This window comes from Salarias fasciatus, chromosome 5 (assembly GCF_902148845.1).
Source record: "Salarias fasciatus chromosome 5, fSalaFa1.1, whole genome shotgun sequence".
In the NCBI taxonomy this organism is placed as follows: Eukaryota; Metazoa; Chordata; class Actinopteri; order Blenniiformes; family Blenniidae; genus Salarias; species Salarias fasciatus.
This window is the reverse complement of record NC_043749.1, coordinates 26,952,804-27,096,982: the sequence shown is the minus strand read 5'-3', so window position 1 is coordinate 27,096,982 and position 144,179 is coordinate 26,952,804. Positions and strand designations below refer to the sequence as shown.

Here is a 144,179-nt window from a genome sequence, read left to right as displayed (position 1 = left end):
ACACAGGGATTCTCCAACAAGACTTGAATTTTCCTGGTGGCTCCCGCTTGTTTACAGGACCGAATACTTTGAGTTGAGCTGATGTGATTCAGTCCAGGGAGGGAAAGAAAACAGAAAAGATTGAATTCAGGGATGTTTTAGTGAATGTGTTTGGGTATTTCCAAGTTTATGTAATGTATCTAATTAATTAATCTGACTGAAAACCTAAATATTTGCTCCTCCTTTATGTTACCATATATATATTTTCATATTAATTTCATGTCTGCTGTCAAGCCGACTTGTGCACAGACTGACTCCTCGTTTACACCTCAGCAATTTTAAGTGAAAACGGAAAACTTTCAGAATGTGTTGGACATCTGTTTACACGACGATGCTCATCGATGAAAATTCAACTTTTTCAGAACAGCTACAGAAGTGAAACTTGTGTAAAATGCTCCGACTCCGTCTCCATGGAAACAGAGGAACCACAACTTGCACATGCACACCACCGTTTCTGTTTTCAAAATTTTGCAGTGGAAGCACAAAACGTTTCTGCAGCAAATATGCAAAAACAATCCCATTTCACTCGAAATATCATGGAAACAAGGGCTAAATTTCCAGAAGAGTCCAGTCAGTTTCATGAAGGAGGACTGCAGTCCAACACGGCTACCTTATGTGACTGATCTGTTACTAATCGGTTTTGTTCCACACTCTCTGACTGACGGCAAACATCAGTGGACATAATCATGCTGAGCTGGAAAGAAAACAAGTGGAAAACATTTATTTAAAGGTGCTGTAGGCAGGATTTGGCATCTCCGCCATCTTGCTTGGGTTTACCTAAGCAAGATGGCGATTAGACCCATCTAAGATGGCGATTTGAAACCCAGCACAGCCAATCATGTCCGGTTTTCTCTGACATCATGCCTTTATGCAAGTTAAGCCCCTCCCACAAGAACGTGCGACGAACGCCCCTCGACCAATCATGGTTGGAGCGTCAGGGGCTCTTCTGATTGGTCAAAGATACCTGGAGCTGTCAAGATTCCTTTTCAGCTCAGAACAGAGACAGATGGAAACGCTGCGCCCTCGCGGTAGTGCAGTTATGCTACACTCCTAAAGGATTATCAATGGATACTCTAACATTTAATCCAAAGAAAACACAGAAAAATTAGCATTCACTAGCAAAATTCTGCCTACAGCACCTTTAAGTAAATATGTTAACAACATGGGTCAATATTTTTTTTTTCCGTTCAGGATGGGCGGGGTTCCTGGTAGCAGTGGGAGGGGAGCTGAAGTGCTGCACCTTAGGTAGAACATGGAAGTGTCTCCACCTGCTTAGACATTTGGATCGATCGATTAAGGAGCTTTGAAAACGGAGAAAGAAACATTTTCCACATCCAAAACCCTTCACCAGTCTCCTGCTTTATCTTTATTAAAAGCCTGGAACTCTCTATCAGACGGAGGAATTGACGTTGTTCTGCTGGAGGATCGTGGAGCGTCTTTAACTTCATGGTATGACTCTTCTACGTTCATCTCTGCTGAGCTTTTGCGGTTTTCCTTCTGTTTTCATGAGTCCTGATCTGCTGAGATGTGAAGTTGAGAGTGTAGAATTAACAGTCAGACGGTTTTATTCAGCTGTACTTTTATCGGGTGTTGCAAAGAGCTTCAGTAAGCCTGACGCTTCCTACACTTAGTGGATTATCTGGAAACAATATGGTTAGGAAAGAATTGGTCAGCCATTTTTATTTGACACAGTTTGTTTTGTATTTGAGAATACAGATGACTGAGAAATCCATGTTTCTCCTGATCAATACTGATAAAACACACTAAAAAAAAGACTGAGCTGTAGTTATTCAAGAAGTTAACATTAAAGCTTTCACTTTTCGAACTTAAAAAGACAAACATTCTTGATGAATGGACTTCTTTATCCAGGATACTCTCACTACTTCAGTCTCAAAGTGTTTTACGCTGTCAGCTACATCCATCCATCCTCACACACACACACACACACACACACACACACACACACACACACACTCACACACACACACACACACACACACACACACATTCACCGGAGGATACTTCACCATATGGACCGGGGCAAGATGCTGGAAAGAAACATGAACAGATGCAGTAAATAAGAAAATACTTCAAAAATGTATCACTTTTTTAAAGAAAATATTACCCTGGTAAATATCAGTGCTACATCTGTTTTTATCACTGCTTTACTTTGCTGGAAGTATTTTTTCCCTTCCTGGTTCGGTTATTGATTGTGATAATTATAGAAAAAAAGTGCATCGATTCAAATATCCACCATTAATAATAAACTAAATGATTAATGTAGTGTTGATGTTGCAAGGATGAACATATATATCTTTAAATGTCAGGCTGTGCTGATGTCGAAGTCATTTTACAAATATTGGTTCATGCAGATGAAGCTGCTGATGCCTGTTTTATCAGAACTGCAGTTAGTGTGAATGGTGCGTGAGTGTATGAGCCCATTAACAGATGAAAGTGGTAACAGCATATCTCTGAATACGAGTAAACCGGCAACGTGTTGGCAGGGATCGCTGCCCCCCTGCTGTGAGGGAGTCGCTGCCCAGCTGCAGCCAAAAGACAACCCTCCTCTTTAAGTACAGTTATTTCATAAAATGTATTAAATATGTGACGTTCAGAGTAGTGAATACCAAAAACAAACAGTTGAATAGCCACTTATATTTTGTTTAAGTACCAATTTTCTGTTGGTTACGCTCTCAGATGTGTGCAGTTTCTCTTATTAAGCATGTCTCCCACTGCATTTGGGACTGCTCATATAATTTTGGACGAATAGTAGGTTTAAAGGTACAGTATGTAAGATTGTCAAGTTTAAGTAAACCTTGAATAATTACAGTTAGACAGCTTTGTGCTGTGTTGCTGTTTCACCAGCTGTTCTAAATTGTCTACATTGATGTAGTACATGGTCTCACCACCAGATGGTGTATTGAGTCACTCAGAGAAGCAGCAGGGGGAACGTATAGCGCAACAATTTCTCAATCTTTTGGCTGCTGGTCGGTGCTGTAGTCTAATGTGATGAGTATTTATTCTCCTACTGGAGGCAGTCTGGAGGCAAACCGCTGCCAACTGTCCAAAAACAGGAGCCAGAGCTCTGAATACCAGGCGCCGGCTGACGTACAAGCCATTACTTAAATATTACACAGTGTCCCTGTAAAGCAGTGTGAGAGGTCTGCCATTATTCTAAATTAATTTAACGTTTTCAATCATTATTTTGGTGTTTTAATAATGAAAATTCTGACAGCTAAATCTTCCAGCTGTGGTCTTCATCATTTGGATCCTCTCAATTTATTTGCTTCAAAAGGTGACAAAGCCAAATACTAAGCTTCAAGGGCACATTTTATCACTTTCTGCACTGTGTTTCTGTAATTTAACTGAATATACGTGATTGTGGTGGATTCTAAAAATGGTTTTGAGCTGAGACTGAATTGAAAACATGGAGGGTAAAAAAACCAATAGAAAGGAATGATGCTGGTACTTTTTCTTGTGTTTCTGAAAGAAACATTCAAAGGAAACTTCATAAAAAGGCAAAACACCGTACATGCTCTGTGTAGCGGCAGGAATTCCTTTGAGAAACGTTGATGTCCGTCAGCTTGTTGTCTTTCCAGGATTGTGAGAAGTGTGTGCCATGTCTGCTCTCTGTTTGGGAGGTCATGCTAGCTGCGCCTATATATACACAACACAAACTCTCCCTCCCTCCCCCTCTCATTCTCCATCTCTCCCTCCCTCCCTCCCTCCCTCCCTCCCTCCCTCACTCTCTCCCTCCCTTCATTTGTTCTAGGGACAGAGCCTTCGTGTGAAGCCTCTTGTTCTTGTACTTAGCTGTGCAGCTTTCTAGGCGTTCAGAATGAGTCGGCTCAGAGAAATTAGCCTGTCCCCGCCACGCGGAAAAGCCCGGTCCGGCCTGCCGTCAGCTCCCGCCACCAGCTCTCTAGGTTATATTTAGTGTTGGGACAGGCCGCCCTGCCTTGACAACTCTCATCAGCACCAAAAGGGATACCTGGGGAAGCCGTACCTCGCACCGCCAGCAGCACACTGTCCTCGATCTGCAGGTTCACTGTAAGTAAACGGCGTTTCTGTAGAATTTCAGCGACGGGCCTGGCCTCTGTGGAGGGAGCACTGAGGGATTAGCTGGAAGCAGTTACACTTCACTTGACATGTGGTGAAGTACCGTGGTTCTTGTAATCTTTTAGTGTGCTGCCACTTGAAATATCCTTTAACTGTAAACTGGACTGCGCGGCTTACTGTATCAGGCTGCCTTTGAAATGAGCTCTGTAATCAGCGCTGCACTAGTGTGTGCCGTGGAAGGAAACGTGCTTCAGCAGTCCATCAGTTTTTTTTTTTTTCCTCCTTCTTCTTTATTTGTTGTTTATGAGCAGTGAGAAGCTGCTGGCTTGAAAGTGACTTTGTGAAAGCGTAATAGAGCTGCGCTTGAATTATGTGGTCAGGTTTGACCTCAGTGCCTTTTGTTTCAAGCACAATGACACATTCCCAACATGCTTAATTAAGTCTGTGCAGGGAAGAAATCCCATCTTATTCATAGTCTTATTCCTGATTAGTTTTTTTCCGTGTTTGCCAGGTCATTATGCAGTGAGTGTCTGTACATATTTGCCAACTTGTTTTACAATATAAGTAAACACAAGTGGTGTTTATCATGCAATGAGTTCTACAAGGGAAATTCTACATGCAGTGTTTGTGTTCAGGAAAAACATTTCTCTTACTCATCGGTTGCAGAGGGAAGGGAGGAAGGGTTTGGGATTTGGAGCAAAACTTGTGTTTGCATATTGAAGAGGAAGCAGACATCAAGACATGGAAAGTTTAAAAGAGTTTCTCATCCCTGGAAATGGAAATTCAGAGAGAGAGAGAGAGAGAGAGAGAGAGCGAGAGAGAGGCAGGATGGTGGGAACATCTGGAGAAACAAGACCAGTGCCAAACCCTGCGACAACATGAAGGGACTGGAAAGTCTCTGGAGGGAATCTTGAATACACTCTCTCACAGCCAGACACACATGTGCCTGCATGTCTGACTCCACCATGCTGCTAGCGATTATGATAAAGCCGATCAGATGCATCAGTTGAGTTTTCTTGAGAGTGTTTACGGTGTTCCGTGTTGCACACCGGAGGTGCAGAGGTTCAGTGTGGCTCTAGACAGACTGCTGTGAGGTGGTCGGTGATCTGGGGCCTGATTCCCACTCGGTACTTGTCACGGCTCACCTGCTGCACCGCAGCCTTTAAAGGATCTGACCAGACGTCATGTGGCCGTAGATTCTATCCAGAGACTTTTTTTTATTTGTTTCCAGCACTGGTTTTATTGAAGGTTTCTCCATGCTGATGTGGGGCTGCGCTGTCATTGCAAGAAGATTTGCGTTCCTGCGAGGAGTTTGCATGTTCTACCTGTGCTGCATCAATCTCAACATGAAGCCAATTTTAATGATACGTTCTGGTGCAAAATACAGTAAAACGTCAAAACAACCCCTCTCTTTCAGCTGCGGAATAATGTTTTTCTGAAGTTCACCTTGATAGCATAGCTTTGAGGCTAGATGCTCGTGCAGCGCAGGTGGCAGCACCTGTGATATCTCAGCTCTGGTTTCAGTGTCGTACCGCATCCATGACTCTTCATAAATTTCTTAAAAATCTGTTTTCTTAGACATTTTTACAATTTGCTTACTTGGTTTGCTGTGCTACCTGCATAATGAGTGAGTAAGCGGCTCAGCGCGGGGGGGGGGGGGGGGGGGGGGGGTTTGACGTCGGAGTGGAAGAGGACGCTGCTACCTTCTTGTGGACGGACGCAGCAGTTTTCATGACACCAGTGACCTGCAGTGGAGCGAGCTTCAGAAGGCCATCGCTACATCCCTCACTGCTCCCTTCTGGATCGCCCCTCTCTTTTTCTTCCTCCCCGTTTCTCTGTTGTCACACTCCCTCACTTCCACCTCCTCTTCTTCTTTTCTGTCCTCATGTGTGACTGAAACATTTTTCTCTTCAACGCGCCGCTGGCAGAGTGGATGATGGCATTTGTGTCTGTTGTGCTAAAAAAGTAATTTGTGGATTTCTTGTTGCTGCTGGTTCACTTTGAGGTGATTCATTCGAGGCTTTATAACTTCATAGTTGACCTTATAAACTGCAGCAGTCCCATTAATGTCATTTTTCCTTTTGATTGCATCTGTGCCTAAACATATACGTCATTACAACTTATGGTCTGACACTCGCTGATGAAATTTAGGTGAAATGTACATTTCTTCTTACTGTTTTCACTTCCTGGAACCCATCCTGCACAGCGTGTTCACTCCCGTTCAAACAGTACGTGTAAATGTTAGTGTGTTTGTGTTTGTTCAGCCCCGAGGAGGAGGCAGACCGGTTGGAGTTAAGTAGACGTTGAACTGGTTTAATGATAAGAATTTAGGAAAAGCAGCCTTTTCTGAATGAAAGAGTAACTGTGTGCCGTGTGTTGCCGGTTAAATGCATCAAAGTGCAGACAAATCTGGCCCCCTGTGTCGCTGCACAGCGTATAGGAAACGATGGAAAAACACAGCTCGCCGTTTTCTTACACAAGTTTGAAGGAGCGAACGGAAAAATCCCGTTTGGTCAGTGGAAATAACCCCTGAGAGGAAATAACTTGACCATGCTAATGCCGGGTCCAGAGACGAGAGTACCACGACCATTAAAGAGCCAGGAGAGAGATACAATCAATGAACCCACGCACTCAGTGCACCAAAGCACAGCGCGGGGCCGTGCAGGCGGAGCGAGGAGCTACCTGAAGACCGCCGCCGCCGCCGCCCCGGGTCGGCACGGCGGGGACTCGGGCTGCAGGACGGGGTTAATCCTGGACGGGAGATCACTGCACGGGCCACCCAGCCAAGTCTTCTGAAAATAGCCGGCTGCTGTAGTCTGGTCGTGGGGCTACTCGGCGCAGTGATTGGTTTTAATTAGCCTGCTTCTAGATAATGATTGCACCTACAGGGAGAAAGAGGCGACGTGTGGAAAGGGTAGATGGATGGCAGAAGGATTCGGTGGAGAAAAAGAGAGGAGGAGCAGGCTGGGAGGAGGAAGGTCTTTAGAAAAGTGAGCAAAAGAGAACAAATTGTAATAATTTAACATATGTCATCCATCTGTTTTTCTGCACCTCTTGTGGGTGAATGCAGGTTAAACCCATACAGGCCATCAGTCCGTCAACAGGCAGAAACAGAAAGACACACATTCACATACACAATATATTAGGATATTGGCTATTAGGCTATTAGGAGTCACATTAACCCCAAATACATGTTTTACCCAGAGGAAGCCCACACACACACACACACACACACACACACACACACACACACACACACACACACACACACACACACACACTGTGAGAACATGGAAACTCCACCAACCGCTACACACAGATGACAGAAAGCACAGCATTGCTTCCTCATGTCATTTAATAACTTAAAAATCTCAGTTTCATAACTGGAACCACTGATGTTGATCTAACTCTGTCAACCAGTATTTAGATTGATTTTTGTTCTTTTGTTGATTGTTTTCTTGATCATGTGCTTACATACTTCATACTTCCCACAGTACAAAAGCTCAGGTGTTTGGGTTTACTGACACAAGGATGGAATACCATTAAAGCTTGTGTCCGGGGTTTCCGTTCGTTTCCAATGTATGTATCATTTTTTTAACAGAGCTTCAATGTGTCAGTCTGGTTCGATACTACAATATAATATTAGCATAAAGCAATATAAAAATGTATTTATGAGCCCCGCCTTCGTCTCATAGACCCCCATGTTATCCGGAAAAGCGCCGGTCAGCTTCAGCTAATAGATTTCGAGCTTCCGTCTTGTCGTGCCGTCAATCAACATGTGCGCGCAGCCAGAGAGCACGGCCGCTCGCCCAGGCAGAGGTGAGTTAGCTCCGCAGCAGCCGCCCTGCTTACCTCGGATATATCCACTGTCTGCTGAACATCCACCGTAAACAGATAAACATGGAGGATGCTGTAGGACTCGGAGGCTCTCATTTTCACCCGACAGATAATAGCGTGCACAATTAAAGGGGCGTGGCTTGGTCGCTCATGAAAGCAGAGGGAGGGCGGAACCTGAGACGTTGGATTAAAAAAACTCTCTCTTTCAAAACTCCAGACACGAGGTTTAAGGTCTGAATTACATCTTCTCATTTTGCATTGATTAATTATCAAAGCTCTGCCTTTGTGCTTAATTTACAACAGATCCTAACTTTGATGTTCTGGGTTTTTCTCTTTTTCAAACATCATTTGTTCTTCAGTACATGCAGAGTGAGGTCCAGGAACTGCTTGCCTCTTGCTTTCGACTGTACCCACTTAATGAAAACAACACATTAAAACCAAAACATAATTTAGCTTGGAGCATGTGGTTTTTTTTCTGAAGGTAGGCGTCCGACTCCTTCTCTAATTAATACCAACTCAGCGTGACTCTTGGTGTGATTGTCACAGAAATATAAACAATCTTGCGTCGTGCTGCAGGTTTTTGCATTGAAAGCAGATAAACAGTTGACAGAAGGACGGAGGGATTCATTCATTCTGGGGGAAAATTTGCATCTTCCAAAACAATTACAGCAGAAAGGAATCTGGTGAGTTCTATTGACAAATTTGTTTTGGTGTTAGAAAACTAACAATTATAATTAATCCGTGAAGAACGCTTCAGCATTGTAGTGTATAAACAGAGTCAGCAGGAGGCCAGTGACTAGGGCTGTATGTGATTAGTTGGATGAATGATTAAGGTTCCACCACCTCCATAGTTAAAATGTGTTAAAATTGGTTTAATAATTGTAGAAGGCTGCTAACCTGTCATTCCACTGTCTGCCTCTAGTTGGTGCTACAGAGCCATTAGACAGCAGCCCCTTTCTGACAATGCAGATCAGACAACAAAGGAATCATGGGATATATTGATCTTAAATACACGTTGCTCAATATTAACTGTTTTTTACTGCTTTCCCTGTTCAGAAGCTTCGACCAGTCTACGTCAAATTTTTCATTTAGTCGATCGACAAAGAAGAAATGTCCCAGGTTATTGTCTAAGATTGATTTGATCTCTGTATTTCCTCACAGCACCAGTGTTCAGCTGACAGAGACACGTATAGGGAGAGTGATCAAAACCCCTGGATGAAAGGTATCCCACCTACTTCCTGCTTTTAGATGAGTGTTTATCTGTACAGATCTATCCAGGATACTTCAGTGCATGCAAATTTCCTCTAAAAAACTGCAGTGTGTCCAGTAGAATGAGTGCATGAACGAGTTAAACTCACAACACCAAAAAAAAAAAAAACCTCCTCTGATATTCATGTGGGAATAAACTTCCCGTAAACAAGAGGGAAGCACTCAATTATTTTCCATTGTACGCTGTGAAAACCTTGCCAGCCTCCCAGAAAGCCTCAGTATGCTGCTCAGATTAAACCAGCAGACTGTTTTTGGAGCAGCAAGAGTTTGTAAATAGAGATGACACATAATTAACATCATCCAGTTGTAAATAAAAAAAAACATGGACTAGAGGTCCCTGGTTCTGTCTCACAACTGACAGGAATTCATGTTACTGTGCTTTCAGTCGCAAACTCTAAATTGATTAACTTAATGAAGGTGAAAACTGTTTCTCTGTGTTGCTGTGTCAGGATAAAGAGGCTGTCTCTGCGAGCCAACAGTGGTGCAGTTAATTCCTTCAGTGCACATGTAAAAAACAAGGAAAACAAGAGAAGCTCTTTCAGAGAACCTGCAGGTCCGCTGTCACAGAAGACCCCTGCAATTAATCTAAGACCCACCGTCCAATAGAGCCTGAGTGGGACTGAACTGGCCCATGCCCATGGAGACACTCCTCCTTCACCTAAAACAACTTTTAAGTGGCGGTAAAACGGGTCAGAAGTGTTTCTGGGTATTAAGGGTGTAAATAATAAACTGACTAAATAAAATTCAAAGACGCGCAAAATAATTGCACAAAATAAAAACCATGAAAGGGCGCCGGGCACCACTGAGAATAATGATTTTTGACCCTCCTCGCCTACCGTAGCAAAACACTCCTTTCAGTATGGAGGAAGACAAAGTTGAATTAGCCGCTAGGCTATTGCTCCTTCGTCAAATAAATCGGTTGTGTGGACCTATTTTGGCTTCCCATGTGAACGACGAGAGGACGGTGAGAAGATTGCGAATACTGTCATTAATCCAGGGGCGGGCTTGGTTGCGGGGCGTCTTGTTTTGAATGGGGCCACATCATCCAGAACAATACGGCAATATTCATTAAAAGAATGTACCAAGGTGTCAGCATCACAATTCACATCCGGATCAAAACAAAATGCAGCAGTAAATTTTTCTGCAGAGAGGTGGTTAAGGATGCGCGAGCGTATGGTAGGTCGGCAGGGTAAGGACTCCAGATTAAAAGACAGATCAAATAAAATACAGTTATGATCAGTAATAAAAAGATCCTCAATAAATAAAGAATCAATATTCAAACCCAAAGTAAAAACAAGATCCAGAGTGTGCCCTGCATTATGTGTAGGGCCTAATACATGCTGTGTAAGGTTAAAAGACTCTGTGATGTTAATAAAACTAGTGGCAAAATTATTTGAAACATCATCGACATGTATGTTAAAATCACCGACAATGAGAACTCTGAATAGTTTAAGAATGGAAGATAAAAAGTCAGAAAACTCAGACAGAAAAAGTGCATTTGAGCCTGGAGGACGGTAGATTAAAACGCAGTAAAATGGATTTTTTCGACCAATTTTAGTCATTTGAAGCTCAAAGGAAGAGAATGATGCAGTGCTCACCGCGCGACAAACGAAGCGGCTCCTAAACACTGCAGCAAGTCCTCCACCGCGACCGGAGAGTCTGGGCCAGCTGAGGAAAGTGTAGCCATTTGGGCAAAGCTCGATGAGGGGGGCAAGATCCATATTCCTCTGCCAGGTCTCCGTCAGGAAAAGAAAGTCCAGATTTTTCGCCAGAACAAAGTCATTTAGCACAAAGGATTTGTTTGCTATGGAGCGCGCATTAAGTAGCGCCATTTGAAGATGTGAAAACTCAGCGAGGGAATCCCGAGTCAGAGGGCGCAGATGACGTGGACTCACTCTGCAGCGGCGGGGTAATCCAAACACCGGAGGAGCTGGGTTCAGCTCCCAGGACGTGTCAGGAACCACAGGTCGGAGAACGGAGAATCTGACAGACGCAGCCAGCGGTGACGGGAGATTATTCCACGGAGTGACAGGGGGCATCAGGCCATGGCTCGCTAGAAGTGAACGCTGGTGTTTTCCAGCGACACCTCGCCTCCAGAGCCATCGCAGCCTCACCTGAACACCGGCCCTTCTCCCTCTCCTTCTTCCGTACTTGCGGAAGCATTGCTGCTGCAGACCGCGGCTAGGAGCGCCGTCAGCTGATATGAATGGATCAGGTGCCGCGGTTTGCGGATAGCAAGCCCAGGGAGTGGAAACGCCATAATCCACCATGGAAGCCCTGATGAACAAAAGAGTCTGGCGATCATACACCCGAGCAGCAAATCCGTTGTCGACAAACAGCAGGACGAGCAGGACAATACAAAGAACAGGTAGGAGCTGGAGCTCACGGAAAAGCCGGGCAGCGGCAGAGCCAAACACAGGCGCCATCATACCCGGAAGCCGGAGCTCATGACAAGAGAATGACAGTATTCGCTCGCTGAAGAGGAACTGTCGAAGGGTTGAGCGTCTATGGAAATCCACTCAACTGCATGTTCACTATCTTTCTCTAAAAGAACTTTTAATGTCTTTTAATAATGCTGTGAAGGAAGCCAGAGCTGCGTATTTCTCCAGACTTGTGTCAAATAACCGGCGTAATCCCAAAGTGTTATTTGAGACTATTGGTAATATTGTTACCCCAGCTTTACCCTCGGTACCAATATTCTCTGATGAGGATTGTGACAATTTTCTTTCTTTTTTCTTGGGCAAGATTAACGATATTAGATCAAATATTGTCCCCTCTCCGGCCCCCTCTGGCTGTTGTTTCTCTCGGCGGTCCATCCTGGAGAGTTTCTTCCCTATAACCCTGCATCAACTCTCTGACGTGGTTAATCATATGAAAACTTCTTCTTGCTCTCTCGATGTCCTTCCAACATCTTTGTTTAAAGATGTTCTTGGGTCAGTTGGTCCTGCAGTGCTCTCTATAATCAACATCTCTCTGTTATCTGGTTGTGTTCCTGCTAGTTTCAAACATGCTGTTATTCAGCCTCTGCTTAAGAAATCAAATCTGGACTCTTCGCTGCCTCAAAACTACAGGCCTATCTCCAAGCTGCCTTTTTTGTCAAAAATCTTGGAGAAAGTGGTCGCGATCCAGCTCACAGCTGCTCTAGATGATCACGGTATCTTTGATAAGTTTCAGTCAGGTTTTCGAAGGCTGCACTCTACAGAAACTGCCCTTCTTAGAGTTTCAAATGACCTCCTGATGCGCAGTGACGCCGGAGACTGTTCGGTGGTGGTGCTGTTGGACCTCAGCTCAGCATTTGACACAGTGGACCACGGCATATTGATAGAGAGACTCGGTCAGTGGGTGGGGGTGACGGGGACAGCCCTGCAGTGGTTCTCCTCCTACCTCTCTGACAGGAGCTGTGCTGTTTCAGTTGGTAACTTCGCCTCCTCATCTGAACCTGTCTGCTGTGGTGTGCCCCAAGGCTCAGTCCTTGGTCCAATTCTATTTGCCTTGTATTTGCTTCCTCTTGGGCAAATAATTAATCAGTTTAAAGGTGTCTCTTATCATTGTTATGCTGATGATATCCAGCTTTATTTTTCCTTCTCACCCCGCAACATTGCCTCCCTGTCAGCTCTAAGTGACTGTGTGACAGCGATAAAAAACTGGATGGCTAGTAACTTTCTGCAGCTAAACTCTGATAAAACTGAATTTCTTATCTCTGCTCCTCCCAGTCTTGTGCCTCGGATCAAAGATGGTTTATGTCTCCATACCTCCATGATTAAACCCTCCGTTAAAATTCTAGGTGTCACTGTAGACCACGCTCTGACTCTGGATCAACATGTGAAAGTTCTGATCCGTTCTTGCTTTTTCCAGTTGAGGAACATAGCCAAACTGAGGCCCATTGTGTCTCAAGCTGAGATGGAGATCCTTATCCATGCGTTTGTATCATCACGCCTGGATTACTGCAACTCGCTGTTTACCTGTGTCAGCAAAACATCTTTGGATCGCCTGCAAGTGGTCCAAAACGCTGCTGCCAGACTGCTGACCAGGACTCCCAGGAGGTCCCACATAACTCCAATCTTATCTGCTCTTCACTGGCTCCCCATTAAGTCTCGAATACAATATAAAATCCTTGTGGTTACATACAGAGCTCTGCACGGCCAGGCACCGCTCTACATCACAGATCTGTTACAGCCTTATGTTACCAGCAGGTCCCTGAGGTCCTCCGACCAGGGCCTGCTGGTAGTCCCTCGCTCAAGACTAAAAACTAAAGGTGACCGCGCGTTTGAGGTAGTGGCTCCCACTTTCTGGAACTCCCTCCCAGTTAATCTAAGATCAGCGGACACTGTCGACTCCTTTAAAAAGCAGCTCAAGACGCATCTCTACAGTCTGGCTTTTCTGTGATTCTGTTGTTTCTTTTCCCGTTTTGTGTTGTTTTTGTTCTGTTTTTTATCCTTTGTTGTTTATAATGTGTAAAGCACTTTGTGACTCAGTGATCTTGAAAGGTGCTATACAAATAAAGTTTATTATTTATTATTTATTATAAGATTGCGGATAAAACAAGAACTGTGTGCAAAATATGCCGCTACAGTTCGCCGTATAGTGAGGGGAGTACAACTACCATGATAAACACTACAAGGATAAACACTACAGTTTTTGCTTTTTCAAAAAGCAATTTGTTTCGAACTGAAGACAGGCAGCAAGAATGTAGTTATGCTGTAGTTATCCTATTTGTTATAGCAATAAAGCACTTTTCAATTAAGATTTTACGTTTGTATTTGAACAGTTTTTGTATTTTTTTCAAAGAGAATTTATTTTGTATTGATGCAGCATTATTTTTTGTATGTCTGCATAAAAAATAAAATAAAGAAAATGAGATTTTTGCTTAACTTCCTACTGTTGGGGATTTTCTATTCTTTATTTCGTATCGTGAGTCTTGTTTCGTATTTAGTATAGTTTCGTGAGTTGACAATTTCTTTGCACCCCTACTGGGTACCTGTGCTGTGTTGGCTTTAGCAGCCTGTTAAGGCCCCGTTGACACGACACTGTTTTCAAGAGAAGACACAAAGTTTTTATCACCATTTTTTCTGTCCGTTTGCACGACAACGCTTTTACACTGAAAAGTCAGCTTCTGAAAAAAAAAAAAAAAAAAGGCTCCCAAGATGGAACTTTTGGAGAACTCCTGGTCCTGGTCCTGGTCCTGGTCCTGGTTCCAGTCCATATTCTCCTGGTCTTGGTAGTTTCAGAGTTGACAGTCACCATAACAGCAATCCAACTTTGTCTTCCAACCTCATTTTCAAAATGTTGCTTTGTAAACTTTGCATTTTCTCTTGGACCTGTGGTGTAAATGGGGCCTCGGTTTGTCTTTAAGTAGAAGTCGACGAAGTAGGTAACTCACATTCACCCTATCTGCAGCAGACTCTCTGTACTAAGTAAAATATTGTTTTCATGAAACCTTTCACAGACTAGATTACTAAGTGCTCTACAAAAAGATAACAGGTGAAGGATGAGAAGAACCTTCAGCACATGATTTTGCCGGTTGTTCTTTTCGAGCGTCGGCTTGCCACGGCTTCACAGTGGAGAGCAATCAGCTTTAAAAGGAAAGCAAAAGATTTGATTTCAAAGGATCCAGTCAATCACACATACCTGCAACGCATTCTTCAGAAAATTACCCCCTTTTTGCGGTGCACCTGTGGTCACAGCGTCACCAGAAATCAGTCACCACGCATTGTGCTCTTGGCTTGTGTGGGTTTCGCTGAGCGCGATGTGGCATTAATGCTGAAGAGGAGTGTGTGTTGGGGTTTATGTGTGGCTGTGAGGAAGCGTCATGTATCACCCTGCTGTGCTGCAGAGGTAATTTTGGACGCGTGCCCAGGTTTCTTCTTGCACCATTGTTGAAAATGAGCAGTGGACGGACACAGTTGTTGTTGTTTTTTTGTTATTTTTTGATGAAGCAAGAGATTCAGATGCTTCACTTGTTTGTTTGTTTTTTTTGTCACACTGAGTGTTTAGGACCGTGCTCAGCAATGACAATTATCAGTCAATCAAACCTATATGTGCTGCACCTTTCTCAGTACAATTGAAAGTGCTTTACAGATGATTGACAAGGACATCAACCCTTTGGATATATGATACGTTTCGGTGCTCTGCTTGTGCATCGTCCCTCTCTCTTCCAGTCATGCAATTATGAGGCAATTCTACAGTCACATAACAGGTTTTTGGCTGAGGCACAAGATCCACAAACTTGTGAGTGAAAGTGGAAGGCTTCTTTAACGACGGCAGCAGCCGAGGGGTAACTACAGTAAATCTTCACGAGCTAAATGAGGAAACTGACAAAGTCAATAAAGTGGAAATCAGAATATGAAGCGACAGTTCAAGAATAAAGTAAGCAATAAATGCAATGCAGTCGTTTTTCAAAGTACTTTTACAGAGGAAAAAAAAACAACAATTCCACAAGAGCAAGCAGAAGAGATGCTGGAAAGGAAGAACAGGAAGAAACCAGCAGAACCAGACTCAGAGGAGGAGAACAAAAAGCAAACAGATATAAATCCATAAGTCGAGTCTTGTGTGCATATGTGTCTCCATCTTCCTTCATGGAGAACATGATGAGGTGGCCATGTCTAACCTGCAGCCGGGTGGGTCGTCACGGTCTCAGCCGCCCTCCCCACCCGCTGCAGGTCCTTCCTGTTCCCTCTGTGGACGAACACACAGTGCTGCAGCGGGTCAGCAGGCTCTCTGGACTGGAGCTGACAGATGGGAATGAACCGGCAGGTCCAGTCTCCGCCCCATGGGAGGTGTTTGTAGTCCCACTGAGGTCCGCTGAGATGTGGAGACATTTAAAGCTCTCCTCCATATTTCCCTGTCATGTACTGGATCTTCTGAAGTCCACTTTGACTTGCTCCTTGTGGTGTTAAAGTCCAGGTGACTGAATGAATATATTTCCACCTTTATCATAAATGTGTTTATGCTTCATCGAAGTGGAGATTTTTAGCAGCTCTGACAGTTTTTATTTATGTGTTTTGTTTTTTACAGTGACGCTCTTCATATTGAAGTTTGTGTCGTAAATTTTCTTTTATGTGAAATTTACTGCATCGCAGCAACTGGAGCTTAAGAAATCTTTGCATGTGAGAACAAAAAAAAAAACAGCCTCTTTCTCATCCCCACCTCAAACCATTCATCTCGCATCCATTCCTTATTACCTCCTCGTTCACCTGTCCCTCTGTTTATTGATTCCCTGACCTATGTGATCTCTCATTTATCAGTTCATCCATCCTGAAATCCATTTTTCCTTTTATGTTTTTCTATTAAACCTCATATCTCACATGGTTATGTATACATCGGCCTGTAACGTCACATTGCCTTCCTTCTTACGTTTAACCCTTTAACTCCAGTCTCGCTGTGCCAATTTATCAAATATCTGTCGTCGCTCGTGCATTCAGCCCCGCTTTTCTAACCTCATCTCGATACATTTTGCTTTCTGTCCTGGCCAGTTTATCCCTCTTTCTCTCTCTCTTTTGATCCTTTTTACTTATGTATCACCTGGTGCATGCTGGGAATCTGTGCGATATGGATTTGAAGATCAAAAATAAGACATGCACATGCGAATGAGACAGGCCCCACCGGACATGATGCGTTCCTGAATACATTGGTGATTTACCCCGCGGGTCAGGACTGTATCGAAGGATTTACTGTATGTCTTCACATGTTTGTTTGGGATATTTGCTCAGGTTACTATTAAAAAAAGGTTGTGTCTGGTTGGCCTGTCATATTTTCTGTAGTCTGCCTGCCCATATTAAATTTTGATGATAGATTCAATCCATTTCAGCCGAGACGAGCACCGTCAGAGATTATTCTCAGCTTCTCTTTGTTGATGTTTATCAATGTTCTCCCTTAAAATTCTTCAAAGATGATCCATATCCAACATTTCTTTATATTTCACGGCGTGTGTGAAGTTTTGGCAGTGCTTTTGAGTGCATAAACACTTTACAGAACTCCTCTGTAGGTTTCTTAGAACTTAAAACTATATTTTGATTTACTTTAGGTGGTTTCTGCGAGTATCGTCTCACATATTTTTCCTTGTCGGCGCACTTGGACATTTCATGATGTACAGTATGTGTAGTCGTCCAGGCCATGTCGACATCTAACTTCCTGGAAGTATTTGGTAGAAATTTGTTCACGGTTTTCTGTTTTTCTTCCCGAGTTTCTCCCGAAGCAGCTGTTTCCAGTGGAGCTGCAGGTTTAAGACAGCTGATTGCAAGTGTACTTTATGGCAAATACTTTCTTTCAGCCCATAGATTTTCGCTCAATGCTCAAAGCTTTCCGGAAGAACACGTTAAGTTCTCCGGATTGGTTTAATCTTTGTTTGTTCAGAGACTGTGCTCGAGGATGTTTAGCTAGCAAAAGTACTTATTGACATTTTGGATCTTTGTGTACCACTGAGCTGAATATCAGTTGAGCTGAGTGAAACATGAAGAACACAATCAGCCAGTTTGCTGGAGGACAAAACAGCTGACAGGCATCAATACCTTTTACAAATAAAGCGGCTGACTTTAGATATGTTGCAGAACTACCAGAGTTTTTAGTTGAAGCCTCCTGGCCAAAGGGCCTGTCTGCGCTGAGTTCTCCTCTAGTTTTTCTTGTCTAATTTCCATCTGTGTCTCATCTCACCTTCTCAGTTCACGTGTTCAAAAACTCACTTGATGAAGTTTTGACTAACTGGATATTCTAAGGTGGTGCTCAGGTGTGAATGCGTGCGTTGGCGGGTATTTGTATTTATGTTATGTTTGTGATGGAGTAGTAACTATTGTCATTGTCATTATTAGCGAGACAGAGTGATTATGTATGTATATGATATATATTTTGGATAATATGAAACATTCCAGTCCAATTTTGATCCTTTGCTCCTCGTTCACTGTGAACTCGACTGACCACCCTCAGTTAGCTATGGACCCGAAGCTGTGTTAAAGCCAGATGGACAGATTGATAATCTCAAACATTTGATTCATTAGATTGCTGCATTTTTCATTATGTTGTGAAAAAAATCTGATTAGTTGGTGTTTAAAGTAGCACTGTGTGTCTAACAGGTGCTTTATATTCACTGTGCCGTATCCAATCTTCCTCTTAAGGGAAATTATTTTGTTTCTTTGAATGTGTTTTTGTTTCATCGCAGTTGTTCTTGTGTAATGTGGGACCGTTGTATTTGTCCCATGGCAACTCCAAGTAAACACCGGCCGTTTTGATTCGACATGTTTCCCATTTAAGATTTTCCTCAGAAGTGAGATAGCAGTCCTCTTCCTTTCACCTCAGCTCTCTCTGGGTAAGAGTGCCATTTAATGTACGAAGAAAATCCTGCAGCCAAAGGCGTCTTCAGATAATAGTCATTCATGTTTTATGTGAAAGGTCCTCGCCACAAAGACTTTACTTAGTCATACAAAAAGAGAGATGAATGAAAGAGCCGGTTTGCTCTGGGCCAGACTTACATCCCTCATAGCAGCATACGTGCTAAATCCTGCACATCTTCTGCACTGTACTTCCCTCAAAGAGCTAAAAATACGCTTTTGACTTGATGAATGCTGGTCTGCATTCTTTTATTAATGGCATTGCAAAGGAGCTGCTTGTTGAAGTATGAAATGATGGTTGAGTCTCACGAGGTCGCGAAGAACGAGTCACGCAATGGGACACCGGTGGAATTTAAATATTTAATCCTTTGACAGCCTTTCTTCATCATACTATATCCTAAACAGTAAAGGAAGCTCTTTGAAGCCAACCAGTGGAGCATTTGCACCTAAATAAATCCCGTTATTCCATCATTCTAGCTGTTAAAAACAAGAGGAACTGTTTATGTTTATATCAAGAATAATAAAAAAAAGGCTTAGGGACAAGGTCATGCAGAATTCATGAAGACTGGTTAAATTTAAAACAATTGTTGAAACTGCAGCGTCTCAACTTCTTGGAGGGAGTGAGTAGTCTCCCAATCAGAAGGTTGCAGGTTTGACTTCCTGTTGCACTCAGTGTATTTATTGAGTGGCTTCCTCTACTGGCGTGTGAATGTGATGAACCATGTGAAGCACTTTGAGGCTGCTCAACCAGTGGAAAGCTCTTCATAAGAGGAACTCATTTACCACCTGTTTTTGATTGGCGTTTACTTTTAATCGTATGCTTGATCATATTTCTGAGCTCTGGTTGGTCCTCTCACCTCACAGCTCTGGATTCAGACACAACTGCGCCTTTCTCTATGGAGAAAGAAACATGCACGGGAGGTTAATTGGTCTAATTAATTATTGGATAAACAAATTAACAAATACATAAACAAAATCCCATATACTGTTTTTAAATTAATACCACACAACAGTTCACGTGACAAAAATCACATTGAAACAAGTAATTCAAGAATGATTTGTTTATGAGTCTGAGAATGTGCAAAAAAAAGGGAAATATTTCGATATTTGGTTTTACATCTCTAATCATTGGTTGTTATTGATTCTTTTTTCATTTGTTTTGTTTTTTGGGAGAGCTGTGCCATAACCTGGAGCAGATTGTTTTTAGATGTTTTTTCTGCCACTTTTACACACATGAATACAATGATTACGCAGAAGGCTGTGGTCACTGGTGGCCGTCGCTCTCTGATCTCTTCCTCCTGCTGCTGTTGTGTCGAATCTGCTTTTCAAGCAATGCTGAGTGGCATCGAAACGCAACAAAGACGCTGCAGAAACGCCAAAAGTGCAACCTGATTCCTCTCTTTCTGGCAAATTCAGCAATGCTGCTCTCTGTTTCGCAAATGATCCAACGTCAGAGTGTCGGATTTTAAGAGTGTAAGGAATGGAGCAGGAAGTTGGTTTGTTTGGATGATAATTGGTTGCATTGCTGGGGAAGCAGTGTGGTTTCATCTGTGTCATCCTCACACACTTTCAGAACCCCTAGGTTACATTCTCTAACACTCACTCTTACTCAAAAAAATAAAAATCCCCCATCCATTTGGGACACCTTCAGTTCACGTCTCATGTGGGTTGTCGCTTTATTCCAGTTCCAACACTTAGCAGGGGATTTCATAAGACACTTTTACGTACAGACGAACACTCTGAATATACTGAGGGTGTATTCAAGGCTGTGTGTTGACTTTTTCATCAAAGAGGTGAGTCAGCGTGACACAGAGCCTCTTTCTGGGGATTATTCATGTAGTGAGAAACCACACTCGTCATATATGTGTTTTGTCTTTCAGTTAGTTGGCGTCTGACAATTTCTTTCAAGGTATCACACCATGCAGCATCGCTGATGCCTTTTATTTCCCCTCTGAAGTGTTTATTTCCTCGATCCGTGTTTTAATGAATTAGCAGCATTGCTCATTCTCTGTTTTGTCTTCGGAGAGCGACCACATGTAGGGTAATGTGATTTTTTTTTTTTTTGCAGGTTCAGCAGTCGTTAAACTGCAACATCAAAGATGCATTCAGGGCTCTCTGTCAGCCTGGATCTGTGCTACAGTCATGCTGACAGCATTGCAGGTCCATGGCATGGGGCTTTGGAAGGATGCCATTTGTCACAGTGCATAGAATTCCTATAAACCAAACCACAGTCTTACACCCTGTGTGCACATGCACTGTGTACATGATAAATAATAGACGCCATTCGGCAGATAAATGTGTGTATGATGAGTCGAGGGGCTTTGTAATCAGTGCTAGCATGGCCAGAATGAGAGTAAGTCTTTTAATTCTGCAGTGTGTGACAATCAGTGCTGCTGTGGTTGGTGGTGTAGCGCTGCCTTTGAAATCCAGTCCTGTTAGTGTCGTTATGGATTCATCAGCAACATCAGCACCAGTTTATTCAAGCAGCATCTTGCTGCATCATCAGCCTCATCAAGGTTCAAATCATCTTCCTCATCCCTTCCCCTCCTTCCCTGAACCCCGTCTCCTCCTCCTCCCCCCCCCTTCTTCTTCCTCTTTCACTTTTTCACTTCCCTCTTCCTCCAATCAGCCCTCGTCTTCTCTCGTCCTCCACTGCCTCCTCACTCTCCTTCTTCTTCTCCTCTTTTTCCTTCTTTCCTCAGTTTGCTGCAGTGCATCAGTAGCAGGCACATTAACATCTCATCTCCATTACCCAGCAATGCCCTGCCCTCTCCCTCCTCCTGGATCCACCTTCCTTTTCCCTCTTTCCATCCATCTGCACCATTCCTGTCTTTCTTTAATTGGGACGATTTTTCAGATTTTTATGGATTGGTTGTTTGCTTTTGCGTCGTATCCCTCATTTCACCCACCTGCTGTTTCCCCTCGGTGTGTTTTTACTGTATTTTTCTTCACTACTCTGAATGTGATCATCATAATTAAAGGGCTCCTCTCCTCTCCTCTCCTCTCACGGGCTGTGCTGTAGTGTTTCAGGGTAGAGGATGCCCTTGGTGTGACCGTGAAAGAGAGCGAGAGAGAGAGAGAGAGAGAGAGAGATGGGCTAAAGCTCTGCAGCAGCAAGCCAAGCCAGTGAGCGAGCGAGCGAGCGAGTTATGCTGGCTGTGTGTTCGCGTGAGTGTTTATATTCAGATAATGAGCGACGGGGGAGTGAAAAGAAGCACAGATTTTGCGCGTTTGTCTGCGCATGTGTCCTCACGAGCACCGCTGCGTGTTGCTGGCGTGCTGAAGCTCTACCAGGAAAGCCTGGTTAACATGCAGACCGGGCTGTCAGTCCTCTGAAGCTCGCCGTTCCTCGCACCACGCAGCCTCGTCGCTCTTCATCACACGGTTCCTGGTCACCTAATCTGACTCTCTCCTCCTCCCCTGAATGCAGTTTAGAGCTAATCTTGCTGCATTGGCACCATTTTTTTTTTCTTTTTTTTTTCACATTCACTGACACTTTGTTGTGTTGCTCACAAGCCGGGCTTCAGTTGACATCCACTGGAATGGATTTAAAGCCGGACTGGCTCGCAGAGTAATGGACAGAAGGATATTGAGAGGGTTCTATTTTTTCACCTGGCGCATTCCGGTGTAATGAAAATGCAGATTGTATGGTATCGGAGACAGTCATTTACAGCTGTAGTTTAGCCAGGAGTGAGTGTTCACATCTCATCCCCAGGACTTCCTTTGGTAAAGAAGCGACTAATGACAGAGTGATAAATTTTATTACTTAAAAGGATTGCGGCTCTTGTCTGATTGCTTCCTCGAAGGCGTCATTCAAGATTAGCTCCTCTCTCCTCCCTGATGGACCTGTTTTTTTCTCTTTCATGCTGCCTCTCTGCTTGTCTTACACCTCATTCAGAAGCAGGTCCGGTTAAACTAAAGTCTGTTTAATAGGCCAGACTAACCAACCAATGCTTATCAAACTTTAAGTTAATGTATATAGTACTCGTGCTTCAGTGTCTGTACAGGTTAACCTTTTGACAAACCACCGATATTGGTGTGAAGTTATATTGAGAAGGAGCTTACAAAACAAAACAAAACAAAACACAATAAGAATGTTTGCTTCATAACATGATCAAGAACAGGAAGTACGCTTTGAGCTCTGAGCTAATTTTGTGTGTGTGTGTGTTTGCATCCTTGCCTTGTTTACATTGTGAGGCCAGAATCTGATTGGACAGTGGACATTTGGGGGTCTGCGGGTGAACTGTGGGCCTTGCTGCTCTTTAAAGGCCAAGGTCAGGTTTTTAGAACGAAGGCTACAACTGGGTCAAATTTAGGCTTAAAGTTAAGCAATCAGGAAGTTTGGGGTCAGGAGATTTTAAATGTATTATGTCTTCGAGTGGGCCCCACAAGTAATGTGCGTGTGTGTGTGTGTGTGTGTGTGTGTGTGTGTGTGTGTGTGTGTGTGTGTGTGTGTGTGTGTGTGTGTGTGTGAGGCTGTACTTTGAGTGGCCTGTGTGAGCTAGCATTATTCTCAGTGCCAGGCAGATCAGTTGCATAGCAACAAGAACTTTTTGAGGGCAGGAAATCTTTCACCAGTGGAATGTGTCAAAGCACAAGAACAGTAAAAATGGAAAGAGAGAGAGAGAGAGAGAGAGAGTGAGTGAGTGAGTGAGAGAGACATCGTGTACAGACCCCAAATTTTCCACATACAACTTTGGAAAATTATATAACATGAAACACAGTGATTGTAATTTCAAAGTCTGAGAATAACTACAACACGTCTTATGAAGTCTAGAATTAATTCACCGAGAAGACGTTCAGATACTCAAGTCAGCTATAAATTACGGTTATAGTGAGCCCTACAGAGAAAGCAGTCAATAGCTTTTGATGCTGCAGTAATAAATTCTCCGTCAGGCACCTTTATTTGACTAAAGGTAAGAAAAATGTATGGCTAACAATACACTCGCAACCATCTCATCTCCAAAAATACCTTTTTCTTTGCAGCGCAATTAACCGAGATAGTTTAAAAAGAAATTAAATGGGAATTTTTTTAAAAAGCAGCACCTTGCAGAAACATTTAATACCTTGTGTTCATTCAGCATTTTGTTTATGCAGATTCATACTACTACTGGGGAAGATAGATGAAGTTTTCATGTTGATATATTCAAATGTAAAGAGAAAATTTAAATAAGGTTTTGGACAAAGCAAAGAATGTTCAGTGCATATAGTGTGTAGTTTTAAAATGTCGATCAGAATGCAGAAAACAAATGGAAAACCTGTAGAAAAACACTTTCCTGGTTTCTTCAATATTTTTAAACGTTTCATTGAATTATCAGGAGGTAGTGCATTGACTTTCTTATGATTGCTGCGTTTTCAGTGTGTTGGAAAACAAGAATCTGTGCTGGATGTTGTGTGTCAGACCTTGTACTGGGAAAGGTGTGTGATCAGACACTAACAGGCTGCATTAAAGAGGCGTCCCACACTGTAACGCTGCCGAAGTGGCTGCGGTAAGAATAAGAAGTGGTATTAATGACCGTGTAGAGTGCTTACCCAGCACGATGCCGTGTGTGTGTGTGTGTGTGTGTGTGTGTGTGTGTGTGTGTGTGTGTGTGTGTGTGTGTGTCTGAAATGGTACCAGAGGTCAGAGCAGTTAAACAGCCTCTTGCTTCTTGCCTGAGATTATCCCCCTCAGCCCCCCGCCCTCCACCCCCCCTTACTGTATGTATTTGTCTTATTCTCACCTCTTCCTATGTTCATTAGTGAAACTGACCAACTGTAACTACTGAAGACGTTACAGCAGCGTTACAGGTCTTCTCACACACTCTCCTCCCTGCTTGTTTTACAAGTGATTCTTTGTGTTGAGACGAGCTGATAATTAAGCTGTGGTTTCTTTGCACGTCATTTCATCCGGACTGTTTTCACAAACACATTTTAGGAGCCATCTCTCAATTAACCCGTTTGCTACTTGAACAACTTCATTTGCTTTGATTTCACGGCTGCAGCATTGTGAACTTGTCCCTGATTGGACATTTCAGAGGAGCAGAGCTCTGCTTCCTGCTTGTTTTGAATATTCCTGATATCACAAACGGTCTGTGAGTTATGCCTGTGAGGAGTACGCGTGTCAAGTCCTGTCAGCAGTGACACGATGGCGGTAAAAGGATTAACAAGGAGCAAGATGATTCACTGTCAGGATGAACAAACAGCTGACTGATTGTTTCCTGATCAATCAAGTTGCCAGACCGTGTTTTGCATTTCACTGGAGTTCAGTTTTATCAGGTGAATGCTTTCCCATACTGTTGTTTTCTTGAGTCTACCATCCTCATAATATTTATTCATCGTGTGCCGGGGGTTGGAAAAAGAAAAATCCATTTTGGGAACATCCTGCTTCTAAAGCCCATCTAAGCAGCATTGTTGCTTTTTCATTTCAGTTTGCGCTGTTGGAATGAAACCACACACATGCATGCAGAGAATTGTACTCTGTAAACAAGAAGAACTGTGAGTCCACAGACATGACCGACTTGACTGTCAACTCGAAAACTAGTCTAGGAGAACCTGGACTAGGAGTCACAACACTCTGGAGGCAAATACCATTATTGTCCTTCTACTGAGCATGTGCAGAACAACACCTTCTCTGGGAGAACCATCGCCTCCTCCACGTCCGTCTCCATCCTGGATGTTAAAATGGAACCTCAACTCTACTTTGAGCCCTGCATCAAACACCTCTGTAAGACATTCATTTTCCACCTCAGGAACATCTAAACTCACCCTGGCAGATGCAGAGAAGTTCGTCCACTTCCTCTGCTGCCCTTGTTGTGTTCCCAGTGGCTCTGAACACCGTTGATGTTTCACCGCATACCAAAAACTTCTTCTTTTTACCTGAAAACGTATAAAATAGGCCAACGTAGTTAAAGGTTTCCTCTGATAACAACCTACAAACATGGACGTCCCTTGAAAAAACTGCTGAAACAGGTAGAGCGTGTCAACGTGCCACCATGACTAAAGAAAAATAACCAACTGAAACATGCAAACCATGTATTGTTTCAAAGTCACTCTCCTGAAGTTCGTGTTAACACGTCACCTCCGATTATCACAGCTATTTAGATTTTTATGACCATGTAAGTGTTCTCACTGTGAGGAGGTCTCGTTTATACGGCTGGGTGCGTCACAGGAATTGATCTGTCATGATCTGTCAGGCTGCCGAATAATTCTGAGATGAATAATTGAGATGAATTCTGAGAATAATTCCGAGATGCCCTAAACATGCAGTCAGACTTGTAGAGAACTCTCATTAACAACGTGAAGAACGAGGAGTCAAGCAGCAGATGGTTTGGCCCCCACAGAGAGCTGAGCTCCACAACATGGAGTCAGTCTGGGATTATATGTGAAGACGGATACAAATGTGGCAGCTGCACAGGATTCCTTCAACATGATGGGATCGGAGCAATACACCTGTCTTTAAAAAAAATGAAGAAAAGAAAATGACTCGGTGCGCATTCCAGAAAATGTTCCTCTCTGGTTATGATTCATTTCGTTCAGCATCATCCTATAAATTTGTATGTTTTGATTTTGGTCTTTAAAAAAAAAAAAAGTGTTGACTAATTGGTGAAGAATCATGTTGAACTCCAGAGTTTCTAGACGCAAACCTTTTTTCAGTAATGTGTTGGAAAACAAATAGTCTGTTTATTCCCGTTGTTCATGTTTATATCACATTGTTCCCTGCATGCATGTGGGTGTTTTTCCAATTCAAAAACATTACCATGTAAATGCAAAGCCTTTATGAAGCTAATGCGCAAAAGCAATGGTTTTTCTGTGGAAGCTTTGTGTAAACGGGGCCTAAAACTCAAATTGTATTATTTTTTAAATATAGCATGGGGTTTTGGAGAGCCCCCGCAATAGTCAGGTTTTTAAGTATGTAAGATTTAAAACTACAAGGATTATTGATCATTTGATAAGGTGACAGTGGGCCGTACATAGTGGACAACGTCAAGTGAAGAAGGTTTGAGTGTTGAAGGAATGAATTAGTCTGTCATGGCAGTATGTATATTTTCTGGTTATGAGAATCAGCAACACAAAACAAGACGTTAACTGTCCTTTCTGCTAATAGAAAATACACACCGTCCTAAAGGAGACATAGGGACTGCTGGATCAATGATCGAGCGAACCAAGTTAACCATGAAAAGGATGGGGAAATACAGAGAGATAATTTCTCCAAGGGGATCAGTGAAGTATCTAAATTTAATTCAGTTCTATAGATTGAATTCGGTGTCGACAACCTTGACTGTAGAGGCTACAAGCAGGCATAGGATGTGCCGGATTTTTCTTCTGAATGCCGCCAGGTAATCTGTCTCTCTCACTCAGCTCAGAGTCAGAGTGGATGTGTAAAGGACAGCATTGCCTCTCTGTCGGCCCTCTGCTCTGCTCTGCCTGTCTGTCGCTGCTTTGGAGACAGCAGGAAGTTTTTCATTATCACGACTTGACTCTGATTTCAAAAAAAAAAAAAAAAAAGGAGAGAGACCCTTTGAAAAGTTCCTCTCACTGCAAACCAACTAATTTCAGCTGGGATTGGAAGTGTGAAAGTGCATCCCAGTTTGTTTATGGACAGTGAGCACAGCGAGTTCTTCCTATAATTGTGTTGGAAAACAACAGCGAGGCTTTTCCAGGGTGTCGTGCTCCGTCTGCACTGGCCATACGCTCTCAAACCACCTCGCTGTCAACTGTGTGTAGCGTCATTCCTCATGCTCACAGCTTTGGAGTGCATTTCTCTCTGGCTCTGTCACTTCTGCGCCGCAGCTTTACTCTCCACTGGACGCATGTCAGAAGCAGAGCGGCCTCCATCAGTCAAAAAACAAAGTCATTTATTGAAGTGTCTCAGGTTCTCATGAAGGAAAACATCTGTTATTATATTCTTTGCTTTGACTCTCTGCTACTGTCTGTCCTGAGGAAACCTTTTCTAAACATATTACTAGTCCTGAGATATGACATAAATATTAATTTCAATTTAGTTGTGACAGAAAAAGGTGGAATTTATTCAGTTGTGCTTCGTTTTTACTCTCCAGCAGACAGCAGTTCTCAGCCTCTGAGTAAGTACTTTCAGTTCCAGGCATCCGGATCATCCTGATGCTCCAGGCCCATCAGACAACAAACCCCCGTGTGGAAAGCGCCTGAGAACAGTAGCAGCTTAATGGGTGTGATGCATCAAACAGAAAAGCATGATGTTTGGCTCAGTGGATGGAAAGTGTCACTTCAATCTGTGAGATGGAAGCACGGATACGAGCACGACTGTGTGCAAGATTTGGAGCAAAGCGTTTATGAATCACTGAAGCAGTTTGAGGCCCTGTTTGCACCATGTTTTCCAGAGGAAATGCAAAACTTTCATTGCAATTTGGGTGTCAGTTTACACCACAGCGGTGCTCCGGACCACTGAAGTGCCGCTTTTTGAAAACAGCTTCTGTGACGGAACTTTTGGAACTCGACTCTGTCTCCATGGAAATGGTTTTAAAATGCAGCTTCCTGAAAGGGTTCCGTTTACGTGTCCATATTCTCCTGGAACAGCACTTGGTCGTCTGTCCATAAGAAAGTGTGTCGCCTCATCCTTGCTGTTTGTTGTTAATGTTCAAGCTAATTCTAAGTTTATTCTTCCTGATATTTAAACAGCCCAAACAACCCAACCTTAAACTTAATCTTTGTTGACATGAGACGTTGAGAAAAGAAAAGAAAAACACAACAAATCAGCATAACTTTGTCGTCCGAACAGCTTTAATTTATTTATTAATTTATTCATCTAGCAAAATCAGTTTGGGTGAGACCGTGTTGCTTCTTTATCATGTGAGATAAATAAAAATACCAGTCAAATACTCTTAATTAACTGCAAAGCCAATAGTTTTCAAAACCCACCAGTAATTTATATTTAGAGAAAATGGCCTTACCGTGAGTGTGACAGCCAAGATCGGCAGTTGAAGGACAGGATAGTATTTAGTTAAAGATGAAAAAACAGGATCCATTATTTACTTTGAGGTGAATTTTCTTCGAGCCATGTTCGCCTTTCCTGTGACGACAGAATTCACCCGGACTCGTATTCGCTTAATGGATCCTCTCTGCATCCAGCAACTGACAGCCCTTTGGAACAATATTGTCTGATAATCACTAAGTGTTTGTAGTCCACTTATTCCTCCTCCCTCCGCTGACTCACAGAATCAGTCATTTGTGGCATTAATAGAAGAGAAGTGTTTTGCGTGAAGCGAAAGGCCAGTGCATTTAGCCCGCTGCCTTCACACGAAGGAACGGCTGTTCTTTACTTAGCAAATGGGTCAAAATGTCTTTCTCTGACATTTTAATACAAAATCAAATTATGTAATTACCTTTGGAGAATGATGTGCAAAAAAAAAAAAAAAAAAGCACTGCAGCTGACATGCATCAAACCCCGATACACAAGTGCAAAGACAAGATTTGTATTCTTTGGAGAATGAATTACATTCAGTCACATGGAGCTGGACGAATTCACGTGGACGTTCCTGGGTTTTTTTTTTCATGAACTGTCAGGACTGGTCCGGCCTATAGACATGCCGACTGATTAATCTTCTTGCACAGTTTAATCCTCACACCTCACCTCAACCAGGCTTTAATTTCCTCTGGAAATGGGGAAGTTAGAGGTGAATATATAGCTATTTAGGTGGAGGGAGTGTATGTCTCCACACCAAGAGGATATAGATGGGAGAGAGAGAGAGACAGACCGACAGACAGAGAGAGGGGAGGAAAAAAGAAGTCTGGGCAGATTAATGGCTTTGGACAACCAGCTTCTCTCATCGGTACCTCGCTGAATGCTTTTCAGGCTGAACAGGTTTCAGGAGCAGGCAGCTTTTGTTGGATTATCTACAAAATGTTGTGTGTGTGTGTGTGTGTGTGTGTGTGTGTGTGTGTGTGTGTGTGTGTGTTTTAATTAGCTCTGCCTACAGGGGTCTGCCAATCAACAGTGAGGATAGTTTGATGATGGGTTTTACCTTCAAGATCTGTTTGACAGAAATGAGAGTTTTTCTTGAATCCAGTCTGGTTTTTTAGCCGTGTGACCTGAGGCATGATTTCCTGGACTTGTGTTTCAACCCGGTGCTTTAAAAAGGGGGGAAGCGTCCTGGGACCAGCTGTACTCTGTGAAATAAAAATTTAATAGAATCAGTTGGATTGATTAAGCAAAAAGGAATGGAGGTAAAATAAAATGTATGAAAAGCTTTGCAGTGATGACTCTGGGAAAACATGACCGACTTTATTTTTTCAGAGTAATCTCCATGCGAGCAACCACCTGACCAGAGGCGTGACGAGCCGTTTCTTCCAGACATACGGTCAAAACATGTCATCACATGTCTCTGAGTCGCTGCTCAGCCGGGATCGGTCCATGTCCTGAGCTGCTGTGCCAATCACAAGGTCAATCAGGAGGGAGGAGGAGAAGTTGAGATTGCTGGTTTATGAAACACGGCAGGGGTCAACGGGGAAAAGAGGAGCAGGCAGCATCGGCAACAGCTCCCGACTCACAGACAGATTGGTAAAAGTTAGTTACGCCTGACGAGCTCGGTCCGTTACTGAAATCGTCCTAACTTGATTTACAGCTGCTCAGTAAATTGGACCAGTGTGTGGATGGGAGCATTGGTTGTCAGCCTGCTTTAGGACCTCTGATCAGCCACAGTCAAGATGCTGTGTTTGTCTAGTGGAGGGAGGAGTCCTCCTCTGCTTAGTTCGATGCTTAGATTTTTTTCTGCGGTCACTCCTGCTTTTGCTGCTCTGGTCCAAACGCTGCAGCGTCTGGTTTGACTATCGAGACTGACTGAATGGCGTGTTTGGGTCTGATCACAGGAAGCAGTTTCTACGTTTCATTCAATTATTTTTTTCCTTCTTCTTGTTCTTTTTGTTTGTCTCTTTGATATATTCTGCTGATATCTATGAAGCATTTTGCTAGCATGTCTTATGCAGCACTACTCCTATACATTTTTGATTGTGGGCTGTTCATGAAGTTACTGAGGAAACGCTAATAAGGGTTTGTGCTGCTCATCAGGGTACGGGAACATTTTAGGTAGCTGTCGCTCTGCTATGTCTGCTTTCACACCACACTGGTTCTGTGATAGAGTGCGAGTGGATCCATACTGAGAAAACCTCTTCAGATCTGGCTTTGCAGGGCCCATACAGTCTGACTCTCATGTTTATAACTATCCGCTCGCATTGGACTCCAAAACTCAACTGGGTCACACTAACAACGTCAGTTGTGAAGGCACTTTAATAGATAGACTCAAAACTGAGCCTTAAACCAAGCGTCTGTTCATTTTCAGGGATGGAGCCACTTTCCACATTGACTAAACAATGCTGACTTCATTCTGCCGTGCATTTACTGAATTGATTTCATTTGTCTCTTTGTTGCTGTGCTTTGGAAACCTGTGTTTAAAGAACAAAGACTCTGAATTTGTCTCCAATTGTTCAGTGGTCTGATGGACTGACTGGTGAGTCAGAGCCTAACCCAGCGCCTCTGTGCAGCAGACAGAGCTGATAACTGCCTCTGTTTTACAGTAAATGACAACTCCCACCGTTCGCACAGTGAAGCCGTTCAGCTTCTGCATGGACTGAAGTTTGTTGTTGCAAAGTGGAGAAACAAAGGGGTGTAAAAATATCTTTCTTCTTGAAGCTGTCACTGAGATTGCGAGGTGTAACAAATTTGCACAATCACTGTATACGTCCCTCTCATTCCTTTAAAAGCTTTGTTGATTATTGAATTCTGGAGTAGTCTTAACAGGCTGATTGTCTTCAGAGTTTGGTGCAAAGTAGAATCTTCCTTATCTCCTTATTCTAGTAGATAATGTATGATATCGCCTCTATGAAACAGAACTACAACTTTTAATTGCAATTAAGGCAGCATTTTATTTTTAACCAGCTAAAGTCTCAGCGTATAAAGTAACAGATTATGAAATGTGTCCAACAGCAGCAGCAAATCCATAACTGTGCAGATCAAGTACGATTTGCAGCAAAGATCCAGTCTTCTGTTTGTTGCTCAGACTGCAGCCGAACTTCAGTTGAACCTCACCAGATTATGTTTGGAAGAGCACCAAGATCTGCTATTCACACACGCTCGGTTTACTTGATTGGTGCACAGTAGGGTTCACATGGTGCTGTTCATACAATACAGCAATCAAATAAGTGATTAATTGTAAATAGATAAAAGGTGTACATATAACTGTCATTGTAAAAGTTCACATGGGGGATTGAGATTTAAAATGTATCTGAATAAACTGCACAAGGTGAAATCAAATACCAGGAGTTTGCTAAAGGCGAGCAGGTCCAAAGACTTACCTGTGCTCTGTGTAGAAAGTCAGTGATTTCTGCAGGGATGAGGAATGGTTAAAGCTGTGTTTGATGTGGAAGTCACACCAGTGGAGCCGTCGTCTTCCACCCTCACAATTACACGCCGTCACACGACCTTCTGAAACCGCCGCGTTTACACTTGTCGGCAGGCGTTAAAAATGGGCCATTTGGTCATTCACAAATATTCCTGCATCACAACTAACCTCAGTCATTCAGCCTGTTCAGATTTATCACCCTAAGAAGACAAGATCTGACTCACGTTTAAGGAATCAGAGAAGAATCATTGTGCCACGGCAACATTCACTTCTTTGAAGGGTCCAGAGAAACAGTTTAAACAACGACCATGCAAGCATTTACCACATTCAGGCCTCATGACAACATTTTCAAGATTGTCTGTTTACATGAAAACGGTGTTTGGAGCCACTGAAAATGTAACTTTTTGAAAATGCTCTGACTCCTATGTGTGGACGGCAGAAACGCTGCTACTGCACGTGCTCAGTAGATGCATGAGAACAATGTTCTCCTGTGTCATGACTCCCAGTCCACATTCTCCTGGACTGGGTAGTTTTAGAGTTTGACTGTCACCGAAACAACAATCCAACTTTGTCTTCTGTCTATGCAGTTGTCTGTGTTCTCACCCAGTAATTAATCAATACTTAGTACTAATGCTTATACTAGTTATTACTAAATAAACCACATTGTTTTCAGTGTTTTGGCCGTTTCTGTGTAAACTGACGTTTTCAAAACGTTGCCATGTGAAGGCAAAACCTTTCGGAAACGAAAATCCAAAAACAATGTGTTTTCACTCAGAATGTTGTTGTGTAAACAGAGTTTAAACTACAGTGTTAAAACCTTTGGCATCCAACCATCCAACCATCCATCCATCCATCCATCCATCCATCCATCCATATCTATCCATCCATCCATTGCAAATAATTGACTATAAACATTAAAAAAAACCATGCATACAATTTTAATGAAGCGATGTGAAGATTAATTTGAAAACAAAAGTTATTGTGCATTTTGTAAAATGCAAAACTTTCCAAATATCCTCTTGGGGTTAATTAATTTCATCTCAATAGATTTTTCGGGAGGACCATGGGGATCTTGTAATGCTGCTTTTCATCTTGAGCAAGGCATATTTACATTTTGAAGAGCGCTATCTCTCCTCTGATTTGGGACTAGACGGTCTGGAATAGCATAATATCCATAGATGTTGTCCTGAAGTGACAGCAGCAGTGGAGCGCTGCTCCATGCAGACAGACTGTATTTGAGGATCCTGCCTCAGTTTAAAAAAAGGTACAGTGAGAGTCGAAGCTTTATCTACGACCTGCACTGTCTTGTCGTTGCATAATGTCCCGTTCTCCTCTGGCTACCCTTGCCTCCGGGTTTGATATGCGGGACGCTTCGCCAAAGAGAATTTAACTGAGCCCCCCCCCCCAAACTGTGGGACGACGTCTTCCTGTCTGCTGGCTCCGAGTGCGGATGTGGATGCAGGTGTCTTGAGTTTCTGCGCGTTCTATCAAGGCGTGTGTGCGTGTGTGTGTTTCCATTAGTCTTATGGCTTATGGTTGTCCTTGGGGAGTTGGATGAAGCTCTCCATCACTCTTGGAACAAGGACTGCGAGCCGAGGAAAGGGAGAGGGAGGTATAAGAGGAAAATGGGATGGGATGATGAGGCCCTCACAGCGCTGCCCGTCGTGCCGGTTAGGATTGAGTGAGTCACAGTGTGATTGCTCTGGCATTAGGTACCCGAGGTACCCAGGCTTTTTGATTTGCTCTTTCTGTAACAATAAAAAGACACAGGAGTCTCTGGAGGCGATCATGTTTACCAATAGGAATGAAATGTATGGTGAAAATGAGCATGTTTTATGCAAAATCTGCTCAACAGTCGCGCAAAGAAGTAAAATCGATCAAACTAATTTAGTGAAAGTAACAGAAATATCTAAAGATTTATCTTCTAATAACAGCATTTGATCTATGTGATATTGTGATCACACAGATCAAGTACTTAGAACATATTTCTGGATCAGGTAATCAGTGTGTTAATTGAAGAGATAATTGGGCAGATTCACCTGGAATGAAGATTATAATTGGTTTTAGTCCTGATCTGGAAGTCAGCTGGAGATATTGATGCAGTGCTGCAGCATCCAGTGAAAGCCCCAAGTAGTAAATGAAATAGACTTCCGTGGACAATAAATATGCATGGACTATTGAGCCTTTTATTCCATTAATTTTTTTCCTCAGTGCAGTGTATAGTTCATTGAAAGTCACGGCGGAGAATTGCTGACTGTGAAACACAAATCAGATTAATACCAATGCTCAGGTTGGTGGGAGGGGTGGGGGGAAACAGGAAATATGATTAGATCGGTGATTTACACTGTCAAAGTGCGATAAATCACATGTGAAATGTGTAGTTTACATTCTGGTTCTGAGATCGTGGGAATTCTCAGTGATGACGCACGGTTGATTGGATTTTTTTTCATCAAAGTTTTCAGGTTATTTTCTCAGCTGTTTTACGGCTGCAGAACATGAACATGGTCTAAGTCTTGTTTCAAACTGAATTACTACACCTAAAGTGTTGTCGTCTTGCAGACTCTAAACATTATGTAACACAATACTGCGCTGAGCTCTCACTCTTCATAACTGTCCGAGACCGTTTGAGCGAGCAAACATCGGCGAGCGAGTAAGATGAGAGGAGGGCGTGTGAGACGGTGACCTCTCACAGAGGAAGGTTAGAGACCTTTGGGAGTCATCTCATTAGCTGCATGCTCGTGTCTGCGCGCATGCACACGCACACACACACACACACACACACACACACACACACACACACACACACACACACACACACACACACACACAGACTGACCGACTGTGGTGATATTTTACTACAGCACTCTGGAGATGGTCTGAGGCTTCGGCAATTAATAAGGCTAATGGCTATTGGCTTGTGGCTGGTGATGAGGATATAGGATCTGATGGGCTCAAGGTAAATATGGCCCTTCATAGGTTAACAGATCTGCTTCTGGGAGGAAATGGGTTTTTTATTGAGGGGATGGAGAGGCCATTTGTAGAGAGTGTATTGTACTCTCCTGGAGTGACTGTCATTTAATTGAAATGTACGACCAGAAGTCCTCTTAAGCTAAATTCACGACGTCCATGTAAAAATGCTGACTTTCATGTCAAAGAAGGCACATCCCATTTCTACAAAGAGGTCTCAAACATCTTCCTTTTTTTCGTCTGTCTTGTCTTTTTTCCTTCGATATCAAATAGCTCAGTTTTCACACCGAGTCAGGCCGATGTTTGAGACATAAACAAATGTGTTGATGGCTTTAGGGTTATGCAGGTGAAGTAATATGATGAGAGTTTATTGGCTGTGCAGGACTGATACCTCCAGTTGGTGACGCGACTCTGCTCCTGCTCCCAGGTTCCCTGGTTTTGGTGCACTGCAGCCCTGAAATCTCTGAGACGAGCTGCATTGATATTCAGGACCTGTTTCTGATCCCCATCGCTGCTCTCCCTCTCCCTCTCCCTCTCCCTCTCTCTCTCTCTCCCTCTCTCTCTCTCTCTCTCTCTCTCTCTCTCTCTCTCTCTCTCTCTCTCTCTCTCTCTCTCACCTTACCACAGGCTTCCTGACTATACTGAATCACTGTGTAGGAACTAATATGATCAGATTCAATTCAAGTTATCAGTTACCACAGTGATTGTGGCATTCTGTTCTATTCTATTCTATTCTATTCTATCCTATTCTATTCTATTCTATTCCACTTCGTTTGATTGTCACTGGTGGATTTTTATTTACCTCCCCTGTCATCGCAGACACATCCACTCCCACCAGGCACACACACACACACACACACACACACACACACACACACACACACACACACACACACACAGTCTTGTATTTCTATCCTTGTGGGGACCGTCCATTGACTCCCATTCATGTCTAGCCCCTAACCCTGACCCTTACCCTAACCCTAACCCACACCACAACAAAGCCTAACCCTAAAGAAATGTTTTTGCACTTTTACTTTTTTCAGTAACAACAACATGGTCAAGAAAACACTGTTTCTCCTACTTAGGACCAGAAAAAGGTCCCCAAAAGGCACGTCGTTCCACGTTTTGCTATCCTTGTGGGGACATTTGGCCCCGACAAAGATAGAAATACAAGAACACACACACACACACACACACACACACACACACACACACACACACCTGCATACAATCTGTTCAAATGCAGCTGTTGATTTATTGTCAACTCACTAGCAGAATATCATGTGTGTAATGGTTTTTGAAGTTGAGCGTTGCACCTTTTCTATTCTTGCCTTTATTTGTGTTGTTTTTGTTTTTGCACACCTGATTCTGACTTTCGCCTGAACCTGCTGGCTTCACCTGATGAACCCTGACTGAGCTGAGCGAAGAACCCGCTGTTAATGAGCTGCTCGAGTCCCAGTTCTCCTCTGAAAATGATTCTATTCTATTCTGTTGTATTCTATTCTATTCTATTCCATTGCATTCCCACGTGCCTTGCTGAACCTGCTGTAGCAGCTGTGCTCTCCTGGTCATGCTGTTATGCGTCAAGCTGTTGCTTTGATGAATAATCTCCTTTTTATCCAGCTTGATTGATTTGGGTTTTTGTCTAATCCTATTAAATCATGAATGTGCTCACCTCAACACAACATATGCAGAATGTATACATGTTTAACTTGTTTGTTTTTGTCTAAAAATGCTCCATCAGCACCAGGAAAGTTGACAGTTGTTATTAGTCAGTTGAAATGTGAGTTTGCCTAAAGGCGGTCTTTCGGTGATGGGATCAGTGCAGGACGCTCTGTATGGATCGATATCATCCACAGCGTGATATTTGCAGTTCTTCAGGCCGCATAAGAAAGCGTACCCGATAGGTTGACATTAACTATGACAGTGTGCCCCCCCCCCCCCCCACCTGCCTTCCTCCTGTTGTGCTGAAAGCTGCCTCAGAACTTGTCAAATAAGCGAGAATGCACTCTTTCTTGAGTGGAACAATTGTGCAACCACCCAGTCAAACAGCAGACACCTCTACAATACAGTAATTCTGCCGGTACATGAAGTGTATTGTCGCTGCTGTCCCAGCCCGGGCACGGATGTGCCGAGCTCAGCTCTGTTTAACGTGCATTCACCCAAGTGGGAATTAGCTGCAGTGATGCTGCTGTCCAACGTCTGATCTGTACAAAATACACCTGTGACAAAACGGGAGAGAGAGAGAGAAGGAGGGAGGGAGGGAGTGTGCAACAGAAACAGCAAGAAATGAAGAGGAGAAACAAACTGAGGGAGACAAACAGGAGAGTGAGAGGGCAGCAGGTTGACACGCTCGCGCTCCTCTCTCCTCCTCCTCCTCCTCTTCTTCCTCCTCCTCTCTCGCTGCAAGCTGTGACAGGATGAGATGTGAGATAGTGACGTGACGGCAACATGACACAAAGCTGTTATCCTCTCCTGTCGTGGCTGGCTTGCTGGATGGCCAGATGACTTGCCGGGGCAGAACAGGTGTGTGTGTGGCTGTGGGTGTGTGTGTGTGTGTGGGGAGGATCAGGCAGGCGGACCCACCGTGTCCTGCGGCCGTTGTGTCCACGGTGGCGAGCTGCGTGCGAGTGAACGGGAGTCCCAGTCTGCAGCAGACAGAAATGAGCCCGTCAACTCCTGTCCTTGAAACTTCCTCCTCATTCCCCCTCCCCGCCCCTTCCTGCACTCACGCTCTCGTTTCTTTACCTCGACACCTTTTTATTCCTGCCCTCACTGCCTCGCCTCTGTGCTCACTTGCCTTCTCTTTGAAGCCGTCTGCCCTCGCTCCTTTCCCCTCTCTTGCTCCAGTGCTCCTTTTCCTCGCTCTTCTCCATCACTTATCCATTCCCTCCCTCCCTCGTCGCCCCTTCGTCTTTCTGTCTTCTCCACTCGTTTCTGAAATTAGTTTGACGGTATGTCCACGGTGGACCCTCCTGCTCTGCTGTCGGGGGCAAAATGTCAACGACAGCGAGTTAAAGGAAGCAACAAGGGGTGAGGTAGATGGAGAGAAACGGATTCACTGTGTTTCTTCTCTCTTTCTGCGATGGTGTTTTCAATACTGCTGATGTCTCTTCCCTCACTCCTCCTCAGTCACCTGTCAGTTCGTTCTCTCATCATGAAGCTTCTATCAGGAAAAAATGTCCAGTAAAGATCAGCCTTCCTGCTATGCAGCACCGCTCTGACACACACACACACACACACACACACACACACACACACACCACACACACACACACACCACACACACACACACACACACACACAGATACACATGCCCACCCCTGCTGCCTGCCGACATGGTACAGGCTGTGCATTGAGACAGCCCCAGCTGAGGCAGTAGCAGTGAGAGTGCAGCCCAGCCAGTCTCCACACACACGCACACCTACACTCACTCACACACACATACACATACACACACACATACACACACACACACATATACCGCGCACCGCCGTGGTGGCTAGTCCTCTGCTGCATGTGCCGGTGCAGCAGCAGCTTGAGGTGGGAGGATTGTCGCGTCACGGTGATGGTGGTGGTCGTAACCTTTCTGCCACGTAAGTATGTGATGCTTGTCTGGAATGGAAATGAAGGAAGCGCTCGTCTGGCGGTCCGGTCGGTCGCCTGTCATAATTCACCTGAGTGTGTGGAGCGGCGAGCCGCACACACCGTTCCATGTGTGCCGATCACGGTTAATGCTGGAGGCTTGCGTTGGAGGGGGCGATCCGTCGGAGCGGAGAAACCAGGAGTCATGCTGGGTTTTCTGTACGATCCGGGGTGAACGACGCTCTCATAGATGTCCTTAAGCAGCTGCATGGGTCCGTGCTCGTGGGCGAACTTTGCGGAGTAGTGGAGTCCTGTGGTCCTGACATGTCGGAAGATGAAGCCGTTGTGCTGCACACCTCTCCTCTCAGGCCATCTGTTGGCAGCGTGAAGTCTGCGGTCTCTCCTCTCTGTCACACTTACTGACTGCTTCTGGCACAGCAGCAGGTCTCGCTGCCGTCGCTCATCATGTGTGTTTGCTGTCTTCACCGCATTAGCAAACTGACTCTCTGGCACGGTGACTGAATTAATAGGGAACATTATCACCTCTCCTCCTCGATCTGCTGCTGCCTGTCAGATTTCCTCGTCTGCTCGGCCGGTCTGCGGCTGATTACGGCCGCCGGTCGATGAATTGGTAGTTTCACTGAGCTTGTTAGTTGAATGTTTTCCTGCTTGTCTGATCAACGGATTGATCGCAGCGGTGACTGGCTGACAAGGTCACTAACCCAGGATATGATTGACTAAGTAGTTGGTGACTTTCGGCTGCAGCCAGTTAATCGTTGTGCGCAACCGTGAGGATAAATAAATAAAATAAGTAGATAATCCATTCAGAGGATTGACAGAGAGGTTTGGCAGTCCAACACCCGGTCAACCATTTTCTTTGCCACCAAGTTGTTGAAGGCATTCAGCATCTCGTTCAGACAGGCTGTGAAGGGAAACTGACTCTGTTGGGGCTGCGATGGCTGCATGACCTCAAACATCAGCTCCACTGCACCAAGACAGCCAGACAGATCCAGTCCTCCTCCAGCGTCTTTTCTTCCTCCTGCTTTTGTCTCTGTGGAGTTGAGGAGATTAGAAAATGTCCATGCACATGGGAGTATTCAAGGGCGTCTCTGAAAAAATTAAAATTATGAGGGGAGCAGAGGCAGGCTGCAATGCTCCCCACCATTCACTCAAGGCAGAGTTAGGGAAAATGTAACAATTATTTGTCAAGCCCAGAGAAAACCGGCTGAGTGTCGGACATTCCTTTGTTTGCTTCATAAAAAAAAAATCGAATTTTATAATTTCTTGTTCTTTATAACAATGCGCGATGTTTCTGATCAAGACAAGCACCAAGCGAGCGGCTCCATGCCTTGCTCGGCTCCTTTGTACATCACGTAAAGGAGAGTGGCGCTCTGCGTTCATTTTTGCTGTGTCATCACCACCTCTGTGTAGCATAGCGACAAACGCCGTGGCTTCAGAGTCATTACAGCACTAAAGAATTCAGGATCTCCAACTGAGCACCAAAAATACTTTTGCTGTTGGTAATAAATGACAGATGATGTTTGGAGACACAATTATGGTTTATTTCGATTTTTGGAGGCTTTTTTTATGGGAGTAGTCATGTCAAGTAAATGTAATCTTTACTCCCAATAAAATGTAGTGATTGTCTCGCTTTCTGTGGACGTGAGTGATCATACAGGCTCTAAATGCTTCTAAAATACAGTTCAGCTTTGGGTCTTATTAATCAAACAAATTTGGGCATAACACATGTTTTATTAATGGTATTTTTAAAGAATTAACCTTTTTGCTTCTGTTTTCTTCTATGTTCTTAATCATTTTTGTCAAAATACCCTAACCACAGATGCATTTTGCATTTATTCATTATATGCCATGCATGCAGGTAATGGGGTATTTTCACAGCTTCACTACTTCCTGAAAATAGCTGTGCACATTCATTTCCTGTCTTGCATTATTGGCCAAACTGATTAATCCAGGTGTGTCTTGTTTAGACTGCTGCAACAAGACACACCTGGATTAATCATTTTGGCCAATAATGCAAGACAGGAAATGAATGTGCACAGCTAGTAATTGGCATTAAACGATTCAAGTTAAACTCAAGAGCTTTAATCCAAAATTGACAATTTTCCACTGATGAAATAAGTTGGTTGGTGGCACACACTCATGAAACACTCCTGAAATCACAAGTGCTCGTTGGTTTGGATGAAAAGTTGTTTGCCAGAACTTGAAGAAAGCCTCTTGACATTGACGCGCACTAGCTTAGCATCTAATGACTCAATATCTTCAAGCTGAAAAGCTTCAGAGAACCACTTGCTCTTCATCTGAGGCCCTGACAGTCCTTGTATTTTTCAGCACATGCACGTGTTTGTGACGCAGCGAGAATTAGTGACTAATCGCTTTTGTCTGTCTCCATTCGTGACCTGTAAGTCATTCTGCTTTGGGTGGGTTGCCTGGTGACTGGTTGAAGCCTTTTTAATCAAAGTGTCCCAGTTCGTAAGAGCTTGTTTTTATTCGCTGGTGTGAAGGTTTCATCTGGTTTTTATTGGCTTTGCTTTTTGGAGCTGCACTGATCTGAATCAAAAAGACACGCATTAATTAATCTATAGTTAGCTGTTGCTCATTAAAATCAAGGTTTTGTGTTTTAGAGACTGAGGTTGCTCGCTATGACTCCACAATATTGCTTTTGTAATTTGCAGTACAAATTAAAATGATATTGAAAGTCAAGGATGGCATCTCAGCATTCAAGTCATCCAAAGACAGCTGTATTCATTAAACAGCCATATTTAGCACATAGTCCTGCATATATTTGTGACTGCACGTATTCAACACTAAAAACAAGGAACTTCAGCAGATATGTCCAGTGCATCATTAAGAATACTCTGCCCGGTTTGGTTGTCATATTGATTTGGCTAAATTTGTATTTGGAAAATTTCAAACAGTTTTCAGCAGATTTTTTTTCTTTCAGAAAGTCAAATACAAACAGAAGCATTTATAAGGTGCCTTGGTGGACTGTTTATTCTGATAGTTTGCATTTTCCAGTGTGTGTCTTAACTCTTTTGCCCTACTTGGCTTCCCAGAGGCTATTGTTTCAACGTTGCATGTTGATTCGTGGTGTTGTATCCAGCAGGAAAACTCACATGCTGAAGGTAAACATTCGAGACTTGGTTACTAGGCAACACGCTTGCGCTCTTTTGGCAAGCGCTGAATCCTTTCGTTGAAAATGTTTGTGGCTGTTCCACATCTTAGTGTATATTACATGATTTGGACAATCACAAAATGTGGAAAATTTTGTTGAAATGGTTTGTAGTGTCAACACGCTGTAACCAAAGCCGTGCCGTTCTGCATCCATCAGTCAACACTGTTTTTGTGTCAAACATAACGTGCAAGAGACTCCAATCCAGCCCAGGGACTTGGACTCCAGGGCCAGGAACTCTCAAAATTGCAATAAATGACAAAGAAAGCATCAGGGTGAGTTTGTAAAAACATGCATGCAGAAGGCTGCAAAATGAAACAGCTTTAGGAGAAGATTTTTGGATATTTCACTGAATTTGACACCAGAAAGTGTCTTTAAAATAGGCCTTATTTTGAAACTGTTGTAATTTTTGGTATTAATATTGTAAAAATAGACTTTTATCGCAAGAAAGAAAAACATTAAAGTTAAAATTTGAAGGTTATTATGGCACTATTTTACCATGGACAGCCATGGTCTAGATCATGAGAATTCTATTTGTTTGGGAGCAGATCCTTTGCCAGATTCATATCATTCAGTGTTATGTTGCATTGTCAAAATTATGACAGAAAATACACTGAAATATTGATAATCTGACGAAAGTGATGACATTTGTTAGCGCTACATATTGCACCTGATGGAATAACTTGGAAAATCCAAATTTAGGCGTGATTCCTTTTGGTTCTGGGCTCAGTGGGATTAAACACCTGAAGACTGTTGATGTGCACGGCTCTGCTACCAACACTCACTGTCAGTCTCTGTGCAATATTAACAACCTTAACATCATTGAATGTGTCTGTCCATAGCTGTAGTTAATGCTGTAGCAATGTGTTCTGTTGTCCACAAGATATTTTCTGAATGAAGATATAATCTGCAACATTCTTTTCCAACTTGAACTTCCCTTTATCTGTGTTTGGTGGAATCACAGTTTTCCTCGCAGCGCGTTAACAACTTGAACTTTTCTGCACCAGGAATTTCTCTGCATACTCAATTTCCCCCCCCATTTGAGGTCAAACGGTGGCTCTAAACTTGGCGTCAGGTGTGCGTAGTCACCTTGGTTCAGCACGATGTGACTGTAAGTTGCATTAAATGGTGCAGAAGATGGATGGATGGATCTAAAATTACATATCTGCCGATTTATCTTCAGGTTATGTGTCAAGAGACGAGAAACAGAGGACAAACATTGCCTTCTCTCTTATTTCAATGTTTTCCCTCCTCTATCTTTTAGCCGTCCTGCAGCACACCCAGCCTGTATGTGTTGGATTTAATTAGACCAACAACTCCCTCATGATTTCTTCAGGCTCATCCGGGGCAAGTAGACGGCCGCGGCGGCGAGTTTCCTGTCCTGTCTTCCAGTGACCTTGCAGTTGGAAGTTAATGTGTGTCCGCTTGTGTTAAATTGCACATATTAAGAGTTCGGTATGTGATCTTGTCATAAAAAAGTTGCAGATATGTTGGTTAACTAAAAATCTTAGCATTCTGAGTCTTTTCCAATAAAATAAATAAGAATTCTTATTCTAACCGTGCGCATAAAATGTAATGCTGACACTTAATCTAGATAAAGAAAGTGTGTGTCGCGAGTGAATGGGCTATTGCAGTTGGAGTTTGAAAGATCTGAAAAGTAACAGAGTGCGACTGGTGCTAATTCAGGGGATAAATGGATTCTCGGTGACTAAAATGGCTACCAGTGGAGCCTTGTGAGGCTGCTCTTTTGCTCTATTCGCAGATGGATGGGCGCTACCGATGCAAACTGATGCTACTGCTCCTCTACTTCATATCTGCCCCGCCGTCTTGTAGACAGGTGACTTAGAAGCTCATTTTATTTCAAGTCTCTATCGTTGGGGTTTGTATCTGTCGTCCAATTTCACTTTGAGACCTGGAACCTCAGAGTCTCTCCTCCCGAACTGATCGCTCCTCTCCAAAAACAACAATCCTAAGTTCATCTTTCAGAGGTTTAGTGGCATCACCAGACATACTGTTTACAAAAACGAATTCCTCCCCTAAGATCGGATCCTAATAGACTCCAAATGCACCCCCCTTGTAGGAGGACTCCAGGATTATATAAGGGGTAAAGAAGCAGGCGGGCGCGCAGGAGGCAGAAGAGAAGCTCACAGGAGCGCCGGTTTATCTAAATCCAAGTAGGGAACAAGACTGAAACAAAAGCTTATGCTGAGTAGATGTACTCAGACATGAAGACTCCGGCAGAAGAAATAGATCAGTCGGCATTCAGGCCATCTGATATCACACACGGTTTTGTAAGATTGGAAGGAGTTTTGTCATTTTAAGAGTAATTCTCAGCACAGTTTGCTTCACATGGTATTCAAATCAGTTGAAACGCCCAGTGGCCCAGTTCGCTCACACAGCTTTTTCTCGTGTTCCCTCTGTAATTTGGAGCCAACTGTACCGAACTGCATTTGTAGCTTTAAGTTGAGCATCTAAGGTTTCTCTCTGCAGATTTTTGCCTTTGACGTTGGATGTCGACATTTAAGCTGATTCAGAGCTCGTATTCTCTCATTTTGGTTTCATTTCATGATATTCTGTTTTACTATCATCAGTTTTATTCCATTTCTTGAAATGTAGCTGTTGAATCTTTTTTTCTATTTTAACCACACATTGTTTTTCTGAACCTGCCCTCTATAATAACCTACATCGGGCTTTTGTTTCCATGAAAAACATCGTCTAAAGGTAGAAACACATGAGCAATTTGAGGTCAGCTTTCTGGCTCACAGGGAAACAAATAAAAGAAAACAGAGGTTGAATGCAATTAGTTTTTAACAACTGCCTTTTGTTACGTATTAATTAGTACACATATAGCATAGCTGCAGCAACAAATTAATCTCAGACTCTCGACATCGGGGCAATTTCCCAAAGTGGCTGGAGACTACAAGGTGGTGCGGTTCTGTGGGCCGATGCCAGCGCTCTCACGTATGACTGTGCACATTTCCTTTTGCAGTGACATTTACAGAGGTCACAGCGTCACTGAAGTTCTCCTTTCTCCTCCCATCAATACACACCGTAGGCAACCTTCTCTGAAATGTTATTTTTCAAGCTGCACAATGCGCCATATGTAGCGGCGGAACTAAATAAATCTCTGACATTTGATATAAACCACCTTTTTCCTGTAAGTCATTATGTACGTCCTCGGCCGAACTTCAGCCGTGATTAAGGATTAAAACATTCCGAATCCTTCCATCCACAAGCTCATATGAGTTGTCAAAGGCCTTAGGTACACCATTATTCAGCGCCCCCGCCTTCTGAACCAGCAGTTAAAAGTTGAAACGTGTGGCCTCTGCCGAATGACACACAAGCTTTAAGCATTTAACCTTAAAAAAAATGATAATGACTCAGTTTGCATCGCGGGAGCAAGCGTGAGACCCGGCGCCTTTCCTGTTTTGTTCGCCGCGCTACATGCGGATTGCGCCGTGTGTCATATTGTGTGTGGATTAGTAAAATCCCCATAAGCACACGTGTCATCCACTTGTTTGATGCACACTTTTCCTGCGGCGGGGAGAGAAATGAACACAGAGTCACTTCAGGTTAAACTTGGTTCATACGGTGGTGAAAGCTGCGTGTTCGAACAAACACATTTTCCTTTCATTTGAGATATTCCATCATATTAAAACAAAATACAAACTATTTAGAATATTTTCATATTTGTTCCTGTAATTTAATACAGTGCTGTCAAGCACATTGTAGTTCATTTTCCACTAACAACCCAGTTTCAACTTGAGTGGGTCAAACTGGTGAAACAGTGCTATAATAACCTTTAAATTTAAACTTCAAGGGTTTTTGTCTATATTTCACAAACCAAATCAGTTACAACAGAAAATCACTACATTCTCAGCATAAAGCCAATATTATTATTATTATTATTGTTATTTTTTCAATTTTTTACCAGTGGTTTGGCGGGCCATAGGAGGCTCTTGCAGGATGGTTTTTGACTTATATTTGACCCCTTATGGTTTATTAGGTTATATTTACATTCTGTATGTCCTATTAATCTAATTTATTTGACCACCTTTGAGTGACTGGAAGCCAACCTGCTGGTTTCTGGTTATAAATGGCGGTGTGGTGGTTTGCTGTGTTGAAGCATCCCTGATTAGTGTCTTTCTCATGGCACTGTCTGCACTCTGGGTACCCTGACCTCCTCTCATAAACCAAAAATCTTAGTTTGTGGCTGTGCGTTGCCGTGATGTTTGATGGTCTGTGTAGATGTATGGATGGTGCTAAAGGAAACGTCTCATCTGCATGCCTGAATACTACAGATATTGTTTGTCTGCATACATAATAAATGAGAAGAGCATTAAAACCATTTCAGCTTAGATTTCATCACAATCTATCACCTGCTTTATTATCTTTAAAGCTCTCCATTTCTCAAACGAAACATATTGAGGGCACAAGAGATGCTAATACCACTTTTCAATAAGCCTCCAACATTTCTTTTGAAAATCAACATCATAATCAACCCTCTTATATATTAGTCAAAGAGGATTTAGCAGTTCCTACTTGAAAGGTGCTGCATATTGCACATACTTGCACAGCATGGTCATTTGTGCAGTACTGTTAATGTTTTCCTTTTTGTCTCTTGTAATTCAGTTGATTCACACTGTACTTCTGTAAATACTATGTTATTCTAAAGTTTGATTTAATGATGATTGGAATCTTTTCTGGAAAGCCACCCCTCCCTCCTGGGCTACTTTGTCTTTTAAACCTGCCATGCTCCAAACATACATCATCTTCAGGTCTTGCCGAAAGACGGATCTATTCTCCAAGCAGTCTGCAGGACGTTTATCAGGAGGGGTAAATTTATCAAATGAAACCATAATGAGTTGTGGAGAGAAAATATTGACTCTGCAGCTTGTACCATCCGATGCTTTAATTTCCCTGGAGAAGCACGTGGTCTTCGTGGAAAGATGGACACTATTGAGCCTGTAGTTACCTGCTATCATCTTCACCTTTTCATCCTATTCTAACCACCAGTGCTGCTCATTCTAAAAAGCATTTGACTAAACTGGAGGTTATTAAAGCATCAATCATAGGTAGGAGGAGAAAAGTTTGCACGTCGCTTCTCTCCTGATCTATAATAGCTCTCATAAGTTTGTGCACAAAATGATTGACAGCACAGAGAGAGTCGGGCCGGGGGGTTCAGTTTGATTGGAAAATTAAGCACCAGATGGAAAAACTGCTGTGAAAAACAAAACAAAACAAAAAAAACTGGAGGCAACTCACATCTCCAACACTATGAAACCAACATCCATAAATCTTTTGCACCACTTTATCCAATTTAGGTTTGTGAGTGTTGGAGCCGATTTCAGCTGATTACGGGGAAGCAGAGTCGACTGCGGACCGATAAACGGTTCATCACACGACAAACGCAGAGAAACAGACTCTCACATTCACGTGATCATTTGGAATGTGTCATTCATTCACCTTAAAAACATGTTTTTGGACTGTTGGATGAGACAGGAATGCCTTAAAACATTCATTCACATGCAAACTTCCTGCTGGGACTCAAACTTGGGACCTTCCGAAGTGCCAATCGAGAGACTACAGTACTTTGCAGCCCCTGAAACTAACGTTACAAACATTTATTATCTGATTATTATGTTCGGACAACATGCGCTTGTTTGTTTCTCAACAATAATGATATATACAATGTAATAAAATCAAGTATTTTTTTATTGCATTCCAATAAGCCCAGAAAGAAAATGTCAGCATTGATTTCATCACGGTTGTTAATGTGCGTTCACATTGCAGCTCCAGGCAGATTTCCACTGTACATCTCTGCCTCTGCTTTACATTATCAGTGACGTAGTTTCATTCCAATATCACACAGAAACAAACAGAAAAAAAAAAAAAAAATTGAGTTACAGCAGAAGTGAGGTTGAAAATAATGAGTCGGTGCACCGGATGAAGCAAACAGAAAAAAGAGTGAAAGGGACATCTAGACCACAGAAATGTAAAAAGCAGAAAAAGCCAGGTTGAAGTCAGGAGACAAGTGATGGAGAGCCGAGCTGTTCACTTCATTTCATCCACGGAGATGCTGCCTCTCCTCTTCAAGACGGTCTTTGTGGAGGTTTCTCTATTTCGGCCGCTGGCTCGGAGCACTCTGTGCATCGTCGGCTGTCCTTTAACCCCGTCGTCTCACAGCCGCAGCATACATCTCACCACCAGCTCTCGCATCGTGGCTCCTTAATCCGAGTCCGCAGTGGCACACGGCAGCCCCTGCAGCCATCCAACTTTCCTGGCTGACTACTTGGCTTCAGAAGCCCCCTCCATATCTATAAGCCCGTCGCGGCTGAGCACATCCGAGAGCAGGCAGGCTATATGTGTTTGTGTCTCCGCTCTGTTTCTCTGACTCATTTGTCTCAGTTTTTCTTCTCCATTTTATCTCTTTCTCTGCCTGATATGAGTCGAAGCAGCAGCCTTTCTGCTCCTGCATCGGGTACCGAAATAATCTTTTCCTCCGTCAGACTCTGTCTGCTGTGCTTAGTTAGCGTGACAGCTGGTTTCAACCCAATTAGAGTGCACTGATGGTAGCTGAAAGGAGACTCTCCGTGTGGTTGTTATATAACACTTCACCTCAGAGACAATGTCAGTTAATGTGTCTTTCTGGCTTTCAGCTGGTGTGTGTGTGTGTTGTGTGTGATATATTTCAGTGCAGTATTGCGACGCAGCTGCTATCTAATGCACCATGTACCCGGGGATTCCCTCAGCGTTGCGTTATTGCGTCTGCTGCTTACTTGATATTCGTTATACCATTATTGCACATATTTGTTGAATTTGTTTCTCAGCAGAACGCAGCAGGGCAGTGCAGGTCATAGCTGGTTATTTTTTGGAGGTCACAGAGGGGTTTTTTGGTCTCAATATAGTAAGAGCTGAGTCAGGCACAAATAAGGATTTTATTGACTGAAAACTTGCACGATCAGTGTCCCTCTCTGAATTTATGTAAACACGTTTCGCTGTGTCACACAAGGACTACGAGCTGTTTAAAACGTGAGTCGGACGTTGATTCAGTGCTTTGTGAGGCTGTTTGTGGCGGAGTCAGGCCACACTGACACATTGTTGCAGGAAGAAGAGCATCAGTGCTTTTGAACATGGTAATGTCTCCACACAGGCTTCAGTTCACTTGCTACCTGTCATCTGACATTACATGCCATTTTGAAGAGCCTGCAGGTGTGCAGTGAACTCAGCTGCACTATATTGTGCCACAGGCAGGGGGCGCTGCATGCCAGTGCTGCTGCTGCTGCTGCTGCTGCTGGTGATGATGATGATGATGATGATGCAGTGGGCACAGCTCAGACCTCCTCAGCTCTGCCTCGCTGTGCTCAAGGACGTTTGGAGACAGCGGCTCGGAGACGGTGCGCGGCGCCGCCGTGCAGGGCAGCAAACTACCCGCCGCTTGTCAGATCGGGAACCTCACATCTGAAAAGAGCAGGCAGCAATTATCAGAGCGCTGTTTCTACATTATCTTAATAATCACAGAACACAACACAATGACCCAGCAGGCAAACCACCAGGTACGCCGCGGTGCACAGAGAATCCAGCAGTAAAGCTGAATCCAACTCTAAATGAGGATGCATGACACATCCTTAATGTGCAGTTTCTGCCAAAAATAGATGATGAAAATGAAAGAACTCCAATCAAATCAGGATGTGCAGTTGCATCACTGACTAACTCACACACAAAGTTAAAGCTGCAAGGAGATTCCCTGAAACAAAAAACCTTAAAACCTTCAGAACATCTGATACTCTGATCTGTTATTAATCAGTCAACAATACATCAGTCAAGTTTAAACAGTAACTCAGGAATTATTGACAAGGCAGACAGTGTGATTGCATATTTTATTTAGGAAAATTCAGTTCTCCAGCAACAAAACCATAGCAGAATAACATTTACAGCATAACTCAGTCTTATTATCTCTGTTGAATCTGTACAATGTAGCTGTAGCACAGAGAAAATATGAAATAATACACATTAGAATAAGAATAAGAATAAGAATAAGAATAGCATACTAGTTTGTATTTTCTGTTTTTGGTTAAATAACTATCAATCCTTTTGATCTTTTTTGATTATTGTCTATTTTCTGTCACAGTTGCAACTCTGGGATTTTCCCATTGTGGGATAAATAAATTCTATCTTATCTTATCTTATCTTATCTTATTGTCTGCAAGGAAAAAAAGTCTGGTTCATTTCTGAGTTTAAAACATGTTGACCCCCGGCATAATACCTGCTTAGAACACTTTAAACAACACGTTGGTAGTGCTTCATTGACTTTATGTTCGTGGGATTCTTTGGATTCAAGCGACAGTGGATTCCTGTGTTGTGGTTTTTTTTTTTAAGCTTGTCAGATGATAAACACCATGTAGTGCAGCGGTCAGATGGTGTCAGCATCTGGCTTCGGAGTTCCACATATTAACATGGACCCCATACGGTGCCCAAGTTCACCAAGTCCCCTGAAGTGTGTCTTCTTACACTTTAGGTAAAAAAAAAAAAAAAGTTAATTATTGCAACACCCCCCCTCCCTCCCCCACCAAAAAGCGGAAAAAAGTGTACTTTCTCTTTGAGTGTTTGATCAGATGTTGCTCATTACTCACTGTCAAGTCGAGGGAAGCAGGCCAGCAATTATGCAGATGAACTGGCACATGAGCAGGGAGATAGACAGGAGAATGGCACAAAGGAGGAGCAGATAGACGAGTAAGCAAGAGGACAACAAACAGATTGATTGGACGGCATGTAGGCAAGGACAGAGAAATGATTGGCAGTGAAATTGATTTAAACATTGGTGGTAAATCAATAAAGACTAACATCTTTAGCATTTAAGACGGGGTTAGGCAATTCATTTTCCAGAGACGCCACATGAGAAACTGGGACAGCTTAGCAGGACAAATGACTTCAGTTTTGCTCAATGTGAATATTTATCTCTATTGAAAATGATTTTTCTTATTGTTACTGGTATCCATTCTTGAACACACATGTTCATTAAATAAACAATTAAAAAGTAAAGACTATATTCCACAATAATCTTGCCCACTATTTTGCTGAGAAGCAATTGTTTACTCCCTTACATAAAGTAACAAAATAAAGTGCACACTTTCAAAATAAAGATCTGATCCTGCGTCCATCTTTCATCCCTATAGGTCTGATTTAAAACGTTTAAAAAGAGTCCGCACTGACCTGTGAGGGAGACCCGTCGGCGTTTTATCTGTGAATGTTTATGGAAAGCAACCATCAGCTTCACACACAGCTGTCCTCCTTTTCTAAAGAGTGGAGGAATCAATTGCGTGCACATATATGCATGGTGGCGTAATTGTCCGTATGTTTACACTCCATGAAAGTAGAGCATGGTTGGCTTTGAAGTCACTCAGGCATTTGCATCAGAATCACCTCTGTCTCACCTCCTGCCCGGCTCCGGCGCCGCTCTGCTCTCTGCATCACGTGATTCTGTGTCCCCCCCTTTTTTCATGCTTTTTCTTTTATATTTGTTTTTCTCCACGTCTCAGCGTTGGTTGCACCGAGCTGTACCTTTTTCCTCGTCTTATTGCCCTCCCTCTCACATCCCTGCTGTTTCCACTGTCGCACATGTTGCTGTAATTTAAAGACGGGCAGCTTGGAGCCAAGCATGCAGCGCCACCATCGCTCACTGGCGTGAAGCCTGGAGTATACGCACTGTCATGGGACAAATTAGCCATCGAGTTCTGCATTAAGAATTATACTTCCACACAAAAGAAAATCTTTCTTTTGTAAAGTGTCCCTGAAAAGAAATACGAAGGTTGCATCTTTAATCCTGTGTGAGCACTTAATGAAATACGAGGGGATTGAAGGTTTCAAGTGCTTAATACGTAAAGTCACTCATATTTACAATTTATACCTTAAAAATATGCTCATGGCATACATTTATCTAATAGAAGGCTATACAGTGCTTTCACTACATTTATTCACTGCCGAGAAATGATTTCACATGATCTCATGACGTATTTGCAGAGAATTTATTCTTCTTATCGATGTTTTTGGTGTCTGTTTGAAAGTTGTCATCTGGTCTTTTGCACCATCTTTATTGTTCACGTTGTTTAAAAGCATCTACAGTGTCCTGTTTTTTTTTTTTTTGTATTTCCAATCGAGTGCACTCACTGTGCATGCTTCAGTATTAATCCAGCCATTTAGTCATATCTTTCTTTGTCTGTCTTCAGCTTGTTTTGTAAGGTGTAAGGAACAGAAAAACAAATTAATATTTACTTGATTAAAGCTATAATTTCCTCACAAAATGTATTTTATTCAACAGTAGACAGATTTATTATGTAGCTTTCCAACATCTAATGGTGTCTTCTTTGTTTTGCTGTTGAATCAATCGAATTTACTGAAGGGACCAAGTCTTTTATTAAGGTCCCAGCCAAAACACTCCATCTTCTGATATTTATAACATGGTTTTAAAAGGTAATGTCTTCGCTCTGTGTTTGTGGTATTCATGTATTTCTCTGCTTGCTTTGTCTGCTAACGACAAATTTAATTGAAATCTTTGAACACAGCAGTCTGTTCTCCACTAAAAGGTACATGACTTTGTCTTTGCCAAATAAATACTAACATCCACATTCAGGAAACAAACATTATTTGTGGCTTAATATCTTACGAACCGTCATTTTCATGGATAAGGGTGAATTTCTCTGCTGGCCAACATGAGAAAGTCTTGTTTTTAGTCAAAATGTCTCATCCCACTTGATTTAAGACAAATTTAAGAAAGGGAGACTCATTTTTAGATTGAAAAATCTGATTTCAAGAATAATCAAGTGAAATTTATCTGCTGCAGGGACGGATAATATCACTAGTTTTAAATGTAGTTTTCTTAAATTTTGTGTTGATATGTTATATCTGGGCTTCTTGCTTGCTTTTTGCAATGAGGGTACAAACTGCGAACTTTGAATTAAATAAATAAAGTTGACAGAAGGGCCCTGGGAGCAGCCAGTGCCCAGGTTCTGACATGAATCCAAAGTCCTCAAGAAGCTCCTGCATTCCAGGGTTTGACAGTGAAAGCGGGGAAGGTCGGTGTGTCCTTCTCGCTTGCTGGTGGTCCATCTGGTGCAAAAGACAGAGTTACCTGTGTGATGAGTTTCCCTCAGCTGCCAGAGTGAAAATCCACACACGCACACACACACACACACACATGGCAGAGGATGAGCAGGGGTCAGAGAGGTTGAAGGAAGAATGCCGACTTCATGCAGCAGCTTTATCAACACCCTGAGAGGGGCATCCAGCACAAATACAGAAATGAAAAAGCAGCAGTTTAAAATTGCCGGAGTGTTTCTATCCACACGCCGCTGCCAGTGCTGTCTAACTCAGTCTCCTCAGACAGCGCTGGTGCTCATTAACAGAAAAGACTGGATCCTGTGGAGTTACACGCTGTCTGCAGCCTACAGTTGTGTATTCACATGTTGGCAGGCGCTCTCGCCATCCCGCTGCGACAAGGTCGTCGCCCTGCTCTCCGGCACACAGTTGTGTCTGGTACTAGTCCCATCTGTATCGCCACACTTGATATTTGAGAGAGTGCACGGAGTGTGAGTGTGCACACAACCCCAGAGTCTGCTGATGAGTAAACGCTCTGTTAATTCACATTAACACGTTCACATTAAAAGCTATGAAGACAAACTTTACGTCTGTGTTTAATAGCTTTGCATCTATGGCATATCTTGTTATGCATATTTACAGTATAGTTTACTTTAGTTACAATATATTTTGCATAAATTCTGCCTGTCGGTCTGTAATAATGTTTATTTTTTGCTTTAGCTTTTCAAAAGGGGGTAATTTAACTGGCTGTTCATGTATGAGGTCAGTAGTGTTAAACTGTACTACCTTATAATAAGAGGAGTTTCTAATATTCTGCAGATGCAGTCCAAACTAAAACGGAAAAACACACCCATACATTTTGAATTAGAAGCTCTCTAATGATGTTAAGCAAAATTTAACAGGATTACCTGCTTGTGCAAGCAGAATCTAGTCTGTTATGTGGAATCACCACATATGGTTCGACTGTACCTAATGAATCGGCCAGTGAAGGCAGACGTTCTGCCTCGGTTTGTACATGAAGCATGGGGTTGTGTGATGATCTGACTATTCAGTGATTCGCTCCGCAATCAGCGTTTCAGCTTTGGCTGACTTTGCTCTTTAGTTTGAGTTTATTATCTAAATATGCCAAGTGTCTGCAGGTGCTGCTGCATCATGGCTTCTTGAAGGTCTCATAGAGGAATTAACCGCCGTGTTAATATCGTGCGGTCCGGATGATGGAGAGGCAGTAAAGTCACTGCAGCGTTCAGCTGAATACAAAACCACGGCGCTTTGATTCCAGGTCTCCCCCTGAGCACGTGGGCGGTGATAAAGGGCAGCTGTGAAGCAAAGGTTTGCTTTGGATAATAGCGTCAGTGATGAACCTTATTTAGATTCATCCAGTGGTGAGGTGATCAATGTGCGACACGCCGGGTCGCTGATGTCCCTGATTAAAACTGAGGGCACGCATGTGTAAATCACCGGGCACAGATCAATAGTGGTTTGTTCACTTTGTTATGATACCACACACTTGTGGAGAAGTGGGTGGATTGTGAGAAAACAGAGACTTAAAGAATAATGCTGGCAGTGTTTCTTCTGCTGCTCACAAATCCCATGCTGAAAGGATTTGGTTGGCAGATATTTCTGTTGTTGCTCATCTTACCTGTGTCATAATCACAAACTAAATGCAGCACAATCACGATGGTTTTCTGAACATTCATTCATTCATTCATTTTCAGAACCACTTATCCTGTCAGGGTCACAGGGTGCTGGAGCCAATCCCAGATACTTATGGGTTTTCTGAACAGTGATTGTATATATTTTTTCGGTCCTCATTACTCCGAAGAGTGCCGATTGTGTGTTAAAGTGCAGGGGTGTCAAATATAAGGCCTGTGGGCCAAAACCAGCCTGCAAAAGGCTCCAGTCCAGTCCAGATATTTAAAAACAGTCTCTTTAAGAGTAGCGGACACAACACTGAGACCTTGAGATCATTGTGAGGAAACTAGCATTCGCCTCAAAGCCCAGCTGTCAGGATGAGTTAGTTAAAACATGCATGGAACAGTTTCTTGGGCTTTTTACAAGCGAATGCATCATTAAAACTGGCTTCATGTTGAGAATGTTGTTGTTTCTGTAGTAATTGTTTGCCTTTGTCAAAATACAGACACTTTCATTATGTGTACTCTGCCCCACAACAGCAACAAAAAAAAAAAAACAGTATGTATGTTATCATATCTTTTTTTGCCAGTCTACTTACATGAATAACATTTTAATCTTGAGTGTTCATATTAAATGTGGCCCAAGTGGTAAATATTGAGGTCAACTGTTTTAATCACAGTATTTATCCTAAAGCTCGTGATCTGCACACTGTTGTAGTGGATGGCTGGCATTCCTGGCGTTCCCTGGTTTGAGTCCATGTTGGGTTTGAGGAGTTTTTATGTTGAGTTAGTCTCCCTGTGCATGTATGGGCTTTTTTTCTACAGTCCAAAAACATGCAAATCCGCTTGACTGCTGACTAAATTATCCAGTGTGACTGTTCTCCCCCGGGTCTCTTTGATGGACTGTTGATCTGTTGAGGATGGAACCTGCATTCACCCATAGTCTGCTCCATCAGACCCACATGTCCCAAAACGGACTAGCTTAGCATAGAACGGGGATGGATGGATTGTTGTGAGTGCTCAATTTGCATGAGATGAGACCATCCACACACAACAGGGTGAAGCTGATGTGAAATTACTCATTTCTATTAAACAAGAGGTTCCTTAAACTGAAGAATATATAAAGCTTAAGTGTTTGAATGTGATAGATAGATAGGTAGATTTTATGTTGTAGTTTGTCCTGGCTTTTAGCCTTAATACTGAGGTTTTCTGTCCAACTATCAACATGCGTGAGCTGCTAACTGCTGTCAAACATCATATGACCTTGATTCAGCAAATGGCAGTCTCTCTCCGTAGCCAGCGCTGCAGCCAAGCATACCTGTGAAAGCTGAGGTGACGGGAATTCGTTTCAAAGCAAAGCTTTTCAGGACAACAGGCGTGGAGGAACGCATAAGTGAGACGGAGAGATTGCATAGGAGATGTCACTTACTGTAGGACGGGAAGGAAGGAGTGGTGAGAGAGCGGCGGCGGCTCCGCAGCTCGGCCCATCCTCCCCGTGACAGCGCAGCGTTACGTTCTGCCTCTCCGCTCTGTCGTCAGAGCAGCCCCAGCCTCCCACCCGCACACACCTCCTCTCCGCTCTGCACCAGAAAGGACCGCTTTCTGCTCTGTCTCTTTCCTATCTCTCTCTCTCTCTCTCTCTCTCTCTCTCTCTTTCTGTCAGTCTGGGTGTCCTCAGAATGAGGTTAGCAGCAGCAGTAGAAGATAGAGACAGCAGAGGCAGAGTTACTGCAGCAGCCCGGAGAGGCTGTCCTTCAGCCGTGCACCGTCTGCAGCTGCATTCAGCCCTGTCCTGAGGAGGCATCGCTCATCCCTGTGCTCTCCTTCTGTGTCTCTCCCTGCTCCTCCCTCACCTTCTGTCCTCTCTGAATTCATCTCTTGAATTCGCCTTGCTCTCTCTCTCTCTCTCTCTCTCTCTCTCTCTCTCTCTCTCTCTCTCTCTCCTCCTCTCTCTCTCTCTGTAGCAGTGATGGGGAAGACCACCATGTAGAGACAGAGAGGCAGCGGAGGCAACAGCAGACTAGCAGCAATGGGAAGCCACACATGGAGCGGGTCTGGACTGCAGCCGTGGTGAGCCTGAGACCGACAGGACTTGCAACCACCGTCATTGCCCTCCTCAGGAGCTGACCACCGGGGCTGTCCAACGCTTACCTGGATGCTCCCCACTTGTGTTCTGTCATCCCCTCCTCTCCTCCTTCTCTGCTGCTCTCTATGCTCTTCTTCTGTTTCTCCTCTTTGATGGTTTTCGGTCGGCTGAAGTCTGTCTCTCCTGAAGCAGAGAAGCAGCTCATCAGTTTATCTCCTTGGATTTTTTCTCCTTCTTGATCTGTCTACTCACCTGCAAGAGGTTTTCTTTTTTTCCCCCTCCTCTCCTTTTGGTCGCCGTTGCCTGCTCGATACCTATTTTGGATTTTTTTTTCTTTTTCTTTTTGGATGAGACTGAGCTCTGTTTTGCAAGCTTTTTTGTTCGATCTATAAGCAATAAGAAACACTAATCTAACTGACTTGAGAAGCTGACATCATGGGGGACATGACGAACAGCGATTTTTATGCCAAGAACCAAAGAAACGAGGGCAACCATGCGGCGGGCTTCGGCTGCTCGCTCATGGAGCTGCGCTCGCTCATGGAGCTGCGCGGCTCGGAGGCGGTGGTCAAGCTCCAGGAGGACTACGGGGGAGTGGAGGGACTGTGCAAACGACTGAAAACCTCACCCACAGAAGGTAAGCCCCCGTGCTCGTCTATGCATGCATGCGTGTGTGGGTGTGTGAGTGCAGATCTGTGTCCTGCTGTGCGCTGTATGAAAGATCCTCTCTTCAGGAATGCATCTTTTTTTTCCCCCCGTTTTTTTTATGTATATACCGGTTCTTTGACTGTAAAACGAGTGAGAGCGGTGCAGACGTGCGGGAAGCCTGTAAAGCACCTGGAGAAATGCGTAAGCACAGCATCAGAACCGCACGCAGGGGAGGGAGTCCCGTTTGAGGGGCACTAATGAAAATTCTCCTCAGCCAGCTAGTGCTAGACCTGTTTAGTATGAGCAGCAATCTCTCTGGACAGTTTAGCCCGCCTCTCTCTCGCTCTCCTTCCACACCCTCCCCCGCAGAAGCATCCCACCCTGCCCTGTCATCCTTCACTTCAGCCAATCAGCTGGAGCCTTGTTAAGGAGCAGGTCGCAGTACAGGTTTTGGGCCACGTGGGAAGAGCGCTGGCATCTGCAGATGTGGACAGGATCAAAACACACATCCACACTGTTTTCATTGGAATTATTCTTAATTCGATAATTTGGATAAATATATTTGCTTTATTCATAAGAATTCTGATTATCTGCTTATCTTTTCAACCACAGTAGGCATAGCATTGCATGATATTTTACAATATTCTTCCTTCAATTCCTACTTAGAATTCCTTTCGTGTACATATTAAATGCATACCTTCATTAGCTTCGCCGTGGTATTCCCTTAAGGCCATTCAAAGAACTACACATGCACCTATTACTCAAACGCATGATGTATTTCCTGTCTGTGCATTGCATTAGGGAACGATTTCTGCAGCTACATCCCCAACAAGCAAATTGGATCTCCCTTCTAGCTACTACACCTGTGTATTGAATATTTATCACAGCGCTGAAATCTTCTTCCTCGGCTGACGCCGGGACCGTTGGTTCATGCAGCGCGACCTCCGTGACATCAGAGGAACCCAGTAACCTTATAGGCTGATCGTCAGAGGAGATACTGTTTCCAGGTCAGGTTATGGCGATGCCACTGGCAAAACAAGTACACTGTACCCTCAACACAGTTCCTGAGCAAAAATGATTGGAGAAAAAAAGAATAGAATGGAAAAAGCGTGCAATTGTGGACGCTGACCCAGGAATGGCTTCTCCCGCCGTGCATACGCACCACGGATGTAGTTACCCGTGTGTTGCCTTGTAGGTGAGTGTGGGGTGAAGAGCTAGCGTTTCCCTGAGGCAGCCAGCAGGTGAACGCCGTGAGTCATCCGGGGGCCAGATGGGTTCTCAGCCGACAACTTCATTTCCAAGAAGGAACAGCAGTAAGCAGCTTGGCGTCTGACCCGCTCTTCTGGCGATGGGAGACGAGACCGTTGTTGGATGCTGACAGTACAGCTCTTTACTGAAGAGACGGTGGAGAGCTGCAGCACATCAGAGAGTCCTCCTGCGCAGGGAGCAAGGAATTGTAAAACAGCGCTCAGAGCGGAGCCGTTCCTGGAGGGTCCAGAGGTTGGAGAGGTGCTCGGGGCTTTGCTCGTCTTTGATGCTATGAGAACGAGAGACTGGGATGACGGTCAGACCCTGCTCAAGGAAATAGACAGCAGAAACACAATTATGTTTTCCCAAAATGCTTTTGAGTTGCTCAGTAAAAAACTTTCATCCTTCTGCCTGTGCAAACACTCATCCAACCAGCCTCGGATTGTGAGACACCTAAAGAAACCCAACTGGCGTCCAGGGAGAGCAAACAGATTCCCATCCTCCAACTTTAAAGCAGAGCCTTTCTTTCTGTGGCCTAACAGGACTAACCACTCCCCCACTGTGTCACCTCTGCATCAGAAAAACACCAAACACGGGAATGAAGCAGAACTCAAAGTAGAAGTAAAATGATTATAACAGACATAATATTATACCGTAATTTAATTTTCCTGTCTCATGCATTTCCTGATTAGAAACATTGGATTTTAGCAGCGGACTAATCACAAACCCACAATCACAGCCTACAGACGTACCATAAAACTACTGTTTCAGTAATCACACTTGTAAATTATGAAGAAAAAAACCCTCCACAAATCGTGTAATCAAAATCATGTTTTCTGATGCAGGAAATCCAATTTTACTGAACATTTTACTCATATTATTTGCATAGCATCTCTTAAGTATCCCTGATTATCTAAAACATTTGCAGAATAAAAACATTTCATCATTATCGAATCTGTATCAACCCTCAACACGCATATATTCTAGGGCAGAGGTGTTAAAAATGAGGCTCATGGGCCAAAACTGGCCCACCAATGGCTGCGATCCGACCCGCCAAACCACAGCAAAGAAAAACTTTAAAGTTTAAATTTAAAAGTTAATAGATACTGGTCCGTCCCAGTCAAGATGAAACTGGGCTGCATGAGGCTGGATGTGTTACACACTCCTGTTCTAATTAAAAAAAAAAAAAAAAAGGTGTAAATAAATGAAAAGAACATTTGTATTTTATTCCTCCGTTCTTGGCTCTTCAGACTGATATTATATGGGATCATTGAGTAAAATTATAGTTCTGCTGCATAATGTAACAATAAGAAAAAGAGTTAAAGAAATGAAAAAAGCTTCTCTGAGGAGCAGTAAAGAATATATATTAAATTTAAATTAAATGTTCTGCTGACTGCAATATTCCAAGTACTGCAATCTGAAATGTGAATTATTTTTCCATTTAAGTACCATTTATTAAATTTTGCCTCTTTTTTTGTGCAGTGTTTTGTTGATCTTTCAGTGTTTTCGTATCTGAAAAGATTTTATTACTAGTTTCACGGCTTCTCCTCTCATCATCTCATGGTTGTAATTATTAATTTATATAAATGAATCATTTTTCCCTCGGTGGGACGGTGACTAAATGAGACCTGAGTAACGGTATCTTGTGCCATTTGCATCAGCGATCCCTGCGGTTTCTGTGTTTATGCCGTGCGGCCCCCCGGAGCCGTGCAGTTCCTCCACAGAACATATGTTACCTCAGAAATATGATCATGGTAATTATCCTTTAAGGTATTCTGCAGAGCTTGCTGTCATCATGTGTAGCTTGTGTAATATGTATGGGTCCCAGGGGCCTGTGTTTGATGGCGGGAGGCCCCGGGCACGGTTGACCTATTAGCCTTGTATACGGTTGCCTATACCAATTCGTTTTGCATGATACTAACAGTTCATGAAACGCTATCGTGCGGCGAAAAGGCACACCAGCTCTGTGAGCACTGCCACACAACCAGTGAAGAAGTGTCACTCCACACAGCAGCATGCACTGCAGTGCACTTCTTGCTGCATTGCACGTGAAGAATTATAATAAGAGGAGCGAGTTCAAGAAGACGTGAAAGAGAGATATAGACTGCGAGCATTGCACACACATAGGTAATATTTTGTGGATTATTCTGAATAAAATGCGACACATTGGGGTTCTCAGTTTCTTGTCTCTCTTAATGGCAGCAGTCGGCGCAGCGGCCAGATCGGCGTTGACAATACGCCTTGATTCTGTCAGGAGACGGCAGAAAGCTGCAGCACATCAGTGCGACCTCCACAGCAGCCGGCAGGAGTATGTGAAATGGCCCTCGGCCTTTCCTCCAGGCCTGGGAGGACGAGGAGACGCTTCTGCTGCGGGTAGAAATGGTGCAGATCTTCACAGGAGAGTCGAGGGAGATGCAAGTGTTTGAGGCTGGGTTAAGAAGGAGAAGATTCAGAAGCACACAGAGATGTTAGGTACAACAGTGAAGGTAGACGTGTTTTTGTAAAAACCCACTTGTCTGCACGTTCTCCCCAACATTCATATAACATCCGTTAATAGATGGAGTTACTATGCAGTGATAACAACAACAAAATTAGTCAAAGCACCCAACAGCAGCCCCAAAATATTATTATTATTATTAGTATTCTCATTATTATTGCAATATTTTTGTTTCTCTTGTGTAATGTTTTTTTTTTTTTTAAATGTTTTGACCTAAGAATTCTTCCAGTGAGAGTGAATTGTGTCGATCTAAGCTCTGCTAGAAACTGGATTTATTTCTTTTGTTTTGTTCTAAAACATGTTAATCACTAAAGAAGCAACAAGATTTTAAAAAAAGGAAAGAAACAAACAGAACACGTCCCCTTTCTTTATCTCCTCTCACTAAACATGAATATCTCACAAGCATACACTCTTAATGGCAGAGTTAAATACTGAGGAAATGCAATAAAAATCTGCACTCACAGCGAGACGCCGTACCGATGTACTGCGGTCGACTAACTTGAAAGGCGTCAGAAAGGACGCAGAGAAAAAAAATCAACATCTAACAGTCAGTAGTGTCGGTTATTTGTAAAGTTAAACCTTGCACTTTCTGCACTCATGTCTTTCACTCAAACTGCACAGTGCAGGTGGAGGTAGGTTCTCTAAAATACAAATACACTTGGGTTGTTGGTGTAGGAAAGAATGCAGTTTTAGGACATAAAGTTTGTGATATATCTAAATAGAATCATGATTTATTGTAATGCTGTCGGGATTAGTTTTGCCAATACAAAGATCTACTGCACTGAAAACTAAGTTTGATTACTGTGACGCTCGGTGTTCACCAAGTAAAGAGCATGGCAAAGAGAGATAACACCGAATACCAATAAATATCAAGGTAAACATTGGAATTCTGAAGGTTTCCTCTTTTAATGTGATAAAACCAGTGAGAATGGACAGTTTTATGTTGACTCACCTTATTTCAGCCTCTGTTACACACAGCAGTATTCAGCTTCTCCGAACAGCTTAGAAACAGTTCAGATCTTCACTGTACTCCTGAAAACACGTGTACTCAGCAGTAATGTGACGAAGATGGAACTCTTTAAAAATATTAGTAACTAAATGTTCAGTGCTTGATGAAGAACTCGCACATATAAATGTAAAAATCAGACCACCATCTGCATTTTTGGATTTTCTGTTTCACATTTTGGATATGTTGTGATCCAGCATGAGACGTGAATCATTTCAGAGAGACGGTGTAAACTTTTGCACTAACTGGTTCCTGGCTGGAAAAAAAAGCGTGATGATAAGGCCTCAGAAGGATTGCTGTCAATTTTATATGAATTTTATTTCTTTCTCTTTCTGCATCTGTTGCTGACGTCTTGAGTCGTCTCACTTCCTGCCAGCCTTTGTACCTCCCAGTCTCTCCTTCCTATCCCCTCCAGGCCTGCTCCTCATCAATCCGTCCACCTGCCCTTCATCTCTCTCTCGCTCTCGCTCTCGCTCTCGCTCTCGCTCTCTCTCTCTCTCTCTCTCTCTCTCTCTCTCTCTCTCTCTCTCTCCTCTGCTCCCATTTCTATTTAAGTGTACTGGTTGGTTGCTGGCATCCCAGCGGGCCAGTGTACAGCGTAGCCTAAATAGACCTGCTCTACATCTATAACCTTCATCATGTCTCTCTTTTACTCTCATTTCCGTTATTCACGAAAAAAACAATGTAGTGGTTCTCGGTAGCGCTGCCCACCAGTGCCGTTCAGATTCGAGATGAATGTGGAAAAGTTTGGATTTGTCTCATTCCATGATCCATGAGTGTAAGAGGACATGACTGATAGAGTAAAGCGCGTTGAGACTCCTGAATCCATGAAAAAATGCTGTGTAAGTACGTGAAGTCCATTTGTACTAACATCATAATATGTGACCTACTTATGATTGGTTCAGCTCGAAGATTCTCTCTAGAAATTTAGAGCATAAAGCAACATTTACGGCTAAATCTTAAAAATCTCTCTTTGCTTTTCTTGTGTCCTCAGTCGGGATTATTTATTGAAAGAATGTCAAACATAAGGCCAGTGGGTCTAAACTGGGCCACAAGAGGCTCCATTGAGGCCCAAAGCCACCAAACGAATGATTTTTGAATTTCTTAATGAGCTGAGATGTCAGTGACGATGCTATGAAAGTTCACATTGGCCTCAAAGCCACGCTGTTAGGGTGAATTTGTAAAAACATGCTTAATGCAACAGCTATCCGACACGTTTTTGGAACATGTGACTGTATTTTAGATGAGAACTCAGTGTTACAATTGGATTTATATTGAGATTGTTGTAATTTTCTCTGGTAATTGTTTGGTTTTATGAAAATATGGAGGTTTTTATCTCCTATCTGTTGCACCACAGTAAAGAAAATCTTTAAGTATAAAGGTTATTAGACATTATTTTAACATTCACCGTACAGTTAAATATCCAGGTTTCCCATTGAAGTGCGTCACGACTGCGGCACTTCATGCCGTTCCATCAGTGGAGAAATATGGCTTGCAGGAATGCAGGTGACTATCAGTGAAGTGAGGACGCATCCCAGAGGGGCAGCGCTCCTGTGCCGTGTTGGTGACAGTGGTGACAGTGGTGGATGGTGGCCAGATGATGCATCATAAACAGCGGCTGTATTCCTCAGGAGGGACGGCTGCTCGCGCTTCTTGAGTAAACACTCTCGTCGAAGCGAGTGCAACCTTGACGTATATGCCAGAATGTGTTTGTAGACATCATCAGCAGACTCTGAATGCCTCCACGCACCGACGCACGCGCCATCCTGTCTCACACTGGTGTATTTGGTTGATTTGTGAAGGACAAATAAAAAAGACTAACATGTTTGCATCCATTTTGTTTCAGTGACATTGCCCCAGATGTCAAGGACACAGAAAGGGAAGCGTTTAGCTGACAGGAACTTGTTACTGTAGAGAAGAATAAGATGAGCTAGGGAAATGTGTTTGCCTGTAGAATAATCCTATGGAGTAGATGTGTGTGTGTCATAAAAAGACTGTACTGTTGCTGCTGCGGCTTCTCTTTTATTCCCTGCACTGTATAATCCCACCATCTATATTTAGCACTGTCATCATGATCAAACCTTTATGAATCCTGTGCATAAGAAAACTATTTGGCCCACTCATCTCCCATCCAGCGTTTTCTCACCTTCGCTCCATTTTCTCTCCTGCCGCTTCCCTTCCCAGACTGCACACCTCACTTGAATCGCACTACCTGCTCTTCCATTTTATCTGCTTTCTTTCTCGTTCCCCCTCATTCACACCCATCTTGTTTTTTTTTTTCTTCCCCTCACTAATCTGTTTTCATCCCGTCTGTGAAACAGTCTGCATTCCCACACGTACGTGCACATTCCTCTCTTCCCTTCTTAACCCCATTTCTTCCCCTTCTCCACCATTCTTCTCGTCTGTCTGGTCCCGCCGCCCCTCGCTCTCTCTCTCTCTCCATCCCACCCTCCCTCCCTGATGATCATACTAATCACGTCTTCCAGTCGCAGCACCACGAGCGCGTTCCCCTCTGACGCAGTCTATTTAATCTCTGTCCCACAAGGGATCTCTCACATGGAGCTGCCGTCTCTTTAATAAGGACAATTTCTCCTGCTCTGCAAGTCCTCCGCACCTCCTCCCCTCCTCTTATATCCGCCCTCCCCCTCTCCTGCCCTCCCCTAGTGGCTCTGTAAAAAGGCCGGAAGAGGTAGAAAAAAAAGGAGAGAGAATGAAATAGGAGGCAGTGAAAGAAGGGCGAGAGGGAGAGTGATGGCTCTCAGAGGACAGATTATAAATGATACACAGCCATTTTGCTCTTTGAGGAGGCAAAACCACACACACACACACACACACACACACACACACACACACACCTACTCACACAGGTGTTCTTCTTCTGCAGTGTAGTAGCAGTGACCTTGAGGCAGAAGCAGCGTTGTGGCTCGGAGTCAGTCACTGCAGTGACGCTCTATGTGCAACATCAGGAGGATTTACCAGAGAGGGAATGTGTGTCTTAATTACTGGTGCATAAAAGCATTGTCTTTACCTCAAATTGGTTTTCAATATTCATTAATCAACACGTTATTAAAACGATGAAAACAGCAGTTTTAGATGCCTCACTTGTCACATGAATGTCATTTGTTTGTTACACAGTGTGTTTGTTACACACACTCCCACCTCATAGTGAGAATGTACCCCCCCCCCAAGCGAAAAAACAAAACAAAACATACATTTGAAGCTAATTTCTGATTCTAAATTGCTGGTAACTGTGAATGTGAGTGTGTGTGACTGTCTGTCTTCAGCCATCTTCAGCTTAGAACCACTGCAGCTCCCTGTAAACTGGATCACGCTGTATAGGCCCGCCAAACATCTGACATCAGGAAGACGTGCAGATCAGGTCATTATTGGGTCGGTCAGTCAAAGACCATATCTAGACGTCCGCAGAACGTACAAAATGGATCCAAAATTTAGACGTCATTATTGGACCTTTTTTTGACGTCATGATGACGTTCAGGATTTGGACATCATCCAAAGGCCAAATCTCGACGTCAGCAGAGCGTACAAAATAGATCCAAGATTCAGACGTCATTATTGGACCTCATTCAGACGTGACAGATACGTTCATATTCGTACCTGATCTGGACATCTGTGAAGGACCAAATCTAGACGTCAGCAGAACGTACAAAATAGGTCCAAGATTCAGACCTTTTTTTGACGTCATAATGACCCAGCTGCCATTCAACAAACCTTAAACGTTGAAATTTAGTTGAAATAATGTCAGTTGATGAAAAATGTTAATTCAACGTCAAAACAACGTTGACACTAAATCGTTGAAGTTGTTTCGTAAACTCACTGTGGATTCAACATTGAAATATCAACATTTTTTAGATGTATATGTAATCGTCAGTATTTTTAAAATCATGACTTCTAAACATTTTGCTGAAATATGTCAGTTGAAAAACGTTATTTCAACATCCAGACACGTTGATAAATTTACCATTGAAAAAGTGTTTATGTGAAGTTAACCCCAGCCTTGTATTTCTTTTTCTTTGAGTCTGTTTGTTTTCATTTTTTCTAAAGATAGAATTATGCCTAATAAAAGAGCCGCCCAAGCGGTTAAATTTAGTACGTAATTTCATCAAATTGTGAACTTTGGTGAAAAACAAAACAAACATCTTTAAAACCACCACTTTGTTTTGTGTGTACTGCACTATAATTCAAATAGTTTTCTGCAAACTAGTGGTCACCCTCCCATTTACAGTTTACATACACAGTAAACTTACAGCTCAACAGGTAAGGCTGAGGGTCGCTGAACAGTAAGTTGTAAGATCAAACCTGCGTTTCACCGGTCTGTAATGAAATGCTGAAATGACTTAAAGAATATGCCTTAACCTCAAATGCAAGCCAAGTGGTTAGAGGGTGTTCAATTTAATTTTTAATTTTATGCACTTTTGCTGCTATACTGCTCAGTTTAACTAAAACCAACTCTGCATTGGAGGTCGGCACAACATCAGATTCGGACCTCCACATGACGTCCAAAACAGACGTAATAAAAACTTTCATTCTGAACCTAAAACAGACCTGATTTGGAGATCAAAAAATTACGTTGATTAGACGTTATTTCAACGTCACAAATCGCAGTGGGGGGTTAGGGTTTGATGTATGGACTCTACAGCGCTCTATCCTATTGTGAATTTTAAGATATCAGATTCAGGAAAGGCCTGACATTTCTTTTTTTATTTAATGTTCACTAATGTCCATCGAAACGACTTTCTTTTTTGAGGAAATCGTATGAAGGATTACTTTTCAGGTTGTTACCTTAAGCTGCAAGCTGGACACCTGCAACACAAAGTATTGACACATGCATATAAAATTGAGCTATAAGCATCACATCCACTTCTTGTTGTGTCGTAAATTGTATTTGTGAAAGCAGTTGGCACAAAGCATAATGAAATTTAAAGTATTACAACAATTAGCATTCAAACTGCGAAGTGTGCTGCTCCACCAGTCAAGCCTCACGGTGGTAAAAACTTCATGCAGCTTTCTTGTTTTTGTGAAGTTGTGTGTAACAGCTGACGTTACAAATCTGTACAAACTTTGGGATTCAATGCAACACCAAAAGATGAGGAAATGTGGGGGAAAAAATGGGTGGTGAATGTTTCCTCTGGGTTTTGTAGTGAAGTGCAATCACTTCTCAGATGCTCAGGCTTTCATATCACGGTTTGATTACCGTCTCTGGAGATGTACACTGTGGGCTGTTTTCCCAGACAGTGATTAAACATGGTCTCGGACTAAAACGGCATTTTTTACACCCATTAGATATCTACAGAAAACTTTCCCCGGTCTATAATTTGATCAATTTTTTTGTTTCAAAATTGGCCTGCGATGGACACTCTGTATAAAACACAGTAGGACACATCAAATGAGAAGCCATTGCATTCATTTTGCATAAATATGCACTTTACCGGGGAACATGACAGTCGATGTGGTTACATAGACCATCAGTAATCTGATTAAACGCCAATCTGGTTAAACTTGTCTCATGTAAATACTTCTATCTGATTGAATTGGCCCAGCAATGATAAACCAAGAAAACGGATTCCTGCTTTCTCCTCAGAAGACATGACTTCTGCAACAAACTATTTGAATGTATTCATTTCTGTCTTAGTTGCGTACAGAGACCTGGAGCTTGACAGATATGAGTGTGCGCACACACACACACGTGTACAGATGCTGGACATGGCCAGGAGTGAAGTCAACCGTCCCAAAGAGGTGCATGACTGAATTCAATGAGCAGATGCCAAAAAAAAAACAGATTGCTCTGTCCTGTCTGCTGACTCACCGCTGTTTACTGTATATCTGTAGCAGAAAGTGTACAGTAAGCATGACTCCACGTATGAGACTGGCGGTGAATCAACCCAGTGCTGAAAAACACAGTTAGCCCTTCCATACTGTCCAGGTCACTTCTGATCTGAACCGGCGTTGACCTCTTCGTAGTAACAGATCTGTTTACAACATCTGAATCGTCAGTCTGACATTAATAAACAGATGATTAATCCTGGGTAAAACCTTCACTGAGCTGGGAGGCTGGGTTTTTCTTAGATTTTACAACACTGGAAAGGCATATCCTTCATCACACACAGTTCTAATTATAACATCAATACATAAGAGTTGAATGTCAGATTTTAGCACCACCTGAACCACTTTCTTTCTTGATTTAATGCACACTTGTGCATCCAAAATCCGTCTCCACAGATTTATTATTTAACAAGGTATCTAATTATTTTATTTATCTATTTATTATGTCTAGTTTTACTCCAGAAATATGGCAGTAAGCGGATTTTCTCATTCATAAATATGTTGAGTTTGGTTGTTGTTGGGTTTTACTTTCATTATTAGCAATGGAAATTACTTCTTTGCAACCATTTTGTGAAAATGGCACAAACTTCACATCGTGTTCATCATTCCTGGAGGAGTTCAGACATGGCTTCATGCTCAGACTGACATTTTTAAGATGTCAGCATCATTCATGTTAGTCAAATGCTGTGATTCACTGCAACACAACCTCAGCATCATTGTTGCTTTTGACAACACAACATTTTACCGGCTGTAAGAAATCACTCCTTAATAAAAAAAAAAAAAAAGATAAATCTCTGTCAGCTTATAAAATGCATAAATAAGTGAAAACAACAGCAAGAATTCTTCCATTTCACACATTAGCTGTGGTGAAATGTTTCTAAATCCTGTAACTTTCCACCTCCAGTCTGTTGTAAAAAAAAAAAAAAGGTGAACACCTTAATGTCGAAATCTTGTCCTGAGATAAATGACGTTCAGAGCCAGAAAAGCAGCCTCTCTAAGCGCGTCTCGTCCCAGGATGCCGTCATCTCTCCACGTCCAGCCGCCTCTCGTCCTCGGGAATGTGGTGAATCTGAAGCGGCTGGTGGAAGTCGGGGATATGGATCGCGAGCTGACAGGCACGGCGGTGCTTTTAGCTGGATGTGCAGAGTCCGGGGCTATAACCGTCTTGTTTCTTTCCACGTCAGCTCTTTTTCCCTGAGTTGACCTCTCTCCTCTCTCTTCCTCCCGCTGTGGGGCAGAACGAGCATGTTGCTGCTGCTGCTGCCAATGCAGACAGACAGCGTTTCCTTCTCAAGGGCACATAAACAGATAAAGTCTTGAACCACATCCAGCCCTGCCTTGCTCAAGGGCACAGAGCAGCTGCATCTCAACTTTGAATGCCGTGTGGAAGAATAATCCATATCAATCCAGCCATGATGGGAGAGATGCACAAACTCATGAATATGGAAAGTTGGGAGTTTTACCTTCTCTGAACCTCTAAAGTTTACCCCTCTGTGCCTTGCCCAGTGGCATAAAGGAAGGCAGAGGTATTTATTCCTGCCCGAGGGGGTCGGGATACACAGATAGCCACACTTGCCCAACGGGCAGCAGATCAAAGCGCTGAAATCAAACGCTTCCTGATGGGCAAACACATCATTTCAGCTTTTCATGATATTCCCCCACCCCTCTTGTGACAGCGTCAATTAGCTCCAACCGTTCAATCCCGTGAGTCCTCAAGAGACAAGGAGCAATCGATTCAGACATGTATGACTTTTACGTTTTGTTTCAATTTCACATAACAATTTTTAGAAAGATAATACAGTTCATTAAAATTAACAATATTTCTTTTAAGTCATTTATTAAAGCAATTGTATCTTTTTACATCTCTTTAAAAAGAGAATAATAAAATGCATTTAAAGAATCAAATATCAGAAAATATACTTAATCTATTTAAACAAAAAAAAAATGCATATTAAAGTCAGGTTTAGGTGCAGCTCTTGACTCTGCGGCAAACATTTTGCAGCAGAGCGCGAAGCGGCTCTGCCCTCGGCCCCCGGCCTCATGTGAGCAGCTCACAGTGGAAAAATCAATTGGCTTGAATACAGTGCAAGTATATCTGTTGAATGTCACAAACATTACAGTGGAGTCATCCATTTGCGAAGCAGATGGAGCATTTTGGATGGGGTTTCACGGGGCTCGGCCGCATAACGGTTCAATCAAATTGCAACTGTGGAGCGCCGAGGGAGGATCGATACTCTCCCCGCTCGCGCACGTGCAGCGACAGTGAGCCTGTGTTCCACCGAAATTAAACAAAAATCCATCTATCTATCTATCTATCTATCTATCTATCTATCTATCTATCTGTCTATCTATCTATCTATCTATCATCTTGCAGCATTGTTTTCACTTGAATTTCAAATACCGGACTCTTCCTCGTCACTCAGCTTTGACCTAAACACCGTCTTTTCTTCCACAGTTCAGATAATGAGCTTCCCTCTCCAGTACGGTGTGTTGATTTCCCTCACCTGTCATGACTATTTCATGACTGTCTCTGGTAGTTTGAATTTTAATAGCCGTCCCTATTGTGTCCGGAGCTTATCTGAGCCCCCAGGCGAAACCAGAGCCTGACACCCAGATGGGAGACAGCAGATAGACCACTGTCACTCTCCCTTTCAGCCTCTCGGCCCTGGATGCTCTCTCTTTTCACTCCCCGGGGGGGGAGGGTTACCGATTTGTGCGTGTGTGTGTGTGTGTGTGTACTCTGTTCGTGTGCATCAGGCTAAAGCCACACAGTGAGAAATGCTGGAGTCATGACTATTTAAAACAGCATTCTTAAAATTCAGATTTTTTTTTTTCTTTGTTGTTGTCAGAATACAATAGATTGCTGTAAAAATGTTGAAAATGCTGAAGTAAGTTATGATTGGAAGCAGGATTAGAAAATGGGATCGTGCCGTATGGTAATTTATAAGCAGATTGTCTTTAGTATTAAAAGAGCTGTCAGAATCTTCTTACATGGCTGCACTCACACATCAAACAGCCTCCTAATAAATGGATTCCCAGTCCGGTCACACTTGGGAGGAGTGCGGAACAGATGTGTTTCTTCCATGAAGGGAGAAACAACAGCCCACAGAAAGCAGTTGTTTATGAGTAATATAAATGAGAAACACGTTTTATCAATAAGTAGGAAACCTGACTGGAAGCTATCGAGGTTATTAGGTATTAATAACACGTCTGGATGGACTAATGAAGGACAGATTAATGATGGAGGGAGGCCGTGCACGGGCAGATTAAATGATTGATTGGTAGAACGAATGAATGAATGGTTGAACAGTTTGAAATTACAGGATAAAGTTACTGCCCTCGTTAAACTTTGCTCTTATCTGTGAGCAGTTGTGTCTAAACAGGCAAGCACACATGCACCGTGTCTTTCTGACTCTCTCCCACACACACACACACACACACACACACACACGCACGCATGCACGCACTCGCCTCCCCACACACATAGGCTGTAAACAGATGTCTCATTAATGTTGTGTCCACTTGGAGTGCAGTCCGGCCGGCTAACGTTACAGTGTTTGAGGCTCAGATGGTGGAACAGATACACTAAGTGACTAATAAATTCACTCAGAGACTCATATTGACACTGTTTTTTTTTTTTTTTTTTCCACTTTTGGTGACTTTCTGTGGGTTGGGAAAGCACATTTTTAGCAACTGGAGCAAATTTGCCCGAGGACGTTGCAACACTTGGACAGGACAAGGTGAGGGAGGGATCAAACTACCAACCTTGGAAGCGGAAGACGGTCCGCTGTAGCAGCTGAGTCACATTTGCAATTGCAATGAAGCCGAAGCAGTGACCAGGACAAACTGGGCCACTCTGTGAAACGTCTTACTTTTAATCTTCTGGGACGAAGAGGGGCTGCTGTGGATCTGAGTCAGAGTCGTCGTTTCTCAATCGGAAGGTTGCAGGTTTGATACAACACATGGTGAAGTGTCCTTGAGCAAGACACTGAACCCCAAACTGCTCCCAGTGGACGGACTGAGCTTCATTAGAGTGTGTCTGTTTATAATTCATAATTCATTTTCATTTAAACTGCAACAGAGAACTTCAGATAGTTGATCATGAACTCTTGAAACGATTTGTTGACTAATTAGACTCTTGACTTTATAATTAATTTCTTTTGTTCAATTTTGACATAAAATTAATAATTGAAAATAAATGTTCAGCTTATGTTTTAAATATACAAGAGCTAAAAATAGTTATCCATCAATATGAAATATATTCACCGAAACAGTGGAGAAGAAATAAAATCTAGTTCAAAAGTGTGCGAGTGTCAAATCTAAAATATGTGCACGTATAGAGCATGTGCATCCAGTGAAGCACGGTTTATACTGTATGCTAAACCTCGGGTATCTGTGGGACGCCGCGCTACAAGAGTTCACATCACAGTTCACTCATTCTCAGAAATATCAGCGTCTCCACATGAACCCAGGTCGCTCTGAAGCGGTGCACGCATGTTGCAGGCGTGCACGGAGACGATCGCGTGACCTTTGACAATATGGGAACCTGTGAACTTAAAAACTTCTTTACAAAGTTCTACAAAGGCATATTCAGTAGATAGAGTTTGGTTCAATTCATGCACATGTCCTTTAATGCAGAGGTGCCAAACATAAGGCCTGCGGGCCAAATCCAGCCTGAAAGAGGCTCCAATCTGTCCCACCAACCCACCAAACAAATTGTAAAACTTGAAAAGAAAGCATTGAATTTTCACAGTTTTCTCAAGAGTAGCGGACAAAACACAGCTTTCATACCTGAGCTGAGATGTCGGTCATGCGGTCATGAAGGAAACAGGAAATGCAACTAATTATTAAAGGACAGAAACGTCTCCCTCTCTTGCTGCTCGAAGTGGCAGCTGAACAATTCACAAACTCTAAAACCTCCTAATGAATTCTAAAACTATGTATGTTAATGTTATCTATATACTAGCTTACAGAAGAAAAGGAGTGTAAACAGGATTGGAGTGATGAGTGGGTGGAGAGCAGGACTGGGGTGCAGGTGACCAGCGGGGATCAGTAGTGATCAGTGTTGATCAGTGGAGATCTCATTGCTCTTTGTCGAAGTTGCAGCTCATTTCTCCTCAATCTTGAGCAATTTCCTCCTCTGTTGTCCAGCGGTCACAAAAATGGGCGGAGCATCAACAACAAAGGGGCGGAGCATCAAGCTTGTGTTCGGAAAAGCAGGAACTGTAACATGACGACTGTTTTACCACTCATGAGCAAAATGTCACTCCGCTCAGAATGTGATAGCGGCGAATTACAAACGCGATCACAGGCAAAGTAATTTCATTACAGATAATTCAAGTGGAGTGTGTTAATTTACTTCGTTACCCAAAAAAGTAAAAATGTTACTGTTATGGCTACTTTGTAACGCCTCAGCCCCAACACTGACATTAATCAGCAAACCCAGGAAATCTAATCAGTCTGTTTTAATCTTAAAAGAAGCTATCTTTATTACATATTGTTATGTGATTTACCTTTTTGATATATAGTAGAAAGAGGCTGACAAAGCTTCATAACATAAAGAGAAAGACCTGCGTGCTTCGGATGAGGATCTTTCTCCGCGAGATTTTCTTTCATCTTATATCACAATATAAGTTACATTGTTGCTGATATGTATTCGGCTGTGCGCGAATGAAAAGTGATTATCTGTTATCCTGTAGAGCGCGCGCGCGTGTGTGTGTGTGTGTGTGTGCGTGTGTGTGTGAGAGAGAGAGAGAGAGAGAGAGAGAGAGAGAGAGCTGTGATTTGTGTTGTCTCACTCCACTCTGCCATTTCTCGCATGAGTCAGACTCACAGAGCACAATGCCTGACAGCAAAACTCACCCACTTGTACAGCTGCCTCCACAGACTCTCTCTCACACACACACATACACACACACACACACACACACACACACACACACACACACACAGAGTTACATATTTTATTTCGAGCCTGAGAACATACATTTAATTGCGGTCGTTGGGAAACTGTTAGCTTGCTCACATTTAAACCTTTATAACTGAAGAAGAAAAAACGTAATAACGTTCAGCCTTTCGTGGAAGAAAGACCTGCAACATAAAGTCAGCTGTGGACAGTTTTTCAGCGTTTTCAAAGTCACGCTCTTGTCAGGTGTGTAAAACGTACATTAAATCGTGAACGAGTCCAAAATTGCCGGTTTGACATTTGAGGAAAAACACATAGTCTGTCGAGTGTCCATTAGTTGCATGGCAACGAGGCCCTGAAACACTCGGATGCATTTATTGTTAAAATATTGAATCAGTGTTTTTTGTTGTTTGTTTTTTTGGTATTTTGCTGTTTGGAGTGTAGCTTCATTTATCTTCAGGGTGGAAGCAGCATGAGGCAAAATCTGGGGGTCCTAGAGGTGGGAAAGGAAAAAAAAACAGATGATTATTCACAGGAAAAAAAACACATTTTAGGACCCAGTTTATTGAAAGTGAAGCAGAGACAAATTAAATTTTTAAATAAGCTTTAATGCAACCATAGACTGTGTATTAAAATAGCCGTGCACATCAAAGTAACAGCATCAAACTAGCAGGACCTGATACCCGTATCGCAGATTTGGGAGGACGCTACATGCCAAACAATTTACTCTTTTACTTGGCATTGGCAGGTAGCTAAAGGTTATTCCTCTATTTCTTCTTGTCCTTTACAAAAGTGATATCAGTGGATCCTTGATTTTTGTACAATATCGTCTTATGATGTGAAAATTATGAAAACACTGAAACTCTCAGAGGACGGCTCATCCTGCCACACTTTGAAACATCCTGAATGAAAACCCACGGGAAGTATTTATATTAAGACTCGTTTTTGCCCTGTTTTAATTATCTTGAGAGCCTTCAGTAACGTGGGATTGTTCAGAAGAGGCAACACAAACATTCACATCCCTCCGATTATTCTGGAAATGATGCAAACCTTAAATCAGTCCTCCAGAAAATGGATCAGCTCATTCTCCTGAAAAGATTGACAGGTAAACGTCATGATGTTTTCTCTAGAAAGGAGCAACCAAACTGTTTATAACTTGGGTATCAAACCTAAGGCTTGTGGGCCTAAACTTAAATTCAAAGGTTTTTAAGCACGATTTTACCAGTCCAGCTGACTCCAGATGTAATTGGTCCACATGACCCCTGAGCTAAAAAGTGTTCGATGCCTCTGATTTATAAGGTTCATCAAGAATAAAGGTTTGTAACTTTGTACAGTGGGAGCTGACAGTTCTCGTACCAGGATATTTATCTCTGAAGGCAGAAGCTGAGTTCCAGCTCACTGTTCAGAGACTGGAACATGTCATCTAACTCTTAGCAAAAAAGAATAAATGAAAAATATAATTAAGATTGTCAAAACATATTTTTCAATTACGATTTATCCCAAATTCCTGTAGTTAATCACGATCAATGACATTTTTAATTGCATGTTTAAAATTTGTTTATTTTGTGAGTTTTAAGCCCAAAATGTAAAGCAGGTCTTACCAGAGTGTCTTAATTGAGAATCAAATGAACACAAAGAATTATTTATTTTATTTTATTTTTTTTTTCCAGAAAATCTGATTTCTTATTATTTGTTTGATTAACAACATTTGGGAAATACAATGTGACCACGTTTCATTGTCTCAAGCTGGCTTTACCGGAAAACCAGAAGACCTTCTTCTTCTATTTTAACATCAATTCAGATTGGATGATGTTCTGTAGTTTCCTACCTGTTAGGGTTACCTGAACGCACCATCTGATTGAATTATCAAGTGATTGGCCAACAGAGAGCAGGGGGCGGGGCAATGGTGTGAGGAGTTGACTTTTATTTCGTTTTTAATGTGTGTGCCTTCAGAGTACAAATGACGGGGCTCTCCCATTGATTTGTACCTCTTGCATCATCTCTCTCTCTCTCTCTCTCTCGCTCACAGGTTTTTTTTTTTTAAGTGAAATAACAGTTGTTGAAAAGCTTGATTTCCATGCTGCTCCATGTATGTAACGATCAGCAAAGTGAAGAAATTGCTGGTGCTTTATGAGATGAGGGTCTGCGTGATAAAGCATTTAGGTTACCCAACAGCCTTGTTGCTTCCCTGCTTGATCATTTTATTGGTGATAGGTTTAAACTGCAGGCAGCTGCAGTCCAGCACATGTTGTGATGGATGCATGGATGTGTGTGGTCAAGAGCTGCTCGGTGAGATGCAGCCTTCTCGCCTTTGGCACTAATACTACCCTATACCATCAAAGACCCGAGGTTTTGAACTGTCGGCTGATCACAAGCTTCACGATCAAACCTTTGTCTGCGGGACACGTTGCCCCTAGTTTATAAAATGAGTATCCATTTCTGATTTGTCTGACAACAGAGCGATTCTCTAATCTGCCTCAGACCTTTTTAAACGAGCGTCGGTCTGAACAAGATGATAACATGTCTGGATCGTGTTCCGTGTGTTCTCCTTTGCATAATTTAATTTGCATGTAGAAACACGTGTGTTTTTCATGCAGAGCTGCCTGAGGGCCGAAAACATCACAGGCATACGTTATTGACCGTCAGCTTTGTCCATTGTCGACAGAGATTTCTCCCGATTCTCTTCATTATTTGATGTACTGGATGGCGGGAGCTTCAAAGTGCTCATGTTGAGGAGAACCTTTTACTCAAATTATACCTCAGTGTTTTGACTGTTTGACTGATTAGTGAAGCCCTGATTGAGGATCAGTTCTGTAAAGCAGAGTCGAAGACAGAGGGACGACTGGATGGATGGACCGGGTCGACTTGATGTTCCTGGATGTTAAAGCGGTTGCAGTACAGTCATACATACAGCAGCACATCACACACACTGATACTTACAGTACAGCCATGATGGGAAATGCATGGTGTCAGAAATTGCACTGTGTCACTTTCCAGTCCATTAACTGTCAGACGGGGCTGTCCGTAGGGGAATAAATGATAGATCCATGTGTGTGTCTGTGCATGTCAGTGTGCGTCTGTGTTTGCGCTGTCCTGTGGCTCCTCATGAAATGAGAAACCCTCCTCAGTTGTTTGTTTACATCCAGTAGAATACATCTGCCTGCATGTTTGCCCTGCTTGGATGTGAATGCTCAATGATCTGAACGGAGCAGTTCAAGCAGTTCTGCGTGTGTGTTTCCACACTGAAGACATGTCACATCAGCTCCTCCGCCAGAGAGCCGTCTGCCTGCCGTGACCTCTGACCTCTGAATCTTGACATGCTGTTTGCAAAGATATCCGATGCACGTAAAAGCACTTTGCAATCCAAACACAGAGGGCAGTCTGGGAAGCTAAGAAGACGCTGGCATGTCCAGAGTAGGATAGGCCACAGACATCTCATAACATATGTCGACACATCTGCTTAGTGCTTCCCATCTCGAGGTGAATCTTTGCTTGCACCAGAGAGAGTGTGGGAGTGCCATGTGTGACAAGGGTCAGCAGATCTGAATCACATTTTCTTTTTTCACATCTTTCTTCTCAATAATTAATCTTTTACTTTCTCTCTTAATAAAAAAAAAAAAAACCACAGTGTTGAGTAAATAAATGTTGAATCATGTCAAAAGCATGAATTATTTGAATCATGTATCACAGGAAGCGGGACTCTTGATAAAACTACCACTTAAATTTAATAAGCCTACGAAGCATCTAAGATACTCAAGAAAAACGTACTAATTGTCTTTTTGGCTTCTCATTTTTACGCAGGTCACCACAGGAAGTCATAGTGACTGTTGCTTTATATTTCCTATTTCAGCCCAGGTTCCCCCACACAAAATGTCCAGACTTTGATTGATAAACCACCGCGAAACCTTTCTTTAGTCTGGATTTGGTTGCTCCAAGTTCCAGACTTAGTCTGATTCAAGTCAGTTAAGTAAATAAAAGTACTGTGATGAAAAATAAACATTTATGTGACAGGTTCAGTGGTTACCACTTCTGAGTCTTTACAAACACTCCCTCAATTTGAATCTTAAAATCTTAAAAAGTCTGTCTCTCTTCACCCTGTCATGAACCGGTGAACTACCCACACGGTAACTTGCTTACCATGTGGGTAGTTTGCCGGGATGACCTAGATTATTATGTTACCACCCTGAATTGGATCAAGCAGTACATAAATAAGTGAACTAAACAACCACAATCACAGAGCAAACAAACACACCAGTTGCTGCCATATTGGCCTCTTTTTTATTGCTTCTTGCCTCCTGTCTGTCCAATCAGACTGCAGGTAAACATAACACAAGAATGAGTTCATAGCTCCAGCAAAAAAAAAAAAAAAAGAGAAGTTGACTGAATTTGTCCTTTTATGTTATTTCTTGTTTGAACTTCGTTCGTTTTATCAGCTCTTGGTTCTCTGTTTGATGTCGTCACATCCTGCCCACCTCCCTCCCACCAGCCTCAGTGCTTACAGCGTTATTATTACATCTGCTCATTTAACCTTTTTCTTTTTCCTGCCGCCGTTATACATACGGCAATGAACGTCTTCTCTTCTATGGCCTAAAATGGTGTCATTATTATGGAGGTCATTCTCAAGGACACTGTGACACATTTCTCCATCAATCCCTCTTCTAATAGGAGCATGATAATTACCCACCTTTTATCCACTGATGGGTTATTACTCACAGAGTTACTCTACATCCAGCCTACTCTCATTCTCTTCTTTCAATCCCATCGCTCGCTCTCTCTCTCTCTCTCTCTCTCTCTCTCTCTCTCTCTCTCTCTCTCTCTCTCTCTCTCTCTCTCCCTCCTTCCTCCCTTGTGCTCTGTGACTCACACTTCAACCCTTCTCTGTCTTCCCTCTTCAATCCCTCTCCCTCCCTCACTCTTCAAAATGGTGAAAGCTGAGAATACACATCGGAGCTATTGATTTGCTGCAGAGAGAGAGAAAAAAAAAAAGGCGTCAATATTTTGCGTCGTTAGGACGATGATCGTCATCAATGTAGAACCCTGTTGCCATGGCAACGTGTTTTGGACACTATTGCGTGCAGTAATGTGAAGTGCCGGGGAAAAAAAGAAGAAGTTGAGACAGACAGGTTTTTTACCAGAGAGATGCCGAGGAACATTTCCAATAAAATGCAATGATGATATTATTTATGTTTATTTACCTTTAATATTAAAGTTTGTGTCGTGCTTTGACAAAAAAAAAAAAAAAAGAAAAAGCAATCAGACATGTAGGATGGACAGGATCTGAGGTGATTAAGATGGAGTACACCCTGGACAAGTCAGTAATCCATCAGTGGGCACACACACACACACACACACACACACACACACACACACACACACACACACACACACACACACACACAATTCAAAGGGGGCAGAAAATATAAGGTTTTTTTCATTCTGCATCCCTTTCATCATGCCTGTGTAAATTATACAGATGTGAAGGTGTTACAAAAATGTCACATAAATAAACTTCGATTCGATTAATTTTATTTCTTTAGCACCAAATACACAAACTATATATATCCAAGCTCCATTCAGCTGCAGCAGAATAGGAATATGAGTCCAAAGTGATGAGTAAAATCAAGAAATCATGCAAGAAGCCAATCGAGGGAAGCTTAAATTGGGGTAATGTGATGTGATCTGTTGGAGCCAGTGAGAAGCCGAGTTGCTGCGAGCCGCACGAGCTGGAGGCTGGACACAGATTTATGATTTTGTTCTGACAAAAAGACTCACAGTGGTCCAGTCTCCAGAGAAATACGGTACAAATGAGCAAAATCAGTCAGTTGGATTTCTGAGAGGGGAGTGTAATTCAGTTCATTTTTATTAATTCATTCATTTATTTTTAATAAGAGCATTTTATATCCTAAATGTGGAGAGTATGACGTGTTTATTTCACAAGGACATTTAGAGGTCATTACAGCAATTCCTTCTTCACTGTCTCTGTTTCTCTGTTGGGACATTTTCTTTGCACACACACACACATGCATTCCCTTTGTTACAAAACACACACACAAATAGGCACACACATATTCGCATGTTCTCCAAGGTTCAGAGTTGCGGGTATTTCCACTCAATGAGTGGGATGCATCGCGTTTCCATGGAGATCTATTTTTAGCCCCTGACAAAAAAAAAAGGGCAACTGTTAAAATATGCCATCATGTTCCCTCTGAGTGAAAAAAAAAAAAAATCACATTTTATATCATGTAGAAAGATGGAGTGAAGTTGTTTCTCTTTGGTTTTCTTTTTCCTAATCTGCTCAGATACAGGATACTGGGTGGAAATCACCGGTTGAAATGGATTTGTTCATTAGTTACAGAATTGGAATGTCGGGGGGAAAGCATCGAAACACAAACTTTAATTTCAGTCTTAATGGAGCAATCTCTCTTAATGTGGTTTTTGAAAGAAACAGTTCAGTGATAACTAATGGTTAACAAAGTTCTTCTCTTCCAAAAAACGGAAGTTTAAATGACTTTGAATTTCTTTTAGCCGTTTTCATGAACAATAAATTACAAGTACCAAGCTTCCAGAAATTTTAATAAAAGCATTAATAATTTGAAAGTAATTAGCAGTTACGAGCTTTTTGCACTTCAGAAGCGGTGCTGTTCAGTTAAATGTGTCATTGCCAAGACGAGTATTAAACATCACTGAACTTTAAATGGCATTATAAGCCGTGATGTGATCATTACTGTAAAGGACTGTCACACTGCCAGAGTCAGTGGTGTTTTTCCACAAATTATACTTTATTGTTCCAGTTAAAGGAGCTGAGGGAGTTTATCAGATGGGGAGTAATGAATAATGGATATTGAAAATTATAACATCTCCAAAAATAAATTAGACTTGAGTGCTACCAAACCTTGAAAGGCTTGAAGTGGGAACGACTGAAGGTTTGAGCATGTTAAAAATGAGTGCAAAAATTGATATGTGGGTGGAAATTTAACTAGATGTAGGGAGGATCGCATCTGACTGATGCACAAAGTAAGACGCTATTGGTTTAGTCAGCGTGAATTATGAAATTCAAGTGAATGTTCCAGATCATGCAAAAATACTGAATCTGTTGTTTTTTTGTGTTTGAAAAAGATCGAATCATGAATCAAATGCAAGTCACCGCAGTGTTTAGCGGAGGGGGTGCTGTTATTGTGAGAGGCGTTTCCTCAGCTGGATCCCCACCACTTCTATCTGCAGACCTTATTCTAAACTATTTTCTACCTCTTCCTATAAGTCCTGTAATCTTTTCTGAGTCTCCTCTATTGCTCTTCCCATAGCTTTGATGTTATGACAGATCATCTCCCATAATGCATTTTTCTTTTCTTTTTTTTTTTTTTCTTTTTTTTTCTGAAATTCAGATTAATTTTCTGTAATTTTTAGACATATTTGAAAAAGTTATTCCCGGACTTCTGTAACTATGTGGCATCACATTTTACCTTGTGCTTGTGGGGGCTCAGCGCTCCATCAAGTCTCTCCCTACACTGTAAAAAAAGTTTGTAAAAAATACAGTGAAAAACTGTCAAACAGCAAAGCACCGTCAATTCCAAAATTTTGTATCACCGTAGTAAATACACTGAATTTCTGTAAATCAAGATACAGTGCATAACTGTAATTTTCCAATATATAAAAGACAGACAATTTTACTGTGATCTTTTCAAAGAATTGTAAAATTTATGAGGAAATATCATGAAGACAAAAGTGGATAATAACTCTATAATCTGCAGTATTATTCAGGATAAATTACGGATTCCACAGATGTGTACGTTTAAATTTACAGGAGAAAACCGTTAATCATTCAGCATGTTATGCACCAGTGATAGTCAAATGGCGGCCCGCGGGTCGAACCGCCCAATCCGGCCCACGACTGGATTGCAGCGGGCGCACGCAAGCAGGCACGCACGCACGCACGCACCCCCCGGGCCCGCGACCGTACACGCACGTGCATACCCCCCACCCCTCCAGCCTGTGTTCCAAGTGCCCAAAAAACAGTGGCCCGAAGCCAAATCTCATTGACGACCACTGATATACACTCTCATTTCTACAGAAAAAACATGTTCAAAATGTGGTCCATCTGATTTAAAGAAAAAAAAAAAATTTCACAATGATATAATATCAGCTGTTGTTGTTTAATGTTATCGATTGACTGTTTGGAGTGCAAGTTGAGCACATACAATTCATGAGCATATCATAGAAGAGATTGCAGGTATGGGCCGCACGGTGAAGCAGTGGTTAGCGCTCTTCCCTCACAGCCAGAAGGTCCCAGGTTCAAATACCGGTAGGGGCTTGAGGCCTCTGTGGAGTTTGCATGTTCTCCCCGAGTGTGGGTCCCCTCTGGGTATTCTGGCTTCTTCCCGCAGTCCAAAGTCATGCATGCCAGGTTAATTGCCCCCAGTGAAAGTATGTCAGCCCTGACGAACTGGTGAACTGTCCAGTGACCCTGTCCTTGCAGCTGGGATTGGCTCCAGCCCCCTGTGACCCTGAAAAGGACGAAGTGGCTTGGGAAATAAGCAAATATCAATTTTTGAAGTGTTGTGTTTATTACTGAGATAGACTGTAATTTTGACAGGAGATCATTGTAAACAAATAACAGTTTTATACTGCAAAATTTACAGTCACTATACCGTAAAGTCATCTACATGGTTACCGTAATTTTTATGGGGAATTTCTGGCAACCACAGCTGCCAGTATTTTACCGTTAATTCTGCTGAATTTTTTTTACAGTGTATGGGAACAAACACACAGAAACAATATGGTTTCTAGCAAATTGATATCAACAGATTCATGTAATTCATGTAAAATGCTCATTTCAATACTCCTGTTTGCACATGCTTTCACTTCTGAGGTGATATCAAGCAAACAGAAAATGCAATCTATTTCCATGAGCTCGTAAATCAGGTGCTAAATTTGGATTATAATGAAAAGAAGTGAAAGTTTACACTCACACGGGTTTTTTGCGATTTTTACATCTTGACTGAAGTCATTGAGTTTATTCAGGCACCACTACCAGGCTATGAGCTCTCAAACAGTCTTATTTGCGTTCGGTTTTAATCCTCGCTGAGCGTGTTGTGACTCATCTGTGTATCACCACGGTTTTTCTGCCCTCTCACTGCCTCCTCAAAATCCACTGCCAGAGCAGTTAGGTGGGCTGACAGTATTTAGCCTACAATATTTCATAATCTGGCAAATTGATCTTTTTCAGTAAGCATTATCACAATCAGTGAACCAGGAAGAAACACAGCAGAGTCTTCTCGTTTTCCCACTCATCCAGAAAGCACGAGATGAAGAATATTTAATGATGAGGAAGATGGAAGACTGCACCAGAGCACGTCTCATGGCTATTTTGGGCTGGAGCAGTGGAAAACGCATCAAAAAAAGTTAAAAATCAGCATACTCAACACATAACAATTAGAATAGCAGCAAAAATGCAGACATTCAGACGATAGATATTTGTTTTCAATCTGACAAAAGTTATGTGGACAAAGTGGAGTGGAGTGACAAGATTTATTTGATGTCCATGAAACAAAGCTGAAGCTGTCCTTGCAAGGGATGATGGTAAAGATCTGTGTTCGTGCTTCAAATTGACTGGAACTGGCGAAAGCCTGTTTTTCATGAGTTTTGGTTTATTGTGTGATATATGATAGAGCAACCAACCATCAGTGTACTTGGCCTGCTTTAGCTCATGCATGTCGCACGCGTGCATACGCACATGCACACATGCAGTAGACAGTCACGACTCAGAAAGCGGTGAGCATGTGCTCACACACGTACACGCAAACATGGTGGCGTGTGATGTAAGGCAGGGTGCTGCGCAGATCAATGGGAGAGCATGCTAGGTCTTCTCACAGAGACAATTAAAAGAGAATGGATAATGAGGCTATTTATAGTCTGATCTATTTGTAACCAGGGCATTCTCCATCGTATGAGCTGGGAATTGTTCTCTTTTCCGCCTGCCCTCTTTTAGTCCTTACCATCTCCTTCTCTCTCTCTCGCTCTCTTTCTATATTTCTTAAATATTTCAGTTTTCATGTTTATTTCATGGTACAGTCTTAAACATTTCTTCACACAACAGCTGCTGTCTCATTATCTCTCTTTCTTCTGCTTTGATGGGTCATTAAGTATTTTCCTGCAAACATTAATAATTGATCTGAGCGTCATGCACGCCGAGGAGCGCAGCATTGTCATGCTGCAGCAGCGTTATCAGGTGAAATCCAGGGCCGCTCCTGGGAGACCCAGTGACGCACCATGCATGACATAATGCTGTGGTAATGTCTGTGGTTGTGAGGAAGAGAGAGAGAGAGAGAGAGAGACACACACAAACACACACAAACACACACACACACACACACACACACACACACACACACACACACACACACACACACACACAGAGCCAGTGAACACACAGTTCTCTCAGCAAACTGTACTAAAAAGCAGCCCGATAGAAATTTTGAAGCTCAGTCTTTTATCTTTCCGCTTCACGTCGGAAGCATAAATTTGCATAGAAGTTAACGTTACCTCCTGATTTTAGAAGTCTTGTTGTAAATATAGATCAGACCGCAGCGGCTTCAGACACTTCAGCGATACCCGTTGCAACATCGCAGCAAGCTTGATTTGATTTATGAGCCTTCATTTATATAAAATACTGATTTAGTGTTTTATATTCAAATTTGGTCTTTCATATGGAAGAGAAGAATCACAGAGGAATACACCAGCAGTCAGCGAGCTGTCTTGGTTGAGTTCATTAATACAGTGTGCTTAGAATAAACTCCTTAGAATTGATCTTTAACATGTAGTTATAATCCTCCATCTTCATCACTGCAGTCTAATCAAGTCATTGCGGTTTTTGTTGAGTCATTAATCCAGGAAAAATAGTAAATTCCTCAGTAAAACCTCAGCTAAACTGAATGAACGTGACTGTCAGAGGAGTCTAATCCAAACACTCATCAAGTCAAGTCTGACTGCTGTGCAGAAACAAGCCATTGACTCCATGTAGCAGTCGACACATTTGTCCTTAACTGCTCAGTACAAAACATTTGGTGCAGTGTGAGACTTTGATCCACGCAGTGACACTGAGAAGCTATTTGTGTCTCCACGCTCACACTCCCCGCCTGGAAATTGTGGAGTGTGAGCTCCACCTGGAACATGTTGGCAGCGCACCAGTTGTTGTCTGTCAGCTTTTGCTTGTCATTAGAGTTGGCTTTTGAAAGGCGGGCTGACACCTGGAGAACTTTATTATGACTGTACAACGTGCAAATCTCACGCCTCGTTCAGACGCAGACTGCAGCGTCTCTGTTCACACTGCACACGCCTTTTGAATAACCGCCATCTGCGTGAGGGCCCTCAGCTCGCGTTGTGCACTGCAAATACAGAAGAGAGTCAAAGTGATTGATCCAGGTCCTTCATGAATATGTTGCACTTGTTTTAAAGGAGTGAGCTGACATATTTACACATATTTTACTCTCTCGGCTTAGTAGTCGTCCAAGTAACCACAAATAAATCACATTATACAAGCTGACACCAGAGAGTTAGGTTGAGGGTTATTCTCATAAAATAGAATGACTCAAAACCAATAATGACTCCATCTTCTAGACCACTTAATCCAGCTCAGGCTGTGGGTGGACGGATCTGATCCCACTGAGCTGCAGATGAAAGCAGACTGCGTCCTCCACTGATGGCCGCTCCTTCACAGGACAAAGAAAATGCAGACAATCACAGTCATACAGGAAACTTAGAGTCACAGGTTAACATCAAGCGCATTTTTGTGTCTGAACAGGGAGGAGACCGTATACCTGGAGGAATCCATGTTTGCACTGGAAGGAAATGCAAACTCAACACAGGAAAACCCAAAGCAAAACCGCAAAGCCACTGTTCAGCCCACATTATAGCCACATACCAGCCGGGCTTGACTCCCAGTCCAGATTCTCCTGGACTTGGAAGTTTTATAGTTGACGATCATCATGATAACAATCTAGTGTGGTCATCTGTCTGTACAGATATCGTTTTTGAAGGTTGCTGTGAAGGAGGATTATTTCTGAAATGAAAACTTTTGTCACTGGGAGTTTTTGACTCAAACTGGAGGAATCTCACTGTGAGCCAAGAGTGGTAATCACAACATCTCCAAAACCATCAACTCCTTCTAATCCCCCCCGTCTCCAGTTTCCTCCTTCACTGCATCCATAAACCTCCTCACTGGCCTTCCTCTCCTCCTCGTGTCTCACAGCTTCATCCTCTCTCTACACAGCTATCATGTCTTCTAAATACTAAAGGATCGCAGCTTCGTCTATTCTTCTCCAGCAAACTGTCTCATATGAGCCGTTCCTCTCATTTACTGGCACTTTCTGGGACTATTTGATCTACAGTTAGAAATAAAGTATGCTCAAATAAAGTCAGTACTGTTACAGAAGAGGAAGAAGCATCAGCATATCAAGGGATGTCTTGAAGGGTGACTTTTCTCACCCCTCATCTGAATCTGTATTCAATGTTCCGCTGAGCATGACCCTCTACATAGGCTGAGAGGTTATTCTAAATCCTCCACTCTCTGGAATCTGACCTCCTGTGCGAAAAATAATTTTCTGAACAGTATTCTAAAATTAAGTGGAGCCTCCAGCCAGAAAAAAAAAAAAGTTCTTCACATAAAAGAGCCAAAGATATTTATGTACAGCGGTTCATTGTGTATGAGGAGGTGGAGGAGGTCAAAGCATTGGGCCCTCTTCTCTTTCCACAGTTATATAAGGAATGCAGAGCTGTGGCCCACCACGGCTCCAACTGGTAATTAGAGTTGGTTTATATCGGGTTTGAGAGTGAGAAAAAAAAGAAAATGCACCAAAAAAGGAAAATGGAGAAAAAAGATTGATTATGAAGTCGGGTGAAGATGCGTGCTGTGAACAATAAGTGTCTGAGAAGCTGTGAAAACATTACAGTTTCACTTATTCTGTTCTGCTGAGCTTTTAGTGCTTCTTATTTGTTGGGACGATAACTACCCACAGACTGCTTGAAGTAGACTTAGCTGCTGTGTATAAATGGTCTTCATCTATCTGGCACTTTTTTTGTCACATGCTCACCTCCGATGGGGAGCAACGTGGGGTTCAGCGTTTTGCCCATGGACACTGTGACACATGGACGAGGCCAGATGAGGGATTGAATCCGTCTCATGATGGTCTACACTCAGCCCACGTTCCCTTTCACTGGCCGAACAATCCGCTTGGCGGATTCTGCTTCACAGTGACAGGAAGAGCCGCCTCTGAAGGATCGATGAGGGATTGAACCTTCAACTTTAATATTGGACTGTGACTCAATGTAACAACTGGGCCACTCAGTGCAGTAAAGATGGAAAATGATGCAAATGGGTATTGACAATATGACTTGCAAGGTTGTGGTTACACTCCTGAATCCTGATGTCAGTGTATTGAACAACAAGTTGCTCCTGTTTCAACTGTTTGCACTTCGGTGTGCAAATGAGTTTAAAGTGACTGAAGCAGTAATAACATGAAAAAAGACTGTAAACACAAGTTTTCTGCAAATATACAAAAAATGAGTGAATTTCCCTATCCTGAAAAATATATACAAACTTTAAAACGATAATGGCAGCAAAGCCCAAAAGCCTTCTTGTGTACAGTACAGTTGATTTTGCATGTTCATTTCCATTACACATTTCATTTTCATGCAGTTTTGCCTCAGAGCGGTTCCATGTTGGACTTGGCGTCCTTTCTGTATGGAGGTGGTGTATCTCCCTCTGTGTGCATGGTTTTTCTCAGTTTCCTCCCACAGCCCAAAAACATGTGTTTGAGGGTAATTGGTGTCTCTAAATTGCCCATAAATACTACTGTGAGCGACTATCTGTCCCTCTGTTTTTGCTCTATGGTGGATTAGCGACCCCACCAGGGTGTGTCCTGCAACCCTTAATTGGTTAAAGCGGTTTAGTGTATGGACAAATGGATGTTTCCAGCTGTCATCACTGTTTATCTCTTTCAATTTTTTATCCAGCATGCCAGCGTTTGCCAAATGAAAGAAAATGAATTACACAGTCTATTTTTTCCCCAATGTGTTCATTTTTCTGGATTTATACATAGTTAGAGGCTGGAAACAAGAGAGGACATACACAAGGATGTGACACATTTTTTTTTTTTTGTTGTTGTTGTTTTTTTTATACCCAGGGATTTGGCTTCAGCTCTCTGCAACCTTAAGTCTGAATAAGAAGATGGATGGATGTGTATGATCACTTTATGATGACTGACTGAGTGCTCCGTACTCACGTTTCCTCCCTCCTTCCTCCTCAGGTCTCGCAGGTGCCCAGCCTGACCTTGACAAGAGAAAAGAACTGTATGGTAGAAACCTGATACCTCCAAAAAAGCCAAAAACCTTTCTGCAGCTGGTATGGGAGGCCCTGCAGGACGTCACCCTCATCATCCTGGAGATCGCTGCCCTGATCTCTCTCGGCCTCTCGTTCTATCACCCTCCGGGACAGGCCAGCGGAGAGTGTGAGTACAGCAGCTCCAGTGACAGGACGCCTTGTAAAACTTGTTCACTGTCATTTGTGATAACGTGTTGAGAAACTCACACAGACATAAATCGTCTCTCGTATTTTCACGATTGCAGGCTTATGGACACTCTTCTCACATCACTCCCTCTGACATTGCACACCTGCATACGTGCACACTTTTTAATTGGTGAGGCAGATTACACTTTTGTTTGCCTGAAGAAGTCAGGTGACTTATTGAGCACGGGCGCTAATTCCTGTGTGTGCGTTCATGCATCGGTCCGTGCACGTTTTGAGTGTGTCAAACGCGCCCATGAAAGGTACCGGGAAGGTTAATGAAGTGTTGAGCAGAGAAATAACCTTGAGCTCTCAGGGCCCATACATCAGCCCTGTGAGCCGTGAAACAGGAAATGAAGACAGAGACCGTAACGAGGTGCTGAGTCAGCAGCATCACTCATCGCGCCCAGTGTTACCACAGCGATGGAATTCATCCATCTTCACTATTAGGGGCTAAAAACACTCAAGAAACTTGACATACCTGCTGTTTTTATATTTGCATGTTAGATTAAATTAATTTTTGGTTAAATGGAATTTGATAATCACAGAAGCACTTCTACCTACACGCTTGCCTCTTTTCCTCGAGTTGTTTGATCTGCTTTGGCTTTGTGAATGAGCTCTTCGCATCACCAAATCCAAATATAGCCGAGAAACGCCAGAGGCATCGTAAAGCTAATAAGTGTGTCCATCTGCAGATACATAATCAAGCTTCCTCTTAACTTCAGGCACAAAAAGAGCAGCAGTATGTGAGGCTCCTTCCCACATTTGAATGATATGAATACATATGAATGCAAATCAGAACATAAGCTCCTGCAGATATGAATGTGTATGACTACTGGAGTGAATTAGAAAGATATGAGTGTGTTGTTAAGATTTTCAGACCAATGAAAGCTGCATGTGTGTATTGCAAGTAAGAGAAGATATTAGACACACACACTATTATTAGTTTCAGTTACACGAAGGATAAAAAAAAAAAACACCTTGTATTGTCTAAGCAAAATTATACTGTCTGAACATCCGACAATACTACTTAAATATGTGAGATTTGTTAAAAGAAAATGTAAACCTGACTGTAATGGCTCAAGTTATTTTTTGAAGCACTGATACAATCCAACACAGAATTGTTTAAATTAAAAAAAAAACAACAGATATTCTGCATATACAAAAGAAAGCTTGATTTAATAAATACCATATTCCAAATTTGATACAAAATTATTTCAGACCTCATGTAAAAGAAAAAAAAAACATAATGAAAAACCTCTTGAATATCTGTGTGGAGCTGATATTGGCATATGAAAATATATTGGTTTAAAATTCAGTTTTCTGATGTTGTGGTCCAGAATTTTCCCAGAGCGCCAAAAATGGACAACAAAAGGAACCACAGAGACCCCCCCCCTTAATGAACACAAACACACACACACACCATACACACACACATCTCTCCTTGTTGGTTCTGTTCATTAATAGGTCAAAAAAAGCTCAGTGGTCCATAAATAGAAGCTGGTGGGGTGACTTAATTCTCATTTACATATGAAACGGCCTGGCTGCAGTTGAATGAGGAGGCTGTTAATTATGTCTGTAATAAAAACACACAAACACACACTCACATGCACACACAAACAGCATGCAACCAAACAACACTGTGGCACACAAAGGAAATACTATAGCACGGTAACCAAACCAACATTCTTTGGCATGGTGCCTTACACTGTGAAGTTCATCTTTCCAATTTAACATTATCTGCTCGTGAAAGTCTTGTCTTCAGTTTGCTCGGCCAGTTCGGTTTGCTTTTCAGCACCACGGACAGCTACCGATCTGCCTTATGATGGTGTGTGCATCTCTGAGAATGAGAGAAACACACACATCTGTGCGCGTTAAACACTCGTGTGAACACAGTCATACATTCAGCACCATGGACAGCTACCACGCTCACTCTATTACTTCAGATGTGCTGCAGCAGCAAAGTGGAGCATTCCGAACTCATCAGTTTAGACCGAAGAAAAAGGCTCTTTTTGAAGTTGAAAAGCTTATGGTGTTCAGCGAGATCTGACACACTCCTGCCAGCCTGTGTATACACAGATTTTGATGATGGCAGTATATAGTGTGGTGCCACCTGTCAAAACCAGAATTTGAAAATGACATCCTACTGAAGAAATAGCCTACAAGTAAGATTACCGCTAATTTAAGGAGCACAAGAAGAAAAATGGGGGGAGAAAAACTTGAAAGAACAGAAATAATTTATTGGAACTGAAACGTGCTTGACACATCTGCTTTAGCATACCACTCTGTGAGAGTGGTGATATACTGTACAGATTATGAAATTTAGAATTACGTCTGAAAAAATGTTGTTCAGGGTTCGGACACCTGACCAAGCTTGTCAAACACTGAGTGGTGGCAGTGAATTTTAACCATACCATTAAAGGCATATTCGAGGATTCTCCGCCTGTTTCGAACAACATGGCCGATTTGCCATTTTTGGAGCACTGCGCATGCGCGGCTCCCTCCGCATGAGGACTGTGGGGAGCGCGCACGTCAGCCGCATGTCAGTTTGTTTACATCCGCGCAGCTGGAGCATCGTCTTTCCGCATAGGATTAAAACACAGTTGTAATCATGTGGGACTCTTCTTCCAATCATACATAAGAATACGATCTGTAAAGTAGTTTCTTACGTGTTTATGCAACAGAAACACATTGGAATGGGATAATCAGCATGTTACCTGTCCAGCAGAAACTTCCCCACGTCGTGATCAGTCCTAAATCCCGTTTGTGCTTTGAATGTCCGCCACCTCGTAAAGGAATCTCCGAGTAAAACTTGCGTTTTGCCCTTCTTTTCTATGGCCTTTCTTCTATCCTCTGCCATCTCAAACAATGTTCTTTTTTTGTGGCTAGCCGTCTTCGGAGGTTTTCGCAGGAGGAGCAAGCCGCTTCTGCAATGGTCGCTCCCGCTGCATGTCACTTCCTAAACAATGCTCTGCGCATGCGCGGCTCGAAACCAGAGCGCGCACAGAGGCGGCGACTCGACATGATACGTCATCACTCATACGCGTTCCCACATTGATTGACATTATGACTGCCCAATTACGATTTGGAACCATACAATTCTGATTGGTTCTAAGGATCCTCCAGCTTTAACAAGCTGCTCAAGGTTTTAAAATCATGCATTTTGGATGACAGTGAGGATGAGAAGCAGCCGGAACAGAGCATGAGAATAAAGTCATGTCTTCGTATGAACAAGATTTAAGATATGGGGTCTTATTATAATCAGCATAATATTCTATTCAGTTCAATACAGTCAATGCAGTTCATGCTGGATGTGCACATTTATAGACTAAGGCTGTTATGTTTGTTGACTGATTGCAGTGCATCAATATGGTAAAGATTGCAATGATTGATAATTGAAAAACTTGTTCATTTTCCAGTCCATCTCATTAAACTGTAGCTCTTAGTTTAATTAGATTCTCAATAGGCATTATTCAGTGATGTTATATTAAAGATTCATGAAACACTGAGAAAATTGATTACCAAAGAAATTGACAGTAACTTCTTATTTATAGACACACTGTATTTTTTTAGGTTTTTGTTGCATCTTTTTGCAATCTGGATATAAAAGACATGCCAATATGCCAAAGTTTTAACTGACGAGGACATTATTGCAAGCATTAGTTGGTTAATCTACTATAATCACATCAAACTCCAGCCTTTGATTTGCTTTTACACATCCAAGTCAATTGACTCTAGTTCATCAGAAAGGAACATACAAGCCTGTGAATAATTTCAAGCTCTTCTCATGTTGTGTTACGTCATTTTAGGCTTCCCTTAGATGATGCAAACTCATAAAAGGATCAAAAATCTCTGAGGAGAAGAGGAAAGTTGCTCTTTTGAAATTCCCTGGAACTGTCCGTCCCAAAAACAGCTCAGGATACGGGGTCTGTGCTGGTTTCTGTGTGAGCTGCAAATGCTTTTTTCAGCTGCGAGCGAATCACTCCTCTGTGGGCTTTCGAAGGTAGCTGGCCAAGAGTGTAGGAGTGTAGGAGGAGCAAAATGGCTCCCAGAGTATTACATGAGGCAGCACACGCAAGACTGGGAGTAGACATCGTTTTATTTCTAACTATACCCGGTCTGACAGTGTGAAATCATTCAAATGCAGGCTGCATTTGGAGAACAACAAATGAGCAGGTGTGCTGGTCAGTCCAGCCATTTTCTTTAATCTCAGACGTTTTTGGTACACTGCACTTATCGCACACACACTGAGGCACTGCACGTGACTGTATAGAAGGTGAAGACTCACTGATCTAAAATTTTTTGAATCTTAAATGAAATCTTGCATGTGGATTCACTTATAATAATAATGTGTGTTGCAAAAAAATGCTGTTAGCAGTGTGTAAATTTAAATTCTTTTTACATGTACTGTGCAGATATGATAATATTGACGTTTCAGTCTGATGTTTAATCATTTGGTAGAAGATTTTGTTTTGCTGTTTTGAGAAAACTTTATACAAATTCATATTTGTAGAGACTGAAATTCAAATGGGTTAAAAAAGCCTGGGTTCAGCTTAAAGGGAACATCAAATAGTCTGTATCGAGTTCAAAGCGTCAGGACATTATTAGCAATTCTAAAAGAGCCTGGGACGAGTTCAGGGAGCGATTTTGTTTTTTAAAGAGATCAAGTCAAGTAAAATGATTTGCTCAGGGTTTTTCCACTTCAGGTGTATTTTAAAGAGTAAAAACTCTCTCTACATATGTGTCTTTGTTTCGTGTAAGTATTCAGTGTAGTTCAAAGAGTCGTCCACCTGAAGAGATTCACTGACTTCTGTTAAATACGTTTTTCGTTGCTCACTTCGAGGGGATGTTAAAGGTTTAAGCGGAGCTTTTCAAGTACCTACATTTCAAAAAACAAAAGGTTTTTTTTTCATATTTTCAGTAAACACAAAGATAACTTGAGCCAGCAGCTTGAGTTTGTTCACATCGACTTCAGTTTATTTACACAGAGTGAAATCTCAGTCGCAGCTGTCTTCAGCTTTTCAGTGCAGCGGGAGATTCGATGACATCTCTCTGTACCCGATTTATTATGACATTTCCATCCTCGGTAAAAAGTGTGTGTGAAATATCTGTCCATGTACTGTATACTGTGTTTCGAAAACAACAAATATAGAGCAGTTTTCTAACCCGCCACTTCTTCTCCCCGTGGCGGCAGCCTGTGGCACGGCGGCCGGCGGAGTGGAAGACGAAGGCGAGGCCGACGCCGGCTGGATCGAGGGCGCCGCCATCCTGTTGTCTGTAGTGTGCGTGGTGCTGGTGACGGCCTTCAACGACTGGTCCAAGGAGAAGCAGTTCCGCGGGCTGCAGAGCCGCATCGAGCAGGAGCAGAAGTTCCAGGTGGTGCGCGGCAGCCAGGTCATACAGCTTCCTGTGTCCGACATACTGGTGGGGGACATCGCACAGATCAAATATGGTGGGTGCAACATATTTCAGTGACTGACTCTCTGAACTGGGGGGTTTGGTAGATTACCCTGAAGCATTTATGCAGCTAAAATGTGAATTTCTTGACCATTTTATATTCTTGCGCACATTGTGCAGCATTGTATGTATGACAGATGCTCCACAATGTTCTTATTTTGTTTTACTATTATGATTGATTTTGTTGAAAGTGTGTCTGTGCTTCCTAAGGTCCAACTGGATGAAGTTATGAAGCTCTTTTTTTTAAGTAACAATTGTTAGATCCAATCAATCATGTAATAAAGACCAATAATGTGGCCATTTTAAATGTAATAAAGTGAATAATAACTGTCATTTTTAATTATTTCTGGGATTCAGAGAGCAACAAGTAGAGCCTCATGATGCCTTAAGCAGTTGCAAGTTAGTAACTCAACAACAGTAAGTCAGATATCCTGTAAATAGATGCCCTTACTGTCATTTTTCCAACACGTACAAAGATTACTGTGCGTCTGGAACTGTCTGCTGCTGCAGATCGTCATCCGTCTGTACTGTTTCAGGTGATCTGCTTCCTGCGGACGGCGTGTTGATTCAGGGTAATGACCTGAAGATTGATGAGTCCTCACTGACTGGAGAGTCCGACCACGTCAAGAAGTCTGCAGACAAAGACCCCATGCTGTTGTCCGGTACGTCGGTGCTCCGTGCACGTGCATGGTGTTTACGTTTTTATTTAATGAGACCTTCTCATGCAAAATGCAGTGAAATGTCCAAAAAACACAATCCAAAGTCCAAAAATCTATGTTGTCTTTGGCATTTCTGCTTGGTGGCCTGGAGGGCTAGATTGTAGCCTCTTGCGACCAGTTTCGGCCCACGGACCTTATGTTTGACTTCTCTGATTTAAAGAAATATTGATTTACACCTGAAAGCTTCAGAGAAATGCTACAGTTATTTAAATTAATGCAACATGTCATATCACTTACCTGAGCCTTGTATGAAGTATTGAATATTATGGAGGAAATAAAACAACCTCGACTGTTCAATAGAATATTTCTACATCTGGTGTTCCCCTTCACTGCTCTCTGTGTTTGTTCCTGCAGAGACGACAGAACCTGTCGGATTCTTAGAAATGGAGAATATCACTGATAACAGAAATGTGGGTTAATCTGATCCCACATCTTAGTATTTTTTCCTGTGGATAATTAGCTGTGTGCCTTTTTCTTGCCTTCCTTAATTAGCTTCATTTTCACCCACACTGACTTACTCTCCCAAAGGTTAATGATTTTCTATGTGTGTGTGCGTGTGTGTGTGTACTGTGCATATAGAAATGCACCAGTCTAAGGCGGTCTCCTTCTAATTTGTACAGTGACACATTTTACTTCTCTATTATAGCGCACCAGATTCATAGAGAAGTCGTAATTCAATTAAATTTAGACTTTTAACTTTAGTTATTGAGGTTTTCTCTTTACATTAAGATTTCAAATCAAATTGTTTTTGCTACATGTTACCATCTCTTAGTTTTTAAGTTCGTTCTAAATGTGCTCAGCGACTTTAAGTAAAGTTTCAGAGTTTGATACAGTAAGGTGCTACAACTCTGCTGTAATTTAAATTGAAAAAGACACAAGACAAAATTAGAAAAGCTAAATAAGATCACCTTGTTAAACAAAAATGGCAGATGCAGCCATTGTAGAGGAAAAAAGCATTTTAAAAGCATATTATGGGATCCCATTAGTGAGTAGATCAATGCAGGGGTGTCAAACATAAGGCCTGTGCACCAAAACTGGACCACAAGAGGCTCCAATCCGGCCACTGAACATAATGTAAAATAAGCGTTTTTTTTTTTGTTTGTTTGTTTGTTTGTTTTTTTCAAACAAATCTCTTGAGAGTAGCAAACCCAACAGAGCTGAGATATCAGTGATGCTGCAATGAAAGCTAACTAACTAGCATTAGCCTCAACGCCACGCTGTCAGTGTGGTTTTATAAAAACATGCAGGTCAGTTTGGTCATGTTGGTCATTTCATTGTGTTTTTCACTAGAAGGTGTCATTAAAATTGGGTTATGTTGAGTTTGCAGTAATTTTCAGTAGTAATTATTTGGTTTTGTGAAAATATCGACATTTTCATCACTTGTACTCTGTGTCACAACAAAGAAAAACCTCAAAGTTTAAATTTAAAGGTTATTATGGCACTATTTTAACGGTCTCACTCAAACCTACTCAAGATGAAATTGGGCTGCTTTTGGCCCCTGAACTGAAATGTGTTTGACACCTCTGCTTTAATGATTCACGAGCAGTTATGTGACCCTGTACTTTAATATTGATTTCATCCATATCTGGTGGTTTGACACCAGCTTTTTTTTTATCCTGCTTATTATGACTGTACCTTGAACAGACAGTCTGTAACCGGCTGACATCAGCTTGTGCATCAGTCCACACGGTGCATTTAAAGCATATTAACTTCTAAACTTTCTCCCCTAGAAGGAGTTAATTAAACATGCGATCTGACCTCGCTGCTCGCCACATTTACTGTGAGCCAGCATGGTGGGGTTCTACGTGTGAGAGAACAATTAAACAGGAAAATCGGTCCCCTGACCAACTCGCAGGTGTGGCTGCAATAAAAATGAGCTCCGAGCATGGAATGCATGCCCTGGGTTGAACGCCAGACGCTGCATCGCTGCGTTTGCCAATCAACACACTCTCGTTGAAATAAATCATAAACTGTCAGCCTTCTGTATTGGTCGTTTGTGTATAACTGGATGCTGCTTTCCTTGTCAAATTGAAGCCTATTGAGATGAAGCTGGCACTTTAGGGTTGATATTGCTGTGCAGATCAGATATCATGGAGTAAAATACAAATATTTTATTAATCCCTGACAGAAATTCTTTAAATTATTATGCAAACAACTGCATTTGGTAACTTCGGACTCATGTTGTCCTGTCCAGTGGAATTTATCTTTTGTTAACGGTCGATCCAGTTTAGACAATATGCTGAATTGTGGGAGATTTGGGCCAATTTTAGATTTTCCAACATATTTTTGTGCATATAGATGAAGGTAATGATATTAAAGTCTTAAAAGTGAAAAAAGTCCTGAATATGCATCAGCAGCACTCGAGAGTGAAACTGGAGTGTGAAGATTTCAGTGAGAGGCCGATGAAAGGTTAAAAAAACACTCACTAATACAAGGAACACACAAAATGCATAAACGAGGCTGAAAATCTACACATATATCCAGCTTCTTATTCTTCCCGTGTGCCGCTCTCTCCTCAGGGACCCATGTAATGGAGGGGTCCGGGCGCATGGTGGTGACGGCCGTCGGCGTGAACTCTCAGACTGGAATCATCTTCACCCTGCTGGGCGCCGGCGTGGAGGAGGAGGAGAAGAAAGAAAAGAAAGGTACGACCAGTATTTGCACAAATAATCATTTCAGGAGTACTCAGGTAATTTTTGGGATTTTTTTGTCCTTTTTTTTTTTTTTTTTGTCAGTGTTGCCCAGCAACGAACCCTTAAAAACAAGTCTGTGTCATTAATGTGCTGAAAGCCTGCGGAATGTTTTTCAAATGTTATGAGACGGGCTCTGAATAATAAAAGGGGTTCGTCTGTTTGAACCCTTTGTAGGTATTTGTGTAACAGTAGCTGTGTGTGCGTAAATACTGTGTGAGATGAGTGCTGGTGGTGCGAGCGGCTGTGAGCCGCAGTGTGCAGAGTCTGTGGCTTCAGGTGCATCATTGTCCTTACTCTCTTATCGTTCCAAATTCGCCTCGAAGGAGGGGCAGTGGAAGACGGACACCAGAATACAGGTAGAGTATCATCTTTCTCTGACCCCTGGGACTGGCATTTGATCGTCTTGACCTTTCAACCCTTAATGATTCCCAGTAGACCCCCCCCCCCCCCTCCCCCTCCGTAGCCCAGCATCCTCGCTCCAGTTACACTTAAAAAGAGAAGCCTCATGATCACAACACTGCATCTTTTTAAGTGTTGACAGATGACACATTTCACAACGCATAATCTTCTCTCCCCCTCTAACAGGCACCGCACTCATCAAACTAACTAGCTGGCATTCTGCATCACTACTCTTTCATATATGTGCCGAATGCCTTGAATAAAAATAGGCTCTCCGACTCATGTTATTACAGAACAATGACATGAGTGCGACAGTCTGCGGGTGCACAGAACATGTACCGGCAGCAGGGAGCACTCAGCACAAGCCTTTTATAAGATGTTTACATCTTACATATGTATTTTTTCCACATATTTCACCTTGAGCAATGTTTTTGTTGCCACTTTCGTAGATTCAGTAAGCACACCACTCGATGGCTTTCATGGAAAAATACCGAATGTCTTTGAAGTTTCCTTTTTCTGCGTCAGACTCGTCACATTGCACGAGGGATCAGTAAAACATGTCGTCTTCCAGATACTGTATGTCTCCCCGGTGTGACCTGCACCCTGAGTGCAGCGCTCTTCAGCTGTATTGCGGTAGTAAACTTGGATGTAACCATATTCAATTCAACTATTACCTGTTGATGATGGATTATTTTTTGATTTAATGCGGAAAAGTTAAATTGCTTAAAAGAGTAAGAACTTTAAGTAAGATCGATTGTTTTCTCCTTACAGTTGTACTGTTTGTAACAACCCATAACATAATGCCTGCCTGTAGTGTGATAAATTTCATCATTCTGAATGTGATCAAAGTAATCTTAGAATAGTTTTCACAGAAACAAGATATAGAAAAATGAGATTTGAGGTCTAGTTTGAGTTACGCCTGCAGCAAGGAGTTGACATCTGCAGCCAAGACAGAACAGAGACAGCTGAGGAAAGATAACAGAGTTACGTACCGAGTTCATATCTCCAGGACGAGGTGGGACGATGATTCCTCAGAAACATGGAGTTACAAGACCGACGTTCAGCATCTTGCCAGGACAGCTTCAAGGTCAAACAGCAGTTTATGTATTTTTTTTTTTTTCAAGAAATGCAGCCCTGTTTATGTATGTGAATTATTCCATGTTAATTGTGTTGCTATGTTGAGGAGGCCTGATGTTGGAAGCTAAGCGGGGTAGAGCCTGGTCAGTACCTGGAGGTCTGGATGAACGCAGTGGGAGGGGCTGATGCAGCAGATTGGCAGCCTCGATCACGTCAGTCTACCCCAAGGACTGTGAGCGACTTTGAGCTCCTTGAAAAGAAGTGCTATATAAAACCAATGCATTGATAATTATTACAATTGTAAATATCTTGTATGTTATTACGCTATTGGCAGGTTATCATGTTATGGGAGTTATTATAAAGGTCAAAATTGTTTGTTACAGTGGTTCGAAAAATGTAATATCACTGAAACAGCAGGTTTCAGAATCCTTTTGAATTCATCGTGCTTTTACACAAAAATGTTGTATTTCAGATTAAATCTTCCAAATATTATCCAATCATTACGTTTGTTAACTTTGACACAGAAACCACTTCAACATACCTACAGACTGACTCTGAATCTCACTTTCCCACTTTTAAAACCGTTTGCTACAAGAAGAATAAAACTTCAACTGAATCTCTTTTTATCTGTCTTTGCACATGTGTATTTTCACCTTTACTAATAAACAGTTTCCTTGTATGTTTGATCTGTTTTGCATGTTCACGGGGGTAGCAGGGGGTAAATCATAAAGTTTTGGGGTTTTTTTAATGCTCAAAGTAATACAGGAATAACTTGGTTTAAATTCACTACATATTGGCCGAAGAAAATGTAGTTAAAATATGATGTGTTGATAAAAAAAAACATATGAAAGTACAAAGAAAGACAGTTGGTCTATATTGATTGTAGCTCTGTTTCACTCATTATTATATTCTTTTTTACATGTTATGTTCAGACTTCATGTTTCATGTATGTCCTCTTGTTTGTTTAAACTCCCTACATCAGGTAGAACACATTATTTAGAAGTAAAAAAAAAAAATCACACACGCTCCTTAACACACACACACACACACGCAGTCTACATTTGCTGAATTTCTTATCCGTGCTATAACCATGTTATTTCTGTTCACTGTCTTGTGTGTGTGTGTGCACGTGTGTGTGTGTGTGTGTGTGTGTGTGTGTGTGTGTGTGTGTGTGTGTGTGGGCGGATGTGTGTGGGCGGATGTGTCTTTTTGTTCATTCATGTTCGGCCCTCATTTTTACTGGCTAGACTGCTCCCATCCCCCTATCCACCCCATCGCCACTATAGCCACGGATGGGGCTGCAGGCATTAATGCCCCTGGCAGTGCCAGCCTAATTAATGGTAGGTTAACCAAGCCTCTGATCTCTGACCTCTCTCTGTTGTGACCTTTGACTCCTCCTATCTCCTCCATTCTTCAGCTGCCTCCGCCCGTGGGTGCTGTGCTCCACCTCCTCTCTCTCAGTTGTCTCGCACCTCTCATGCTGTCAGTGCATGCTGTCTTCAGACGTAGAAATTAGCCGTCGTGTTCCATGTTGTCGTTTGTCTTGTGATGCCTTTAATGTAGAGACTTGAAATCTTGCTCATCAACAGGGAGGAAATAATGATGCGTTTTAAAATTAAAAGGGGTCATTTTTGAAATTTCTTTTCTAATATATGCAGACAAAACCTAAAATGTACTTCCTAATTACAAATCTGCTAAATTGGGATGATCCTGACTATGAAGTGATAATTGTTTTACCGAGTCTTCTATCAGTGTTTACTGAAACAAAGTTGAACTTTAAATAATGCTATTGAGTTAATTAAATGTTCAGATGGAAATGACTGGGATTAATATACCAAGGCGTCATTATTAACGGAGATTTATGACGGCATGCAGGACACCGGGCGATGAGTGAAAGTAAAACGCTGCCCTCGCTGAGGTGGGTGTCCTCTGAGATCACCGCCAATCTTCCATTCCTGTCGGAGCTGGATGAGATGTAAAAAGATGAACTCCACTCTTTGTCGCGCTGGATTCTCTCTTATCTGCAGCTCCTTGGAGAGCAGCCCCGATGTGTTCACACTCGGGGTGGGAGGCGCGCGATTGGCGCTGTAATGGTGACCTTGTGCCGCCCCGGGCTGGAACCGAGCGATTTGTCATCTTCAGCTTTATTGTGACTCCCGGGAACCGACTAATGTGGAAGTGGAGGTGAAATGAGCCAGCCCCGGTCTGCTGATCCTCCAGCTCCACCTGAATAATCTTCCCAAATGATATTTGTGTACAGAGAAAGCAATGAGAGACTTTTTTTGGACTGAAACAGTGGAGTGCAAATCCGATTAAAATTGGATCAAATAATGGGATCCACACAGTGTAGGGGAACACAGACTCCTAATCAACCATGCACAAAAAGTGAGTACGTTTCTGCAGTGCCTTTGGGGAGCCAAGTTTTCGATCAGGAGCAGGGATGAAGACAAATACGAGTACGAACCTTTAGCTAATCGCTGATCCCGTGTACCGATTCTTAGTACTTATGAAATACATTCAAGCCTCGTTCATACTCCACATTCAAAGGTTGTTTCAGGAATCTCTTACAAGTTTGAGTGATCATTTAGTGTCGGTAATGGAGCATCCCTAATCAGAAGCATGGTTATAAGAGAGAAATTTACCAAACACCCCTTGCCTTTCTTTTTGTGCATAGTTTGGAGTCACTGTGGCTACATTCGGTTTGAGAAAATTATCAGTTTGCAGCATGACATTTTTTTCATGCTCCTTCCAAAGTTACTCGGCAGCTCCTCTAGATTGCCCATAAGCTGAGTGTATTATTTAAAACAAACATTACTGTGTGACTGAACTGCACATTTGAATTGAGTCCACTACCTCGGAGCAGAATCCAGCAGCATTATAAATTTATTGTCCCTGAACTCAGATTTCGATTTTCCCTTCAGTTGTTCTTATGTAACTCCATGTAGGAGGCTTTTCCTTCAGGCTCTCTCTCTCTCTCTCTCTCTCTCTCTCTCTCTCTCTCTCTCTCTCTCTCTCTCTCTCTCTCTCTCTCTCTCTCTCTCATCACCAGTCTGCTTCCCTCTTAAGTGTGTGATCTTGCATGCGCTCTCTGAACGCCCCTCTTATGCATGCTGTCTCTTGTGTGTGTAAGTGTGTGTGTGTGCGTGCGTGCGTTGCTGGTGTGAGCTCCCTCTCCGTACACTGTTTGTGGAGTCTAATGCTCTATCTGCCGTTTGTCTTGTTCCTCATTTTCTGAGCTGATGGTTCGACTCGCACTGTTGATGCGTGTGGAATTGCCCGTGTTCATGGTGCGAGTGTGTCACACCAAATAAAGGAAGTCGGCACAACGTGTGCATTTTTCAACATTTGATGTCACATTGAGTGTATTCCCTGTCAAAATATTTGTTTCACAGAGGCCCATTTTATTCTCCATCATAAGGAAATCTGCACGCTACACTAAAACTGTAATTACTGTTAGTGTAACGCCATTAACTTTCAGTTTGTTCAGTACCTCAACAGTGGACGTAGCTTTTAGTCACATAACATCACTGACAAACCTTTCTATGTGACTGTCACAGAGATGTTGTATTAAAAGTCATTTTCCTGTCTCTCTGTTTGTGATTTTTTTGGTTCTCGCTGTTTGTGTTGTCTGTGTGGTGATAACCTGTTGACTTGTCTGCCTTGGTTATTTTTGTCGTTATTGTCTTTGTATGTCTTCCATCATAGGTAAAATGCAAGATGGCAATATGGAGAGCAACCAGATTAAAGGTAACCAAACCATATCTTTCACTCTCTCCCTCCCCCTCCTCCTCCTCCTCCTCCTCTTTCCTTTTTCTCCCTTTTATGGCATGCGGTGTAAGCTCTGGGTCATATGCAAGCGGAAAATCCTGCGGTATTTATTTATTAATACCACACTTGTTTCTCCAAACTGACTGCGACTGAGCCAGTCCCAGATTGAATGTGTGTTTGAATTGTTTCTGACCCAGGTTTTACCCACAGTCACACTAGGTTAGCAGCCCCCCCCTCCTTCCTTTTCACCTCCTCACTGTCTGTCACTGATGTGTCGTCCCTGGTCTGTTGTTCTGTTCTCGTTCTTGTTTCGTTGTCTTATTGTTTCAGATAGAATAGCAGCCTGTCTCTCGCCTTTCTCCTGTTGGCTTTTTTTCTTGAGAAACACCCGGAAGTGTCCTCTCAATACTTTCCTCCAGTTATACACACTTCCTCCTGTGTCATGAACTTTTCTTGGGACAATTGTACACAAAAGGATGCAAAGATTTGAAGGATACTGTGGCTCATTTATTTTGCTTTTCTGCAAAGTGTTTGTAACATTGATTTCCAATAATTATATATTTAAAGAAAACCTGACACCATGTGTCAGGAATGCAGGTAGGAGTTGAAGAACCAGAGGGTGGACTTGCTTTTGGCACTGATAACAGGAAATAACCAGTTGATTAGCTCAAACAGGTAGAAGTACAAAAGTGTAAGAAATTATAGAGGGAAATGAATGTCTTATTAGTCATAGCAAGGGAAATAGTATGGAAATTAAAGGAGCATGTGGCTATGGTCCAACATTTTACCTCCTGGGAATCGTTATTCATTTGATCTGTTGCCAGTTTGGATCTTTGATCCTCATGTCGTCTTCTGCTGCATTTCCATGTGTGTTGTAGCAGCAGCCACACTATCTGGTGAAGTGAGACCGCCAGAGAATGATCTGTGGTCGCCTGTCCGTGACTGTCTGCGATTCCCCATCAGACCCTGGCTGAAATCCTCAGATTTCAACCCACGATATCATGATTGCTCATGTTTTGACTGATGCGGCTAAAATCGCAAAGTTCACATGGACATTGCCACAACATGAAAACGTGCACGGGAAACAGACCAAATATGACCATGACCCCCAAACCACGAGACACAAGAAGCCATGAGGGGACGAGCAATTTAGCAAGGTGTTTGAAATCTGCACAAACTGGACGACTACTCCGGACCATGTTCCGTTTCTTTTTTATTGTGTGTGCATGCAAAAGCCTGTTGAAGTTGAAGCGTTCATCGCAAGTCTTAATTTTTTTTTTTTTTTTTTCCCCGTCAAAGTATGCCCAGAGCACAATGCCAGAAGGGTAAATAAGCCTCTTCACACTTTTTTTTTAATCGTTATATAAGATTCTGAACCAGATTTAACACGTCTAAAACTACAGTGGTAATTACAATCAAGATCAGCCTTCCTTGAGCATAACTTAAAATATGAAGTGTTGCTGCATACAGCTGGACGCACGTCGCGGTGGAAAAAGCAACGCACACAACAACAAGACAAATGTTTGACATGAAACGGTTTTTCATGACTGCCTGAGTGTGATTGGGCAGCTGGGCTGAAATGATTCTTGGTGATGGGAGCATTCACAGAGCAGCGCTGGATGTGTGAGTGCATTTCGGGGATGAACGAGATGGAGAGAGGCTGAGGTTATTGAGGATTTGGTGTTACTGCCTGAACAGTGAGACCTCGGTTTACGTCACGCCATAAAACCGTCCCTACGGCGTTAAGCAGATAAAATTTCAGTCACTCTTTAAGTGGTTTTAGTTATTATGTACATGTGATATACATGAATTGAAAATGCTATTCAAAATGGCTTTGATGTGGATTTTTAAAAACATTTTAAAGCACTGCATTTCTTTGTTCCAACCCACTTTGAAATTAAGATTTATGTAAAATGTGTGATTGCATTCAATATGTTATCTGAAAAGAGTTAAACTGGACAGTTTTCTCATAGGTTGCCTGGTTTGATCACTGCAGACTTGCTCTTCTTTAGATTTGTAAAGACCTGTACAGGGATGCACCGATGAGTACCAACCTTTAGCTACTTGTCGATACCCAGTACTGATATCAGCACTTGTTAAATACTACAAAGCCTAATTCACACTCCATATACAAACGACACACAAAGGCAGTGCATTACTGTGAACATGGTGCACACAGCCTCTGAATCGATGCCAGGCTCTCCTCTAACAGCCTTCAAGACTCGCTGTATCAGTAATGCTTTAATCATGTTTAGCATCAAGGCCAAAACCTGTCTAGCATGTAGCATGTAGCACGACTCGGGGTGAACATCCTCCTGGACCCGCGTCATCGGTTTCGGTGCATCTCTAGACCTGTGTGCTCCATACATGGTCTACTTCAGGTTGAATTCAAGTGCAAGTGGCAAAAGTATGGTTGTTGTGTTAAACGTGGATAAAAAACAGAAGGCAGCAATTTGTTACATTTTTATGAAGCCATATTTCATTCCCAATGGAACTTAATATCTTAACAATAGAACTTATACAACATATCAACGATTAACATAGAGGCAGTTTGACATGCTCCAGAAAGTATTGGCTCATTTAGAAATTGAGGTAAAGAAACCGTCAAAGTTTTCCCTTTTATTAACAATAGAAGTAAAGCGGTTCAGTTGATGGAGTTTTGGGACAAAAATGTTTCTCCATTCTGTTCTGTGGCAGGATTCTAGCAGTTTTAAGGCATCCTTATACTTTTTTTTTTTTTTTTTTTTTTTTTTTCAGTTTTTAAGGATAAGACATTTTGTGTCAGTGAGAGGTCCAGAACGCATGCAGGTCAAATCTCCACCTCGACTCTTCTCCTGGGAAGCCGTGCTGCAGCGATGGATGCAGTATGAGGTTTAATGTAGCTCTTTTCCAAATGGGAGCAGATGTTTCTGTAGAGCTTCTTCTAAATCGATGGATCTTTACCATGAAATGGAACCATCGTCCCTCCGCTCTGTAGTCTCCAGGACACAGTGCCCATCATCATCTGACCGCGGAACAGTTCTTCTTTTACCCCGAAAACATTTCAGATGAGCTTTGGTCCAGAGAATGTCTCTGCTCTTCTGGATTCTGACCACACTGAGCTTCCTCTTCTCATGGTAGAACTTGTGGGTTACACATTGAACTGTGTTCACAGACAGTGACTTGCAGTGATTTCCCTGCCGGAGGTGTTTGTTATTGACTGTCGGCCTTTTGTGTTGTACACAAAGGTTTCTCCTGATTGTCTGAATCTTTGAATGACATTTTGAAGTATAGATTATGGGAAATCCAAAGCCTTCAAAAACATTTATTCCCCTTAATCAGACAGCTTGCTGCAGATTGATGAACCTCTGCTTGTCTTTACATCACAGGTTTTAACGGACATTAATTTAAGTTCCTCCGCTAGTTTTGATTATTCGCAGTTACTTTTAAAGCTTTTTGTTCTTACATTTCTTAAAGTGTTGCGATCATCACATTCAAAGTGACCCAGTAGCTCAGTTTCAACATGTGAAACAACTTGTTTGGTTTGACTTTTAAGCCGTTGGTCAGCAGTGTTTCCAGAGTAACAGCAATGATTATTGATCACGCCACTCTTCGGAGTAAACGTGCAGAGGGCTTGAGGCTGAGTTTTATATTTGCTGCATTTTTCAATTTCAGTATTTTTTTTCTTTCTGTTTCAGCTTATATACAGTATGTATGGGCTACTTATCTTGGTTTAATGTGCAGCAGCAGACTTATGCCTACTATTACTATGAACACGACCTTGCCTTTAGATTTACAACGAATGAATTAAGAATGATAAACTTCAAAGGCGTGTGTGTAATGAAAGACAGCAGACAAGACGATGGAATCTGTGGTGTTTCCCTTCACGGCTGTAAAAGAAGAGCAAACTGCTGTAGTTTTCACAAGATGCTCAAATACTGAACTTACCAAGAAGACAGTCAAGCGGCCGTCAGTTGTTGTCTGGGTCTGAGAAAGCTCAACACACCGTTCAGTTTCGTGGGACGTCAGTCGTCTCTCCTTCGGTTGTAAATCTGAACGATATGGCAAACCCAAGCACACCCGAGTGTTGAAGGGTGTCCCTCTTCCCCCGAGTGTCCTGTGGCTGATCTTCCCTCCTAACAGTGGCACTGTCTGTTTTTCTTTCCTCTTTGTTGTTGTGTTTGCAGTGAAGAAGCAGGACGGTGCAGCTGCCATGGAGATGCAGCCTCTAAAGAGCGCTGAAGGCGGAGAAGCCGACGACAAAGAGAGAAAGAAGGTTTCCGTTTCCAAGAAGGAGAAGTCCGTCCTGCAGGGGAAGCTGACCAAACTGGCTGTCCAGATTGGCAAAGCAGGTACAGTAACGCCGTCACACACGTAGCGAGAAGCTCCTGAACCGTCATCCTGTCCGTCCTGTGATCAGACCCGATTCAAAGTGCTGAAGGAAAAAAGCCAATTTGTCTGAATTATTGAACTTTAGAAGCGGCCGTTCGCTTCGTTTTTCTGAATAACCTGCTCTCCAGAGACACACTGAGTCATGGTGGGATTGTGTTGTGCAGCATGTTCCCTTTCGGCTATTTTGCTGCGAGTATTGTAACCACACGGCTTTTAATGCAATTTGAATGACTTTACTGAATGTTTTCGTCGAGAGAACTTTCCGAAGCGAGCGGCATGTCTCACCGCTGATGCCCTCTCCGTCTCCTCCAGGTTTGCTCATGTCGGCCATCACGGTCATCATCCTCGTCCTCTACTTCGCCATCGACAACTTTGTGATGCAGAAGCGCCCTTGGATGCCGGAGTGCACTCCCATTTACATCCAGTACTTTGTCAAGTTCTTTATCATCGGTGTGACTGTGCTGGTGGTGGCGGTCCCCGAGGGGCTGCCGCTGGCTGTCACCATCTCCCTGGCGTATTCTGTCAAGGTAAGAAGAGGCGCGTACACTGAAAAACACCTGTAGAGACATTCCAGTTGCTTTGTAGTCACAGTTACATAAAACAAGTTTAGATCCTGTATTCAATAACCTCAACAATTGAAGAATCTGTTGAGTTTTAAAAGTCAGGAAGGGATCTAATCCTCTATTTAAATTAGCTGTTTATTTATTTATTTTTTTTATCAAGTTAATGTAACATGAGAATTATGTGAACATTTTAGCTTAGAGCAGAGATGTCGAACACATTTTAGTTCAGGGGCCACTTTAAACTCAGACCAGTAAAGCAGTGCCATAGTAACCTTTATTGTGACGTGATACCTGATAAAAATGTCCATATTTTCACTGAAACTAAAGAAATTCTTTCGAAACTTACAAAAAGCTCAGCATAAAGCTAATTTGAATAAAACCAGTGATTAAAGATACAACAGTGAATTATTAACTCCATTATGTGTCTTTTTCATTAGGAAATGTTAAAGAAAACTGACCAAATTAACTTTTTTTCAGATTTTTATCTTAAAAATGTATTTAAACAGGAACTGTTTCTAATTGCATTTCTGTACTCATTAATGGAATTGTGTTTACTTATTTGATGCACTATTCTGCACTGTCACCCAGCAGTGTAGTGTGTTTTTATGCAACAAAGGTCCCTTAACCTGCCTCCAATGTCTTTATTTTGTATTTTCAAATACATTTTCAAACAGAAGCATCAATCAGATGACAGTATGCACTAAATGGGAGTAAGAGGTGAAAATACAAAAACAAATAAGCCTTCGCCTGCAGCATCTATTTTAATGTGCCTCAGTTACTTTTTTACCTCATTATACCAACTCATTATCTTTAGCTTGGTAGAAACAGAAGGGAAATCACCAAATGTGGTCACTTGTTTGCTAATGAGTTAAAATGTCCATCCAGCTGCTTTAGAGTATTTAGTGTGTTGAACGTTTCCGCTTTGTCTCCTTCAGAAAATGATGAAAGACAACAACCTGGTGCGTCACCTGGATGCGTGTGAAACCATGGGCAACGCCACCGCCATCTGCTCCGACAAGACAGGCACGCTAACCACCAACCGCATGACGGCCGTGCAGTGTTACGTCGGGGACGTGCACTACAAAGAAATCCCAGATCCCGGAGCTTTGCCACCCAAATCACTGGAGTTACTGGTCAACGCCATCTCAATCAACAGCGCCTACACCACCAAGATACTGGTGAGCAAGATTCAGCAGCAGAGAAAAGCCCGTTTGGCATCAAAACACATTTGTTTAGTACAAGTATCTTGAAAATGCAAGAACATTTAGAGGCATACACATTCACACAATCATAATGATAACCCATTTCTTCCTCTCTTATCCAGCAATATGGGGCTTTTTTTTTTACACATTCTGGATGGAATGTGCACATTTATGGGATGGCTATTAGGCATGGCGCTTATTGCGTGTAATAAAAAAAGTTTTAGAAATCAGAAAAGCCGGAGTTTCTTCTCACAACAATACACTGTTTAGAACTGTTTAGAGTCCTTCAGTCTGCCTCTCTGTTGTTATTTTACAGTTTTAACGAGTGTAAAATACAATTTTCTTCTGTGCTTCATTGTATCTATATCATAGTATGTAAAGTATTGTTCTCCTGTTTATTGTCTAAACGCTTGGATATCTTGACTGAGCTGAAGCATCTTCTATGTGACTTAGAGCTGAAAGGTGAGAGCAGTCCAGCAGAGAGTGAGACAGGTCTGCAGCACTTTCTCCACTCGCTGTCCTTGGCTGCTGCTTTACATTCATCAGGCTTTCACTCAACTTGTCACCTTGAGAATGGTTGTGTAATTTCTTCTTATCTGATATTCAGAGCATAGCCAACTGTAATTGAATCCAATCTGTCTAAGTGCTGGAGACGCTCTCTCGTTTACAGTGAATGCAGCAGAGAGAGAGATTCTCTAAGCCAATTAGACCTGTGAGCCGTAAGAGAGAGAGAGAGAGAGAGAGAGATTGATCTTTGGACATGCAGACGACTCACACAACAGAGGTTTAATCACACAATCTCAGACCTGTTTGCATGGAAATCTGTTTAGGATACTCGTCTGAAACAATATTTCTGTCATAAACCACTTGGACAAGTATTATAAGGGGCAATGCTCGACTAATCAGGACACGTTCAGTCAACATTAACTATGCATATCCTCGTCTGAGTGGCAGTATCAGCAGATCTCACGAGAGAAAGAACCATCCGTGCTTCATTAAACAAAGAAATGTATCACAAAGTTGAATAAAAAATACATTGCAATACAAAAATACACAGATGACATGAACTAAAAAAAGCGCAGTGCTCACATATGAGACTTCCTGAGTATTAACATTGAAAAAAAGTAACATTTAATGAACAGCATAGAGCAAATACAATAAATACATTTGCAAGTCAGATTTAGACTTTATAAACCAAATAAATCCCTGATAATTGCACCTTATTATTCCTTTTTCTTTTAGTTGCAAGACAACAAACAAGTAATTTCCTCGTTGAGACAGTATAAAGTGACATGAGCATTAAAAAGGAACCCTTTTTTACATAATTAGAGGAAACTCAAAACAGGAATAATGACAGATAATCGCAGTCTGCAGAAAGAAAACTGTCTCCTTACAAACGAATGAGGAATTGTTCAGCATTATACCGGTACACCAGTATCCTCAGAGGACCATCAGTGCACAGCTCAGGCTGTTTTTACACATTGACATTTTTTCAGCTCTCCATTCATCATAAGAGAGTTTAATTCATGTGTAAAAACAGGAGTTAAATGAAGATTAAACTTGAACTGAAGTCACCTCTCATACATTTACTGTTTACAAACTTCCATCTACAATAATTACCTGCAGCATGTGCTGTGTGTACACCACTTATGTGCTGAAAAACTTGCTCCATCAATTTTATATGAAGAGATTCAGAGTGCGACGTAATGATAGATGTGAACTTTTTTATAAAGTGAGCTGAGTGCAGCACAGGTGGGCACTTCACTGAACTAAAGCTTTACATTCTTCATGGTTTCCTGCTTTTTAAATGCACTGTTTTCTCATAAACATAACTAAAAGGTGCAGCCATTGCTTCTGCTTTCACCCTTATATTGATATCTTGTCTCACCCGACGGGAGAAGACGAGATTCAGCTGCTTGTCACACATTTGTAACACAAGTCTCAAAACAAAAAAAAACTGTTTTATTGAAAAACTGACAGATATTGAAAGCTGTTTTTAGCTTTAAAAAAAAAAAAACCATTCTCCAATCAGAAATTTCCAAATAAATCCTCCCAAGTTATAGGAGGATGCTTCCTGCTGATTGTAGCAGTGAGACTAATGGTGGAGAAAGGATGAGAAGCAGTGAAGCGGCGAAGTTTGATGGACAAGGACAGACGAAATTAAGGAATGAAGAGAATTCAGCAAGCACTTTGCAGGAGGGAAATTCCTGAGGAATATTTCCCGGCTCCCTCTTTCTGTCCCCCGCCTCCCCCATTCCCTCAGCGTCCCTCCTGCCCCGCAGTATGCTGCCTGGTTTCTTCTTATATAAGAGGCCAATCCTGTGGGATGCCAGGGTGGCTATGGAAGTCTTTGATGGCCACCACACAAAGGCACAAAGGCAAAGAAGCAGGCTTTGATACCCATATCAGTCCCCCTACTGCCTCTCTGGCTTCATAATACACTCGGTGGTACAGCTCAGCTTCCTCTGTCAGCACATACAGACTACAGTACAAAGTGGAGGAGCCTCATCCTCCAGGGAGGGATTCACACACATTTACACAATGAATCCATGCATACATACTGCACGCGCACGAGCTCGTTGATACTGTACCCGGGCGCGCGTGCACTCCCATTCTTGCATTCTGAAAAGGATGCGTGCATGCGTGCATACATACAAACGGGAATACGAGTAGATGCTTGGCACGCTTGTCAGCGGATAATTCAAGCATAGCACAGAGCAATTTCTGTACAGCGTTTACTGACGTTACCCAACACTGACGTCATTCGGGTAAAATATGCCTGTCCGCTGGCTCAGATAGGCTCTCTTTTGGCTGCTGTGTTTAGATGCATACACTGTTCATGTGCACATCTGTTTCTTTGGGGGGGCATCCTGACACTTTAGGACATGGCTGGGCCACGGGTGTGTGTGTGTGCGTGTGTGTTCAGCAGGGCTGTGTCAGTGTCCTGGGAGCTCAGTTTCATGTCGTTTCCACCACCTGCTCGGGTCATTATTCCGGTCAGGGATGAGAGAGGTGGAGAACGCTGCTACACACACAAATACGTGGCATGAGTTCTGAAATGTGCTGTATGTGCTTTTGGAAAGCAGTCAACGCGGAGGAGCTCACGATGTGGGTGAAAAAAAAAATGGGGCTGTTGGATTCAAGATAGCAGAAAAACAACATTCAATTCATGTTAAGAGGGAGCAACAGAAACACCACTCATCAGTCTCCAGTGAGCAAATTATAGTAAATAATTAAAATGAACGGCCTCACGTTTGTTCAGTCGTAAGCAGCGAGGCCTTGATAATAATTAGTTTGTTGCTTACAGTGCTTGTGTCATCTGGACGCCGCGTGCTTGTTTGCTCGACATGGAGGCGAGATGAGAGCATCTTGGATGTCTTTAGCTTGAAGCACCCAGTGTCCCCATATTTTGGGATATTTTTGGAGACTGAGAAGACAGATATACCCACTGCAGAAGCATGTCCAAAAGACAGCTCTCTTCTCCTCTCTTCTCTTCTCTTCTCTTCTCTTCTCTTCTCTTCTCTTCTCTTCTCTTCTCTGAGTGCTGAGAGAAATTGTCATCATATTGGGATGACAGGGGGCTTTGATCTTCCGGAGGCACGAAGCTTAATGGTCTCTCTGCATTTCCATCTCATTTGATGCAATTTCATGCTTTCATTGACCCTGTTTTAGCTGATTAGAGTGATCGGGTATCAAATAAATAAATGAACTGAGTGCTACATAAGTAGTAATAAAAGTGATGATCGGTGAGATAAGTTACCTAACCGTGACACTGTTGCGTGTGCGTAGCGATTTTTGGAGACTGTTTAGCAGATATCTGTGGTTTGTTTTCCAAAAGCCGGCATGTTAAGGCACACATCTCATTCTGTTCAGAACAGTAATTAGCATTTGTCACTGGATCTTGACAAAAACTTGAGTCGGGCTCGCAATTCAAACACGTTAATTATTACCCTGCCAACCGTTCATCAAAACTAACATCCAGGACAATAGAGCTGGAGATGGAAGTAGTGGGAAACAGAGAGGACCAGAAATGATGGAGGGAGCTTCAACACAGCTAAAGTGAATGTCAGTATGAAGTCAAGGGGCTGAAATACCAGTTTTTCAAGTACAGTTCATCAGTTTAGAGGGAAATTTCATGTCCATACAAGCAGTGATTTCAGTTAAAGGTTCGGAGGTCTTTCTGTGTGGAGTTTAAATATTCTCCTGCTATGTGTTGGATTTCTGCAGATATTCAAGTCCAATGACATTCATATTAGATAAATGGTTTACTCCATGTTTTTAAGCATTTTGATAACCATTTACATGACGGTGGTGCTCAGACTCATTGAAAATGCACATTTTTGTCCATCTCCGTGGAAACGGTAGAACATGCATTTTTTCTGAAACACTGCTACTGTGCATGCACACCACGGCTGGTGTAAATAGTTCCTCTGCACGTGCACGAGAAGGTGGACATCGACAACATCTGGCTCCGGAGTGTTGTGACTCCCCAGTCCATATTCTCCTGGCACATGGGAGAGTTAAATATGACAGTCAGCACAATGGCGGTCCAACTTGGTCGTCTAGCCTTGTGAATATGTTGCCATTGTTAATGTTTAGTGTATTATGTTTAGTTTCATTACAAAAATTAACAGCAGCACTGACTAGTGGCTCAACATGAAAACTACATCGTTTTCAGTGTTGCTTCTGTTTCAAAGTCAAGGGACAACCTTTTCGAAATGTCGCGGTTAAAAACCTTTCTGATATGAAGATGAAAGAACAATGTGTTGAAACGTATCAGTGTGTATCTGTGTGTGTGTGTGTGTGTGTGTGTGTGTGTGTGTGTGTGTGTGTGTGTGTGTGTGTTGTGTCTGCTCCATTCAACTTGAACTCAGCAGTATTTCCAAAGGGTGGATGAATGTTTAAGTATTTGATTAAACCTTTAAACAAATTTAAATTTATCATAATGTGGTGTAGAAACATAACTGTAGGTGAAAGAAGAGGGTATATATGGGATCAGCACAGAGATACAAATAGGATACATGATCGAAGAAAAGGGAATATGCAAGTGAAAACACACTTGCTTGACAAGTGTCCTCCTGGTGGATTGTATTGCTGCCCTGCAGCACGCCTCCAGGCCTCAGCCCAGTTGGCTGCTACAGTCATGTGGAGAGCTACTGTATATCATCCACTCCTACATGCATAGAGGGAACGAGAGGGAAGGCGGAGGCAGGGAAGGTGGAGAACCTTGTGAGAGACACTGTTGAAATGCAGGAGAGAAAGTCAGCGAAAGCAAAGGAAGAGGAAAAGAAATTGAATGCAAAGAGAGGAGAAGAAATCAGCAACATCAAAGTCAGAGCAGAAAAGGGAGCAAGGGGGGTGGGATGTGATGAGGAAAGGGGAAAAAAAATGAAGAAAATGGAGAAGGAAGGAACAGGAGGGTTGGATTAAGGAGAGCCCCAGGTGGAAGAGGAAGTGAAGTTGCCAGCGCTCCCTCTGGCATATGTCCTTGCCTGCAGGAACACCCAAGAACCAGGGAGAGGGCAGCTGGTCCGGAGCCACGTCCAGGCCAGGACGTGCCAACAGTAGTCTGGTCATGCCAACACTGGGGATCCCATGCCAGCAACTGTCTTTGTGCGTAGAAACCCACGTCAAGCGAAACCTCTGCGGAATCTCTGAAAATAAAAGCCAGCGTTGTTTGCATTTTCCTCTTTTAGTATCTTGCAATTGCCTTTTTTTTCTTCTTTTTTGCTAACAAAGCAAAGTAGGAGCTTGATTTACAACAGTATTTGTCTGTAGACATTTCTTTTAAACTGCAAACTTCCTAAACAACATCTCAGTATCAATGTTCAGTCATATAAACAACACCACATCATCAGTCGGATCGAAACGTTCTGACACCATCAACACAAGCCAGTCGTCCCCGCCGCAACTTTTCTGACAACCCTTTCTTAAAACCCCCCAAAAATCTGAAGATTTGTGAGACCAGGATTTCTGTATTCCTATTGAAAATCAAGATCAAGAGCTTTTGCCCCTCTGCTCTATGGGAATCTCTTTCCTCCCCGAGCTCGCCTTAGGACGCCTGCTTTGCAGTTGACAGGTGTACCGGTCCAGCTTCCCTCAATAACAAATGGTAAGATTCAGGTTGGGCTTTCTGGACTTACTCTGCAGGATTTGCATGTTCTCCCCTGTTCGTGCTCCAGTTTCCTCCCACAGTCCAAAGCCATGTGTTTCAGGCTAATGAGTCACTCCAAAGCCCCATTTACATGACGTTACATGTAAAAATACTAACCTTTCATTGCATTTTCGGTGTTCTCAGACACTGAAAATGCAACTTTTTGAAAACATCTTCCAAGATGAAATGTTTGTAAAATACTCTGGGTCTGTCTTCATGGAACCAGTCGTGACTGACAGTCCAGATTCTCCTGGACTTAGTAGATTTAGAGTTGATGGTGACTGTAATAACAATCTGACTCGGTCGCCTATCCATCTGTACTCCGTACTCACCATTGTTAATGTTTATTACGTGTTGTCCTCTTTGTGCATGCGTGTGTGGTTTTACGCCAACTCGTGGCTCAACATGAAACCTACGTCATTTTCAATGTTTTTGTTGTTTACATGGAAAGAAAAATCTTTTTTTTTTTTAAGCGAAAATTTAAAAATGATGCGTTTTCACCTGAGACGATGTCGTGTAAATGGAGTCTACACTGTCAGCATGTTTTTGTGTCCGTCTCTCTGCGTTTGGCCTGTAACTTGCTGGTGAGCTGAGGCGTTCCTCGCCTCCCCGCAGAGTCAGCTGGGAACAAATCCACCAGTGTGCGACCCTAAGTTGGATGAATCCCAATAGAAGATGGATGAATAGATGGTTTAACTTGATGATGTGCTCTTGCCAGTAGCTCATCCCCTCCAAACACTTCGCAGACAAACAGATGAGACTATTTGTTTTGTCCCCTCATTAGCCAATGACAGGCAGTGTCCTCCTGATGCAATCATTGGTCATTAGGAAAAGGCATTAATTCTGTTATTCACCGCAAACTCTTCTCTGTGTGCTCCTTGTAAAGTATTTATACTCATGTCTGTGAGACACACGGCTGGACAATAACCAGATATGCCCAATTACTAGGTGAAGATGGGCCAATGCTCTGATTGGGTTTTAATGATGAATGTGAATGTGGATGTATCCCTGTCAGCTGGACCCGCTGGCTGCCAGCAGAAACAAGTCAAACATGTCTGTTTCATTATTCATCACTATTTACAGCATTCCTTTAAGAAAATCTAAAGGCCCTTATGCAGCTTTGCAGTGCCAAGTTCTCTTATAAACATCTCTCATACCCTTTTTATGACGGTTGGAAAAACACTGTCCAAATTTAAAGTTAATTCACCCTGTAGTTAGTGATTGTTATCATTTCTTTATCCACAGCATTGAAACATTTATTCTGATATCTCAGCCACCTGATTAATGCAAATTAACACAGTTAAAGCCTTGTTAGCGGGTGCATAAGAGCAGGTTTTATAAGGAAAATGTGGACAACAGGGCATTGATGTGATTAACAGTACTGCAGAATCATTCTGAACACCGCGGCGAGCGCATAGTGAAGAGAACAACAGCAACAAAGTACAAACCCAAACGCTGCAATGTCAAGCTATCCTTTTGAATCCATTCCTGTTCAGAGGCCCGTGTTCATGCAGAACAACGTGTCTATTTTGGGGGTAAATAGCGCAGACTGAAGGTGTCTGCTGAGCAGCAAGGTGGAAGCATTATGTTCAGAGCGTGTGTGGAAGAGTGCGAGAGAGAGAGTGTACCTGACAAGCTGCTGTGTAGATGTGAGTGTAGGTGTCAGGTGTACTGTAGGCACTATGCAGCACAGCCCTCGGGGAGCCGGGCTGTCACCTCAGCGCCGGCTAATGGGGATCCGAATGAAGCAAATGCAACATGCTGTACAATCAAACACGGTTATGTCCCATATTACTCATTAACAACAACATTAATCAGCACTTACCAGCAATTGTTCACTGTTTTATGGGTAATTTGTATCGCCCAAATTGAGATTATGTCCTTTCAGAGTCAAATACGGTAATTACTCAAACTGTTGGAAATAATTTGGCTTCTTTTCTCATCAATTCTACTTTTTTTTTTCTCCAAGCCAAAATCAGAAGGAGACATTCTTAATTTTTGCTATATTTTCTAGGTAAAAAATTTATCAGGCAGATAAAGTTGCATCGCCTTTATTCATTAACCCGGTGTCTTTAATTGGGCTAAAATTAAAGTGTGATTGTGTGAAGAGGCATGTTATGAATAATGACAGTAAGGACTCCACACTCTTTAGATGTGTCTGCACATATGAGCATCAGTGTCACTGCAGTGTCCAGTGTGTATTCGTGTGTGAGCGTGCACATGTTGGAGAGTGTGCATAGACGCTTATTTATTTCTGTCGGGGAGGCTAAAATCTGTTCGGAGAGTTGTCACTCCTGTTAGGCCACTTCAAAAACCGACTGAGGGAATGAAAACAACACGAAGTCCAAAAAAGACATAAAAACTCTGAGTTTCTGTGTGTGTGTGTGTGTGTGTGTGTGTGTGTGTGTGTGTGTGTGTGTGTGTGTGTGTGTGTGTGTGTGTGTGTGTGTGTGAAACAGTAATGAGATGTGGCTCTCTGTGTGCTGCATTGTTTGTTTCATCTGTGCGGCGATCCTTAAAACAGAGTTCATAAATAAAGTCAGGCTCAGGAAATATGAATAAAAAAGGCGTGAGGACAGGCTGAAGAGGGGAAACACAAAAAGCTTGGAGGACATGTCATGTGAAGTGGGATGAGCGCGAATTCTGTAAGACAATCAGAGCCGGAGAGCAAAAATCCCCGAGTGGTGGAGCGTGCACCCTCTTCTCCCAAGTCTTCTCTTCCAAGTGTGCTTCGCCCAGGGTTGCCATGGTAACTGTGTCTTCGACAAGCTGACCACTTTGTGCGTGCACGCACACACTTGCACATACATTGTGTACACAGGCACACATGTACTGTAGCACCTGGCCAGCCACATGCACACGCACACACACACACACACACTCACACACACAACCTACGATAAAAGAAGTCTGCTGTTGGCTGATGATAATCACATTCCTGCTCTGAGAGGCAGAGAAATTGCTCCCTCGGTGTTATGTATGTACATTGCTGTGTGACATTTTCTGCTTCTTGGAAATGTATTAAATCGATAAATAAATTAAGCTTTCGTTAATAAGTGATCAGAAATCCACCATCGGTGGAAGAAAGAATCAAACCCCTGCTGCAGTTCTCTGATGCTTTGGGAGATGTTTTGTCAGGAGTAATTTCATTTATGTCAATTTGGACTCTTGGAAACTGTGGCAGCCTTTTTTTTTTTTTGTTAGTTTTTTTTCCGTTTTCACAGAATTAATAAAAAAAAAAGTGCAGCACGATTGTAAGCTTCAGACACAGCAATACCCCCCATCTCTGTTTTGTTCCAGACCCACAGTTGCGAACTGTAGAAATGCAAGGAAATGTTGAGCTTATTATTGATATGAGTTTATTGTTTATTGCTTCAGGATCCCCATTAGATGATACAGTAGTGACAACTATTCTTCCTGGGGTGCAGCGTGTTATTTTTGTTCCTGTAGACATATAAACACATTGTTAATAAGACAGGTTCTGTGTCTTTAATGAATATTCACATCATACGCAGAAAACTTCTACAAGTGACAGCTTATTTGTCAAAGCAGCCACATTACTTCCTGATAACATGTAGGAAATATCTGTGGTGAGTTAAAGCCCATTTACAGAAACAAAAATGGCGGTTTTAGCCCCAATCTGGTCCCATTCTGCAAGATGACTTTAACTTCTTACAATTGAAATATATGTTACACTTTACATGGTTAAAATTTACACATATTTAGGTGAGGGCCTGATGAAGGGTTAACCGCAGCTGAAACATGTTTGTATGTCATGTCACTAAATCCAAGATCACACGCTGTTTCTGTCTCCCCCTGTCCAGCGACGTGTTAAATGAAGCGGAGAAATCCACGTTTCTGAGCGTACAATTACAGACCGCAGAGGGCCGAGCCTGAAAAAAGAACAGCCAAATGTGATTCCAGCCGTCTCTTCCCCTGTCCTCCTACACAGAGTGACCCCTTCACCTGCTCGCTGCTTAATTACCACGGCCCGCTATTTCAAGCGCTGGTGGTCCGATGCACTGACGGAGAGAGAAAATCATTCATCAGAGAGATTTTGGGGACAATCAGACTGTTTCTGTTTATTTTTACTTGTTCCATCAGATTGTTTGGTAACAGAATGTCCCTCTGCCTCCCTGCAGCCACCGGACAAGGAAGGCGGCCTGCCGAAGCAAGTGGGCAACAAGACGGAGTGCGGCCTGCTGGGATTGGTGCTGGACCTGAAGCGGGATTACCAGCCGATACGGAACCAGATCCCCGAGGAGAAGCTTTACAAAGTCTACACCTTCAACTCGGTCAGGAAGTCCATGAGCACCGTCATCAAACTTCCCGACGGCAGCTTCCGCATGTACAGCAAGGGAGCCTCCGAGATCGTCCTGAAAAAGTGAGTCTCTCTGTGATTAAAAGTGGGAGATTGCCCGTCCTTCAGTCAGGTGCCGGTGCGTTGTTATGCTTTCACCTCAGCCATCGCCAAAGGGCAGAGGCATAATGTTTTCGGGTTTTCCATCTCCTTCTCATTAGAGTGATTCTTCAGGGATGCCTTGAGGATTTTCCTGAGATTTGGCACACCATCACTCTCACTTAAGGGTGAATTGATTTTTTTCGTGGCCGAAGGCGAAGGTCGCTGTGACCTGCTTTTTATGAATGCAGAACGTGAGGGGAGCCGCGAGGAAATCTGACAGCTGTTCACTCAAGGTCACAGAGGTCAGACTCACACAGAAAAAGCCCACGAGTGAAGAGTTTTGTGGCTTTTTTTTTGGTGGTGATTTCTGCTCTGCACATCAAAGAAATCCAAATGTTCCAACTTGTATTTTATGTTCAGATATCCACATTAACCGTTCCAAAATATATAAAAATAATATCAGTAAGTACAGATCTTTTGGGAGACCTTCATAAATATATTCATTCAGGCACAACCAAATGAAATGCTTTTGACTTTATCGCTCCAGCGGTGAGCATTGATGCTAACCAGGTTTAAAATAACCATGCCTGGCAAGCCCGTTAAAATTTCTAAATTAGTTAATCACTCAATTTTTGAGAATTGTTGATGATGAATAGCACATTAGAAATTCTCTCTTGAACTTGCAGAGCATGATTTTCCCAGTTAAGTCAATCTTTGGTGAGAAGTATACTGTATATATGTCGAAGTCACAATAGCGATAAATTTAGGAAATACCGTTGGGAGGGTGGAGAGGAAGAGGGTGAAACACCAAAACTATCCAAAGGCATAAAAGAAATCATACAATAAGAGTTTAAAGCAGGAGTTGAGACTGTTTGACTGATCAAACACATGAAGAAGATGAAGATTATTGAACATAAATCAGAAGACCAGCTTGTTACAGCCTCAGTGCAATAATCAAAGTGAAGGCCTGAGGAGAAAGAGACTGCAAAATACCATGTAGTCGGCGAGTATTCAAACAGAATTCATGAAATAACAGGACTTCCAGCAATCTCCTGCCCATGCAGAAATAACAGACCTGAACCAGAAAATTCCAGCATTTAGACACAAACAGAAAATCAGCCTGTCAGCTTGTGGGTAAATGTAAAGCCAAGGGGCGAACGGCCTTTCCCGTTGGCTGGGTTTTATTGTTTGGCAGCATTATTATTAAGTTTTAAATGTCACAGGTTGAATGTAAACAGCAAGCATCAAAGTCCAGCTCAGTGATTGATATTCCTCACGCTCGGCACGTTGTTTCTCACTCACGCTGTGAGTCTGTTGCATTAGTGCGGTAGTGTGATAAATAACATGTCATTAACACTGCCTGTATGGCTCGCGTGATGACAAATATCGAGTAACAGGAGGAAGAAATTGATGCTTGAAATTTCAAATCAGAGCAAGTAAAACTTCTTAAGGGCTACCTAAGCTCTAATATAGACCAGGACTTGTTTTTCTGCATTTATTGCCGTTGTGTTGTGATCATTTGAGCGACTTCAGATTTCCTGGTGTTTTAGATCCGCCTTGCCGCTACGCTTTAAATAAACAAAATCAAAAACAGCACAAGCCAAACTTCCTCCATGTTTACAGCCTTTTTTCTTGGCTTCCTCGTTGTTCGACCTGCTCATCCCCCTCCGGTTTGGGGGTGTGGAGCATTTGCATTTATTTCTTTTCCATCCATCATTAGCCTGATATGTATAATACCACTGGACTTCGGTGCCACCGTAACAGCGAGCAAAGGAGCCATTTTATTTTCTTAAGGAGGACTGCCAACTAATGATTCCAATTATTTTGGTGAAAATGCTGCTACCCTTAACCACATGTTTATTTATTTATTTATTTATTTATTTATTTTTTGCTTTTGTTTTTTTCTCCATGATGTGATCAGTAGATAAGAGATCATATCCACAAACTCTGTAGGTCAAATTTTCTTTTTTCTCAACACACGCGGGCATGCAAAGTTCAATTTTAACCTCCAAAGAAGCAGCTGAGAAAAGGAACGCTCATTAAGGTTGGTTTTCGTGGGTGTTCTGCGTCGTTCCGCCATACGGCCTTCGACGGAAATGTAAATAAATCGCAATTTGTGTAAACATTCACAGCCAGCTTGTTGATGCTCTTCCTAAAGATGAAGCCGCTGCATTTCCTGCTCGTTTGACCCACGGGCCGTTCTTTCTGTATATCTGACGCTTTCAGACCAATGCATTTCCAGTTTTTAATCTTCCTTTTCCTTGGCAGGAGCCTTAGCTCTGTCTATCCTCTGCTTCTTATTACTACATTATATTAAGAAGCTTACAACGTCAGTCACATTACGTGGAAAATGTCTGTTGTACTCTCGCAAAATTATGATTTCAGTTGCCAAATTACATCTTGTAATAATGATTTAACATTAAAACATTGCCTGGCTGAAGGGTTTGACTTCAGACACTGTTTTCCTGTAATGATAAGAGTGACACTCTTCACAGTAACTCCTGCTGCGACTCGTCTCTTCTGCAGATGCAACCATATCCTGAGCGAGGTGGGCGAGCCCCGGGTTTTCCGTCCGCGAGACAAGGATGAGATGGTGAAAAAGGTGATCGAGCCCATGGCGTGCGACGGCCTGAGGACCATCTGTGTGGCGTACCGTGATTTTCCCAGCGATCCCGAACCCAACTGGGACGATGAGAACAACATCCTCAACGACCTCGTGGCCATCTGCGTGGTCGGGATAGAGGACCCAGTCAGGCCAGAGGTAGGACCACGTCAGATATTTTGCTTATTTCCTCTGAGAGGAGGCCATGATGGGCTAAAGCTGTATCTGCCTGGCTTCGATATCACTTTGAAGCAGAATCTCTACGCAGAAAGATTTAGGATATTCATCAAGTTGAGGAAAATTGTTTCATTTCTTCAACTCCAGCCAAATTTTGTTGCTTTGAATAAGTTGTAAGATGTTATTGAGTTCCTTCATTAGTTATATCTGCACACAATACCGTCTAATTTGTCCTTGAATCTTTTTTTAAAAAGATCTTCAATTCTTGATAGATTGCCAAACAAGTTTTGTTTTTCTTAACCTGTAAAGTGGAAATTGGTGCACTTGACATGTTGTCCTGCTGCTGACTGCCAAGATTTAATTAAGAGACGTCTCTATTCAGAGACTTCACTCGTTTGACCACAAATTGTGGGTCATTTCTGTTCATTCCAATCAAAATTGAAAATGCCTTCATCAGATATCGGCTGACTGTTCGGTCACTTTTATGTTGATGACACTGAATTTCTTCTGCTTGACAAATCAGATTGCCCAGTTTACATGGGCACTGATTATAGTAATCAGACTGACTGAACCAAGAACATCTTCTGCTGCAGTGGGTCAATACCAAAATGCTTTTCACTGACATTGGCTGTTGGAGACACAGTGACAAGTGCAAATTCAGTCCATCACATTCAAGTCCACCAATAATGAAAATGGATTTGTTAGCTTCACCACCAAAAGTTGTGTTTCTCTTCTTTTGCATTGTCTCCTGCATTGACCGGCCGTGCTTTGAACATTTTCCCAGCATACCATGCGTGAAGCTTCATGTGGTGTAAAACAACCCAGTGGGGTTTTTACATGAACTCTGATTGTATCATAAACGGGGTTACGCCACCTTCCCTGATTCCATCGTAATTTTCAACAGATAGGGCCGATCTAATTAAACAGAAGTGTTTACATGGCCTCGGTTAAGTGCTTAATTGGATTACTTATGGCCCATCTAACCACAGCTATGGGTTTATTCTTATCTAAAATCATTTTGGGAATAACACCTTTATATTTATTATCTGTGTTTCACATAATTCATGTGATTTACAGATGAAGTCGAGTCAATTAAACGATCGAGTTAAACATTTAAACTGTTCGGTAATTCGATGAACCTTGTGCGGATGGATCTTGGCCAAGTGTCCTCTGGAGGAGTTCTCTGAGCTCGTTTGGATTTTGCCTGATTTGTAATCCATAAGTTGACAGTTTGATGCCTGCTGAAGCTCTGGCTCGGTCGAAGTGTGCCGCGGTCACTCCCAGTGGTGTTTGAAACCTGATCTGCATCAGTCACTGTTGGTTTCTGTGTGAGTGAAGAAGTGAATGTTGCTGATTATGTAAAACACAATGATGTTATATAAGTAAAGTTCATTTACCTCTCAAAAAGATGATTTTACAATTTTCTTGATACCTGCTATTAAGCACCTTTACATTTAGATAAATTCATCAATATTTTCCTCTCAAACATCCAGATTTTGTTTATTTGATGGAGACAGGAGTGAGGAATGAACATTTATTTCATCATTGAGACTTAAGCCTTCTGTCTTGCCGTGGCTTCTTGCTTACCCTGCTTTGAATGTGACACCGGCACATCTGTTGTAAACAAAACTGTGGTAAAGAAAAGTGAGCAAAGTAGTAAGAAGGTGTCACAGAACGAGACGCTGACAGGCTGCACAGTTCAGCCGAGGGAAATGGATCGGCTGTCGTTCGAAGGACTCGACGTTCCAGTGCACATGTGATTGGTTGCTTTGCTGATAGCTTCACTAAATGCTTATTGATTTATATGAAATGCACAGTTCACTAATCATTAGCCAGCTGGTTTGTTTTTCTGACATGCTGCACCTCTCACTTTTCCTGTGCTGGTCTCAATGCAGCACATTGTGTTGTGTTTGGAACATTTGAATTAAAACACTGTCTTGAATCAGTTTTACAACATTTATATTACATTGCAGTTATTTCTTTGTATCGGGGAAACATGTGACAATGCCTTCTTCACTTGCTCAATGAATCCAGTTTTGGTTAAAACTCAGCGATGTGTAAATGTGACCTGAATCTCGGGCCTTACCTGCTTTTACCACAAACTTTCTAACGATCAAACAAATCAAATACCAGTGGTGTCTCCAAAGGTTTTCAAGTACTGAAGCAAACACGATTTGACTCCTCTCTCCGCCTGCATGTCTCACGTCACCTGCCACTGATCCTCCGAACAGACTCTTACTCTCCCTGGAAAGCAGGCGACACTCCGACCACGCTCAGCTTACCAGCGCCATCTTTTGCATTTCCGCCAAAGCAATAGCTGACATGATTATGGAAAAATTAATAACGAAAAGAAATTGTACAAAACAGAAGAAAACCTGGCACATTAAAAAAATACTTAAACAGACATTAGTAGTTTTAGAAAGCTTGTTTGTTTCTGTTGAAAATAGCACTGTGTGGTTTCATTTAGCTAAATGAATGAAGTGATTATTTGCCCAAATGTCTCGTATCTTCAGAATTCAGTGAGAAATCTGATTCCTCATGGGGACAACCCATGTACATTTCTATTCATCCCACAAATGCTCATTCCTCACAGATTTATTTAAAAATGTACATAATTTCCTTAGTGTTTCCAGTGGTTTATGATTTATTTATCAGAAAGATTAGAAAATAAAATCCTCAATTACAAATTTCACTATTTTTGTGTGCATAATATAAAGTTCAATTCCCCCCTAAATAAATAAATCTTTTCAATAATCCTTGGTTTTAAATATCAACCATGCATGTGAACATTTAATATTTAACATTTAACTTGAATGAAGGATTTTAATTTTTATTTTTCCATATTTATCTCTGTAAAGACGGAAAAATAACAATCAAAGGTAATGCGGAGGTGTCGTACGGATCTTTAATGTTGAATTTCAGAGGGATCCAGGGAGAGAGGTATAATTGGAAGAAAGCATATCTGTATACAGTAAGAAAGCTGACCTTACATGACAGCTCTGCAGGTGGAGAGGAGCAGGAAGCTGACTGACTGCTGCATTATTCAGCTTCTTCCTTTTATCCTTTTTTTTTTCCCAGTCTCCGACAACGTCTCTCATTCAACCATTGCCCGCCGTGTTTTCTGCTTTCCACCCCTCTCTGTGTTGTGAGGTTTCACACTCACCTCTCAGTGGCTGCTCTCTCTTTTATTTTTTTTCTTCCTCTCTCTTTCTCTTCTGTCTGAAGTACAGTTATGTAAGCATGTGAAGCCCTCGCAGGGGAAAGTCAACACAAGACAATTGACAAGTTATCGAGAAAAAAAAAATCCTGTTGGCAATGATATGTAAGATGTTTTAATGGGTTGACCAAATATTTCACAAAACATTCAAGTTCAAACCCCCAAAAGTGTGACTGATACACAGGTAAATCGCCAAGTACTGCATGTTAGCACCCAGTAGACTGTATTTCTGTAGAAGCAGATGTTAGAAATGCTGAAGCTTTGTACAAATAATCTTTTTTCCACCCAGAAATCACTTAGCATTTAACATTTTCCAGCATCAATGCAGGAACGCTGAACACATAACGCTGCTGCACTCCTGCAGCATCTTTCCACTCCTCCTGCTCAAAATGGCTAATATTGGAAATTAGATGACTTTCCCCTCTACTAAAAAGGTCGCACAGTGTGGTAAACATGTTTTTGGTTTGTTTATCAGTCTGTAATTTCTTCCCCCAGAAAACAATGTTCTTTTAATAAGTGGCTGCACTGTAGGGTCGCCCCCCCCCCCCCCCCCCCCCCCCCCCCTCCCGGAGAGGAGAGAGTGAAGAGAGGAGGGGCTGGGGGAGGAGAGGAGAGGAATAAAAGTGAGACGGTCGCTGAGAAAGATGGGCGGATTCAGAATCAGATTCATGTTGGGGGGGCGGGGGGAACGCAGGAGGAGGACGACAGGTAAGGAGAGAAATGGAGGAAAACGAGAGTGTAACCAGAGCCACACGAGAGGCTTGTTTTTCAGTCTCACCTACTGGCCTCTCACCCTCTCACTCGGTCAGGACAAATTGTATTTTTAATAAGCCTCCACTCTTCTCTTCACCTCCGCTTTCAGCCAACTAAGCAAGAGGGAACGAAACCAATGAGTTACAAACAAAAAATGAAAAATCCCTGGATGACAGGAGAGGCGGAGAATCATCCAAAATCTGGATGATGATAATGATAATTTACAGCTAAAAATACGAGCAGAAAGTCACGTCTGGTTGAGTTTGATGCAGCTGCTAAAGAAGGATTAAAAGCAGAGTGAAAAAGAAGGGATTATACCTAAATGTCTAAGTGTGTAAGAAGTACTGGATTAAACAAAATGGTTGGATAAAAACATGAAGGCCAGACCATAGTAAATATTATTTATGCATTGTTTTCAGAGACTTCATCACTTATTACTCAATGTGCTTTAATCCCTATGAATCAGCTGCTGACAGTTTTCATCTTGAAAACCCAGAAAGCTGAAAATATGACCCGTTTGCTTGAGTTTACATTAAATCGTGTGAGCTTTACTTATAAAATACATTCATTTGATTTGCTTTGTCCAGTCAGCTGCTGAATTAGCTTTAATTATCATTCAGGGGAGCTGAATTTTTTGAACACGTGGAGACTGGAGGAAAGGTCTCCTCCTCCAGTCTCACCAGCATCCTGAGTGTATCAACACCTTCAATATTCACCCAATTGTCAACATTAGTAGGCTTATCAATTGCTGGTTCTTCATGACGTTATAAACAGAGAACGTAATTCATGGACAATAAGGTTATATTATTTAATTTCATGTTTATATTTTATGAGTAATGATTGCTGCTCTTCGATGGTCTTCATGAGTTAAAGTTATTCAGGTTTCAGTATCGAGTATGATGTTAATTAGTCCTAATGTAATGAGAATAAATGTGTTTTTGTGTGTTTGACCTCCAGCTCCTCGAATGGCTCCGCTTCTTCACAATATAGATTGTTCTTGTAATGTGTTTGTTATGTTTAATAATGAGTTAATTCCTGTTTGCATGCATGTGCAGCCCCACTGAGCGCACAGTACAGTCCCACGTCGCAGTGATGGATTTATTTGGTTTTCCATTTTATGTGTGCTTGTGTGTGCATGTATGTGTTTATGAGAGCAGGCCTAAGGCTCTCGGAGCGGGGAGTGGAAGTGTAATGTGAGAGTGAGTGGCACAGGAAGAGTTGCAGGCCTACATATATGTATATATTGATATGGAGTTGCACTTACGACATGCGCGCACGTTTGTCTGTGTGTGGGCTTGAAGAGCGGCGCTCGCCCACACCGACCTTTGTCAGGAAGAAGACACGTTTCTGAATTAATGCTCTTCTTTGCGTTTCTGTTTCTACCTCAGATCCATTTTCATATGCTAATGTCTCTGAGCTAATCTACTTGATTAGTGCCTGCGAGACAAGAACCTTCACACAAACACCTTATTATAAAGCTTCTTAAAACAAGAACACCAAAAAAAAGAAAGAAAGATATCGCTGGATATTTTTGGTTCACGTATATATGCTTTTTCTGCATGTGCTACTTGTAATGGGAAATGAAGCATTTCTGAGATGTTTTTATTGTGCATATAACATTACAAGAAGCATCTAAAACACAGACTAACAGCTCATTATTCCCTCAGGACTTGGTGACACCCACAGTCAGAACAAAAACAAGTGAATATTTTAATTAGGGTCCAAAAATCTAAATGAATAAAAGCTTAATCTCTGTTATTTGGATGTATTAAACTACCAAAGTTTTTAATAAACCATAACGTTTATATGTAAGTGGAACGACAAGTGTTGTGGAATCAAGGCAGGAAAATGTCCGTTTAATTGGTTGGTAAGACCAGAATATTTAGCACTCATGACTTTTGCATTCGTTGTGACAATAAGCAAAAAAAACAAAAGTAAGAAAACCTTTTTTTTATTGCAGATAATGATTTTGAAAATTAATTTGTGAACCCTAGCTTCTTGCTGTTTTGTCTACAGTGTCAGCAGGATGAGTATTACTGGTGTATTGAGTGCCTGGTTTGGTATTCTGCTTCTTACTTAATAATAATTAGACGGATTTCCAAAAAAACACTAAAAAAAAAATCAAAACTCTAAAATCACTGTAGGTCCACATGTTCCTGATATTATTGACATTATGCAGGTGAGAGGAGTGGATCCTGCAGATATGTTCTTCAAGGATCATTCCCAAATTCTTCACAGTGACAATGGAGGTCAAAGCAATACTGTCACATGTTCAAGTAATTCGTTTGAAAGGTGTTAGGGTTCTATCTGTTCTATCTGAGTCCAGGAGCAGAAAGTTTCAGCCTTTATGCCTTTGAGACAAGCTTGATAGCAATGGAAGTTATTGTTTTGTGGTAATATTTCCAAATGGGATGTGTGTATATTGAGAAAAGTGAGAGTCTTAAAGTGAATCCTGGAAATTGAAACAAGCTTAATGTTGTTCAGTGGTATCAAATGTCGCACTGAGATCAAAGTCCTGTGTCTCACACCAGAGTTGGATCGTCAGTTTTCTTTCCTCTCCTTCATTTGAAGAACATGTGCCTGTGTGTCATTCAGGTGCCAGATGCCATTCAGAAGTGCCAGCGCGCCGGCATCACGGTGCGCATGGTGACCGGAGACAACATCAACACAGCCAGGGCTATAGCCATCAAGTGTGGCATCATCCACCCCGGGGAGGACTTCCTCTGCATCGACGGCAAGGAGTTCAACAGGAGGATCCGCAACGAGAAAGGAGAGGTACGACAACCGCCGTCAGACTGAGAGGCACGAGGCCGGCGATACTGACACTGAGGGGGGAGAGCTGTCACTCGAAACCAGAGAGGAAAACACCCCAACGCAACCACTGGTCCCTCCATTACTTACTGTGTGTGTGTGTGTGTGTGTGTGTGTGTGTGTGCAGGTGGAACAGGAGCGTATTGACAAGGTTTGGCCCAAACTTCGAGTCTTGGCCAGATCGTCCCCCACCGACAAACACACACTGGTCAAAGGTAATTACTATATTAAATGTTTGCTAAAAATGCCATTTTTTTGGTGATTGTTTTCCATACGGCGATCAGTCAGTATCGTCCTCCTCCCGGTTCCTTCATCCAGTTCACCTGTGTCCACATGTGTCCTCGCCTCTGGCAGGTATTATTGACAGCACTATGGCCGACCAGAGGCAGGTGGTGGCTGTGACGGGAGACGGGACCAATGACGGGCCCGCTCTGAAGAAAGCCGACGTCGGGTTTGCCATGGTGAGCCTCCGTGTCGCCCTTCCCTGTTTGTTTGTGTCTCTTTCTTGCTCTTCCGCATCCTGGTGAGACTTGTCTCTGTCAACAGCTGCAGATGTCTTCTTTACCTCTGCAGTATTTAGGGTTTTATCTCAGGCACTCTGCCTCCGGCTGTGCTGATAAGGGGCTCCCCCTTGTGGTTTTCTGTAGTCACACAGTCATCCTGCAGTACAAGCTCAGGTTTTCTGAAAAAGTGAACAAAAACATGCAAAGTACTGACTGTTCTGTTTCCAAATCACATTGTCACATTCCTACTCACTGTGATACAACTTTAACTTTCTCTTCTGTACTTTGACATCTGCACTCCTGCAAAGCTGTTTTCCTCACACTCTCAGTCACATCATGTCATTTTACAATTGGCTTTGTTTTGAGAGCCTTTTTCTAATCTTATTACTTCCTCAGAAGCAGCTTCAAAATCTGCTGGGATTTTTAAGATGTAGCTACTCTTCCTACAACCTCTTTTTTTTTTTATTCACAAGATTTTAGGATTCTTTTATTTTTATTACCTGCTGTGCTGAGTAGATTCATAAACTTTTGTTTGACAGCTAATTTTACTGGCAGCTGCTGCAACTTACTTCATTATGTAAGAACTTTATATTCTGTGCAATTATAACATGATCTGGTATATTCCCATTCACTGCCAACACTAGCATGTGACAATGTAAAATAGTGTCATTTTTAGTGTTATTAGTGTTGCTGTCATTATCTTGTCTTTATTTATTACTGATTATTATTGCTAGTATTCTTTTGCTACTCTTATTATTGTCCACTTACTGTCGCAATGCAAATTTCTCTACTGTGAGACACATAAAGGATAATCTTATTTCAACTTTCACATCTTCAGAGTAACAATATTTCAATAATTTCAGGAGGAAATTATTCAATCTACTACCAATACGTTCAGCAAGTGAATCAAAAAAGTCAAATAAAAATCAATTGTTGTAGAATTTAAGTGCACAGAAAAAGCTTGGTAAGTAAGTTTAAGGGGAATACAGATGAAGTCCAATGATGTACCTGCTTCAGAATCTGTAAACTTTAGTTTTGGCAGAGCATCTGTGCCATTTTCCTCATTCTGTCCTTTTGTCTTCTGGCTGTAGCCCATAGCAGCAGTGACACTGTTTCCATCAGAGGATTCTCTCCGGCAGTCTGTGGGAGCACCGTACTGAAAACAGCCGTAACAGTGACCATATTTAAATAATACAAAGCCCATAAAGAATCATCTTTCTCCTTCTTGTGTGTGAAAACAGACTCACTTGAGTAGAATTTGCCTCACAGTGAAATTTCAAATAAATGGAAAATCCACAGTTCTGAGAATCATATATGTGAAGAATCTTCCTCCCTCAGTAAAGGAGCCTGCTATCGTCAGACCAATAACACATATACTGGGCCTTTATTCTCATCATTGTCAGTCGAGTTGACACACATTCAGTTTTGTCCGGTGACATTTATTTTTTTTCTTTTTTCGACATAGGAGGTTGAAGAAAACTGCATTAGTCAGAAAAGAAATTGGAAGCACAGTGGCTGTGTGTCAGTCTGAGAGGCTGTCTGATGGCGCCTCTCTCCTGCTCTTCCAGGGTATTGCCGGTACAGATGTGGCCAAGGAGGCGTCAGACATCATTCTGACTGACGACAACTTCAGCAGCATCGTGAAGGCAGTCATGTGGGGCCGAAACGTCTACGACAGCATCTCCAAGTTCCTTCAGTTCCAGCTCACTGTCAATGTTGTGGCTGTCATCGTGGCTTTCACTGGCGCCTGCATCACACAGGTCTGAGGGATTCGGGAGGATTGCTTGTACTATCATTTTATAGGACTGCCTGCTCTCTGCAGAAATCATTCCCATGCAAAAAACAAAACAAAAAAAAACTGGTTTTATGACAGGCATCTTGTCTAATTTGGGATTTAGAAGCTGAATAATTCATTGCAATGTGTGTGTTATTAGGTCTTCATTGCTGCATTTGTTTATTGTCTGCAGGACTCTCCCCTGAAAGCCGTGCAGATGCTGTGGGTGAACCTCATCATGGATACTTTTGCATCCCTGGCTCTGGCGACTGAGCCTCCCACAGAGTCTCTGCTAAAAAGGAAGCCATACGGTCGCAATAAGCCTCTTATCTCCAGCACCATGACAAAGAACATCCTCGGACACGGAGTCTATCAGCTCGTTATCATCTTCACGCTCCTCTTTGCTGGTACGTGCAGTAATGAACTGACAGAAACCAGGTTCAGACTGAACGGAAACATGCTGATGCCTCCTTTTTTTTTTTCTCCTTCTAGGTGAAAAAATCTTTGACATTGACAGCGGGCGCAACGCTCCTCTGCACTCTCCTCCCTCTGAGCACTACACCATCATCTTCAACACTTTCGTCATGATGCAGCTGTTTAATGAGATAAATGCCCGCAAAATCCATGGAGAGAGGAATGTGTTTGATGGGATCTTCAGGAATCCCATCTTCTGCTCCATTGTTTTTGGCACGTTTGCTGTACAGGTAAACAGATGGCGATTCTGGGTAAAAGTTTCAAAATGACTGAGTTGAATTTTAAAATGTTGAATCTTTTTTCTGCCTTCCTGTGTTGTGCTTGGTTTGTTCCAGATCGTGATTGTGCAATTTGGAGGAAAACCATTCAGCTGTCAACCTCTGGACCTGGAAAAGTGGATGTGGTGTGTTTTCCTCGGGCTGGGAGAACTTGTTTGGGGACAGGTAACAACCCGACACCTCCTGTTTCTCCGTACTTTGATCGCTTCGCCCCTCTGCGTGTGTTTTGCTGCTCTCGTTTCAGCTCAGCACTTTCAGAAGCGTCACCTTTATGTGTGACTCTTTGCTCTGTCTCCTCTCCGGGGTTAGGTGATCGCCACCATTCCCAACAGCAGGTTGCGTTTCCTGCGGCGGGCGGGCCAGTTAACGCAGAAGGACGAGCTGCCAGAGGAGGACGTTAATGAGGAGAATGAGGAGATCGACCACGCAGAGAGGGAGCTGAGGAGAGGGCAGATTCTCTGGTTCAGAGGACTCAATCGCATTCAGACTCAGGTGAGGACGTGCACTGTTTGCTTCATCCACAAGGAAATAACGCGTGCATGGAGGTTACTCAGACGCCTAAAGCCTGGCATGTTCATGGAATGGTGTTTTTGTTACTCTGAGACATTTCCTGTGATGTTATGTATGTAGGTAATGTCATGTGCCGGAGCTTTTAAATCATTTTATCTCAAGACGACTCCTTTAGGAGCATGAAGACGAGCTCTTCCCCCGCTGGACAGTGACAGTCGTCAGCCTGGACCTACAGAAGATCAGCAGTCACACTTCAGAGTCAAATGCAGAAGGAAATAGTCTGTGAATTATTGTTGTGGTGACCCCTGCAGACCGGTATCACTGTGATAATCCTGATAGTTTTGCCTGTTTCATCTCATTTACGTGTCACTGATGGTGCCGGGTGAAGTTATCCCACTGCACGGCCTCGTGCACAGATGCAGCCTGCTCAAAAAAAGTTTCTGTTTTCAGAAAACTCAGCTCAGCTATTTTTAATCCCTGAAGATCTCGTGACTGCATCAGGTGGTCTAAATTGTTGCATTGTAGATTTTAAAGTCTTCCAGTGGCGTTGGCTTTTCAGGGTGGGACCATCCAAATTACCAAAGGAAGAAGATTTGAGGGCATTTAGTCATGTAATAGTAACACCAGCAATATTCTCCCGTGTTTTCTGATCTATTTGTTCATTGCCTTATTTTCACTGTTTCACTTTAGTGCTTCAAAGGAATTGATCAAATTCTGCATGCTTGTTTTGAATCTATTTGCTAGGCCACACAGTGGTGTAGTGGTTAGCATTCGTTCCTCCCAGCGATAACATCCATGGTTGTAAAATAGCTGTCAGTCTCTCTCTGGTGACCCGTCTGGAGTTTCCCACCTTTTCCCGATAGTCAGCTGGGGTTTGGGATCCAGCGTTCATAGCAACGAGGCTTTTTCATCCTTCGATCCACGTCAGTGCTTCTTTGTAATTTGGATGAACCTGCCCGTCGTGGTTTTGCTGGGATGCTGCTGGGATGCTCCACCCTGGCCTTCAGCTGTCACCCCTCCATCCGACCATGACTGAGACACTGTACCCCGTTTGCCACCGAAGCCACCCGGCCAGTTGTGTTGCCATTTGGTCTGTGTCACTCTGAGCAGCCATTTGTCCTCTCCTGTCCCGCTCTCTCCTCCCGCAGATTGAAGTAGTCAACACCTTCAAGAGTGGCACCTCCTTTCAGGGGGCGGGGGCTCTGAGACGCCAATCGTCCACCACCAGCCAGACCCAGGATGTAACCAATGTTTCTAGTCCTAGTCACGTGTCCTTGTCCAATGCCCTTTCCTCTCCTACAAGCACTACTGCTGCTACTGCTCCTCCCACTACTGGCCGTGAGTCAGAACTCTGTCAGTCTGCTTCTCTGCTCTCTTTGCTTCAGGGGCGCCATCCTGCCGTCTCAAAAATACTTATTTTTGTCCAGAGAACCATTTAAGAAATGAATTAGACATTTCAAGTTGGCGCCTCTGAAGATTTGTCTTTATTTTTCTTTCTTGCTCTCTGCTTTTTTCATTTTCTCTCTCCTTTCTGTCTTTTTGCTGTTCATACTGGATCTCAAATTCATCTTGATATCTCCTCCCATGGTTGGGTGTACTGTCCTCTCATTGGTGAATGTGTGTTTGTTTCCCCAGAGTGCTAGGAGCGCAGGACTAAGGGTGATACCCACGGCGTGACATTTCAGGTTGTGAGTTTGTCTCCCTCTGCTCATCCACCATCCCCCACCCCTCAGCCACCCCTCCGTCCATTTCATTTTTACACGCTGACGGACATTGTCGTCAACTAATTCCAATGAGCTCAACAAGGGATTGGGTGAACATTCAAGTATAAGTTGAAATGCTTTTTGTTCTCTCTCTGTTCGACAGTGACTTGAGATCAGACGTTACCTGCAGTTTCATGTCTTTTCTGACTGGCACATTATCTGAAAACTTTTAGAAAGAACATCGTACAAAAGTTTTGCTGCTCTTGAAACTTTCAGTCCTCCCATTCTCCAAAAGGTGAAACAAAAAAAAAATATGACAAGGAGACAATTTTACATATTGTCTGTGTATGCCTCTATCTTCTCTTTATATATATATACTTTACACACACAGACATACACACACGTAAACACACACTCTCACCTGCTTGATGAAACCCAAATGAAACACTGCTCTGGATGTGTGCAGTGGGATTGGAGGGAGGGGGGCAGGATAGTGCTATACCAATAATTCATCCCGTCTCGTCACTTCATACTGTTGGTATGGTGGAGTCGACTGTCATGTTGCCATAGTTACAGGCACAGAAGCTCTGCAGCAGCAGCAACAGTGGCAATGTATAAAAAAAAAAAAGGAAAAAAAATCAACCCCCTCTTCCACCCTTTTCTGACACCCCATCAGTGTTACTTGTCAGACATCCTGTCACATGCGCTCATCTAGACAGGCTCCTCTTATTATTATTTTTTATCTGTCTTGTCTTCTTATGCCGTTCTTATACCCTGCTCCACCAGACTGACTGCAGCAGCAGCACAGTATGCTTCACAGTATGCACACATACTGGATAAAACCGTCGTACATAATGACTCCTAATGTCTTTAACTGCTTTAATGCACTGTTGAGATTTCTTGTTTTGAAGTTCTTTCAGCTTCACAAACTAAAGTCATTATGCATAAAATGCAAAAACACTTGATTTGTTTTGTTATGAAGTCATTCCACACATGTCAAAAACATGCAAGATACAGATACACACATACAGCTATGCACACATGCATGCATGCACACACACATAGATCTGTATATTTCAAGTTGTTACTAGTTTCAACACATTTGAAAATGGATAGGAAGAAGTAAAACTCAAATAATTAATAGAGGCTTCACAATAAAGACAGACATAAATGAAGAGATATGTACTGAAAAGCTCATATTTAAAAAGCCAAGATTCATTGTAAAGATGTCCTTATTTCTACGGGTCAATGTTAGTGAAAAAAAAAGTTAAAAAAGTTAATTAGTGTGAACTATGAATCCCAACATGCTGTAGAAACGATGCAAAGCTAATATTTTTTGTTCAAGAATGAGTAAAAAGTAACATATGTACCGCTCTAACACTAAAATTCCTGGAAATAAAATTGTGCATATATAAGAATAGTAAAATATAAAATGTGAAAAGTAGAAGGAGATTATCTTAACATGACTCAACCGATATGATGAGGCATCCTAATGTTGAAATAAGGAAACTCCATTTTACTTGTACACTTTTCCACCTTTTAAAAAAGGTAAATTATTAAGGGTTTTTTTTGTACATGAACTGTACTGTGTATGAAATGCTTTAGTCGGTGCTTTAACATCTTGTTTCACAAAGTAAGGAGCACTGAGGTTTATAGAGACGGCCCTGCTGTTTCACACAGTCTTTCACTTCATGTAAAGAAAGCAGCAGCAGCAGGAAACATCCTGAAAGTGGTTGAGGAACAAACACATGGCGCAGTGCTCCTTCCCTTTAGTCCTGACACCAGTCCCTCACTGTGAAATAAAAAGTTTCTGCACAGATAACTCAGTCAGACTGAAAGGAAACTACGTCGAGGCATTGGCACACAGATAGGTCCAGTGTTTGGGGCTTATACTTGAGTGTTTACTCAGACATGCATGGAGTTGAGACCCTGCTTCGACCGTCAGACACCTGACAATAAAATCTAATTTTATTCCTCACCTCCATGAGTTGTGTGTCAGCGTTCGGTGTCCACTCCTCACCGTCCTGTTGTCTTGTTGCATGTGGTTTGTGTTTACCTGTGTTCATAATATCGTAACTTGCTGTGTTTGCCTGTTGTCCAAATGCCACCGGGTTTTGATTTGATTTGATTTGTTTTTGTCTGGTTGTGTTTTGTTGTGACTTTCTTCACATTGTAATGCTTGTGTTGAGCCCACCTCATGCAGACTTGACTCTCCATCGCCCCGTTTGGAGCCACGCTTTACCCACCCTGTGCTCTGTCTGTGTGTTTCCGTGTCCCAGTCAGAGTCTGTGTGGATACTGTCCCAGACAGTGTTCTGGTACCTCCAGAAGTTTTTTAAACCACCCGATTGGATCTCTCAGATCTAACCTCCTTCCTTTTTACTGACCTCGTCCACCAGATTTCTTCAAACTTGCATGTGATATTCTCCTTTAATTTTTTCCTTTGAGCATTCCATTTATTAACGTGGCTTGTTTCTAGGTATACAGCACATTGGACTAAAGCGTATACTTACAACGAGCGTTTGTGTTGCTTTGTTTTTTCTGGAAATGTATGATTTTGTTGTGTTTCTTTTACGATTGTGTTCCTCACAGTTTTCCTTAGTGCACGCCAAAAGTTGAGTGACTTGTGAACATCTTGTGAAAGCAGAACACAGGCTGCAGTTGCCTCTTGCTCCCCTCATCCTTTTCCTCCTTCCTCACCTTCTCCTCCTCCTCAAACTAGAGGATACCCTCCCTCCTCTCTCCAAACTCCAACTTTTCTCTCATCCCGAGGGTCCCTCCAACCCGTCCATTGCGTCTGCCGCATCGCCTCTCATGCTTGTTTTCTTCTTCTTCTTCTCCCCCCCCCCCGCTTTTCACGGCAGATCCGAGTTGTGAATGCATTCCGTAGCTCCCTCTATGAAGGCCTGGAAAAACCAGACTCCAGAACATCCATCCACAACTTCATGACACACCCCGAGTTTAGGATAGAAGACTCCACGCCCAACATCCCCCTCATTGACGACACGGACGATGACTCCGCGCGGAAGAGGAGGAAGTACTCCAGCCAGCCGTCGTCCCCCAACAAGAACAACAACGCCATCGACAGTGGCATCAACCTCACCATCGACACCAGTAAATCCGCCGCTTCCTCCAGCCCCGCCAGCCCTCTGCACAGCTTGGAGACCAGCCTCTAACGCTGATCCCGAACTCGGTTCTCGCCGCCCTCTGACGTGTGGCGTCCTCGCAGCGTCCCGAGGACCGCCTCCTGCCCGACTCCTCCAGACCTTTAACTGCAACCATGCACCTTGACGACCCCGTAACTGTCCCCACCCTTCCCCACCCAAGTCCCCTTCAAAAAAAGAAGAAAAAAAAGAAACCCCATCTCCATCACCAACACAGGGCAGGTCCTGTGGGAAAACAACCCCCCTTATAGCTCTCTGCTCCGTTCACAAAGGAGAAAATCTAAGTAATATGGCAACGTGAAAAGAAATACAAACTAACATACAATCAAAAAAGCGCAACAAAGCCACAAAACCTACACAGCCATCCTGCTTTTGTGGTTGTATGTGTATGGTGGCAGCCGTGGTGGTGTGTATGACTATATGCTTGTACTGGTTAGCATGTACTGTATAAGCGTGCGGCTGACTGCACATATGTATGAACTGTGTCTCTCGTGGCACCGGGAGGAGGACGATGAGGAGGGAGATCCTGCTGAGGAGTAAAAATCACACACCCGAACAGACTCTGTCTCCCCTTTACACTCCCTTCTCTTCAACAATAACATTGTTAATACTGATGATAGTTTAAATTAAATTGAAAAACATTGTTATTATTCTAATTCTGATTCTAATTATTATTGTTATTATTATTGTTGCTCCTGCATGAATGTACATTTCCCAAGTTTTATTTAAAAGGGTTTTAATTTTATTGGAGTTCTTTGGTTCTGATGGGCTGGGCCTTGCAGCGGACTGATGTTTTAAAGACAGCTTCACTGAGTTCCTGGCCTGCGATGTTCCCTCTTCTGTGTGGCATGAACATATACCCAACTGTAAAGATTTCTTTCATCCATAAACAGAAATGTGTACCGAGGTGGTAGGGCTCAACTTGCACAGTAGTTTTGCACCTGTCAGAAAAAGAGGAACGCAAAATAATAATGATGATAGCATTTATGGGATATATTCTATAAATATAAATACATATAAATATATTTAGAGAGAGTTTATCTTTGTTTGTTGGCATGTTGCCTTGTTCCTGCTTCAATGGCTCAAATTACTTTGACTTATTTATGTCTTAAAGAGAATGTAATTTGTTTACAACCTTGTAGAGATAAACTTCCGGGGGTCGAGACGCGAGGGAGGCGCTGGAGGTGAAGCTCAGATGGACCAGAGCTGCGTTGGTGTTTTATTACTGAAAAACCATGTGCTGGAATTTGCCTGCTATCTTGTCAAATAATGTAGATACTTTTAGAGGATTAACAACAAAAAGAAACCAAAATATAACGGGATACATAGTAAATGTGGAATCTTAGTATTACTCTGTATGATTGTTGGAATCAAGTTGGAGTGGCTTGCCTTTTCTAAACGAAGGCCTCCTTTTTGTGACAGAGGGGGATATTTAATTCTTTTGTTTTTTTTTCCCCATGACTTCTCTCTTTTCTTTTGAATTTATGTTTTATGTTCTTTTCTGTGCTTCAGCGCTGGCCTGGGGTCAGGGCTCGAGTCAAAGGCTGATATCAGGACCTTTATAGTGATCTGTCTTCTAGATAAACCTGCTTCTTCAAAGGATTTGATGTTTTGAAAAAAAAAAAAAGTGTGAGCATCATAAAACTGCAACTCAGTCATAATTAGCAATCTGCAAAGTTCTATTCGGCTTACTCATAATGCACAACAAACACTTGTTTTTTGTTTCCATTGTGTTTCATTCGGTTTTCATTTGTTTTTATTGGTTTCTTTTCCTCTCAACGGAGGGACACATGCGCAGCCTCGCGAAGCGTTTTTAACATCTCAAAAAAAGGAAAAATTAACAAAAAAAACCCTAAATTACAACAAAAATGGAATGTTGCTTTGACTCTTTTTCTATATACATATATATATGAAAAAAAAAAAAAGATTTTCTGCACTATCTGGTTATGAATGAAAACTTCTGTGGTGTAATTCTAGATGTGCTTTTGTGTGTTTTAACCAAGCTTGTCTTCCTGCCGTCACAGAATATACAGTACTCTCGCATCTCAGCTGTACTCACTAGTTGTAAACTATTTATTGTGCTTTGACCAATCAGACATTAGCGGAGAGACGTTAGCGACAGAAGGCACATTTACCCACTGTTATTGCACTCAGAAGGACGAGGCCACCTAACTAAGCCTGAACTATTGTTATTTCTACTACTAACCGAAGTCATTGGGAAGCATGATGTTATAGGCTCATTATGCAACTTGAAGTCAAAAGAAAACACAATTTTTTCTACTTAAAAGAATCAAATACACTACTGTAGTATATACAATCATTTATCTGAGCAGTTTTATTCTTTTTTTATCTTTCTTTCTTCTTCTTTTAATCTTCTCCTCCTCTGTCATTTCCCAGCCTTTCTGTCCATCTGGAGAGGGAGCACAAGCTTTACCAGTCAGCTCAGGCGTGTTGAAAACGTAACATGGACCATTTGAAATAAAAATCTGTCTCATTTAAGTTGAAAAACAAATAGTCTGGATTCTGATATTCTGCTTAGAAGGCTGTTGATTTAGTTTGTTTCCTTTCTGATGTTTTAAACTTGACAGTTTGTTTATCTGTCTGTATTAAAAAAAATAAAACAATAAACAAAAAAAAAAACTTTAAAAAAAATACAAAAACATAACAGCATTTTCAATACAAGAAAAGACTTAAGCCAACATTCAACGCAACACTTTTCCATTCGGGAGGACATTCAGCTTTAAAGAGGATGCAAAGAAACAACCGATTCCTGTAAATAAAACAGCAATGAGTCCAGCCAGGATGATGGAGACTCCCAATGTGGACTGGACCTGATTACATGTCCCATCATGCAACACTGCGAGTCATACTGCCGACGCAGCCAATCACTGCTCCTGTCCAAAAACATCCGAATCATAACTCGTGCTGTAAGAACTAATAATTATGTTGATGATGATGACGATGACGATGATGATGATGACGATGACGATGATGATGATATCAGTGATACTTCTTGCAATATAATCTCACCTGCCTCGATGTACTGTATTTAGCAGCATGCAGTTTGTGGAACAAAGAAAAAGAGAAATGCCAACAGATAACTTTCTGGCATACTTAGCCATTTATGGGTAAGTGATTTAAGTGTTCATCTTGTTTTTATGATATTTTTTTTATCTATACAATAACTGTAAATAAAGAACTCAATGTCTTTGTTCATTTAATACTATGCAAAAAGTCATGCTTTTCTGATTGTTACCCACCCTTATTCCTAGAGTGTGTTGCTGGAATGTTTGTGGTCTCAAAAGTCAGTAAAAACGATGTGATGTAAATTATTTTCTAGCTTGAGGAAAAAAAAAAAAAAAAGTTAAATTATAATGAAAATGATGATTATTATTATTATTATTATGATACCACGAAGAGGACGATGGTGATAACAATGGTGGTGACGGTGATGATGATGATGATGGTGATGATGATGATGATGTTGATGAACTGTGACTCTTGCTGCTTGACTGTCCCATTTACCATACTCCTGACAGGAGCGCAAGTGAATAACATAATAAAAACAAGACAAAAAGAAGAAAAAAAAAGGAAAAAAAAAAGAGGAAAATCACTAAATAAATCTCCCAGAGCAGCATGACCCAGCATGGTGTGTCCTGGCCCCGTGTGACATGTCCTGGTGTCGTCTCATGTCCTCCATGACTCTGACTGTTTGTTCTGTTGCATCTTTGCTGATTTGCTTCATGAGATTTTAACCATGGGGAAATATTTTGAAGTGTTTTGTTTCTCCTTCTCCTCCACTGTAGAACAAGGCAGCTTGAGCTCATTCACAGCGATAAATATGGTGAATGTGTGTAGAGATCTTAAAAGACGGAATAGCTGTAATTGCAGAATTTGGCGACAGTGTTGAACCAACATCTGCCTTTTATTTAGTGTCAGAGACACTTAGTTGGTTTATCTTTAATGCTGTGTGAAAAGGTGAAAAAACAGAAGTTTCAGTTGTTATTTTTTCATCACTTCAAGGTATAGTGGACGATATTTTTAGACGATGAATTGCGTGATGCGAATCTCAACTATTGGTCCTCCAACATGTCAATCACGCTGGAGAAATGCTTGCAACAATTGACAGAGCATGATAGGATGGTCTGGTGCGTCCGCGTTTTTCAAAAAGCGAGTAACAGACGTTTGGCTTCGACCTTTGAGAAAATCGTCCACTATACCTTTAACATAAAACCAGCTGTGCACAAAACAGTTTTTGCAGTTTTTAAAGGAATCATGCTGCATTGAGTTTGAAAACATTAGGAAGAAGATCTTAACACAGATTCTCTTCAACACTCCAGGGGCATGTGAAACATGTATGTGGTGTAGTGGTTAGCGCTCTCACCTCACACTTTGGTCAATCTTGAGAGGCTTTGTGTGCAGTTTGCATGTTCTCCCTGTGCATGTAAAGGTTTCTTTCTTTCCCCACTGCTGACCTGTCCAGTGTCGTCTGCCTTCGCCTGCGACTCTGATGTGGATGAAGCCAAAGAAGATTCCTCGATTTTGTTTTTTTTTTTAATGAGAGCACAGAACTGAATCTTCATGCTTGCACATCTTCACTGAATTTTATATTTGAGTGACTTTCATAACTTTTGCACACAATTACAGCGTTAGAATACATGACAACTGCAGACTCTTACCCACTTGATATGTTTTTTAAGTCTAAAATACAGATAGAAATATAGATAGATAGCAGATAGATAGAGAGAGAGAGAGACAGAAAGAGTCTTAAGATGTCTTTATCTTTAACCTGATGTGATTTAAAAAAAAAATTATCCAACATAAAAAAGTAAAACAACCTGTGTTTGCCAGAAATCAGAGAAAAGCATGAAGCGATGCTTCAGCATCTCAACTCATGTTTATCTTGTTACTGAATGTCACCATAAGCGTCTGAAACATTACTATCACTTCACCTGACTTCCAGACTTTGGAATGTGTAAAATTTTACAATCATCTGTCCACAAGGGAAAATTTGTAAGAGTTAGACGGTGGTGTGATTCATGAGATCACTGCTTGCTTGAAGAACGATCCTGGTTTCAGCAGATCCTTTAAATGGGTGCTATATGTGATGAATTGAAGCATGCGTTAGACATTCCACTAAAATGAGTTATTTTCAGTAGGAATGGATTTATTATATTTGCACTTAGGTTGTTGGGTTGTTTTTATGGAGTTAGAAGATACTGACATGTTGACAGGTGTGTAGATCGTGCATCTTCTAGACTGATTCATCCGATTTCTGCTGGCTGTTGGTGAAAACATGCATCAGACAGAAACAGGTTGCCTGTCACAGAGAAATTTTGATCTAGATTTTTGGATTATGAAGGAAACTGGAGAAAATTCAAGCTCCAGAAATCAGGTTCGGACCAGCAACATTTTGACTGTGAGGCGAGAAGTAAGTGTATTCAAAATCAGCAGCAAAAGCTTCTTTAAAGCATGAATATTGTGGTCAGAGTCTGATCTTTTCTTTAGTCATCATTGCCTTACACACTTCTGCAGATGTTGAGAGAGAAAAAAACATAAAAATCTTTCTCTGTCCAAACAATATTGAAATCATTCACTCATTTCATACATGAAGCCATTTACAGTGGAGTATGATCATTTTACTGAGAAACACATGAAGCTGCCTGCAGCATGTCAGAATAGCTTCATGCAGCAGCGTTGAAGGGAGAATGGGAGGGGGTTCTCTATTTAATTTGCGATGCAGGCATGGATGACAGACCCAAACTGTCTCCATGAGAGGGAGGGAAGGACTGAAAGAGCCACACTGGTCTCTTTCCTGTTTTTGAAACAATCAGTCACACCAGCAGTGAACGGTCAGTGAACATGACTGGTTCGGTTAGGTTAGTGACTGAGGAAGGTCAAGGACGATGCTGAGCGATGGCCACTGGAGGGCAGTATTCACCAGAGATTCCCCTGCTGCTCAGGCATTTTTACCCTGCTGGAGGTGGAGCACAGCTAATCACACAGAGGCCTGTACCCCCACCTCATCAACAATGTTTCCAGTCCAGGACAAAGAATTTGTGGAGTTTGCATGTTCTCCATGTGAAATGCTGCTTTTCCCCTTCGTCTTCTTCTTGCAGTTCGAGAAACAGAAATGTAGGATTCAATTTAAGGTGTGAGTGAGTGTGTGTTTAGCCTGCGATGGACGGTGTTGGTGGTGTACCCTGCCTCCAGCCACAGACTGCTGGGATCAGATACAACCTGCTGTTAAATCAGGCAGAAGGTGAATGGATGAACTGGTGGGTCGTCGTCAGCTAATGTAACTGGGCCCTCCTGGTTTGAACATGTATTACGTTGTGAGTGAATCTCAGGAATTGATCAATATACAGTCCAGTATCTAAAGGTCACCAAATGTCTCCAACTACCAACTGAAAAAATTCACCATCAAGCATTTATGGTAGTTGTCTTTCTGGATTTTACTTTCATTGTACTTTAAAATCTCTTTTTTTTTCTGTTGAGTACTTGCATGAAAAAACCTTTATTCTTACTAACTGAGAAGTTAAATTTTGTTTTGTTTTGTTTTTTGATGAGATTGAATTTCTTGTAAGTGGTGAATTTCTGTGCCTAAAAGATAAATTGTGAAAACAGTGAACGGTGAATGGTCACCCAGAAGGGCCAGCACCACAGCGCAACCACAAAATCCACAATACAACAGCAAAAAGCCACAAGACTACAGCAAAAAACAGCACAATGCTGCAGCAAAGGCCACAGCATGAGTGTGCAGAAGTTGGAAGAAGAGGCTTTGTTTCCAGGGGACAATATTTTTTGATGGAACCAAAGTAAAACCAAACGATTGAAGGCAGAGCTCATACATAACAGTGATGACAATTTGGACAACATTGTTCATTTCTGAAAGCACCCAGCGACATTAATCACAATTATCAAGTAGCAACATTTGACTTACGTTTTATTAAACTCTCATATAATTGAAATAGTCCGTCAGAAAATATTGTCTCCCGGAAACAAAGCCTCTTGTTCCGACTGCTGCACACTTCTGTTATGGCCTTTGCCTTTGTCTTGTGGCTTTTTGCTGTTGTGTTGTGACTTTTTTCTGTGACATTGTGGCTTTTTTCTGTTGTGCTGTGTCTCTTTGCTCTTATATTGAGGTTTTTTTCTGTTGCATTGTGGTGTTGGCCCCTCTGGGCCACCGTAGAACGTGGATCTGACACATCTGATTTAATAATCTACACATGAAGGTAAATGGGAAAATATGCATTGGGATTTTATGACATGCATGGCCAG

The 144,179-nt window shown here is 42.3% G+C and overlaps 1 protein-coding gene across 8 annotated transcripts; it reads left to right on the top strand.

Annotated features, from left to right (window-relative positions):
* The first annotated feature begins 38,337 nt into the window (after positions 1-38,337).
* On the top strand, positions 38,338-137,223 carry LOC115388930 (plasma membrane calcium-transporting ATPase 2). 8 transcript variants are annotated; one of them, XM_030092248.1, is made up of 25 exons: positions 38,338-38,439; positions 56,308-57,063; positions 87,872-88,072; positions 93,323-93,580; positions 94,122-94,247; positions 96,824-96,949; positions 97,321-97,353; positions 99,721-99,813; positions 102,179-102,220; positions 106,408-106,572; positions 106,925-107,139; positions 108,111-108,353; positions 118,674-118,915; positions 121,460-121,694; positions 128,278-128,457; positions 128,621-128,708; positions 128,848-128,954; positions 130,565-130,756; positions 130,964-131,177; positions 131,263-131,474; positions 131,580-131,687; positions 131,832-132,014; positions 133,181-133,370; positions 133,668-133,717; positions 136,599-136,707. In XM_030092248.1, exons 2-24 carry the CDS (start codon positions 56,865-56,867, stop codon positions 133,673-133,675), a joined length of 3,660 nt encoding a protein of 1,219 aa, XP_029948108.1. In that variant the 5' UTR covers positions 38,338-38,439; positions 56,308-56,864; the 3' UTR covers positions 133,676-133,717; positions 136,599-136,707. The 8 variants fall into 8 exon arrangements, with proteins under 8 accessions (XP_029948108.1, XP_029948105.1, XP_029948107.1 ...); XM_030092245.1 differs by lacking the exons at positions 133,181-133,370; positions 133,668-133,717 and having other exon boundaries at positions 136,599-137,223; XM_030092253.1 differs by lacking the exons at positions 38,338-38,439; positions 133,668-133,717 and having other exon boundaries at positions 55,873-57,063; positions 133,181-133,273; positions 136,599-136,942.
* Positions 137,224-144,179: the final 6,956 nt, after the last annotated feature.

Coding starts and splice junctions, on each gene's coding strand:
- LOC115388930 (XM_030092253.1), top strand. CDS start 56,865: ATGGGGGACATGACGAACAGCGATTTTTATGCCAAGAACCAAAGAAAC. Junction 102,221..106,407: donor GGAGAGCAACCAGATTAAAG/GTAACCAAACCA, acceptor TTGTGTTTGCAG/TGAAGAAGCAGGACGGTGCA. Junction 128,955..130,564: donor CCGACGTCGGGTTTGCCATG/GTGAGCCTCCGT, acceptor CTGCTCTTCCAG/GGTATTGCCGGTACAGATGT.